General features: G+C 50.6%; 1 protein-coding gene across 2 annotated transcripts; it reads right to left on the reverse strand.

Moving 5' to 3' along the window:
• Window positions 1–4,876: 4,876 nt before the first annotated feature.
• CHST8 (carbohydrate sulfotransferase 8) lies at window positions 4,877–105,176 on the reverse strand. 2 transcript variants are annotated; one of them, XM_064380687.1, is made up of 4 exons: window positions 105,100–105,176; window positions 82,135–82,350; window positions 6,935–6,969; window positions 4,877–6,427 (listed from the first exon to the last, which is right to left on the reverse strand). In XM_064380687.1, exons 2-4 carry the CDS (start codon window positions 82,262–82,264, stop codon window positions 5,321–5,323), a joined length of 1,272 nt encoding a protein of 423 aa, XP_064236757.1. In that variant the 5' UTR covers window positions 82,265–82,350; window positions 105,100–105,176; the 3' UTR covers window positions 4,877–5,320. The 2 variants fall into 2 exon arrangements, with proteins under 2 accessions (XP_064236757.1, XP_012303894.2); XM_012448471.2 differs by lacking the exon at window positions 105,100–105,176 and adding an exon at window positions 86,311–86,983.
• Window positions 105,177–144,179: the final 39,003 nt, after the last annotated feature.

Below are 144,179 nucleotides of genomic sequence, written 5' to 3' on the forward strand. Positions count from 1 at the left end.
AAGATTGAAAGGCAGGCCAGGGTGGGGTCCAGAGTGAAAAGGAGGTGAAGCCATGGTGGGTTCTGCCGGGAAGGAGAGGAGAGAAACTGGCAGGCGCTGCAGGGGCCGTGGGGCTACGGCTTCCCCGTTTTTTAAATGGGGCGGTGACAACTTGTTTTCTGCTGATGGGAAAGCCTGTTGTATGTGCAGAGAGGGCACAGGTGCACGCAAGAGGTGCTTAAGGAGTAGGCTAAGGGACTGGGATCCGGTGTGTGTGTGTGTGTGTGTGTGCGCGCGCGCGGGCGCGTCGAGGGTACCTCTGGCCAGTGCAGGAGGGGAGGTGGAGCACAGCGCTCAGCGTGGGAAGGTGTGCACTTGGCTGAGACAGTGAGGGACTTTTTGGTTCTTCCCATTTATGTCAACGCAGCAAGAGGCCCCGTCCTGAGCCATGCCTGTTTCTGTGTGCACGCGTGTGTCTGCGTATCTGGGTGCGTTTGTGAGGATGGGTGTCTGCGTGTGGTTGTGTTTGCGCGTGTGCGTTCGAGTTGTGGTTGAGGTTGGAGAAGGCCTGACCTCACCCTGATGGAGCGTGCGGGACAACCCCCCCCCCCCGGGGAGGCTGTGGATGTCACTGCTTTAGGGGCGCTGCAGGTATTTGGGGGGATTGGTGTTAACACAGGCCGGTCCCCTGGAGCTGGTGGGTTTGAGAATAACCTCTGGAGGTCGCCCGAAGATAATGGAGGGCGGGAGCCCCGTGACCCCACGGTTGGAACATAGGAGCGGACTGCCCGGTGGGGAGGCTGGGGACGCGGGGCGCACCCGACATGGAACCACGCGGCCGGAGCGCTGCTGCCACCTGGCGGCCCCGCCGGGGATCCCCAGGCCACTGCTCGGGAGCGGGGACTTAGCCCCACCTGGCGGCGGAAGACGGCTCTGCGTCTGTGGGCACAAAGGCAAGGGGACCCCGCCGGCCGCTAGGGCGCAATCCCAGCTCCAACTCTTGCGCCGCACAACTCTGGCCACGCTGCCCTGTGCCTCAGTCTTTCCACCTACACAGTAGAGCGAGGCAGGAGTGACCGGGGCCGCTGGGAGAGGGGCATTGGGCAATGCGCACGAGGCCACAGCATAGTACCCAGCACGAGTGACCTCTGACATACCCGGGCTCCCAGTCCCTTGGTCACCCCCCTTTTTTTTGAGGGAGTGGGACGGAGTTTGGCTCTTGTTGCCCAGGCTGGAGTGCCATGGCACGATCTTGACTCACCGCAACCTCCACTTCCCAGGTTCAAGCAATTCTCCTGCCTCAGCCTTCTGAGTAGCTGGGACTACAGGCGCGAGCCACCGCGCCCAGCTAATTTTTTGTATTTTTAGTGGAGATGGGGTTTCACCATGTTAACCAGATTGGTCTTGATCTCCTGACCTTGTGAGCATCCGCCCGCCTCGGCCTCCCAAAGGCTGAAATTACAGGCGTGAACCACTGCACCCAACCTTATCCCCACTTTAAACAGCTGGCACGTGCACCTGCCCTTCTCCATGCTCAGCACTCTGTGGCGCTGCAGGGTCGCCCAGGCCTGTGGTAGGAAGTGGCTCTCTCTGCCCTCTGCTCCTGCCCCCTGCCCCCTTTCCAAGCTTCCAGAGCGCCTGGCACCCCCTAGCTGCTCCCCTGCCTGTCCCTTCCTGAGGTCGGCCAAGGGTGAAGGAGGGGCAGGAAGATCATCCCCTAGCAGTCCCCGCCTGGCCCAGACCCCAGATGCCCCTCTGCTGCCATCTCCCAACACAGCCTCTCGTGCAAACCAAGCCCTGGGCAGTGAGAAGGGCCAAGGAGCAGCTAGGCCAGGGAGGTGGGAAGAACCCAGCTCAGGGCTCCCAAGGCCCCTCCCCGAGCCTGGGCAGGGCAGCCAGGGCTGACACACAGTTCTCTCCCCACACCCGGGGGTGGCTCCCCAGGGCACCTGCCTATCCCTCATCCAGGAGACGAGGTACCCATCAGCTGGGGATTCCCAGAGGTAGGGCCAGTGTTACTTGAACCCAGACTACCCCACTCCCAACTCCCACCCTTGCCCACTTCTGGATCCCATGGGTCAACACTGAGCCTCTTGTGCCCAGCTCTGGGTCCCCTGGGTTTGTGGAGGGAGTAGAGGAGTGAGGGACATTCCCTGGGTTGGCCACGGGTGCTCCTTGAAGAGGAAAGGGCCAAGAGGAGATGGGGCACTGAGGTGAGGCCGCTCCCAGGACTCAGAACCATGGGTTCCACGGGCTCCTGTCCCTCACCAAGGGACTCCGTCCTGAGGATAAAACTGGCAAACCCTGGCTCAGAGTGGGGGAGGTGACGGGGAACCCTCTCTCTGCCTGCCCGACTCTGTCCCGGGCCCTTTGTATAGACCCCGAATGGGCCACCAAGCTCCTTGGAGACAGTGGGGAGGAGGGGCGCCTGGTGGGGACTTCCCTGGGGCTGCCCTGAGGGGCCTACAGAGGGGCCAAGATGAGGAGGGCATGGGGCTTGGGCTCTTATTCTCCCAACTCAATGGGCCTCCTCCACCCCTGGCAGCTACTGGCTGCCCTTTCTGGGGTCTCATCAGATGGCCCCTCCAGGTGTCATCCACAAAATGGCCAGTGGATGGGCAGGGAGAGATGGGGAGGGGGTGTACAAGATGGTCCTGGAGACAGGCAGGACTCAGACTGCACACAGCCCACCTCCCGCACAAACTCGAGCTCACACACAACACACACTCCTCACTCCAGAAACACACACACACACCGCCCCAGCACAGGCCAGACACACACACGCACACATACACACGCACACACGCTCACACCCACCCCACAGCACAGGCTAGAAACCCCCCCCCAAACACACATGCTCATACCCATCCCCACAGCACAGGCCAGACACACACACAAACACACACACACACACACACACCCTACAGCACAGGCCATACACACACACACACAGATACCCATCCACCCCACAGCACAGGCCAGACACACACACACAGAGACAGATACCCATCCACCCCACAGCACAGGCCAAACACCCAGACTCTCACACTCACACCCACCCACTGCACAGCACAGGTGAGATACATACATACATACACACACACACACACACACTCTTCCCTACCATGGCGCTGAGTCTGCTCTTCCCGAGCCCTGTGAAGTTTGGGGCTGGGGTTGGGGGTTGGAGCTGGGGTGGTCTCCAGGCTGGGCCTCTGGCCTTTAGTTGGAGGTCACTCTCAGGGCCATCAAATGGTGATCATGGTCACTGTCTGCACCCACCTGTGTTCTGTCATTACCACCTGCAACAAAAGTCCCCACGGATGGATGTGTTGTGTGTACATGTCTGTCCAGCTCAGGCCAGGGTGTCTCTGAGAGATGACACAAGTGAACGCGCCTTCTCCCCCAATACACACATGCATACGCACACACGGGAGGGGCAGGGCCATCCTCACTGTCTCCAAGCAGCTTCCATCCCTGCCTCAGGGGAGCATCCAGGTGTTCCCTGCCGAGCAGATGCCATGGGGTGCTGCCTCTGGCTTCACCAAATGCACCCATGACCAGGGACACCTTCCTGCACATGGACATGGTCTCACGATGTGAGTGCCAGGGCCCAGGGCATCTCTTTCTAGGTCGTCCTCAGCTAGGCACTTCCCTGCCTCCTCTCACATGGACCCCGGTCCTGCCAAGGAGCAGGCAGCCACTCTGGCTTTCTGGGCCCCTCGGCATCTGCTGTCCCAGCTTCTGCGGGTTCCAAGTTTCCCAGGCCCTGGCCGGAGCCTTTTCCCTGCCCCTCTGGGTCATTTCTGTTGGATGGTCCAGGCCGCTTCCAGCTTGAACCCAAGGGAGGTCTCCCTGCTTCTCATGTCTCCTGGATGGATGTTATCCCAAAGAGGCAGGAGGAAGGCTCAGTGCCTTGTTCTCCTTGTTCCAGGGTCCAAGGTGGAGGCAGAAAAGGAGGTGGAGCAGCTCAGGCTGGTGTGAGCCTGGGGAGATTCCAGGAGTGCCTCCAATTGGGGATCAGCTCCTCCACCTGGGGATCAGCAGGGCCTCCACTTGGGGATCCAGTGGCATCTTCACCTGGAGAACCAGCAGCATCTCCCCTGGCAAGTTGGGACAGAGTGAGAGCAGCTTCCTGGGAGGGCCAGCAGAGCAACCCACAGAACGACCCAGGAGCACCTGCAGGTTTCTGCAGACAGACAGGCTGACAGAGGGCAGAGACTCCAGAGGCAGGCAGCCCTTCCCATCACAAACCAAACTCAAACACAGCCGCACTCACGCCCACACTCAACACTCCAACAAGCACCTCCCCTCACACCTTCCCAGAACCACTTTGGCTGCTGACACTTCTGGAGCCCTCTCTGGTGTGAATATACATGCTTCTGGAGAAGTTTCCTCTATAGCTTCTCCCTTTCAGAGCAGGTGCATCCTGGCAGCCCTGAGGCAGTTTTGTCAGGTGAGTGGGGCCAGGGATCAGGGTGAGTGTCTGCAGATGACAGCCTCAGGCCAGAGTCCTGCTTGGTCCAGAGGTGCAGAAAGCCAGGGACAGCCTCGCTCCCCGCTGGGAGCACCACACCCGCGGAGATGCATGCACCATGCCCCACTGGCCCTAGCCTCAGCCCTGATGGACAGCTGGCCACTGCTCTGGCAGTCCCCAGTGGCCCCAGCAAGGTGCACTGATAAGAAAACACCCCAGGAAGCCCCCATAGGAACGGGCCTATCTATCTTCTCCTTTCAAGATGAATGTGCCAGGACTGAGACGGGAGCACCCTGTTGACTGGGCTCTAGCCTCAGGGGCCTGCAGGCACCTGGCTCAGGCTGCCCCAGGAAGGCAGGAAGAGCTCCAGAAAGCCCAGCCCAGGATCCATGTGCTCACACGCCACCACAGAGTACACACCGCTGCTCTGGAAACCATGTGCTTTATTTGGAATCTAAATCCATGGAACCCTCCCCTCTGGCTCATAGAAAAGCTGCAAACCACGTGGTTTGGTCCAAGGCAATGGCTAAGGGAGTGCAGGACATCCCATATGGCTGGGGCCCCATCCTCTGGGCCTCAGACTTCCCTGCTCATCACAACTGCTGGCTGAGCTTTGGGGGTGTCTGTCCCAGTCCTCAGCGTCTCCCTCAGCCAAGGAGTGAGGAAACAAGCCCAGGCCAGGGGCCCCCATCCAAGGCTGGGCACATATCCCCCACCTGTGGCCTGCACCCCTCAGCCATGGCTCCTCAGAGCCCTGTTGCTCAGGGATCCTCTCAGCTCCCAGGATGAGGAACCAGGGACCGGAGGGTGCCTGAGCGCACAGGTGAGTGACTGGGGCAGGGTGGCCCTGGCCAGCTGGGCTGCCCCTTAGTACAGATCTGCAAAGGGCTTGGAGTAGTTGAACATCAGGTAATCCATGTAGTAGAAGTCATAGGTGCGCTGCCGTTGCAGGGCCGAGAGCTGGGCGAAGTACTGGTGGGCGATTCTGGCTGTGGTCCTCGCCTCCTGCGAGTGCCGGTCCTTGAACCGGGGGAAGGTCAGGTTCCGCGGCGCATGGATGAGGCTCAGGAAGAAGTTGGCATCATCCTCCATGCTCTCGAACTTGCCCACGAAGTCGTAGTCGATGAGGCAGGGGCTGCAGAGCCGGCTGACGTGGTCCCAGTGAATGTCCATACCAACGGGCCGGTGCACGTCCAGCAGGTACTGGACGAACTCGGGGAAGCGCACCCCAGAGCCCGTCCGCAGGGCTTCCCGAGAGGCATTGGCCCGGTACCGCGCCACGATGGCCTTGCCAAAGACCGGGTGGTAGTAGCTGTTGGGGTGCTCGAACTTGTCGCGGAAGGCGGACACCAGCCTCTCGAAGGGCTCACGGACGAAGAGCATCTTGGTGTAGGTGCTGAGACGATGCAAGATGCCCTGGCGGTCGAAGGTGTCCAGGCGCTTGAGGGCGCTGCCATAGTGGACGGTGTTGTGCTGGATGTCAGCGGTGGATGAGGCCAGGCCGGCCAGCACCATGAGCACCCGCTTCCAGTTGGAGCAGCCAGCCTTGGGCACCTCGCAGTAGAGCACGCGGTGGCGGTCCTCCACAAATATACGGGACACGTGGCGGGGCGTGACGGCCCGGCGGTTGCTGCTCGCTCGGTACTTGGCACAGGCCTCCTGCATCACCCGCTTGCGCTCCTGCTGGCTCCGGAGCAGGCTGATCCAGCGGCCGTCCAGGGTCCTGGGTCCCAGCTGGATGAAGGGTGTGTCCGAGCTGTTGGCCGGGCTGGTTGCCACAGCTGGCATTTTCTTGATGAGCAGACGGCGACGGCGCTGGCGGAGTCGCAGACGGGTCCCCCTCTGCAGCAGGAGTTGAGGCTGGTCAGGCACCGGCAGGGTGAAGCCCCTCGGGGCCCTGCTGGACAAGTCTCGAGAGACCCTCCCTGTGGGTACCTCCAAGTCACCATCCTTGGAGCCACCTGGTGGGATGTCCTGGGTCAAGAAGAGAAGTAGTTAGCGGGGTGGAGAGGACAGCCGGACACTGAGTCCCACACAAGCCAGACTCTCACGAGGGTTGGGGTTCCTGTCCCTCGCAGGTGAGGGAGGCAGGCTGACCCTGCTGGTGAGACCCCTCTGGGCTGAGCCCTGGCCCAGCACCCAAAGGCCTCCCTCCCCCTGAGGTGCAAGTGTTATTTCCGCCACAAGATGGCGCAATCCTCCCAGGAACCCAGCATGGGCGAGACTGGCGGGAGCCGGTGGCCTGCAGCCGGGCTCAGATTTACTGTCTCTATGCGCTCCGTATGTGCAAAGCAGCCCTCTAACAACGAAGGGAAATTCATGGGTGCAGAGCCCTGGGCTTTGTTCTCAACGCTCCTGGGAAATGCTGGACGCATTTTTCTTTCCAAGAATGGATTCAATGTGAGCCCCTAATTTTCTTCCCAGTCCTCCCCAGTTTCCCCAGGGCTGTGTGCATGGATATTTATCTGACTCTCAACTTACGTGGTGGGGCTGCCGTGGCCTGCTGAACTTTATTCCTGAAAAGCAAACAGGAGAGAGGACAGTATTAGCAGCGGATGTGCCCCGTGGCTCCCAGGGAACTGCTTTTGGGCTTCAGGCTGTGGACATCCAGGTGGAGGGATCTTGGGGAAAGGCAGCTTTAGGGCACGGGGAGAGGGCACGGCTCAGTGCTGGAGCCCCTCCATCCCCTACCCATGCAGAAAATGGGGACGCAGCAAACATGTGGTCCCCTGGCTGGTAGCTGAGGCTTTCGTCTCTGCATCATGCCTGCCTCCGGAAGTGACCTACCAGGCCTGGAAAGGCACCCTGCCCACGTGTACCCACCCCCATCCCCTGTGGAGCAGCTAGGACTCTTGCAGGCCATCACCTCCTGCACCCCACCATATCACTAAGTCACAGGGAAAGGACACTCCAGAAAGCTCAATCCACCCTTTCTCCACACCCCATCAGCTATGCCCACTATGGAGTTCTGTGCTTGGAATATGACATATTCATACCCACCTTTGCACACACCAGGCCTAGGAATAGAACACACTTCTCTTCCTCCAGGAAGTTCCCTAACCTGGGCATTTGCTTTGTGATCTGGGCCACCTTGGCTGGCTCTGGAGTTCTGGGGTGAGTTGACCATATCTTGCCCACCCTGGCCTCCTCCAAAGCCCTAAGCAGGGCCCACATAGATTGCCCAGAGTTTACTTACTGATGACCTCAGGAAGCAAGAGAACAGTGCGTCACTGGCCCTGCTCTAGAACATCCCCTCTGCCCACCAAGGAGGCCTGGGCTCACCCAAGAAACAAGCTCTGGTGAGACCAACCTTTGGCCAGAGCAGAACAATCTGTGTCCATACCCTGTTTGGTCTGTTTTGGGGAAAGGTCCTGGGAGGACAAGATTCCCTTTGGGGCGAATCTATTTAGAAGCTGGAGCCTCCTTCCACAGTCCCTGGCTGGCCACCGAGGCATCGAGGGCTCTATCTGTTCTGGTGCCATGTGGATGTTTTTGTCCTGAGGCTTTGCCAAAAGCCATGGTCACCAGCAGAACCAGCTATCCCTTAAAAAAAGCAGAGAGTTGGAACTTCTGACTGGCACACCGGGGCACTGTGCGTGACCACACCTGAGCAAGTCCTGGCTACTGCCTGCGGGTGGGGGCTTCCCCTGTCCAGCACTTTCCTGGCGTCTCCATGGCTGGGGCAGAGGTCCAGTGGCAGGAGCCCTGCTGGTGAAGGGACACCCAGGTCTTCCCTGAGCCAGAGATTCTGTGGATTTCTCCATGGGATCCAGTGGTACAGACTCAGGCAGTACCATGCCCCAGACCGTCTGAGGCTGTGCCTGCACATCGCCTTCATTCATTAGCAAGCCAGGAAGAAGCTGCAAGGTCAGCCCTGGACTGGACAGCCTGAATTCCCTGAGCTTGCCAGAACCTTCAAGTCCCGAGAGGCAGAAATTCAGGCAGAACTGGGGCACAGTTCATCTTTCTTCTGCTTGTCCCTTTGGGCTGGATACAAGGGTATGCTCTCCCCTGGAAAAAGGGCAGAGCATCCCTATCGTCCTGGGCATTCCCAAGCGTATGTGCCCATGCGTGCATGTGGGGGATCTTTGAAACAGGTGTTCTAGACTTTTCCTTGGAGGCTGCAGGGAAGCTCCAAGTAGACCTGGCTGCACCCTTCAGGGTACGGGCTGGAAGCAGCAGGTGTCTGGCCTGTGAGAGGAGTCTTGAGGATCAAGCTGCTCATTGCCACCCCCCAGCCAGCCACAGGGTCTATTTCCTTCCTCGCCAGCCACCCCCTCCTCCTCCCATCTTTACTGCATGAGCCTCCACAGCTCCTTTCTCTCCCGCAGCCCATGATGACAGATCCCTTCACCAGAAGGGACCCGCCACACCACTCGGTTTTTCTCCATGCTGCCAGATCTCCTTAATTATTTTCTTCTGCTGATGGCAGCTGGCTCTGCTAAACCACCTCTCCTCAGAGTCTCAGATGCAGAAAATCACTCTGCTTGTCACTCCTGTCATCTTGTCAAGGTGTGGCGGTGCTTATATATTCCTTTTCTGGAGCAAATGAGTCATACCAGATGTGGCCAAGAGGGGGGCTGAGAAGCCACTTCCAAAAGGGATCCTGCCAGTTGGGGTTGGGGGGAAGATGGAAGCCACGTTCTTGTTGAGGCTGCAGTCCCTAAGGCCATGACCTCCCACTGGCACTGTCCCCCCAGCCTCGGAGGGCGGTGGGCTGTGGTCCTATTCTATTTCACTTGTGGAGACTGGATGCAGGACACTGTCTCCTGGACCTCTGGACTCTGAGCCTAACTGTCCCACTCTAACGCTGGCTGAGCTAAAGCCCTGGGCGTGACCTAAAGGAGAAGTTCCTGCCAAAGACTGGGGCTGGGTGAGTCTCCTGAGTTCCTGTTTACATGTGCCTGTAAAGCACACCTGCCTGCAACTTCCTCTTTGAAAAATTGCCTTGTGGACAACAAGAATAGTAACCTCTTAAGTAGAGCCTGAATTTGCCATAAACTGTTCCCAACCCTTAAACTCATGGCAGCAATATTATTGGGCAAAGATTAGCCCTATTCCCATAAGCTCACTAACATTTTTTAAAGTTTACCACCAGGTACAGTAGCTCATGCCTGTAATCCCAGCACTCTGGGAGGCTGAGATGGGCCGATCACTTGAGTGAAGGAGTTTGAGATCAGCCTGGCCAACATAGCGAAACCCCATCTCTACTGAAAATACAAAAGAAATTTAGTGGCATGTGGTGGTGGGTGCTGTGATCCCAGCTACTTGGTAAGCTGAGACCTGAAAATTACTTGAACCCAGGAGGCAGAGGTTGCAGTGAGCTGAGATCACACCACTGCAGTCCAGTCTGGGCAACAGAGTGAGACTCAGTCTCAAAAAATGATAAATGCTTTAAATTTATTTTTGTTATTTTTGTTTTTTTATGAGACGGAGTTTCGCTCTTATTACCCAGGCTGGAGTGCAATGGCGCGATCTCGGCTCACCGCAACCTCTGCCTCCTGGGTTCAGGCAATTCTCCTGCCTCAGCCTCCTGAGTAGCTGGGATTACAGGCACGTGCCACCGTGCCCAGCTAATTTTTTGTATTTTTAGTAGAGACGGGGTTTCACCATGTTGACCAGGATGGTCTCAATCTCTTGACCTTGTGATCCACCCGCCTCCGCCTCCCAAAGTGCTCGGATTACAGGCGTGAGCCACCGCGCCCGGCCCTAAATTTATTTTATAAATAGAAGCGAGGTCTTGCTATGTTGCCTAGGCTGGTCTCCCAAAGTGCTGGAATTACAGGCATGAGCCACCATACCTGGCCACAAGTTCACTTTCTAATAAAGACAGAAACATAATGAAGGAAATATAAAGAGATCACCCTCTTGCCATGAGGCTAGCGTCCTCACTTTTTCCATGGAGAAAGCTGCTCTTCCATGCACCACTCAGATAAAGGCTGAAGCAAAGACCGTTGCCGGCTCTGGGTAAGTGAAAGCCAGGAGGAACCTTAGTATCCTGGGGCAGAGGTCTGCACATCCCCAAGTAGGCTGCACGTCAGGACCCTGGACAGCTCCATGTGTATCCAGGGAAGGGCAGCTGAGGGCTCATAAGGATGAGGGAGGTTTGCCACCAGGAGTCAGTGGTACCAGTGGCGTGGGGGGACTTATGGGTGGGAGGGAATTTTGGCCTCATTATAACTACCTCCAGACCCCTCTCAAGCCCCTAAATAAACGTACAATCTAGATAACATCAGTGGCCTTGCAGAACCACTCCAGCCACAACCCACCACCTCTTCCATCCAACACCACCAATGCTGCCACGCACCTCCCCTACCTCCCCATCTCCACTCCTGCGACAGGATCCAAGGCCAACCACGCAAACCCCACTTTCAGTGTCTTGAGTTACCTCTCCTCTCAATATAACATTCACAGTTTGTAAGGGAGCTCTATCCCCCTGCACGGTAAGAAATAAACAAGCACTTTCTCTTTCTGGACAGATGACATGCGTGGAGTGCCTGGAACACATGCGTTACGATAAGAGCATCGGTGAGAATAAACAAGGCGTGAGTTATGGGCACTGCCAAATGTGTTCCACAGTGTGAACTCTTCATTGGCTGAAGTTCAGCGTTTAGCTGAAAAGCCTCCTGATTGAGGAGAGGCAGAGGCTGGTGGTGTGTGTGGCCAGTTTCTTAGTCATCAGGCCTGGGGCTGGGGCAGAGCTGGGGAGGGGCTGCACCAGTGTGTCCAAGGAGAAGGGTCTCTTGCTTGCTCCTCTCCAGGCTCACAGGAGGAAGACCTGCAGGGTGCACCACAAAAGCCCCAGTCCCCACTGCCCAGGACCCATGGGGGGTGTGGTAACTGGGGAGCAACCTTTTGGTCAGGCCTTGTAGCCAGCAGCACTGACAGGCGAGGACAAGACCCAAGTGCCTTGAATGAGCCTGTGGCCTCCCCCAGCCCCAGGTGGCTCATGCTTGGGAGAGTGATGGCTGCAACAGCCGCTCATGTCTCAGCCCCAAACCCTGATGGGTGACGGTTGGAGGGTCCTGCCACTCCCAACAATCACTTTGACTGTCCTTAAGGAGTCAAATCTGCAGAGGGACAGGTGTGGAGAGAATGGTGGGGGGGTGGAGGAGGAGGGCAGGAGAGGCCATGCCAGTCCCAAGTCACTGCCTGTGGTGGAGTTTGACTCGTGCTTCTTGGTCTTTTGGAGTTTCCTGATGGAGCCATTTGTGTGGCCGAATTTCCATGTGCCCAGGGCTTCTGGCAGCTGTCTGCCTGGCAGGCCACCCCACACCCATTGGCGCGGTCCACTCCACATCCACTTCCATTACCCAACAGGCCAGGGAGGCTCCAGGGCTTTTGACTGCTCCTCTTGGCTCAGGCTGCCCCAACTGGGGGTGGGGAGGGGGATCCCCCGACTGCATCTTGGTCCCCAGCACGTGCAGGACCCTGAGTCTGAGCTTTGGCCCCACCTGGACTCCCGTTACAGTGGCATCTGGTGGGATGAGCACTGTTGTCCTGGAGAGTCCAGGCTGTCTGCCTCTCCCCTGCTGCTCCCATACCTCAGGTATGCATGAAAAAGGCTTCCGAGCCCTGGGGCAGCCCCACTGCCGGTCATACACCTGACTTCACGGTGCAGTGCTGAGCTACAGATGGCCTGCCCCAAGTGCAGGGTGCTAATAGGAGAGAAGGTGGGCAGGCCAGGGGAGAGAAGCCCCAGGGAAATGCCAGGCTCCACTCCATGGGAAGTATGGAGGGTTCTGAATGGCGGGGGCAGTGTGCTAGTTAGGGTTCTCAGAGAGACAGAGCCCACAGGCAATATATATGGAGCAGGAAGGGAGAGGGAGAGAGATAGAGAAGGGAGAGGCAAAGGGGAAGGAGGGGAGAAGGAGAGAGGGAGAGGAGAGGAGGAGGAAAGGAGAGGAGAAGGAATGAGAGAGGGAGAGAGGGATTAAGAAATTGGCTCATGCGATTCTGGGGGCTGTCAATCTAAAATCTGCCAGCAGGCTGGAGACCCAGGGAAGACCAGGTGCTGCAGTTTACATGGTAAGGCAGTCCAAAACTCCCTTTTCCTCTGGGAACTTCACTCTTTTCAGGCCTTCAAGTGACTGGATGAAGCCCACCCACATTGTGGAAGGTCACCTCCTCTACTCAAAGGCTACGCATTTTCCAGCAAATCAATCACATCTAAAAAATGCCTTCCCAGAAACATCTAGACTGGCATTTGTCTAAACCCTGGGGCACCATGGCCTAGGCAAAGTGACGTGTATAATTGACCATCATGGGAGGTGCCCTGACTTGTTTCTGCAGCTGCTGTAACAAAGTATCCCAAACTGGGAGGCTTAAAATAACAAAAATGTGTTTTCTCACAGTTTCGAAGACTAGATGTCCAAAATGAAGGTGCCGGCAGGACCAAGCTCCCTCCGCTGCCTCTCAACAGCCCCAGGCATTCCCTGGCTTGCAACAACAGAAGATCAATCTCTGCTCTGTCTTCACACAGCTGTTGTGCATGTGTGTCTTTTTTTTTTTTTTTTGAGATGGCGTTTTGTTGTTGCCGCCCAGGCTGGAGTTCAATGGCGCGATCTGGGCTCCCTGCCACCTCCACCTCTCGGGTTCAAGCGATCCTCCTGCCTCAGCCTCCTGAGTAGCTGGAATTATAGGCATGTGCTATCATACCTGACAAATTTTTTGTATTTTTAGTAGAGATGGAGTTTCTCCATGTTGGTCAGGCTGGTCTCAAACTCCCAGGTTCAGGTGATCCACCCACCGTGGCCTCCCAAAGTGCTGGGATTACAGGTGTAAGCCACCACGCCTGGCCTCTTCTCCTTTTCTTACAAGGACACCAGTCATATTAAAATAGGGCCCACTTAACCAGCCCAAATGCCCATCGATAGAGTAGATACAGAAACTGTGGTATATATGTATGATGGAATACCACTTAGCCATAGAAGGGATCAATTAATGGCATTCACAACCACCTGGATGAGACTGGCGGCTAGTACTCTAACTCATACGTGGGAGCTGAGCTATGAGGCTGCCAAGGCATAGGAATGGTACAATGGATTTTGGGGACTCCGGAGGAAAGGCTGGGAGGAGGATGAGGGATAAAAGACTACGAATTGTGTGCAGTGTACACTGCTCTGGTGACAGGTGCACTGAAATTCTCACCAATCACTGCTAATGAACTTATGTAACCAAACACCACCTGTTCCCCAATAACCTATGGAAATAAAAAATTAAGATAGGGCCCACTCTAGTGGCCTCAACTTGATTACATCTGCAAAGACCCTATAAGATCACAGTTTACAAGCAAAGGGAGTTGGGACTTAAGCATTTTTTGAGGGTGGGGCGGGCACCCAATTGGACCCAGTATAGACAGGGACTAATGTGATCTCATGGGGCTTTAAGAGTGTTTTGTTTTTTAAGAGACAAGGTCTTGCTCAGTCATATTATACTCCCAGGCTGGAGTGCAGTGGCGTAATCCTGGCTCACTGCAGTGTTGAACTCCTGCGCTCAAATGATCCTCCTGCTTCGGCCTGAGAAAGTGCTGGGGTTATAGCCAGGAGCCACCACGCCAAGCTGGATGTTCTGAAGACAGGGCAGGATAGCCTGAAGGAAGTGAAGAAATAGCTCGTCTGCTGGTTTGGGTCGCACGCTGATCAGTAGTGAAGGGTTGCGTTACCCTCGATGTTCTCGGGGCTGGGCCCGTGTCTTGTCCATCTGTGTCATTCTGGCACAATGCCCACAAACGCCTGTGCAAAGGCTGGTACTTCCTGGATTGAGAGCTGGCCTTGGACATGAGGAGGGATATGGAGCTTCCCAGAAGCTGGGCCCAGGGTTCTGGCTGGAGCCTCCCAGCTGGGAAGGGCTTGTGCATCCAGGTGGCAGGTGCCAGCCACCTGGCTAGCTGGACAAGGGCAATCCCACTGGAGGAGTCTGTCCACCTGTAGCCCTGGCTGGACGGCCTTGAAGCCTGGAGCTCCCCACCTTCTTTGGCCATCCACAGTATGCCAAGCCGGGGTCTGCTTTGGGACCGGGTAATATCTTCTCTGGCTCCTTTCTCACCGGCTCAGGCTCTGCCCTTGTGAGGGCTCCGCTGGCCCAGGGCTGAGGGGCACACTGTCCTCCTGTGGGCCTCTGACTGCCTCATTGTGAACTGCGTCCTCCATCTGCAGCAGGCTATTCATATGCAAATTTCAACACCCGCAGCAATGAGCGGGCAGCTTGGACTCCCAGGCACAGAATTCACTGGGAAAAAGCCTCACCCAAGGGCCTTCAATTCTCACCTGTGTTCATGAGAAAATCCAACTTTTTACATTCTCTGCTGGATCCCCAGGGCACAGCCTGGATACCAGCCTCTGTCACAGTCACCTGCTGCCCTAGGACTTGGGACAGGTACGTGGGGTTCCAGGTGGCAAGGCTGCCCTGGGCACACATGTCAGCTGCTCCCGGGCCCTTACAGCAGCTCTGTGGTCAAAGCGTGGACCTGGAGGAGAGGTGGCAGTCAGGCCAGACACGCCAGGAGGCTGCATCGGACTGGTCATGCACCGGCCTCTCTCCTCCAGCTTTCGCTTCCGGGTGGGTGGGGGCTTCTTCCTCTAGGCTCTGAGATAACCAAACTCAGTCAGTGACCTTTGGCTCAGACCAGAGCAACGGCTTGCTTCCTCCCTCTGTGGACCACGTGGAAGACCACCCTGGAGGGTCCATGTGGAGTCGCAGTTTTTAATGCAGGCTCAGCACATCAAAAGTGAGAAAACAGGGCAGGCATGGTGGCTCACGCCAGTAATTCCAGCACTTTGGGAGGCTGAGGCAGGCGGATCACCTGAGGTTAGGAGCCTGGCCGACATGGTGAAACCCTGTCTCTACTAAAAATACAAAAATCAGCTGGGCATGGTGGTGGGCGCCTGTAATCCCAGCTACTCGGGAGGCTGAGGCAGGAGAATCGCTTGAACCCAGGAGGTGGAGAGGTTGGAAGTTGCAGCGAGCTGAGATCATGCCACTGCACTCCAGCCTGGACACCACAGGGCAAGGCTCCCATCTAAAAAAAAAAAAAAAAAAAAAAAAAAAGAGAAAACAGAGCACACACCCACTGCTGTGTGACCTTGGACAAGTCCCTTGACCTTGCTGAACCTGTTTCATTGGTAAAATGTGCTACACGTATACCTCTTGCAAATCCACAAATGTGCACACGAGGCAGGCCACAGTGCCGGGCAGAGCCACAGCTCACTGGGTTGGAAGCCAGCTGCTCCTGGCATGCCGATCACTTGGTTCCCTTTGCAGCGGCTGAATTTCCTGCAGCCCAGCTCCTGCACCCAGCACAGTGACGCCGGGCGCATCTGCAGAGGAGGGGAGCCAGCATCTTCCTGTCTTGGGCCGATGAGCACCTGACAGCTCTGACCACACTTGTTTTGTTTAGTGATTCTGTTCCTTCGCCTTCGTCATTAGGATCCAGGATTCAACCGGGTGGTTCCTGTCAGCTCAGTCTTCGCCGTGAATTCCCTTGGAGCTGTCAGAGAGTCGAGCGTCAGAGCTGCCTGTCAGCCAGTCAGTCAGCCAGTTAGCCAGTCTGCAAACCCAACAGCTGTCCTGCCTGCGCCTCGTCTACCCACCTGCCCATCACCGGGTGGGTGGGGGAGGGGAGTCTTGAGCTGGTGCCCCACCTGTCTACAGGGAGGGGTCCTCAGCTCCTGCTTCACAGCGCTCCTCGGTCAGAGCCTGCAGTAACACCTACAGTGTTCAGGGTGCATGTGACCCCAGCACACCTGTGCCACCCACTGCATTACCCCTAACACGTGTGCATGTTGTGTCAGATCAGGTGTGCATGTCCTATGAGCTGTTCCACCAGGCATGGCGAGGAAACGCACCACAGCACGTTTGTGCTACACAGGAGCATGCTTCCCGTGTGTGCAATGTAGTGTGCCCTGGGTGGGGAGTGCGCGTGTGTGCACATCCCTGCGTCGTTTCTAGGAGTCCACGGCACATGGTTTACAACAGGTCAGGCTTTTCCTTCCTTTATGTATTCTCTCCCTGTCTCCCTCCCCTTCTTCCTTCCTTCCTTTTTTCAGACTGGATCTCACTCTGTTGCCCAGGCTGGAGTGCAGTGGCATGATCATGGCTCACTATAACCTTGAACTCCTGGGCTCAAGTGATCCTCCCACTTCAGCCTCCCAAGTAGCTGGGACTACAGGTGTGCATCACCAAGCCCAGCTAATTTAGACATTTTATATATGTATATATAAAATGTTATAAACATATATATATATATAAAATGTTATAAACATGTTATAAACGTATATAAATGTTATAAACGTATAATATATAATGTTACAAATGTGTGTGTATGTGTGTGTGTGTGTGTGTGTATATATATATATATATATTTTTTTTTTTTGGGCCAGGCACAGTGTCTTATGCCTGTAACCCCAGCACTTTGGGAGGTTGAGGCAGGTGGATCACCTGAGGTCAGGTGTTCAAGACCAGCCTGGCCAACATGACCCTGTCTGTACTAAGTAAATACAAAAATTAGCCAGTGTGGTGGCAGATGTCTGTAATCCCAGCTACTCGGGAGGCTGAGGCATGAGAATCGTTTGAGCCTGGGAGGTGGAGGTTGCAGTGAGCCAAGACTATGCCACTGTACTCCAGCCTGGGTGACAGAGTGAGACTCTGTCTCAAAAAAAAAAAAAAAAAAAAAAATCATAGAAGCAAGGTCTCACTATGCTGCCAGCAACTCCTGGCCTCAAGCGACCCTCCTGCGTTGGCCTCCCAAAGTGCTGGGATTACAGGCGTGAGCCACCGCGCTTCAACACATGTGGGCCTGGAAGAACAAGCCAGAGCTAGTGGATGTTCCTGCAAATGAGAAAGAATGAACTGTGTGACACTAGCCCGAAACCTCGTGTTGCCCCCTGGCTTGCCCTGTCTCTGCTTCCCATGTAGGATGTTGACAGCAAGACCAACTGGCCGGCCTCCACCCTGCAGCACACCACACACAACAGTCCCGCACCTGCCACCATGAGTCCGTTCACTCCACACTGATGGAGCACCTGTATGCATCAGCAGCATCTTACTTGATGACAGTGTCTTAACTGGGAATGGGACACTGTGGCCCCTGCCTTCGTGGAGCTTCCAGTCTAGCAAGGAGGTGAGGCACTGGCCAGCAACTCCATGTGCGATGGCAGCCTTGGAGGGCATTGCAGGCAATGTGGGACAGGCAACATGTTAGCCACTCAGTCAGGGTTGCAGATGACATCTCCTGAAGATCATGACAATAAATTGGCACCTGAGGGTAATGAGGACATTTCTGGCAGAGCTTGGTGACCTTGCACCATGACAGCAAGGCTCCTGGGATGAAGGGATGGGTCTAGAGACTGAAGGGTGTCAAGAAAAGGCAGGGCCAGGTGCAGTGGCTCACACCTGTAATCCCAGTGCTTGGAAGGCCAAGGCGGAAGGATTACTTGAGGCCAAGAGTTTGAGACCAGCCTGGGCAACATAGTAAGACCTTATCTCAAAATGAAAAAAATTAGCTGGGCATAGTGATGGGCACCTATAGTTCCAGCTACTCAGAAGGCTGAGGTGGGAGGATCAGTTGAGCTCAGGCGTTAAAGGCTTCAGTGAGCTCACGGCACCATGTCTGGTGGGTCAGATGGGATGGACGTCAATGCCTTCTCTTGCCTGGCTGGGTACATTGTGACCACTCCCCAGCCAGCTCTGCAGGAAGACGCCTTATTTGGTCTAAATAATGGTGAATTCCCACTGTGGGGTTACCAGCAAATAGAAGCGAGTGAGTCAGGCTGGAGCCTCAGTCTGGGGTGGCCCCACTGAGGGGCTGTCTTGATATAGTCTGGACATTTGCCCCTGCCCAAATCTCATGTTGAAATGTGATCCCAGTGTTGGAGGTGGGGCCTGGTGGGAGGTGTTTGGGTCATGGGGGGATCCTTCACGGGTTGGTGCCGACCTTGTATTAGTGAATGAACTCTCATGAGATCTGGTTGTTGTAAAGTGTGGCACCGCCTGCCCCCAACTCTCTTTGTTCCTGTTTTCACCAGGTGACATACACACTCCTGCTTGCCTACCGCCATGAGTAAAAGCTCTTTGAGATCCCCCCTCAGAAACCAAGTGGATGACAGGGCCACACTTCCCGTCCAGCCTGCAGAGCCTTGAGCCAACAAATCCTCTTTTCTTTATAAATTGCCCAGTCTCAGGTATCCATTTATAGCAGCGCAAGAATGCGCAAACACATACCTGTTTGCAGGAAAAGTGCCCCCTACCCACTGGCCCAGCCCTGAGACAGGCCCTGCAGGGCAGATGTGGGCAGCGCATCCTTCTTACCTGGAACGGAGTCAGGCAGCCAGTGGGGCAGCCTCATTACCACCCGACTGCAAGATAATGATCGGTCCAGCTCCAGCCGGCCTTGGGATGCATTGTTCTGGCTGCCACGTCAATTACTGAGCTGGCCTGGAGCTGTCAGGCCTGTCACAGCTGTTGCTGTGATACCCTAAAGAGCCACAAAAGCGAATCTGTCTTAAGTAATGCTTCTTTGAAGTGCCCGCCGCTGCAGGCTGCTCTGGCCTGAGGGGGGCACTCCAGATCCCCTGGGAAGAGTGGGGCTCCGGACTGAAAAGGGCTGCCCAGGGGCTCAGGGATGGGTGCTCTGATCCTTGGAAAAGCTCCCAGATGGCTGCGCACAGATGGTCACTGACTGTACTCACAGGGGTCCCGGAGTCTGGGTGGCGGCCCCAACTCAAGCACAGTGAATGGGCAGCGACAGTTCCAGGCCCCCCCCCATCCCCCCATCCCCGATATCTCCAGTGTCTTCTCTCTGGCATCTTAGGGAACACTGAGGGGCAGCTGCAGCTGAGGGGTCATCCTCTGTGCGCCCCCCAAAACAGAACAGAGACTCTCGCGATTCACAGATTACAAGGGCAAGGCCAGGGACTGCCTGGAACACTCAGAGGCTCCAGGCGTGAGTCTGGCTCTTCCCTGCTGAGGGTCTGGAGAGCTGCAGTCTACATTTGAGAGCCGGGATCAATCTCCCAGAGCAGGGCCTTGAACCTGGAGTCAGGTCAAAAGCAGCTCTGGAAGGCTCTAGCCTGAGGACTATGCCAGCTTCTTTGAGGGGTCTGAGTTGAGCACAATACTGGCGTGGTGGTGCACACATGGAATCCCCAGCTACTCAGGAGGCTGAGGCAGGAGGACTGCTTGAGCCCAGGAGTTTGAGCTCCTATGCTGAGCCTGAGCAACACAGTGAGATCCTATCTCTTAAAAAAAGACACCAAACTCAAGTATGGATGCCAATCTTGGGCTTGTCAGTGGCTGGCTGTGGGGATATCACCTTCCCTGGGTATCTCTCCAAGAGCCCCTTTCTGCTCCCTCCTGAATGGCCAGCTTTTTTTTTTTTTTTTTTTTTTTTTTGAGACTGAGTCTCATTCTGTCACCCAGGCTGGAATGCAGTGTCACAGTCTTGGCTCACTGCAACCTCTGCCTCCCAGGTTCAAGCGATTCTTATACCTCAGCCTCCTGAGTAGCTAGGATTACAGGCGTGCACCAGCTCACCTGACTACTTTCTGTGTTTTCAGCAGAGATGGGGCTTCACCATGACTGGTCTTGAACTCCTGGGCTCAAGCAATCCACCCACCTTGGCCTCCCAAAGTACATGAATTACAGGCGTGAGCCACTGTGCCCATCCTGAATGGCCAGCTCTTGCTTTGCCCAGTCCAGCACCCTGTAGCAGCAGCAGCCCCCACAGGGCCATGTGGGCTGGCCAGGGGGTCCCCAGGCCATCAAGGGAGCACAGACAGCCTGCCCTCCACTGCCCCCTCACAGCCATGCTGGGTAGGGCTGGCTCCACACCCCCATACCACACCCATACCTAAACCACAGGCCCTTTGCAACCTCAGTACCTGCATAGTCTCCAAGCCCTGGGTTGCTGACTGCAGGGTGGGGGAAAGCGGGGAGAGTGGAGAGACCCCCGAGGGCTGGATGTTGGGAAGTCATTCTGGAGGTGACTGGGGAACTGGGAGAAGAGTGAGGCCCAAAAGGAAGTGGGAAAACAAATTTGGATTCTTACCTTATGATGGAGGTAAGGAGTGGAGACATCTGAACTCAGGCAGGTTGGGCAGGAGTAGGAAAAGGGGAGGTTGGATTTTGCAGAACCACCAAGCCAGAGGGCTGGAGGGTTCGGTGAGTCAGGGGTATGAGGAGTGAGGGTGAGGGAAATGTCTGGGGCGGCTCCCCAGATAGCATGCTGCCAGGACCCCCAGACAGGGAGGTCAGGAATGGAGAAGCCCTTGGAGAGAAGACCCGACCCTGGCTTATGGTGAACCAGAGACAGACTCGGGCGGTGCCTGCAGGTAGCAGCTCTCAGCTGGAAACAGGCGAAACAGAGCTTGGGTGAAACTGTCTATTAGCCAGATCTGGGCCACACACCTCGGTTTTGGAGGCAGACACACACCAACCCAGCCCTGCAACTTCCAGCATCCTTGAAACAGCCCCACATCACTGCCTAATGCCAGCCTCATTAGCTCTGAGCACAAGAATATTAAGTGTAAACACTGGAAATAGCTGGAATGTTCACGATCTTCATGCGTACTTAGAATTTGCCATCATCACAGTATTCACGTTATTCAATAACATGAAGTCTTCTAAGGCAATCCCTCAGGCAAGACCCAGCCCTCTTCCTGTTCTTCTTTGCTCTCCAGCATTTTGGGGGTGTCCCCTTACTCCAAGAGAGGCTCCATTTATAGGGAACTCAAAGCTAGTGTTTGCCTGGGAGGGGGTGGAGCTTACTGGGTTCCTGGAAGACAGTGCCTCAGGTCCCTGAATTCCCCTCTCGAGGCCTGGTGGTCTCTGCTTAGCCTCTGCCTGCACATCTCCACCAAAGCCCCTGCAATTAGACCTGCTGGCTTTGCAAACGGAATGTGCTCCCACATAACAGCTGCTTGTAGGGCGGCTGGGGTCACCGTGAAAGGAGAGCTAAAGAAGACATCTGAGCTGTTTTCCTGCTTCCTTTGAAGTCCAACCAGTGCAGCTGCTCTCAGGACGAAGAGAGCCCACCTCGGGCACAGAGGCAGCCCCTCCAGGCTGTGTGCATTTCCGGAGGCATCAAGGCTTCAGTCTGGAGCACCGGGTTTGTGTGTTGGGCACCTCTTTACAGTTGTGAAATGTGCTATTCCAGGAAACAAAGCAGCCTGGCTTGTGCCTTCTGTCTTTCATGCCTGTGCGTGGTGGGGTTGAGGAGCGGGCCAGGTAGGTGTGTGGAGGGCCGTTCTTTCTAGAATGAATGATTCACTAGCAGGGTGAGCGGTGATTCACTGCTGCTCAGCGCACCACGGCATCTTCTGCAGGATTAAATGTCATTCCTTCTAATGACTTGATTTATGTCCGCAGGATTACAGCTCCAAACAAAATATTGTGATGATGGCAATAAATCACATGGGGGATGCTTATAACAGCTCTAGCATGTTTTTTGTCTGGGAGTTGATTACAGAACGGGGGGCTGCTGTGTAACAGGGAGCATGGGGCGGGGTGAGCACAGCACAGGTGTGTCAGGCAGTGGGAACTTTGACAGAGGCATCAGAAGGTTTCCTTGCCAGAGGCTTCTGTGAAAATCTGTGGTTGCAGACAGCAGGGATTTTGGAAATCTGGAAGTCCGCAGGAAGGCACCATCCTGAGCCCCTGGGGGGTGTGTGGGTGGTGGGCATCCTGAGAATGTCATGTCCATCCTTTAGCCCTGCCGTGTCCACAAGTGAGAGACCTGAGGATGTTCCAGGCTAGGATGGTTCTGCACGGCTGAGCGCCTCGGAAGGAGGAGGATCCAGCTGCAGACAGATGCCCCTGGGCCGGCATCTCTCACTCAGATGCTCAACAGAAAGGGATCCTTTTCCACCAAGACCCTGCCCTGCAGAGCAGGATCTCAGAGGTTCACATCCTTGGAGATCAACCTCAAGGTTCACATCCACAGCAGATTTGTGTAGATCCCAGCCTAGGCTCGGGAGGAAACTGGTAGCTTTGCTCTCCCAGCACTGTTCTTAGCTGGTCTGAGAGGCTGTCACCCCTGCCTCCAACATCTGGGACAGTTGTCCCTGTGAGACATGGCAGAAGCTGCAGCTGGCATGCGGGTGGGCAAACACAGCACCCTGGATTGTTCCCAGCAGTCCAGCTAAAGCTCTGTCCTGGTTGGAAGTCTGGGAGAGGATGAGCCTCCTCTTTGGTAAAGTCGATCCCGTCCTTGGATCAAACCAAAAACAGAGGGAAAAGGGATGAGAGCAGGCATGGGGTTAAGACTGCAAGGTCTACTGATCCCAGCAGAACAGTCCCTCATCCTGCCTGGTGCGCTTCCTCCAGAGAGAAATGTGTCCTCGGAAGAGCCCTGCAGCCTAGAGTGCTACAGCAAGGATGGTTTGCTCATAAGAGGTCACGGACCAGGGTGACTTGGGGATGCCAGGTACAAAGCAGTCCATTAGCAGGTATGTGGCCTCAGCCTTGCTCATGGCACACTTGACTGGCAGGTATGAGTGAGGAGGGGGCTTGTGCCACCCAAGGGCGTCTTCCATATCAGATGTGATGCACTGATGATGGGGAGAAGCATTTGAGGGGCACACTGATGGCAGGTAGGATGGTACACAGAGGGCAGTGGGGGGATGGTGTGGGGATGGTACGTGGATGGATGGTGGGGGGATGGTGTGGGGATGGTTCGTGGATGGTGGGGGATGATGTGGTGATGGTGGGGGATAATGGGGGGATGGTGGGTAGATGGTGGGTGGTTAATGGAAGAATGACAGGTGGTTGGTGGGGGGATGGTGGGTAGTTGGTAGGGGTAAGACAGGTGTTTGGTGGGAGATGGTAGGTGGTTGATGGGGGATGGTAGTTGATTGGTGAGGGGATGGTGAGAGGATGGTGTGGGGATGGTGTGGGGATGGTAGGAGAATGGTGGGTGGTTGGTGGGGGATGGTGAGAGGATGGTGCGGGGATGGTGTGGGGATGGTAGGAGAATGGTGGGTGGTTGGTGGAGGATGGTGAGAGGATGGTGCGGGGATGTGTGGGGATGGTAGGAGAATGGTGGGTGGTTGGTGGGAGGAAGGTGGGTGGGTGGTGGTTAAGATGGTGGAAGGATAACAGGTAGATGGTGGACAGGTGGTGGTGTTTGAGGTCCTGAGGAAAGGATTGGAGATGGGCCTAGCAAGGGCTGGGGCTGGAGAGGAATGCTGGAGGGGACAGGAGCGGAGATGGAAAAGCTCCTGGCCACCCCTGCTGGTGGCAAGAGTGACCTTCCTGACCTGTGTGGCCTCTGATGCCCAGGCAGTAGCACAGGTGACAGCGGCGGCTCCAATTCAAATGCAAGCAAGCCTCCTCACAGCCCCTGGCTGTGCACCCCCCTGGCTGCAGGGAAGGCTGTGGCTTCTTTCTCCACTGCGCGCTGAAAGCAATCTCCAATGTCAGAAGACAAAGCCTTTGCTCATCTTTGTTGAACACGAGGACAAAAAAAAAAAATGTTGTTTGTTTTATAAAGTCTGGCAAATTTTGATAATGAAACCTTTAGAACACCAATTCTGAAACCTTTCTAATTTTAGGCAGATAAGGAATAATGGTAACGTATTTCAACTTCAGAAGCAAAAATAACCTTTTATCACTTAATTTAACAATGTTACTGGGGAAATATGTTAGGAGAATGTAAAATGCTATTTCAATGATAAAATATGCTGTCTTGGACCGCAAGGATTTTAATTGCCACAATCCGAGTCCAAACACACTTGCATGCCAGCTCTGACAGACACTGCTAATGACAGGGTGTCCGTAACGAGGGGCAGCAGGAAGGGTCAGATTTGACTTCTGAGACTTCCCCGGGGAACGGCCTAAAACGGACAGGTGCCTGGGCTCTGCCATGCTCCTTAGTATCATTGCCTGTGAATTACGAATCGGTTCAGATATTAATATTAATCGGCCAACACATTAATATTAATCAGTTAATATATACTTCCCATGACAACAAGAGATAAAGGAATCTTATTATGTGGCGGATCAGGTAACACAAAATATCTAAGTGGATTTCCTCTGGACCCACAGCACAAAGAAGACTAAGCCTCTTAAACGTGTCATCTCAGCAGAGAGTGAAGCCCGGCTAATGCGTGGGCCGAGTAATGAGCAGGAGAATCCCCGTGGGAGCAAATTCCTTTCCCCGGGGAAGAGGCGGGGTGGTGCTTCCTCCCAGGCAGCGGGCAGGTTGGGGGGACTGTGGTCAACATGGGCAGCCCTCACTTCATCCCAGGGCTCCCGGGCTCTGGCAGCTGGGGCGCCCAATACCCCCCAGACGGAGCCTCCCTTTTGTCCTGGAGTTTAGGCAGCTGAGGCAGCAAATCTCACTCCAATCCCTTGGCAGAAAATCTCATCCAATTCTGGGTGCAGGGTTGGTGGGCACAGAATGACTGGCCAAGCAGGGCTTGCTGCTGCCCAGAAGGGGAAACGCCACGATGCCACCCCGATCCCTGACCCCTCCTGGCGCTGGTGGAGGGAGAACGCTCATTCTGTCTTCGATCATTTGGGAGCTGGTGCTGCAGGCCCCGGGCTGAGAGTCCGCAACAGGGTGGAGAGAGAAATGATTCTGCTCCTGTGGGGTCTTCAGCAGGATAGGTGGTAAAACTATCCCTGTTTGGCATGAGGGCACTCACTGAGTCTCAGAGAGGTTAAGTGGGTCACCCTCATCTACACTGCTGCCCAGGTGGGCTGGCAGAGCTGGAGGTCCAGGCCCGAGCTGTCTGATTCCATGTCCTTGCTGTAACCACTCACTGCTGCTGCCTGCCAGTGCCCGGGGATGGCGGGCGGGCCAGGCAGGGGGGTGGGGGGCTCACAGCACGTCTCACTACCATTAAGCCAGTGTCCACAATCAGAAAAGGTGTCCAGGGTCTTGGCCTTGGGCTGCCCACACTGGGGTCCTTGGGGAGACCAGCCTGAATGGTAGGGGCCACTCGAGGGCAGAAGGTGACCTACCTATGCCTGCTCACTGGCAAGCTGCCGCCAAAGCACAGGCGTATCTGAGCACAATTAACATTTTAAGCACTAATTATTTCCCTTGGATATCTACGTCTGAGGATCCTTCAATTTCAGTTTAATTGGAGAAAAATGGTCATCAGTTATTGAACAGCGGGAGGGTGGCTCTGAGCTTCCCAACACCGAGCCAAGCCGTGAATCCTGCGAACATATGGGTCCCTGCCGTGGCAGCTGGGCAGACGAGCCAGGCGAGGGTGCGGTGGGCAGGCTGTGGGCACCCTGCCCCGCCATCCCCGACATCTGCTGGGAAGGCTTTTTGGCCAAGTTAATCACTTGCCTTTTTAAATTTTGCATTTTGTTCCATTTCTGCAACAGCATCTGTTGCAAGAAAACCGACTGCAAGAGGAAATGGGATTCGTTATTAAAAGGAGAGCTTGTAACTTCCCCATCACTCCCCCTTGTCCTTGATGATAATCTGAGCTCATCATGAAATCCTCAGGCCCTCCCCGGCTTGGCTGGGAGGGTTGCCAGGCGGTGTGGGGTGGGGGCAGTGCATCTGTCTGCTGCTGAGGGGCACCTCTCCTCTGTCCTAGAGGAGAGGCTCGGTCTGAGGGGGTATCGGATGCCCCAGCTGCGAGGCTTGGCCCAGGGCCGACCGCTGCCTCCTCCCTCCCTTGGGGGTGGGCGGCTGGTGCCTGGGGTCTCATAGGAGAACCATGAGGCTCTGCTGCTCACACTTCTGGAAAACAAAAAAGAATGCTTTATTTTGCTTTGCCTGGTTTTATTCTTTGGTTCCCTATGGGCAACCAATTAAGAGGATCAATACTTCTGGATCCTGATAGGAAAGTGGGCCGCAGGTTCTTGGCTGCTGGTGGATGCCAGGGAGTGGCTCTTGCCTCTGGCAGCCTTCAGGGATGGTGTAGCCTGAGGCTTAGGGGTAGGGGGTGCAGGGGTAGGTATGGGATGCAGAGGCAGGATGGCCCAGGGCACAGGGAGGTGCTGACTCTGGTGGCTTCTCTTCCTGGATGGATGGCTCTCAGATCCAGGTCCTGGGGTCACCCCAGAGGGGACTGAGCAGGAAACCCTGAGGTCTGTCCCAGCATGTGCCTACACTGGTGACCACAGCCCCTACAGGGGACAGCTAGTTATGAGCGGCTGGAGCAGCTGAACTCAGCCAGGACCCTACTCAAGCAATAGGACCCTGCCCAAAAGTACATCCTCTCAACCCCACTACCCTGATTAAGTAGCCCTTGGTGACCACTGTGACCTCATGCTGTCACCGCCCCTCTCAGGCCACCCTCCTCTCTTGGGTTCCAGACCCCCTTGCTGCACCCCTTGGCGAAGGGTCCTTCCAGGCCTGAGCCTCCGGCCCGTCTCTGGGTGTTTTGGTCTCCCAGGCATGCCAGCTTCATGGGCCACACATAGCCAGGGCGCCAGGCCTCACAGAGGACTCAGACAGCGCAGCCTGTGGACAGGAGGAAGGCAGGAAGCAAGGCACAAAGCGCCTGCCAACAGCTGCTGAATGATGCAGGCCACGACCCAAATCCTTTTGTGAGGTGGGCACTCGGTGCACCAGCTAGACAGCGCCAAGCACGCGGCATACGACCCGCCCACAGCTGGGGCACATGTCCTTCCCCACTTTGGAGCCTGACCTTGGGTCTCCTGTCCTAGAGGAGGGGCTCGGTCTGAGGGGGTATCGGATGCCCCAGCTGCGAGGCTCAGCAGCCTGGGGCCTCGGGGAGGCGCACCCACCCGCCTGTAGCACCTACAGTGCCTGGGAGGGAGGTGGGTGAGTAGCAGGAAGACAAAGGACTGCAGGACCCACCCAAGTTACTGGCCCCAGTGACCACCCAGGGACTGAGAGGCAGAGCCCGATCCTGCCCTCCATCACCGCTGTCGTCATCCATGATGGGGTTCGTTGAACACCCGCTGATTCCAGCCACCCACAGGTTGTGAAGAGCTCACAGCATTGGCCCCATGAGGTCGGCATTATTTTGCCCCAGCTTGACACTGATGAAGCTGTGATATATACATGGTTAGCCACTAAGGTCACACAGCTGGCAAGTGGCTGAGCCAGGGATCGAACTCAGTTGTCCTTGACTCCGGGTCTGCTCTCCTCACCACCTGCTGTCTTCCCTCAGAGCTTTGTTCATGGCTGAGAGGCAGGACCCACAGTGAGCTGGGGGAGCCCCGGACACAGCTGCTTTTGCTGCCGTCCCTGGGGCATGCACACCCCTCCTGCCTGCCAGGGCCTCTCCTGGCACCCCCACCCCCCCCGCTGCTGCTCTCCCTTTGGCACTGCCCAGGCCTCATCTCACACGGAGGCTGAACTCCTCTGACGCCCTCAGGGGTGTGCGCCTGTGTGATGGGAGATTCCCATCCTCACTTTGGTCCTGATGCCTGCACCTTCCTCCTCCTCCAAGGCCTGTCACACATTCACCCGTGGTGTGACCTCTCCTTCCTTACTGCACTGGTTTCTGCATGAAGCAAGGTGGCCTGGACACTGAGGATCTGAGCTGCGAGAGCCTCTGGAGGGCCCAGGACCGGCAGCAATTCACCTGTCTGCAGCCTCAGTTTCACTCTCTGTATAACGGGAAATCAGGGCTTACTGTCCAAGGCTGTGTGCGTCTCCTGCAATAGAGGACGAGGTGAGGAGCCCAGCTGTGGGCTTGCTGAAGGAGCCTGCCGGAGCCCACCACCCCCACCATATTGAGAAAGTAAGAGACCCTGGGTCCCAGGTCTGGGCCAGACCCTTCATCTCCCTGTCTCCAGCTGGGACCCCGGTAGAAGCTGTGAGCAGAGGTAGAACCTCAAGCCAGGAAGGCTCAGGGAAAAGAACCTGAGGTGACATGGCCATCAGCCTGCCCAGTGGTGCTGGCACCAAGGAGCGGGTAGCACTGTGTGATGGCCAGAGCATGGGCTGCAGGTCCCAGCTGTCCTGGCAGAAGCTGTGTCTCCACTTCTCACCGGGTGCGAGGCCTTGGTCAGGTCCAGATCTGTCAGGTCCTGTACTTCGTCCCTTGGAATGTGGAGCTCCCTGAGCTCACCCCCCTCCAGTGCAAGCAGAGTGCTGGGGCCTGGCGAGTACCTGGGGCATAGCAACATGACTATTGATTAAGACCCTTGATGCCATGGGTCAGACAGTGGGAAAGGCCTGACTTTGGACGAGTGGTGGGCAGCATTCTCCTGGGTGCTTGGCAGGAGGGAGCGCTGGATGGGACAGCTCTGTGGATAGCCCCTCATCCACCTCCTCCCTCTTCCTACCTGTCCTGAGGGACAGGAAAATCTCCTTGCCCAGGCTGTGTTCCTCCAGCACCAGAACTCATTAGAAGTGTGGACTTTGCAGTCGTACCCAGCGGGCAAGTGCGGGGGAGTTAAGAGACCCACCGAGCTGCCTCCTCAGCCTCCTCAAAGAGCTATGCACCACCCTGTGTGTGTCAGTGAAAAAAAAAATCTCACAGCTTAAAAGCCTTCCTTAGACTTGTTTTTGTCATGAAACATTTCATTCATGCAAAAGAAAATATACAACACTGTAAAGACGAAGAAAACAAACAGCCAGGTATTCACCACCCAGTTTCAGAAACAGAATTCTGTCAACATCATTGAAGCTCCCTCTGCGCCCCTCTCGGACAGCCCTCTTCTGTGTACTCCTGCCAGGGTAACCACTTTACAGAATTCTGTGTTTATCATTCCTTTCTCTTCTTAGTAGAGTGAGTGTGTGTGTGTGTGTGTGTGTGTGTGTGTGTGTCACATGTCTATATCCCCTAAGCAATGTATTGTTTATTTTCACATGGTAGCTTAGAGCTGGATGCAGTGGGAGTATTTACACCATAGAAATTTTTAAGTGCTACAAATTGGGGCTCTGTTTTCTTCCTCCCTGGAGAAGGGGTTTACCACCATATGAATGGATTGCAGGTCAACTCCAGGGGGAAGTTGTCACCTTCTCGGAGAGGAGACTCCTATCAGCTGAGGTCAGATCTCTGAGGACGGGTGCAGCTGCGAGCCATTAGCTGTCCCCACTCAGCACAGCAGGGGAAGGGCGCATCAGCCTGCTGAAGTGCGTCTGAGTGGGGCACCTATGACTTCCACTACGAGTTATAGCAAGGTCCCGACTAGAAGTGACCCCACAAATCTGCCCCCTCATTTTTAATTCTCTGGCTCATTGTATTTACAGGCCATTCCTTGGAGTCAAACATATGCTTACCAGAGCTCTCCCCAACCTGAAATTATTTATGACTTGGCATTCAGGGAAGAAAAGCAATTTTCTCAAAATGTCTGATGTCATGATATATAGTCCGTTTGACATGCATGTGCCCAAACCGACTGCTCTGCGGGTTGCCCCTCAATTACCATCGCCCTGAATTAAAAAGAATTCCTACTGCTTGGCAGGATGCTAGCTCAAGTAGCGTCCAAAGAAAATGACCAGAGCATCTTATGGAAAAATTAATGCCTTGAAAAAAAAAGAACAAAATGTTCCAGTTATTTGACCAGATCCTTGTTTTCTGGGGGTCTTTTGTTTGGAGTGAAATCAGTCCCCGTAGTGCGCAGAACTAACCTCCTGCTAACTCCTGGCTGCGTGGCTGTGATGAGGTCACACCTCCTGCCCAAGTGTCACTAAAGACAACACGGCCTGTGTCCAGGTACGCTGTGTCCAGGAGACTCAAAGAACATGCCCATCAACAGGTGAACTGATAAATAAATGCGGCACATCCATTCTATGGCATACAGGCTTGCCCGTAAGAAAAAAACAACTAGTAATACACATGACGATCATGGATGAATTTCACAAACATTACGCTGCGCAAAGTAAGCCAGACATAAAAGAACACACACCATAGGATCTCACTTATATAAAATTCTAGAACAGGCGAAATGAGTCTCTAGAGATGGAATAAGATCAGTGGTTGCTGGGGGCGGTGCGGGGAGTGAGTGAGCAGGAACATGAGGGGATGTTCCGGGGTAGGGGAAATGTTTTACATCTCTGATTGGGGTGATGGGATATATTTGCCAAAACAATGCATGTGTTTTCTTGTTTATAAATTACACCTCAATTAAACTGATAAAAAACTATGTGAACATATTTTATAACTCTAAAGTGTCATTTTTTTTTAAAATTCTATTTTAGTTTTATAGAGATCTTGCTTGTATCTCAGTAATACCAAATGGCAATATTTGGAAGGAAAAGGCTTTTATAAAACTGAAAACTGCTGTGAGTTCAATAACACCAGCTACAATTAATTTTTAATGATCCTCGAATAAGCAAAGGAATTTGGAAAAAACTGTCTTGCCTGCATCAAGTAAGCAAGCCTCAGTCACTCTTTGTCCCATGGGGGATGGAGGTGCCAGGACAGCGGGGGCTGGGAGTCACAGGTGAAGGGTGCAGGGAGGCTGGGGTCAGGTGAGATTGTGAAATCGCAGCCCTGCAGCTTGGCTGGGTCTCTCTCCAGAGAGTGGTCTCAGCTGGGGGTCTGAGCTGGACAACATCCCCTCACCCAAGGTTTCACCTTCTCCCCTGGGGCTGCCTGCATCCAGCCACTGGTTGATGTGTCGTATAAAGGCACAGCCCCCTTGCATCAAATAAGGACAATTCTGTGGGAATATCCCAGCTCCAGAGCTCCCTGTGGGACTGGCAGACTAAATCCCCACCCAGTGCACTCACTCCTGCTTCCCTACTTACCCCACAGGTGTTGATCAGAGGGCATCTTCCCCCACCCCTGGCTCCCTATGAGACACTTCCCGCACTTCTTCAGAGTCTCTTTCCCAGAAATCCGATACTTAGTGCCAGTGGGGCAGAGAGAGCAGATGCCAAGATGAAATGTTAGGGTTGAATCACCTGCCAACCAGCCAGCAAGGAGGTCCCCAGCATTGGTGGTAGGGGCAGCACAGGCAGCCCTGGCTCAAGGCCAGAGGCAGTAATGCCACCGTTAAAATATTTACTGATGGTAAACTAGGATGGCTCACCAGTGAAAGAAAATGCCCTGGTATGTAAATAAATGTATCTGAAGGCTATGAAATATGGGGCAAATAGCAATTTGGAAACAATGGCATTGGTGTCAGTTGTCTCTGTGGCAGCCTATACAGAGACTCTTGCCTCCAGCAAGAGGACAGGTCTCTCAGGACTTAAGGGTAGCAGAGGCGGGGCACAGTGGCTCATGCCTGGAATCCCAACACTTTGAGAGGCCAAGACAGGAAGGTCTTTAAGGCTGGAGCTCAAGGTCAGATTGGGCAACATAGACCTCATAGCTACACAAAATAAAAATAAATTAGGTGGGTGTCGTGGTGCACACCCGTGGTCTCAGCTACCCAGGAGGCTGAGGTGGAAGGACTGTTTGAGCCCAAGAGTTCACTTAAGGCTGCAGTGAGCTATGATTGCATCACTGCACTACAGCCTGGATGACAGAATGAAACTGTCTCTTAAAAAAAGAAAAAAAAAAAATGAAGGGGAAAAAGAAAGTATCTAGCTTCTGAAGGCTGACTCTTAGCAATGGCAGGTGCTTGACTGAGAAGGAACACGACCCTGAGAAATGGGATGGGGACTGTAGCTTGAAGCATGTGAAAGTCTTGAATTCGCAGATTTCCCCAATCCTCTGGGCTGCAGAAGCCTGCCACCCTCTGCAATACAGGCTGGTGGTCTTCTATTAATTGAAGACACCACAGGGGTCTCTGTCCTGCAACACAACACATGCCTTCCTCAGAATATGCCCCCACCTTTTCTCCACTAGACCAGTAACTATGGTTAAATCACAGCCTATCCCCACTGGGGAAGTGCTAGATTTGCTAAGGGAAGAAAGGGACTATACCCCAAGAGAAAAGGAGGATCCAGAAATCAGGTATTGGCAGGAACCAGGAGAGTAAACATAGACCTTGATGCTGGGGCAGGGTGTGCAGGGTAGACAAGAGAGCAGAGAGGTGGGGTGTGGGGGCTCACGCCTGTAATCCCAGCACTTTGGGAGGCCGAGAAGGGTGGATTATTAGAGGTCAGGAGTTCGAGACCAGCCTGGTCAATGTGGTGAAATCCCATCTCTACTAAAATACAAAAATCAGCCAGGCTGGATGGCAGGCACCTGTAATCCCAGCTACTTGGGAGGCTGAAGCAGGAAAATTGCTTGAGCCCGGGAGGCAGAGGTTGCAATGAGCCAAGACCTCACCACTGCACTCCAGCCTGGGTGGCAGAGTGAGACTCAGTCTCAAGAAGAACACAAAGCTGAATAGAAGAGTAATTGATATGGGAGGATTCTCTTGGGAATGAGGATCTGACAGTACAGCAAGGACCCCAGGAGACACTGCAATACACTTCCTGCCGTGCTGCTAGATGGCTCTCAGAAATGTGCAGAAAGCAATGCCCACACTCAATGAAGCAGGGATGATAGAACTGCTGTGGTAGATAGTGCAGGAAGAGATCAAAAGACTCCCAAAGGTGGTTATGCTACAGTGGACATGTGAGGGAAAGCTGGAAAACCCACCACTGCCTGGAAGATACCCCTGCCCCCTTTCTAAAGCAATACAGAACATACTGGTGAGAGGGGCAGGAGGATCAGAGGGTATGTGTTGTGTTGTAGGACAGAGATCTCTGCAGGGTCTTCAATGAACAGAGGACCACCCGCCTATTATTGCAGAGGACAGAATGCCTCTGCAGCCCAGAGAGTTCAGGAAGCACCAGCATGAGTGAGAAGCCCAACAGCGCCTCTCCTCTGTAGGACAGGGCCGAATGTGGGCGGTGCCACTACATACCTGGACACCCTGAGACTGATGGGGGACAACAGGATTGTAAAATAACAGAAACCACAATGGCGGTACTTAGCCATCATAACCAAAGTGTGTATACTTGTCTCAGTGAGTAGCAATGTCAGTGTAGAAGCCAAGAGGGGCTGCTCTGCAGAGAGCTATGGAGGTGGTCACCAGAGCATGGCATCCCAAAAAACAAGAAAGTCAGTCAGTCAACAAGCTGATTAATGCAACAAAAAGCAATCAAGGAGGGGTGATCATCTGTCCCAAGAAAATGGCACAGTTCTTTGCCCACTGATATGGTTTGGATGTCTCGTCCCCTCCAAATCTCATGTTGAAATGAAATCTCCAATGTAAAGTTGGGGTCTGGTGGGGCGTTTGGGTCATGGGGGCAGAGCCATCACGAATGGCGTGTTGCCCTCTCCATGGTAATGAGTAAGTTCTTGTTCTGTTAGCTCACATGAGAGCTAGTGGTTTAAAAGAGTCTGGCCTGTCTCTTGCTCCCTGTCTCGCTACGTGACACGCTTGCTCCCACTTTGCCTTCTGCCAAGAGTAAAACCTTCCTGAGGCCAAGCAGATGTTGGTGTCATGCTTGTACGGCCACCAACCAGAACCATGAGCAGAACCATGAGTCGAATAAGCCTCTTTTCTTTTAAATTACCCAGTCTCAGGTATTCCTTTATAGCCAACACAAAACAGACTACTACACCCAGTTTTCAGATCCAGAACTCAGTGACCAAAGGAGAGACCACGTCCCCAAGAAGAAACGCATGACATCACGGCAAGTGCACACAGGAGTGTTTTCAGTCCTTCCCCAACACGACCTACAGCCATTTATTTGAACAGGTGTACACTCAGGGAAGGAGAACATTCAGACGTTTCTAGATTTTTTTTTGACATTTACATCTGGGGACTTAGCCCCTGGGAACTGGAAGTGTTGCCACAGCACCCCTGATACAGTGAGGGCACATGGAATACAAGGTGATAAATGGACCAAGTCTGGCTCATGCTGGGTTCACAGACTCCCAATTGGAGTCTGGAGCATTTCTTCCCCAGTTCCCAGATGTATAATCTGAATGGATATATGTGACAGCTGGCAAAACCCACATATCCTTGATCTGCAGGATAAGAACGATCATCACAGGGAATGCCAGCCTTTGACGGTGACCCTCTCCCATGAATCTAGATATTAAGTCAAAGGCAATATTACCTCCTGGGGGCATCACAGAGATCAGCACATTTTTTTTTTTTAAATCCATAGGACTGTGCTTGCTAAAAGACCTCAAGGATGCAGGAGTAGTCATCACCATCAAATTGCCATGGAATTTCACCAGTCTAGTCCCACAAAAGACATGGAAGTCCAACCAGAGTCCCATAAACTCTATCAAGTCGTAGCCCCTATTGCAGTCACCATGTTGGTGGGATGATGGTGTTTGCTAGAGAAGATTTACGTGGCCTCAGGTACATGGCGTGTGACTACTGGTTTGAAAAATAGGTTGTTTTCCATCTCTGCCAAAAAGAACTATCAGAAACAGTTCATGTTGACTTGCAGTGGACAGTAGACACTTATACTTTTCTCCAAAGTTATTTTAACTCTTCTCTGGCATAATATAGACCCAACAAGCTTCCTGAGCGCAAATTGCTGCCTAGTCTGTTTTCCAGGGAACTTGAAATACACCAGACTGGAATAAAATACAGCCTTGCAGTCACAGGCCAGCCCTCTATCAGGGCCTGGCAGGATGGAGGTTACAGGCAGAGTCAATACAAGCAGAACCATGCAGGTACCTCAGAGTATGATTGACAGCAGCAGGCCAGATTCTGGCTGGGGTCTAAGCTGGACCAAGAAGCAGAAAATTGGCAATTAGTTGATCAAAATGAGGCTGACATGACAGACAGCTCTGACCCTGCCGCAGTAGCACAGGCAACTGAAAGGAGAGGGCGTGCTGTTTTCAGAACCACGGACAGCTCCCAACGTTCTCCCCTCTAAGGGTTTAGCCCCAGGTCCTGTTCTCTGGAATACGAGGCCCCTGGAAATGTAAAGTCTATCAACACCATGGATAACCTGTGAGGTTCTGGCCATTTATATAATTAACTGAAATGACTACAATGGGGTCTCAACAGCATGGACAGCCCCCCAAGATCCTGATAGGTTCAGAAACCAAGACTTGGGTATTCATTGTCCCATATGATGCCAGTTCTGGGGACTGAGGCAAAAATAAATATCTCTAGAGAGGCTCACTCTCCAGTGGGAAAGATGGATAGGTGGCCAGGTGGCCATGTAATGACCTTTAGGGCTACCTGAACCTCCTGAAATGGAGAGCTGAAACAGAGAAAGAGGCAGAGAAACTCCGTGCTGCAATTTCAACACCGTGGTCTGCATGTCTGACTTACACTGCCAGTCTGGGTCTGTTTCAGGGTGATTCTCCTTCCCCTGGGAAAGCTGTTTCCATGAATTCCCTGAAGTTACCCAGTCCAGCAAGCTTTGTCCCAGACCCAACCTCCCATGGCAGACGCCACACAGGCTGCATGGCCACAGGGAAACCTGAAGATCTTCTCAGCCCAGCAGTTGCTCAGACTTCAAATTTAGTATGGCATGTGGTTTCCATGACTCAGTTCTGCAAACCGATGCCAACAGCCTTGAGAAAGGTCCCTGGGTGTCACTGAAGAGCTCTCTCATCCTAAGAGACTGGGGATTTCCACAAAGGAACTCCACAACCCACAAGTGAGGTACCCTTGGAGGGAGCTTCATGAAGTCTGGTCCTGGGAACCAGTTTCTCCACTTGGGGCTCCTACAAGCTGGCTCTGGCACACCCTTGTATTTGCATCAAATTCCAGGACAAGTTGTTAGCATCCCTGACAAATTGACTTAGGGAAAATGAAAAAAAAAAAAAATATATATATATATATATATATATAAATACATATAAAATAGGTATATAATTATATATATATATATATATATATATATATGGGGTGAGGGGGAGGGAGAGTGGCAGTTTTGCTCTTGTTGCTCAGGCTAGAGCGCAATGGTAATGGCATGATTTTGGCTCACTGCAACATCCACCCCCCCAGGTTCAAGTGATTCTCCTGCCTCAGCCTCCGATAATCCTGGGCTACTGCTGGGATTATAGGCATGTGCCACCTTGCCCAGCTAATTTTGTATTTTTAGTAGAGATGGGGTTTCTCCATGTTGGCCAGGCTGGTCTCAAACTCCCAACCCCAGGTGATCCTCCCACCTTGGCCTCCCAAAGTGCTGGGATTACAGGTGTGGGCCACTGTGCCCAGTCGAAAATATTTTAAAGTGCCGACTTTCTTTTAAAAAGTAACATGGAAAGACTCATAAGGAAAACAAAAGTCTCCATCCTCACCTCTGTCTCTGAGTGCTGCTCTCCTCTGACCACATCAGCCTGAACCATTAGCTTTTTGTGTGAGGAGGCACCACTCACCAGGATGGGGGCTGGTCTGGTTCTCTGTGGCACACTTGCTTTTCAGCCAAGACCTCATCAGATTCTTTAACCATTTCTTTTGAGAGATGCCCAGAGCCTGGATGTTGGAGAAGAGAGCTATCCTTCTCAACTCTTACCTAACCATATGGGGACTATTAGAGGAGACAAAAGGTGTTTTTGTAAAAAATAGACAAGTACATGTGAGCTCTTGGGAAAGATGTTTTGGGGCTGATGGAAGGAGCCTTGAATTCCATTCCACACACAAGCAGAGCCACAGTCACTCATCCATGCATTCACAAATACCAGTGAAATATCAGCCACTCCAGTCTCACGCTGTGATTTGAAGCAAAAAGTAAATGAATGACTTAATTTGTTTATTAATCAGCTCTGAGCACACAACAGGCTAAAACAACAGGGTAATTTGGGATGAACAACTGCAAACACTCTCTGGGGTATCTGAGGATGACGAGATCCTCAGGGGAGGGACACAACTGGTCACTTAGCCCGGATGAAAGGGGAGGAAGGCAGGGAGGGATGGCTTCTGGCTTCCATGACTTCTGTGGGAAGGGTGGAGTTGTGCTGGGGAGAGTGGAGCTAGCCTTCCTCTGCTGGTTAACACTTCATCTTGTGGATGGGTGGGGGAGGGGCCAACAGAAGATGGTAATATGCTGAGATTCACTCAGGGTGGCTGACAAAATATTACAGAAAATATTAAAGATATATTAGGGAAAGTTATAGATTAGTCTTAAACCTTTTGGAAGACAGTGGCCAGTCCATTAAGATAAGAAAGAGATAGAGACTGATCAAAAGGCCTTATCCCACGCCCATGTCTCCACTCTGTTTACTCGTGTTAATTTTGTGTTGGGTGGTCTCTCTGGGGAAGATCAAAGGGGAATTACCTGTTAATAGCATTTACTCTGGCGCCCCCCGCCCAACTCAACCTAAAGCTTTTGTCAGGGATAAACCATTCTCTTAACCTTGTTGATTATCCACAAGTGTGTTAACTTAGAACCCCTGTTGTAACATCTCAAAGGAATAAATGTGTGATGGACAGAGAGTCTGGGTGGATTGGTTGCATTTCGCCCTCTGAAAGTAGCCAACGGCCATCCCTTGTCCACTTGAAATACTGTAACGGTGTGAGAGTGTATTCATTCATCTGTCGTTGAGTCAGCGTCTGCAGGTCAGACTCCGCAGCGGTAACCCACGTCTCAGTAATAGTCATGACTGGGGAGGATAGGAAAGGGATGCCATCCTGGTTGGAATTAACAGTTAAAATGAGATTCTAGGCCAGGTGCAGTGGACTGGGCTGAAGTAGAAAGTCAAGAGAATACAATATATTTATCTAGCAGAATGTTCTAGTCAAGGTAAAGAATACATTTTAGTTTTGGAATACCTAAGCTGGAAATGTCCTCGCCTAAAGTCTTTGTATAGCCCTGTTTTTGGTTGAAAATGGTATGTCTGGCCAGGCGCAGTGGCTCATGCCTGTAATCCCAGCATTTTGGGAGGCCGAGGTAGGCAGATCACAAGGTCAGGAGTTCAAGACCAGCCTGGCCAATATGGTGAAACCTCATCTCTACTAAAAATACAAAAATTAGCTGGGTGTGGTGGCGGGCGCCTTAGTCCCAGCTACTTGGGAGGCTGAGGCAGGAGAATCACTTGAACCCAGGAGGTGGAGGTTGCAGTGAGCCACTGCATTCTAGCCTGGGTGACACAGAGAGACTCTGTCTCAAAAAAAAAAAAAAAAAAAAGATTCTAAATCTCCATGAACTTTCACTTTCCTTTTTCTCTGCAGGTGGAAATGGATCAAGGAGAGTCAAGTCAAACCATGTAACTTTACATGGTAAATGGGTGTCAGAAGGAGGGCGGGGGAATTCTGCCCGATCCCTGTGGACGCAGCCCACACCAGGGGACCCTACTGGAAGGCAAAGGATGCAGGGTCCTTCCAGCTTTAATCCTGGCAATATCCTCCCCGCCCACCATCTCCTTCTCTAGCCAGAGAACAGTCTGCGCATATGCTAAAAAAACCTTGCATTCCATCTCTCCAGATGTCAAAAGAGTTCTAATATTTACAGAACTAATATTAATAGCGGTAAGGGTTCCTTTCTGGCTTTCTACTTCATTTAGAGTCGATGACTCTGCTTCTGAGAGGATGGACATTTTGAAGTCATATAGAGATGTGCTTAATTAGTCCCTCTCTGCCCAGGGCCCACTGGTTTGTGGCGTTTTGCCGAAAGCCTAGGGATGGGGGCTCTGAATGTGTACAGATTTGACACAAAGGACAGAGTTCCCCCCTGTTTCTGCAATTGTTCCATTCTCCCAATTAATGACTCAGTGAAAGGCAGAGGTCAAATGCTGCAAAAATTTTCCAGGCAAACATTTTCAGGGCCTTTTAGCTTGGCTGGTCCACGACCCTGTCCTCTTACAGAGGCTGATAGTGAATGGGGGTCACAGGATCCCCAAATCTGCCCCTGGGAGGTTTTGAGCAGACAGAGAATATGATATATTTATCTAGCAGAATGTTCTAGCTGCATGTCATATTCTCATCAAGAATGGGAAAAGGGTAATTGGATTTAAATGTCAAGATGTTCTCAGCGTAGGGTGGAAAGCACATATCTATTTTCTCAGCTACAGTTTTTTTTTTTTTTGGTCTTATGATAATGAAAACTGCAATGAAAACTGCAACCACTTGTTGCTGAAGATGACAGGAGAAAATTCTCTAGGACTTGGATATCACTGAGTCACAGCTGGGGACCAGGTAAGTGGCTATCAAATGCAGAGGCAGTGGGGCTGGAGGAGAGTGAGAAGTTCAGCGTTAGGTGAGGGGCATTAGCTGGAGAGAAAACACATTGGAGAAGGCTGAGCGTGAGGAAGGAGACCCTTAATCACCTTCGGCCTTCTACACTGCATCTCAAAAGGAGAAGTCAGAAGTTAGCCAGAGGAGGGACCATGGCACTGCCAGCCCAGTCAAGGATAAGACCCCTACTGCTAACCATAAGCCCATCTATAGATCACAGATATGGTATGGAGGAATCTTTCCGAAGGCATTGCCTTTACTTAAACAGGATCAAACCCCCACCTAAGTCACGTATCCCATGCCTACTTTAAGGATCAAAACCCTTTCACCATACTGTCCAGAGTTGTAAGCTCAAGACCCTTTCACATGTAATTTCTGGAGCTGTAAGCCTTTAAAAGGGCAGGGACTTTCTTTGTTAGAGGAACTCGGTTCTCAGGCAACTAAGCTGCCGCTGCTCCCAACCAAATACATCACCCCTTCCTTCTCAGTTCGGTGTTCGAGAGGTTTGTCTTGTGGCCGTTCCTGCTTTAGGGGGAGCTCAAAGGAAGTGGTGGCCAGGACACCCATCCTAGGAGGTCAGCCATGCTTTAGAGGAGAGCCTGGCTCAGACATCAAACTGGCATGTGGTTTCCATGACACTGTTCTGTAAACAGATGCCGACAGCCTTGAGAAAGGTCCTCAGTAGTCCTTGCGGACAATTCCCTTCTGGGAATTCTGTCCCATGGCTTTTTTCCAGATTTGGAAAAGCTGACAATTAGGACCTAATAGCCATTTGTCCCAGCTGTAATTATGGTCACAGTGAACCCGTATTCACAGGCAGCCCATATTCACTGCTAGGGACAGTTCTGCGTGTCTTAGTGGCCCTGCACCTGGGTATGGAATTGTCCCTGGGCAAACCCCAAAACTGGGGCTCAGCTCAGAAGGCCAAGTGCGTTCTTGGCTTTGTGCAGGAAAGAATTCAAGAGTGAGCTGACAGTAAAGTGAAAGCAAGTTCATTAAGAAAGTAAAAGAATAAAAAGTGGCTATTCCATAGGCAGAGTGGCCCTCAGGACTACTGGTCGCCTTTTTTTTTTTTTTTTTTGAGACGGAGTTTCGCTCTTGTTACCCAGGCTGGAGTGCAATGGCACGATCTCGGCTCACCACAACCTCCGCCTCCTGAGTTCAGGCAATTCTCCTGCCTCAGCCTCCTGAGTAGCTGGGATTACAGGCATGCACCGTGCCCAGCTAATTTTTGTATTTTTAGTAGAGTTGGGGTTTCACCATGTTGACCAGGATGGTCTCGATCTCTTGACCTCATGATCCACCCGCCTCAGCCTCCCAAAGTGCTGGGATTACAGGCGTGAGCCACCGCACCCAGCCCCCGGTTGACTATTTTAATGGTTACTTTTTGATCATATGCTAAATAAGGGGTGATTAATGAGTTTTCCCGGAAAAGAGTGGCGAGTTCCTGGAACTGAGGGTCCCTCCCCTTTTTAGACCATATATGGTAACTTCTGGGAGTTGCCATGGCATCTGTAAACGGTCATGGCGCTGCTGGGCACGTCTTTTAGCATGCTAATGTATTATAATTAGCATCTTAAGGGTAACTGGAGGTTGCTCCCACCACCACCTTTGGTTTTGGTGGGTCTGGGCCAGCTTCTCTACCGCAGCCTGTTTCATCATCGGCGTCTTGGGAAACGGGTCCTGATGAACTCCTATCTCAGAATGACAATGATATACCACACAATCCTTCGCGTGCTGGGGACAGAGCTGTGGGCTGCATCCTACACGGCCGCAGACTCCCAACGTCTACAGTATGGGGTAGGGAGGGAGTGGTGGTGGCCAGGGTGTGTGCTGGTGCTAGAAAATCTCATGAACAGGAAGGGCATCTGGACAGGACATTTCCTGGCTGCCCCCAACATGAGACCCCTCTCAGTGCCCTGTGTCCCCAGAGCTGCTCACACACACTCATCTGCTGGGTAAGCAGTCATCCCAGTCATCTGCTGGGTAAGCTGGTCTGAGCTCAAGCAGGCATCGTAGAATGCCTCGGAGGCATCCCTTCTCTGCAAAAGTGAGTTCACTGTTCCCGAGGATGCCAGAGCTAAGCTAACAAAACAGCCCAGATGATCATCCGCAGGGAGGCAGGCCTGGGAGGGGTTAGCGGGGGAGCTTTCTAAATGCCCACGGCAAGCACCTCCACCCTCCATCCTGATTAGGAGCATCCGGGAGAGCCCAGGTGGGCTCCAGGCTGGTACAGAGTCTGGCGTGATCAGTTCCTGGCTAGTCCCCCACTGTTGACCTCCAGAACAACGCCTCGACTCGGAAGCACCCTCCAGTCTATCTCCTGGCCTCCTTTCTTGACCCATCTCAGTTCAACAGCCTCCTGAGACTGTCCCCAGGCTGAGGGTCTATGACATCACAGTGAGGCAAGAGGTCCTTCCAAGGGCAGGTTGGGGCTGGGATCCCTGTACCGTGTCTGTCTCTGTCACCACAGATTCTTAGCATCTTTGGGCTGAAGCCGCCCCTGGGCCTGCAGCAGGGAGCAGTCTCTTCCATAAGGACTTTGCCAGGTGGAGGGATGGTGCCTTAGAAAACACACATCCTTAATTAGAAACAGGTGGAGAGGATGCACACACCATTTACAGGTGTGAGTGAGCCTTCTGGTAGAAGGTGGAGAATGTGATTTGTCTTTTTGTTTTTGTTTTTGTTTTTTTAAGATGGAGTCACACTCTGTTCCCCAGGCTGGAGTGCAGTGGCATTATCTCAGCTCACTCACTGCAACCTCTGCCCTCTGGGTTCAAACGATTCTCCTGCCTCAGCCTCTCAAGTAGCTGGGATTACAGGTGTGTGTCATCACTCCCTGCTAAATTTTGTATTTTTAGTAGACATGGGGTTTCACCATGTTGGTCAGGCTGGTCTCCATCTCCTGACCTCAAGTGATCCTTCCTCGGGCTCCCAAAGTGCTGGGATTATAAATGTGAGCCACCATGCCCAGCCAAGAATGTGATTTTGTATGGCTGCAGTAAAGAATGAGACAGAGAGAGAGAGAGAGAGAGAGAGAGAGAGAGAGAGAGAGAGAGAGAGTGTGTGTGTGTGTGTGTGTGTGTGTGTGTACGCCTGAGAACATAAGACCCTCTGGCTGTCCTTGCAGTGGGCAGTCAGGAGAAGGGGCAGCCTGACTGGAGGCACATACCGTTCACTCTCCTGCTGCCAAAGGGTGCATTTGACGCCTTTTCCCATCAATCTGTGAGTTTCCTCCTGAAACCTGATTGCTAACTCTGCCTGTGAGGCATTTTAAGCCTTGTCTCCAAGTGCCCCCTCCCTCCCCGTGGAGGAGCAAGGTCGGCCCTGAGGGGGTGGGAGGCTGTGAGCCAGCTAGGGAGGGGCCGGAGCTGACCCCCTCACCACCCCAGTCTCTCTTCCATCTCTCCCCAGCCAGGCTGTTTCCAGGGATTGCCTTTGTCTCTGCCAACAGCTAGGATGTTTTGATCAAAAGCCAGGCCTGGCACTGCTGCTTGCCAACAAACACAAACCTTTTTTAGAGCCTCCTTCTTCCCTGGGCTGGGACTTCCCTATCTGACATTGGATGCAGCCTCTGGCCTTGCCCAGGCCATGGCACAGAGAAGCCTCACACAGAGACCCCGTGTACCCTCTGTTCGGCTTGATCCTGGGGTCAGGTGATGTTTCAGGGACCAAGCTGGGCAGGAGACTTGGTTGTCAGCAGAACCTTACCCCCAGCTCACCTGCAGTGTCTTCCCTGTTCCCATGTCAGGAAGGTCCCTGGGGGAAGTCAGCGCTCCCAGGGTGGTATGCTGGGCTGGGTGGGAGCGGGCAGCTCTGGGATCAGGAAGGTGGGTCCCCACTCCCAAAAGACCTCACTCGTGGTGCCCCTCCTGGCCTGGGCACTGAGGAAGTGCTCTCCCCCTCCTTCCTTTCCTCTCCCTGAGCTCCTGAAGTTGGGACAATGATGGCAGGGCGTTCTCTTGGGGGCTGCCCCAGTGAGCTGCCACCCCATCCCTTCATATTCACCCCACCTGAGGGACAGCACTCCTGTGTCACATGGTGTGGGTCCCCACTCCTGTTATAGGAAGGGGTCCCAATCCAGACCCCCAGAGAAGGTTCTTGGATCTTGTGCAAGAAATAATTCAGGGGGAGTTCATAAAGTGAAAGCAAGTTTATTAAGAAAGTAAAGGAATAAAGAATGGCGACTCCATAGACAGCGCAGCCCCGAGGGCTGCTGGTTGCCCATTGTTACAGTTATTTCTTGATGATATGCTAAACAAGGGTGGATTATTCATGCTTCCCCATTTTAGACCATATTGGGTAACTTCCTGGCATTGCCGTGGCATTCGTAAACTGTCATGGCGCTGGTGGGAGTGTAGCAGCGAGGACGACCAGGGGTCGCTCTCATCGCCATCTTGGTTTTGGTGGGTTTTAACCGGCTTCCTTACTGCAACCTGTTTTACCAGCAAGGCCTCAATGACCCGTATCTTGTGCCAACCTCCTATCTCATGCTGTGACTTAGAATACCTTAACCGTCTAGGAATGCAGCCCAGTAGGTCTCAGCCTCATTTTACTCAGCTCCTACTCAACATGGAGTTGCTCTGGTTCATATGCCTCTGACACTGCTGTCTGCTCACAGAGAGAGAGGCCTGCCTCATAGATCACAGATCAACGACAGAACTTTGTGGAGGTCTCTGCAGCAGGCTGCAGTTATGGTATGCGGGCCCTTGAGGATGTATTCCTAAAGGCTGGCTGTGGCTCCTGTGTAGGAAGTTCTGACTCTTATGTTGCATGTTCTTTCGGAGCTGAAGCAAGAGCCTGTTATACCCCATCTTATGCAGAGAGGGGGTTTAGGATGGCACACAAGAAATGAGGGTGTAAATTAGAATGGAACTGACAGATGCAAGGAAAACTAGTAAGGAGATAATTAAATGGATCCCGAAGTAAGTTTGAAAGTTGCACTTCACAAGGCTCTATTCACTTGGTAATGGGCCATGGTATAATCAAGAATATATCTGGGGTGGGCGTGGTGGCTCACACCTGTAATCCCAGCACTTTGGGAGGTCACGGCGGGTAGATGACCTGAGATCAGGAGTTCAAGACCAGTCTGGCCAACATGATGAAACCCCATCTCTACTAAAAGTACAAAAAATTAGCTGGGCATGGTGGCGGGCACCTGTAGTCCTGGCTATTTGGGAGGCTGAGGCAGGAGAATTGCTTGAACCTGGGAGATGGAGGTTGCAGTGAACCAAGATTGTGCCACTGCACTCCAGCCTGGGTAACAGAATGAGATTCCATCTCAAAAAAAGAAAGAAAAAAAATTTATCTGATCTCTGTCCCTTGGTCCCAGATACAGTGCTTCAAAAACCCATGGAATTTCCAGAGTGATAGGCATATCTTATGCCAATGAGATGGGTCCTGGTGGGCCCCTAGAGAGCTTCTGGATAGGGGCTGGTCACCAGAAAGACCAACCACTTGAAGAAAGCGGGAGAGGGTGGTTGGGGATTGAGTTCTGTCATGCAGCCAATCGATCATCAATTATTGATTACTCATAATCATACTCCAATTCGTAATGCAATCCCAATAAAAACTCTAGATACTGAGGCTCAGAGGAGCTCCCAGCTGAACACACTGATCTGCTGGGAGGGTGATATGCCCTGACTCCATGAGGGAAGTACCACGGAACCTACCTTAGGTGACCTTGTGAGAATTAAATGAGGTAATACGAGAACCAAGCTAAGCTCATGCTTTTGTCTGTTTCTCTAAGATGCACATACCCCACTGCCTTTCCGAGGGTCTGGTGTGCCCAGCTGCCCACTTTGGTTCATTGGATGTGTCTTCATGTGAGCAAACAACGTTTCAGGCGAGGTTTGGGTTCTTCACGAGGAGCCCAGAGCCTGCGAAAGCTCTGTGTTTGGGACCCTCCCAGACCCTGTTCCATCTGTGAGTATCCTTTCTAATAAAAATGCAATGTAAGGATAGTACTTGCCTGCATTCTGCATCTTTGTAACAAATTTCCAAACTGGAGGGGGGACCAGCACCTGCACCACTGGCCAACTGGCTACAGATCCATAGGAACACCTGACTCTGTAGCCAGTTGGCCAGCGGTGCAGGTGGCCTGGGGACCCTACTTGTGCCTGGTGTCTGAAGTAAGGTCGGTCTTGTGGAGGGCTCTGTCATTTACTTGTGGAGTCTGATGCTAACTCCAGGTGGTCAGTGTCAGGATAGTATGTAGTACAGCCGAGCTGGGGGCAGAACAGAACATGGGCTTATTTATTAGGCATGAGCCTTGCAACAGCCAGTGTACAACAATGATTCCTGGTACAAGGACTAGACAAGAGGATCTCCTGAGTGACGGCCAAATGTGCTTGACCTCTTCTTTAAAGTAAGGGCAATCATGAGCCTCAGGGGGCGGCTTTTCAGAGCCCAAGAGAAAGAGGCAGCATTGCAACAGAGCACAGTCGGCGCGAAGCTGAACTCACATGGCCAAGCTCACGCAGGGCAGAGCTGGCTGATTTGAAGTGGAGGCTCAGCTGTCCCAGTGTGTGCAGTGTGTGGATTAAGGGACTCCCTCCCCTTGCACCTCAATCTCTGCCTGTGTGGACTGAGCCATTGAGACAGGCTCTCGTTTCCCTGAGTTCACGAGTTGCTTCGGGTGGAAAAGAGGTCACAGGCAGCCAGAAAGGAGAGCAGTGCATCCTCACACCTTTTCTCTGCCCGGGATCTTCTCTGGGCAAACCAGAGGATCTGGCCACAGCCTTGGGCACAGGCTCTGGGCCCCTTGTGAAGAACCCAAACCTCGTCACAATCATTGTTTGCACACACGAAGACACATCTGTCAAAGGCGTTTGAACCAGAGCGACTCCATCTTTTATAGACACTGGGGAGAATAAGGCTGAGACCTACTGGGCTGCATTCCCAGGAGGTTAGGCATTTCTACATCACAGAATGAGACAGGAGGTGGGCACGAGACACAGGTCACAAGGACCTTGCTGATAAAGCAGGCTGCGGTAAAGAAGCCAAAACCCACCAAATCCAAGATGGTGACGAAAGTGACCCCTGGTCATCCTCACTGTTCATTATACGCTAATTATAATGCATTAGCATGCTAAGATACACTCCCATCAGCGCCATGACAGTTTACAGATGCCATGGCAGCACCTGGAAGTTACCCTATATGGTCTAAAAAGGGGAGAAACCCTAAGTTCCAGGAATTGCCCACACCTTTTTCAGAAAACTCATGATTAATCCACCCCTTGTTTAGCACATAATCAAAAAGTATCCTTAGTCCGGCCAGGCACGGTGACTCACGCCTATAATCTCAGCACTTTGGGAGGCCGAGGCAGGTGGAACATGAGGTCAGGAGTTTGAGACCAGCCTGGCCAATATGGTGAAACCTAAAATAAATACTATAAATACTGAAAGACAAAAATACAAAAAGTTAGCTGGGTGTGGTGGCATGTAGTCTCCGCTGCTTGGGAGGCTGAGGCAGGAGAATTGCTTGAACCCAGGAGGCAGAGGTTGCAGTGAGCCGAGATTGCGCCACTGCACCCCAGCCTGGGCGACAGAGCAAGACTCTGTCTCAAAGAAAAAAAAAAAAGGATCCTTAGTCCAGAAGCCCAAGCTGCTGCTCTGCCTATGGAGTAGCCTTCTCTTATTCCTTTACTTTCTTAATAAACTTGTTGTAATGATTAATATGAGTGTCAACTTGATTGGATTGAAGGACGCAAAGTATTATTCCTGGGTGTGTCTGTGAGGGTGCTGCCAGAGCAGATTAACATTTGAGTCAGTGGACTGGGAGGGGCAGACCCACCCTCAGCCTGGGTGGGCACCATCTAATCAGTTGCCAGCACAGCTAGAATAAAGCAGGCAAAAGAAGGTGAAAGGACTTGACTGGCTGAGTCTTCTGGCCTCCATCTTTCTCCCGTGCTGGAAGCTTCCTGCCCTCGAACATCAGACTCCAAGTTCTCCAGCTTTTGGACTATTGGACCTACACCAGTGGCTTGCCTGGGGCTCTCGGGCCCTCAGCCACAGACTGAAGGCTGCACTGTCAGCTTCCCTACCTGTGAGGTTTTGGGACTCAGCCTGGCTTCCTTGCTCCTCACTGGCAGACAGCCTATTGTGGGACTTCACCTTGTGACTGTGAGTCCACACTTCTTAATAAACTCCCCTTCATATATACATCTATCTTGTTAGTTCTTATCAGATCCACTTGGCACTTTCTGTCCCTTTAGAAAATCCTAATACACTTGCTTTGACTTTATGGATTCGCCTTGAATTCTTTTTTGCGTGAGATCTGAGAACCCTCTCTTGGGGTCTGGATTGGGACTCCTTTCCAGTAACACATCCAATGAACTCAAGTGGGCAGCAGCACACACCAGACTCTCGAAAAGGCAGTGGGCTATGTGCATCTTAGGTGAAAAGACCAAAGCATGAACTTAGCACGGCCCTTGTATTATCTCATTTAATTCTCACAGTGCCGCTTCAGATACCTTTGGTTAACCTTACGCCCACCGTACAGAGAGTTTTCATGAAGTGTTGTTTCTCCCAAGAGATCTCTCTGCTTCATCCTTGCCTCCCCTGTTTCTTCACAGCATCCAGAGTGACCCTTCTACAGTGTGAGGCAGAGCATGTCATTTTGAAACCATCCCCACGGAGTTTGCAAGAATTGCACGCCGGGTTTGACAGAAATATAGATATAATTAAGCATCAGTCAGGCTGCACTTTGGACTACTTCCTTGTAGAGGAAAGTCACGTGGTGCTAGGTCTTGACGACGCGCACCCCCATCGCCCTGATGTGTAGGATTTCTGACATGAGGGTCCTAAGAGTGTTTGATAATTGATTGGCATCCCATTGCTCCTATAGACAGGATCTCCGACCTTAGAATCACAGGCTTTTGTTTAAGGATCACATAAGATGTTTTTCTTTCAGGTTGTGAATTCCAGGAAAACTAGTTTGAAGACCCCATAGAGGATGGGATCAGCCTGAGAAGATGGGTTCTTCCTCTCCCTGCCCCCGGCACTTTGCCCTGCACTTCTTCACAAATCAACAATCTCTACACTTTAGTCCACTCAAAAACCCTTAAAAACCCCAGCCCCAAACTCCTTGGGGAGCTTGACTTGAGGTTTATTCTCATTTCCTTCTTCAGTGATCCTACAATTAAATCCTTCTCTGTTGCAACCAGGTTTGGGTGTACTGACTTGCTGTGTGCATTGGCCAGTAGACCTATGATGGTTATGATTTCCCTATGAAAGCACCTCAGCTGTACCTCACCTGTGGCAGGCAGCCTCTAAGATGGTGCCAGCAATCCCCACCACCTGGCAACGTGCTCTTGCAATCCCTCCCCACGTGGGCTGGGCTTGGAGACTGGCCTCTAGCACGTAGACTACAGCTACAATAATGGGCTGGCTCTTCTGAGGTTAAGTTACACACACGCTGCAACTTCTGTCTCATTTCCCTCTCTGGCTTACTCACCCTGCAAAAACCCAGCTTCTATGCCGTGAACTGTGCTATGGAGAGGCCCACATGGCAAGGAACTGAGGGAGTTCTCTAGCCAACAGCCCAAGAAGGACTCACTGCTCCCAGCAGCCACTTGCGTGAGCTTGGAAACAGATCCTCCCTCAGTTGTTGAGCCTTCGGATGAGACTGCAGCCGCAGCTGCACTTTAATGACAGCCTGTTTCCCTGTGGGCTTTGCCTGGATTTCCCTCTAAGCTCTACTGGAAACTGAGGCCTGGGGACCTTGGGATTACTAAATTGCAGGGTATCCTGTTACACAGTGGGGGAGTGCCCATCTCCTCTCTGCCCACGCCTGCTAGAAGTCAGCAGAGCGGCTCCCTGTGCCGGGGTCTTTCTCAACATGCCCTAGATGCTCTTCTTGCTTATTCGAAGTTCATCCCACAGGACTCAGATGTGGTCCACAGAGGGTGGGGCCAGAAGTTAGAGTAACACAGCAGCATCCTATGGAATGGGAGCTCACCTCTGTCCTCATGACTGAGTCTCCCTCACTGGGCAAGCTTGCCTTGTGTTGCATCCTCTCCCCGGCTGATCCCAGCCCCTCCTGCCCTGGGCTCACAGGCCTCCCAGGGAGCTCAAAGAAGCGGGGTCTGCCTCCCTCCTGTGGTCTGGGCTCCCCCGCACATCTCCCTCCTAAGTACCTGTACCCTGAGCACGTGTGGCTCTCTTCCCAGTAGGCTGGGAGTCTGTTGAGGGTGGGTGCATGTCTGGGTGCCTGTGGCTGTCTCAGGAATGCTCATCAAACCATACCCAAATATCAGGGGCCATGCCAGGAGTTCTCTCCTGGGACTGCAGGGCACAGTTATGTGAGGCTCAGCTGAATGTGCCCCTTTTCCTTTGCCTGGCATTGCTGGTACTGTGTTCCCCCACATCTTCCTTTGATCTGGAAGCAAGCCTGAAAGACATCACTATTGAGGGGTGTGACGTGTAGGCCCAGGTCAAGCCTAGCAGAGACGCAGCTGCTACCCAGGAAGCAGAAGTCACCACCCCGGCCATGGGAGCCACCCCAAAAGCAACATCTGCATACAACCACATCAAGGATACGGACGCCACCCCTCGTCCAGGCCAGAGCCTGGGGAGAATGTGAACTCAACGGGGACGTGTGAATGATGCTGAATTTGTGCAAGAAAACATGACTGGATGAAATTTACATGGAAGAGTAGCCGACTAGTCTGACATGGGGCAGGCTAGGGTGGGGCACTTAAGAACTAACACGTGCTCTGGAAATAGAGTTCCGTCTGCTCTGACGGCATGTATCTGGACAGTCACAGGTAAGGCTCTGAGCCTACCGCGGGAGCAAGGGCACTTGCTGGAGCCCCCAGGCTCTGCTTACCACAGTCTCATGCTGGTGCCCCAGCTGCCCACTGCCTGCTCTTCGGGGGTGTGGGCCGGGGCTGGGCCAGAGGAGAACACCCACCCACAGAGAGCACAGCCCAGCCGAGTGCAGGGCCCAGCAACCAGTGGGGTCTGCAAAAGGGACATGCTGGAAGGCAAGGCACACAGGTTTGTGCGAACGGCACAGAGGCTGGCCTGGAATGCAGCCACCAGCCCGCTACGGCAGGAGCCTTCTCCAGGGAGCAGATCCACGTGGCACCTGGTCACGGTAATTACTGCTGAACTTTAAAACCTAACGCAGCAAAACCGCAAATATTTAACATGTGTTCCTCCTCCCGGGGGGCCTGGAGGAAACAGGAGCAAATGGCCAGATTCCCAACATGAACTCCCAAGTCTATTCACAAACGGATTAATAAAGAAGCCAGGCACGACAGGATGCCGGGCCCCAGCCAGCAGTGAGGCCCCAGCCCCAAGCATGGCCTGACCACGGCAGACTCTCGGCTCCGCTACGGCCCACTCTGGGACGTCGGGGCACACACAAATGCATGGACACTCATGCGCATGGATGCACGTGGCCACAGGCTCTCAGGGGCCGGGAGCACACACTCTACACATGCAGACAGAGGTTCACACACACAGGGACTCCTTGCCCAGTGCTGCAGCCACCACGGGAGGCTGGTCCAGCCTCCTGGGTGAGCACCAGTGTGGTCCTGCCCTGCCTGTCCATCCTAAGCCCGACAGATGGAAGATTTCCAGAAGGGGATGCCCCAGGTAGCAAGTTTTTCCCCTGGCAGGAACACAGGATCAGCCAGGTACCCTCATTTGAAGAAAGGGAGGTGGTGGGAGAGGATCCCTACCATAAGACACACCTGGGGAGCGGGACACGTGGCCAGAAGTGGCTCCCAGGTGACTCTGGATGAAGTGCATCTTTGGCACAGAAAGGGCTTGGGAAGGGGAGGAGAGGGATCAGGGAAAGTGGTACTGAGGGGCTGGGCTTGGAAAAGTGGGTGGGACTGAGATACAAGCAGAGGAGGGGAAGGTGCAGGAGCTGGGAGGGGAGCACTGCTGGCAAGGGTGAAGGTCAGGGGTGCAGGTGCAGGAGCAGCCGCATGGAGGCTGAGCACTCGGGATGGTCCTGAGGGCCGGGTTGCCAGCATGCATTGTCCCCTCAGCCCCTTGCCAGGGGTCCCCCTTCTTCATGGTGGTCAGGATGAAGAATCAAATCCAAACCTGTCCTTGCCAAGTCTGGAGCACTGTCGTCAAGAGGCGGGATATTTGGGTGGCTTTCCCTGCTCCCAGGACACTGATTCAGCTCGGATCCTGAGAGCCACCCAGAGGGAGCTCTAGTGTCCACGGCCTTCACTCCCCACCTCCCAGCTGACACTACGCCTTTTGTTATTATTACTATTTTCGAGACAGGGTCTTGACCTGTCACCCAGGCTAGAGGGCAGTGGTGCCACCAGGACTCACAGCAGCCTCCACCTCCTGAGCTCAGGCCATCTTCCCACCTCAGCCCCTGAGTAGCTAGGACTACAGGCATGTGCCACCATGCTAATTTTTGTATTTTTGGTAGAAACAGCGTCTAGCTATATTGCCCAGGCTGGTCACGAACTCCTGAGCTCAAGTGATCCTCCCACCTCACCCTCACAGTGTTGGGATTACAGGCATGAGCCAACGTGCCCAGCTGATACTCATCTTTAAAGACATCAATACCAGGTCCCAGCATGGCCAGGCCTTTAGGACTTCGTATGTGACTGGCTGGCCCTGTCCCTTGCCCCACCCACCACCACCACACCTTCCACTCTTGGCCACAAAGCACAATCATCTCAAGAAGTCAGTGGCCTGAGGGCCCCCTGCCCTGTTACTGAAGGCCTCAGGATAGAACTGGGTCAACTCAAACCCCGGCTCTCTCGCGAGAAAGCGGGAGAGTGCAAGAAGTCCCTCGTGCAGCGTGCAATGACCTTCATGCCCCATCCTGAAAGCTTCTCCCTGGGCCAAGGGGAACAGGACCACTTCCAGGCGAGAACCCTGAATGGCCCCATCCCCAGTGTCCCCAGTGGGCAAGTCCAGCTCAGCCCAAGATACCAGCCACCCAGACCCTGTGGCCAGGCCCCAGCCCTGGCCGCTCTGCCCTGAGCCTCCCCAAAGCACCCACCACAACCAGACGAGGAACACAGAAGATGGGGCCAGAGATAAGGGGTTGACCAAAGCTGAAGCCTCCAGCTCTGTTCTCTGGGCTCACCCTGGCAGCCCCCAACCCTTCTCTTCTCACACCTCTGTGTCAAGACCCCCAGAGTCCCGGTGGTGAGGACTGGGGAGGCCAGAGTGGGTAGGAGAGCCGAGGGAGAAACAGTCTCTTCCACTCGCATCGCATTTAGAACAGAGGAAGGCGAAGGCAGGAGAAGCACCCTTCTTGCTAATGAGGGAGCGAAGGCTCACTGGGCTCACGGCAGGTACCGCTGCCTTGAGGCCCCACGCGGGGCCCAGCAGGGACCCCAGGCCACTGCAGGGACCAGGTGATTGTGGCCATGCGTTTTTAATTTTCGCCTTTCACAGATTTCATTACCAGGAATTTCAGGATTGAAGGATTAGGACTTAAGGCTCAGCTCTCAGAATGAATCGAGGAGGAGTTCATAACAGCAGGTACAGGATACCCCTTGGGGGTGAGTATGTGAGGAGGGGCATCAGTCTGGAGCCAAAAGGAAACGCCCTTCCCCGCCAGGACCTCTTCCCTGATCAAGGGTTTGTACCGCGCAGAGCCATGTACATAGAGACTTGGTTGTGTCCCCACGATCACATGCAGCCACACAGCTCTGGAGTCACTCCCACGCTCTGTGCACACACTCATGTCCCTTATAACAGCACCTCCCCCAATACACATGCTTTCACGTGCACACACAGTGGGGCTGGTCTCCTGATGGCAGCTGTGCGCTGTCAATGGCTCCCGGGAGCTCTGTGCCCTCGCTCCCTCCCTGCCCCTGGCTCCTCCAGGGATCTGCTGGTGAGCAGCTGCAGCCTGGCCCCTGGCTGGGGTGTGCCCAGGTGTGGCCCCTCCTCGTAGGCCAAGCCTACCCTTGGAGCAGGCTCTGTCAGTGCCCAAGGAGAGGTACAGTGACTGGGGACCTCCCCAGGCCCAACACTGACCCACCCAGAGCGGGCCTCTCTGTGCCACCTGGCGGGGAGCTCCAGGGCCAGGTCTCATGCCTGCTATTTGCTGGGATGGGGAGAAGAGGAAAGGCAGGGAAGGAGAGAGGGCAGGGCAGGGCCCAGGAGTGGCAAGTCTGGACCTGGCCTCCATGCCCCTCCAGGGCCTTCCCAGGCAGAAACGGCCCCGGGCAGTACTGTCTAGGCTTCCACCTGCACATAGGAAGGAAGGGGGGGTCCTCCAGGCTGCAGACGCACATTTTAAGGGATCTTCAATTATTCATGGAGCCTGGGAAGAGCAGCCTGCCTGCCACCGGCAGCCCCGCAGTCACACTTTACAGGAGAACTGTTTGGGTGTCCTTATCTAGGAGTAGACAGCGCACTGGGGAAGGTGAGGCCCTCAGTGCTGCACCTGAACCCCAGGTGGGGGCTCACCCAGCACCTTCCCCTTCTGCACAGTGAGAGGACAGTGGAGGTCCCAGGCCCCACACCTGGGGCATGGATTCCGCCTGAGGGACAGGGTGTGTCGGGAGGGGACTGGGCCTGGGTGTGGGGTAACCCGTGGAGCCTGGTCAGGACGTGGGGCTCATCTAAAGCTTGAGGTCAGAGTAGCTGCCTTTGGCTGCATGCAAGTGACTGCACAGCACCCATGTGGGGGCATGGGCACTGAGGAGCCAGGCCCAGTGCCTGCAGGCTGAACCCCTTAGTGCCTGGGACACAAGACCTCGCCCCAGGAGGAAAGCACCAATACTCAGCTTCTGCCCACCTGACCTCCCCCTTCCCAACCATAACTGGCTTCACCACAGGAAGCCACTCCTCCCCATTCTCAGCTTCTGTGGTCTGAAAGAGGTGGCACCACCCACACCAGGAGGGGCATGGGATCCCCCTGCCACAGAAATTGGCTCAAGGATGCCCAATGTCAGGTGACACAATGGGGTGACAATGGAGGCCCAGAGATGCCACCCCTTGGCAAAAGGCTGTCTGGGACTGAAGTCCACAAGGGGAGAAGCAGAGGCAAGGAATGGAGAAGCTGAGTTCTGACTACATTGAGGCAGCACCTAGATACAGTCCTACCTGATGCTGTCTCTTGCAATTGAAATGCTCCTGTCCAACCCAGGATCCTTCTCCCTCAGACTGCCTTTCTCCTACAGGTGCCCGCTTTCTTTAGCAGGAAGGGGGATGGCAGGTGAGAATAGGGTTCCAGCCACTACTCCTCTCTTCTAGGCACCAGCTAAGCAGGGAGTGACAGTGAGATGGCCCAGGGAAGGACAGTCTTCCCTGGAATTACGTCTCCTGGAGAGAGGACTCAATCATATGCAGATGCTGGCATATACAGCAGCACCCTGATGATGAACACAGGCCCCGCACACACATTTGTGTACACACACACATGCATACAAATGGTCAGACACATGCTCCTAGGTTCCTGCACATGCACACATTCACATGGATACTGAGATTTGCATGGATGTGCACACAGACATCACATATACAGTCATGCACATTCTCAAATAGATATGCACACACTCACAGGCATTCAGCCTCCAGACATGCACACACACACAGATCCAGTTCCACCCACAGACACATGTGCTCATGAACCCAGGGCGTGCACACACTCCCACTGAGTCCCACACTCAACACGGGATCACGTGTAGGGAGTGGAAATGTGAGCCAGGCTGGTGCCCTGGGCTCTGCAGGAAGTGGGGCAGGGGAGCCTCTGACGTTGCCTTCTGGTTCCCAGCAGAGCCGCACTTATCTTCGGAAGGGTGAATGCCAGGTGAAAAATGATTAGCTGTCACTCAGCACTTGATAGATGCAGACCCCTCTTCCCCTTGCTCCTGGCAAAGGACTGACATGTTATTGATCCACTTAGTGTATTCATATCAGCAGCCACAGAGGCTGAGCCAGGACTAACTTGAGAACATCAAAGCAGGGAGGAAAGAGAGGCAGTGTGGGGAGGGGGGTGGGGGATCGGGGGCAGCTGCCAGGCTACTCCGGCTTGCCAAAGCCCATGATGGGCCAGGAGTTATGCTCAGGGTGGAAACAGCTGTTTCTCCCCAGAAACCTCATCTCCATTCACATCCCCTCCAGGGTCATGTTACCAATTGAGAATGCCCAGCCCCGGGGAAGAGAAGGGGTGCAACCAAGGAACAAAGAGATAAGAAAGGCAGGGCCAGAGGCAGCCTGATGACAAGACTGATGACAAGGAACGCTGAGTGTGAGAACTGCTAGAAAATCGCTTCTGGAGATGATGTTAAGCTTTCAATCTATTTCCCGAGAGAATGTAGTCCACAGCAGGGGCTATGGCTTCAGTCTACCAAGAAATCTTTGCCTCCCCTCGTGTATTCCCTTCTTTTACTACATACACCTACCCGTTGTCCATCTGTCTGTCCATCCATTTGTCCATACATCCATGCATCCATCCATCCCTCTTATCCATCAGTCTGTCCACCCATCCATCCCTCCCTCCCTCCCATCCTCCATCCCCCCATTCATTCATCTCATCCAGTCTTTCCACCCACACATCTATCCATAGGCCCACTCACCCACCCATCTATCTTTCTATCCATCTGTCTGTTCATCCATTTATCCATCCATTAATCTCATCCATCATTCTGTCCATCCATCTGCCCACTCACCCACCTATCTGTCCATCTTCCCATCTATACGTCCATCCATCCATTCATCTATCCATCCACCCACCCATCCCTCCATCCATATTTCTCATCTATCAGTCTGTCCATCCATCCATCCATCTGTCCACTCACCCACCCATCCATTCATCTATCCATCCATCCATCCCTCTATCCCTCCAACCACCTACCTGCCAACACATACATTCATCTATTTGCCCAATCACCTACCTATCTGTCCAACTTTCCATCTGTCCATCTTTCCATTCATCTACCCACCCACCCTTCCCTCCATCCATTCATTCATCCACCCATCCATCCATACATCCGTCCATCCATTTACCCAACCACCCCCATGTCCATCTATCTGCCTACTCACCTACTCATCTCTCCATCCATCCATCCATCATTCATCCATATGACCACTAACCTACCCACCCATCCATCTTTCCATCAATCTGTTCATCCACCTATATCCATCCGTACGTCCACCCACCCACCCACCCATCCGTCTATCCATTCTTCCAACCACACAACAGACGTGTATTAAGAACCTAGCATAGCAGAGCTAGGCCCTGCACACACTGTGGCGATGCAGTCTGGGAAGGTGATTGTGGGCGTTCAGAGACAGGAAGATCCCTGGGCTCTGTCCTGGAGGATGCCCAGTCACAGAGGACAGAAGATGAAGGACATATGGGGACTGGAGGGTTGTGAGCTGGCTCAGGGCTCCATCTGCTGGCGTCAAGGCAAACGCATGCTGCTGGAGCCAATGCTGACTCCAAAGACCCTGAAATAGGGCTTCCAGGCATGGCCACAGGCCCCCAGAGCGGGTCCCCAGAGAGCACTAGCTTCCCGGTGGGGAACGATTGCCTTCCACAAACAATTCCCTTGTGATTACATGGACTTTGGGTTTCCTGTTTCCACAGACCAGACAGAGCAGAGTGGCCCTGCACCTGGGATGGCCAGAGGTGCAAGCTGAGGACAGACAGGGCATCTCTGGTCAGACCAAGCTGTAGCCACCCTGGCTTGGGCCAAGTCTGAGCACCACTCTTCCCTGCATCCAGACCGAGCCAGCGCTGGTGGCTGCTCTGCTTTCAGCAATGATGGGCATGGCTCTCACTGATGTGGAGCCCCCTGAACTGGCCCCAGCTCCAAGGCTAGGCTGACCACTGCAGGGGGGAAGGAACTGCATGGTGGCAGAAGGATAGGGGAGTGGGGGCCTGCCCTGTAGGCTCCCGACACTGCAAACCATAGCCTACCCAGCTCCCTGCCTTCTGTGTCCCCATGACCCTGAGGGGAGAAGTTCCAGCTCTCAGCAGGGTGCTCTGCTCAGCTTACTGTGGGAGCCCCAGGAAGAAAAGGGCTGCCTCTCCACCACTGTAAGCAGATGCCAGGGCTGGCAAAGGAGCTTTGGCTGGTGGACAGAGGCCAACGGGGACAGGGTGTGTATGGTGTGCATTCTGTGTGTGTGTGGGGTAAGCGTGTGTGGTGTGCGTGGTGCATGTGTGTGCAGTGTGAACATGTGTGGTGCATATGTGTGATGTGTGCATGTGTGTGGTGTGGGTATATGTGTGTGGTGCATGTGTGTGCTGTATGTGTGGTGCATGTGTGTGCTGTGTGTGGTGCATGTGTGTGCTGTGTGTGTGGTGCATTTGTATGCTGTGTGTATTTTTGTGTGGTGCATGTTTGTGTGTGTGGCACATGTGTGCATGTGTGATGTATGTGGGTATGCATGTGTGATGTGTTTGTATGTGTGGGGTGTATGTGGGAGTGTGTGTGGCACATGTGTGGTGTATGCGGGTATGCGTGTGATGTGTTTGTGTGGTATGTGGGAGTGTGTGTGGCACATGTGTGCATGTGTGGTGTATGCGGGTATGCGTGTATGATGTTTGTATGTGTGGTATGTGGGAGTGTGTGGCACATGTGTGCATGTGTGTATGTGGGTATGCATGTGTGATGTTTGTGTATGTGGGAGTGTGTGTGGCACATGTGTGCATGTGTGGTGTATGCGGGTGTGTGTGTGATGTGTTTGTATGTGTGGTGTGTATGTGGGAGTGTGTATGTGTGTGGCACATGTGTGGTGTATGTGTGGTATGTGTATAGGGTTGGGGTGTGTGTACATGTATGGGTGTATGTCAAGTGTGCATGTGACCACCAGGCCCGCACAGTCCCTCCTGTCCCTCGCCATGGTATGAGGAGCCACCCATGTCCTTTCTCCTGGGGGAGTTTCTGGGCATAGAGTGTGACTCCAGGCTGGTGGAGGAACCACGTGCACAGGCCGCAGGGCTGCCGCCACCACAGCACTGCCTGGGAGGGAACACACGGCGTTTCCCCAGAGAGGAAGCCGGAGCCCCAGGGCCTCAAGTGTGGCCAGAAGCCATTCCAACTAGTGCCTGACACACTGAGTGTGTGGCTGCAGCAGTGGGTCTGTCAGGGAGGCTGGGGCGGGCTGGCTCCCTGGCCTTTGAGAGAGTGGCTGGAGGAGACAGTGGGTGTCACAGGTCATGCTGGAGTGGAAAGCCAGGCAGCTGTGCATGGTTTGGGTCTGACCACATGTGATTTCTTTTTTTTTGTAACTTACAGTAAATTGCTCCAGGTCCCCATCCTCCTCTCTAGGGGCCTGTGAAGCTCCCCAGGCCCAGACAGCCTGGGGTGTCTGGGGACTGTCTGCCTTCCATCCCCTTTGGTCAGGTGGCTGGGAAGGCAGCTCTGGGGCTGCAGTCCAGTCTCCCCAGGTGTCCCCTCACCCCAGTCCTGTCTCTCAGCACCTGCCACCTCCTGGGACGGTTGTCACTCCCCAGGAAACACTCATCTTGGGGAACTCCACATCCCCTCGGCTTTGGACTTTGTGTCTGCCTCACCTCCTTCAAAGACACTTCCCCTAGAACAATTCCTCAGTGAGCTCAGGCTTCCTAAAACAGAAGCGTCCAAAGACCCAGTTCCCACCTCCCTGACAAGGACAGAGAGACCTTGGGAAGAGAAATTCCACCGGGAGGGAACACACATGGCTGTCCCCAGTGACACCGAAGCCGCTGGATCCTGCCTCCCTGCCCAGGGCTCCCCCACCCGGCCCACCCCCGCTGACAGAAGGTATTTGCCTTATATCAAGGGAAGTGTAAATGTTTTAAAAAACATTTTAGCAGCTTCAGCAACAGTTTGGAAAACATGTTTTATTTTGGAGGCGGTAGACGCCCGCCTGGGCTCGCCTGGTCTTTGGCTGCAGAGTATCACACCTATGACATCACTGGTGGTGGGGGTGGAGGGAGGAGGCTGAGCAGGTCCAGTCCTGGGAGCCCAGGCCTGGGATGGAAGCCCTGAAGTGAAAGGACACCTCTCCACCAAGTCCACAGCCCCCCTAGTGAAGAGCAAGGCCTGGAGGTCTCCTTCCCTCTCTCTCAGTAGCAACAGAGATTCAGGACTCCAGGACTCCAGGACTCCAAGGACAGATGCACAGGCCCCGCCCACAGCTCTGTCTCCCTCCCTCCTCAGCCCTAGGTGACCGTGGCCTCTTCCCACTGGATCCAGCAGCGCCAGCCTCATGCTGATGGAGCTGCCTCAACATCCTCCTCTGCAGGCTGTGGCTCTGACCTCTTCTTGGGGAGAAGCCAGGAGGCTTCTGGGTAAACACAGGGACTGAATGTGTACATTGAGCTCATCTTCCTCCCAAGATCCCAGCATAATCACAGCGAAGGAATGAAACAGAGGGGCCCATGGTAACAAAGAGAACTGGAGAGGAACCGCAGCAGATGCCAGATTGCAACACAATTTTGGAAGATGGAAAGGGGACGGAGGGTGGGAGCAGATTCCACAGGGTGAAGGAGGCCCGCTAGCTGAGCCTGCAGAGGAGTGCGGGGAAGACTGACCCACAGAATGCAGCACAATGCAAGACTTGGAAAGTACCTGGATAGGCAGATGGCAGGGGTGAAATGTGGGCTTAAAAGTCTAGTGGCAGCCGGGCACAGTGGCTCACATTTGTAATCCCGGCACTTCGGGAGGCCAAGATGGGAGGGGATCATTTGAGGCCAAGAGTTCAAAGCAGCAGTGAGCTATGATTGGACCACTGTACTCCAGCCTGGGCAACAGAGCAAGAGTCTGTGTTAAAAAAGAAAACAAAGAAAAAGGGCGGGGGAGGGGAGAGGGAGGGGAGGGGAGGGGAGGGGAGGGGAGAGGAACAAACAAGTACTTAGAGAGTTCACCACCACCAGGCCTGCTTTACAAGAGCTTCTGAAAGAAGCACTATACATATAAGGGAACAACCAATATCAGCCTTTCCAAAAATATATCAAAAAGAAAAGAACATTAACGCAACGAAAAATTTACACTAACTAATGGGCAAAACAGCCAGCTAGCATCAAATGCCAGTATTAAAGTTACATATATTCTAATCGGATAAAAAGCCAAAACCCATTGGTATGCTGCATCCAGACCCATCTCACATGCAACGATACACAAAGACTCAAAACAAAGAGAAGGAGGAAGATTTATCAACCAGAAAGTAAAAATAAACAAATAAATAAAAAGCAGGAGATGCAATTCTCACCTCTGATAAAGTAGACTTTAAAGCAACAAAGAGCAAAAGAGGAAAAGAAGGACATTACATAATGGTAAAAGGATCAATGTAACAAGAAGAGCTAACGATTTTATAGATCAACGAGACAGAAAATTAACAAGGACATCCAGGACTTGAACTCAGACCCGGAACAAGTAAACTTAATAAACATTTATAGAACTCTCCACTTCAAATACATAAAACATACATTACCACCTCACACCTATTCCATAAGTGACTACATAATTGGAAGTAAATCACTCCTCAGTAATCGCACAGCATTTCATAGGTTTAAATGAAATATTGGTTGGCTGCTCATTTGTTATTTTCTTCCCTTATTCCTTCCTGTTTACATCAAGTATAATTATTGGTATAAAAGAGGTTTTCAATACCCATTATTAAACTGCATTCTAGCCTGGGCAAGAAAGCAATATTCTTCCCATTCTCTCTCTCTCTTTCTCTTCCTTTTTCTTCCTCTTCTTTATTCTTTTTCTTTCTTTCAAAAAAAAAAAAGAAATTCTCTCAAAAAAAAAAAGAAAACAAAGAAAAAGAGGGGGGGAGGGGAGAGGGAGGGGGAGGGGGAGGGGAGGGGAGAGGGGAGAGGGGAGAGGGGAGAGGGGAGAGGGGAGAGGGGAGACGGGAGAGGGGAGACGGGAGAGGGGAGGGGAGAGGGGAGGGGAGAGGGGAGGGGAGAGGGGAGGGGAGAGGGGAGGGGAGAGGGGAGGGGAGAGGGGAGGGGAGGAGATGGGAGGGGAGGGGAGGAGATGGGAGGGGAGGGGAGGGGAGGAGATGGGAGGGGAGGGGAGGTGATGGGAGGGGAGGGGAGGAGATGGGAGGGGGGGAGAGGGGAAGGGGAGGGGAGGGGAGGAGATGGGAGGGGGGAGGGGGGAGGGGAGGGGGAGAGGGGAGAGGGGAGAGGGGAGAGGGGAGATGGGAGATGGGAGATGGGTGAGGGGACAGGAGAGGGGAGGGGAGAGGGGAGGGGAGAGGGGAGAGGGGAGGGGAGAGGGGAGAGGGGAGAGGGGAGGGGAGGGGAGAGGGGAGAGGGGAGAGGGGAGGGGAGGAGATGGGAGGGGAGGGGAGGAGAGGGGAAGGGGAGGGGAGGAGAGGGGAAGGGGAGGGGAGGAGAGGGGAAGGGGAGGGGAGGAGAGGGGAAGGGGAGGGGAGGAGAGGGGAGGGGAAGGGGAGGGGAGGAGAGGGGAAGGGGAGGGGAGGAGAGGGGAAGGGGAGGGGAGGGGGAGGAGAGGGGAGGGAAGAGGGGAAGGGGAGAGGGGGAGGGGGAGAGGAGGGGAAGGAGATGGGAGGGGGAGGGGGAGGAGCAAAGGGCGGGGAGGAGAAGGGTGAGGGTGAGGGTGAGGGAAGGGGGAGCAAGAGGGGAGAAAATCCAGTGACCAGGCAACTATTGCACCCCTAGCGACCTGCTAAGGAAACTGCAAAGAACCCACAGACTCCAAGCTGGGAGGAGGAACAGGCAACACTGAAATAGGAGGGCCAACTGGGATGCTTCAGACTGAATGATCAGAGCCCCCACTCCCTTCCCATCCTGCACACACTAGGGGTCTCCTGCCAGGATGGAGACTGCAAGTCCATCTGTAATAGAATGAGTTACATTCCCCTCCAAATCTACCTTCAAGTCCTAACCCCCAGTACCTCTGAATGTGACTGCAGATAGAGTCTTTGCAGAGGTAATTAAGTTAAAATGAGACAGGAATAATACAGGGTGGCCACAGGAGAATAAAAATTCCAGGCAGTAGTTTCACATGACTGGAGGCTATGGGCTGACAAGACCCTGAAAAACAGGGTGTGGACCAAGCTGGCTAAGACCAACTGGGCCAACATGGCACTAGATTTGAACTCGGTTTCTCCCAGGACCTTGCTGTGTGCTCATTAGCATCCTAACTCACACACCAACCAGCGCCGTGACAGTTCCGAGACCACCAGTGTTTGCTGTAAAAATCCATGGCACTTCCATTCTAAGAAATTTCTATTTTTCCCCTGGGAATTGTCATGACTATTCCAACCCTGGGTTAAAGAATCCCATAAAGGTAGCAGCCCCACACCCTACTGTGAGACTCTTCAGTCTGTGGGCTCTCCTCTCTTGAGCGTGTACTTATTTTTTTTATTTTTATTTTTTGAGATGGAGTCTTGTTCTGTTGCCCAGGCTGGAGTCCAGTGGTGTGATCTCAGCTCACTGCAACCCCCACCTCCTGGGTTCAAACACTTCTCCTGTCTCACTCGGCCTCCCCAGTAATTAGGACCACAGGTGCACACCACCATGCCCAGCTAATTTTTGTATTTTTAGTAGAGACAGGGTTTCACCATATTGGGCAGGCTGGTCTTGAATTCCTGACCTCAGGTGATCTCCCTGCCTCAGCCTCCCAAAGTGCTGGGATTACAGGCAAGAGCCACCTCGCCCAGCCAAAGTGTGTATGTTTCACTTTGCAATAAATCTCCATGCTTGCACTATTTTCTGAATTCCTTCTTGCAAGGGTGTCAAGAGCCTAGACACTGGTTGCAGTGGAGGTCCCACTGGCGTTCAGGGACCTCCCTCAGCCCACCGGTATCAAAAATACAGTTATTAGGGTGGACCCTAATGATCACTCTAACTGGTGTCCTTATAAAAAGGAAATTCTGATGCAGACAGCGGCAGAGGGAAAACCATGGGAGGACAAAGGAAGAAGACAGCCATCTACAAACCCAGGAGAAGGGTCCCAGAAGAAACCAACCCTGCCCAATGCCTTGAACTCACACTTCTGGCCTCCAGCACTGTGGGAAAACAACCACCACCATTTTAAAAAACTCTGGGCCAGGCATGGTGGCTCACACTTGGAATCCCAGGACTTTGAAAGGCCAAGGCAGGAGGATTGCTTGAGATCAGGAACTCAAGATCAGCCTGGATAATACTGTGAGACCCATCTCAACAACAACAACAAAAAAATAAAGAAATTAGCTGATATGGTAGTATATGCTTGTAGTCCCAGCTACTTGGGGGGCTGAGGGAGGATCACTGAACTCAGGAGCTTGAGGTTGCAGTGACAGTGAGCTATGATCACACCTCTGCACTCAAGCCTGGATGACAGGCTGAGACCCTACCCCTTAAAAAAGAAAAGAAAACAAAACTCCGGAAATTGTCTAAAATCATACAATATATCAAGAAGCATTTATTCAAGAAAATCTACTGACCAGTGTGAGGTTATGGCATTGTAGCCTGGGGCAGCTTTCATCAGCTTGCCCAGTTCCCTGGGGGCTTATATCCTACCAAGGGGAATCAGGCATGAACATTGATTGGACTATTCTATGACCAAGAGTGTTGTTGAAAATAATTCAAAAGTCTCAGCTAGCCCGAGGTTGTGATAAAGTTGGGAGAACCAACAGATCAGCAGATCAGACAAATTTAATAAGGAGATCTGGAAATGAAAAAACTAAAGCTGACTAAAGCTAACACAGTGCTTAGAGGAAAATTTATAGCAGTGATGTCTATATTAGAAAAGAAGGATCTCAAATCAATAGCCTAGTCTTCCACCTTAAGAAATGAAAAAAGAAGTACAAACTACACCTGAACCAAACAAAAGAGAGGAAATAATAAGGCAAACGAAAGAGAGGAAAAAAGAACAAACTAAACCTGAAGCAAACAAATGAGAAGAAATAATGAAATACAACGCAGAAAAACAACAGACAAAAGCAAGAAAACTCAAAGTTGGTTCTTCGGAAAGATCAACAAAATTGACAAGCCTTTAGACTTTGAAAGAAAGCAGAGAGATGACACAAATTACTAAAATCAGAAATGAAAATGAGGACATCACTAGTAATTATTAGAGAATACTATGAATGCTGTTAGGCTAAACAAATGAGACAACTTGAATCAAATGAACAAAGCCCTAGAAAGACATAAATTACTGAAGCTGACTCAAGAAGAAATAGAAAACCTGAGTAGATCTATGGTGAAGACACTGAACTAGAAATTAAAATTTTAATGTCTGGAGCCAGGTGTAGTGGCATGTACCTGTAGTCCCAGCTACTTAGGAGGCTGAGGCAGGAGGTAGGTTTGCTTAAGCCCAGGTGTTAGAGTCCAGCCTGGGCAACATAGCAAAACTCCATCTTTAAAAACATTAATATCTCACAAAGAAAAGTCTAGTCTCAGATATCTTCACTGATAAATTCTAACAAACATTTAAAAAGAAATAAATCCAATCCTCCCTAAACTATTCCAGAGAAATAGGAGGAGGAAAAAAAACACTTCCCAACTTATTTTAAAACCTATATTAATCTGATAGCAAAGCCAGACAAAGACATCACAGGAAAACTACAACTAGCCCTCACAAACAAACAAGCAAACAAAAAACCCACATAATTTGAGCAAACTTAATTCAGCAACATATAAAAAGAATCATACATCATGACCAAGTGATATTTATCCCAAGAATGTGAGGTTAATGTATCAATATAATATACTACTTTAACAGAATAAAGGATGAAGCTATATAACCATCTCAGTAGATGTAGAACAAGTATTTGACAAAATCCAACACCAATTCATGGTTTAAAAATTTTTTTTTCCAATAAACTAGTAATAGAAGGGAATTTCCTCAAAGTCATAAAAGTCATCTACAAAAGTCCTACAGTGACCATTATACTTATCGGTGAAAGACAGAATGTTTTTACCTAAGACCAGAACAAAACATGGATGTCTACTCTCACCACTTCAATTCCTACCATACTAGAGGTTCTAGTCAGTTCAATCAGGCAGGAAAAAGAAATAAAAGGCATTCAGGTTGGAAGTGAAGACGTAAACATCTCTTTATTTCCAGACAGTATAATCCTGAATGTAGAAAATCCTAGGGAATTTACATAAAGAACTATTAGAATTAACTAACAAGTTGCAGGGTCCAAGATAAATATACAAAAATCAATTGTATTTCTATATATTAGCAATGAATGATCCCAAAATGAAATTAGAAAAACAATTCCATTCACTACAGCATCAAAAAAAGTAAAATACTTAGGAATACATTGAACTAAAGGAAGATGAGCCTTGCATACTGAAAGCTACAATATACTGCTAAGAGGAATTAAAGGTGATTTAAATAAGTGGAGAGATATTCCATGTTCATGGATTGGAAGACTCAACACTGTCAAGAAGACAATTCTCTCAAGTTTATTATTAGAGTCAGTGCCATTCCTATCAAGTCCCAGTAGGCGTTGTTCTTTTTGGCAGAAATTGACAAACTGATCCTAAAATTTACATGGAAATGCAAAAGACTCAGAATACCCAAAAACGATTTTGGAAAAGAACAAAGCTGAAGGATTTCCACTTCCTGATTTCACAACTTATTATAAATCTATACTAATCAAGACACTGAACTGTTGGCAAAAAGGATAGACAGACATACAGATCATTGAAGTAAATTGAGATTCCTGAAATAAACTCTTACATTTATGGTCAATTTATTTTTGACCAAGGTGCGAAGGCAATTGGATAGGGAAAAGATAGTCTTTAACACGTGCTGGGAACTGGGGTAACTGGATATTCACATGCAAGGAGAAGAAGTTAGACCTCAGGTAATACACAAAATATGGCTCAAAATGAACCAGTAACAGCCAACACTAAAAAACCTTTAGAAGAAAACATTAAGAGAAAATCCTCATGATCTAAGATTAGGCAAGGTTTCTTAAATACAACACAAAAAGCATGACCCATCAAAGAAAAAAAATGAATTGCACTTTTTTAAATTTAAAAACTTTTCCACTCCAAAAGACACCACTAAGAAAATGAAAAGACAAGCCACGGATGGGGTAAGTTATTTGCAAATCGAGTAATACTTACATCTAAGAAATACAACAAAAAGACAAATAACCCAATTTTTAAAATGGGCCAAGCCTTGAATAGATATTTCACTGAAGAGTATATCCAAAGGGCTAATAAGCACATGAAAAGATGCTCAATACTGTTCATCATTAGAGAGATACAAATTAAAACTACAGTGAGACACCACTTCACACCCACTAGATAGCTATAATTAAAAAGACGGATAATAGTAAGTCTTGATGAGAATGCGGAGCAATTGGAACCCTCATACCCGGCTGATGAGAATGTAAAATGGTGCAGCAATTTTAGCCAACAGTTTGTCAGTATCCTTTAAATGTAATGTAAATTTACTATTACGACCTAGCCATTCGACTTCTAAATATCTACCCAAGAAAAATGAAAACACAGGTTTCCGCAAAAACTTTCACATCAGTGTTCATAGCTGCATTAGTCGTAACAGCCAGAAAGTATAAACAATCCATCAGCTGGTGAACAGATCAACCACAATTCCATGTAATAGAATAATATTATTTGGCAATAAAAAGAAACAAACTGATATGAGTAAATATAAAAAAATGACTCTCAAAAACATTATGCTGACTGAAAGAAACCAGATATAGCAGACCACACAGTATATGATTACACTGATATGAAATGTTCAGAAAGGGCAGTGCTATAGTGATAAAAAGGAGATTCACAGTTCCCTGGGGCTGAGGGTGGAAATGGGGAGTGACTGAAATGGACGCAAAAGATTTGGTGGCGGGGGGCAATGGAAATATCCTAAAATTGGGCCAGACATGGTGGCTCATGCTTATAACCCCAGCACTTAGGCAGGCCAAGGCAGGAGAATCACTTGTTCAGGAGAACAGGAGTTCGAGACCAGCCTGGGCAACACAGCAGGATCCTATCTCTACAAAACAATTAAAAAGTTAGCTGGGCATAGTGGCACATGCCTGTGGTCCCAGCTACAGGGGAGGCTGAGGTGGGAGGATTGCTTGAGCCCAGGAGTTCAAAGCTGCAGTGAACTCTGACCTGCACTCTAGTCTGGGCAACAGAGCACCCCACCCCTGCAACGCTGCTGAAATGCCTGCTTGGGAGGAGTCGGGGTGGACCCCAGAAAGTCCCCATCACCTTACTCACTGTGAGGCCCCATTGAAACAGGGATCTTTCAGTAAATGTGTCTAAAATAAATTAGTGGAAGTGGAAAATTTCTCCAGCAGGAAGAATCCACCTCCTCCCGGCCTGCAGTCCTCCCACAATCACGGACTGTCCTCCTTACTCCCCAGTGAAGGGACGAGGCCCACACACGTTTTGCAAGCCCTGTGTGTTGTACACGCTTGACGTGCGCAGTTGATTTAAGCCCAGAAAATCCTTTAATTACTGCCGCTACTTCTGGCTGGGTTCTGGGAAGGAACTAATTCAAGCAGCGATCACTCGACCTGAAATATTATGAATGTAATTTCATTATTTGGTCTGTGCGGGTCGTGGGCAAGGGGTTACGATAATTGGCTTTGCCGAGTGCCTTCTGGAATGGCAATTTGTCACCCAATTCTGTGGCTGACAACCGACAGACAACTCCTCCCGTGGGGCCCAAGTCATTTGCCCCTGCCTGGCCCGTGACCTGGCAGGTGACATTGTCAGGGTATGCTCACAGCAGCCACTCCGGACTTCAGGGTGAAGAGCTTTCCGCATGAGCCCTAAGGCACCTGTCTACCCATGGGTGGACAGTAATACTGAGGTGAGCACACACAATCGTACACACCCAGGATTAAGGGCGAGGGCCAGATGCACACACGGGGGGACCTGACCCTTCACCAGGACACACACACGTGTGCACAAGAACCAGAACACATCTGCTATAAGCAGGAATGAAGCACACCCCAACAGTCTGAAGGGCAGTGCTGTGCAGGCCCTGACCCCCACCCCAGGCCGGCCCTTCAATGCTGTGCATCTCGTAGCATAGTGCTTGCTCCCAGCCCTGAGTGGTTGTCAGATCACCAAGACGACTTCAGACCTTTGGGATCTGAAGACCCGGCTTTTAGTTCAAGCACTGACACTTCCTGGCTGTGTGACCTTGGGCAAGTGAATTTGCCTCTCTGTGCTTCAGTTTTCCCATCTGTAAAATGGAGATGGGTCCAGTGAGGCTCCGGCATAAGGAAGGTAAAGCATGGAAAACACAGAGCCTGGTACACAGTAGGCGCTGAGTGCTCACACCACACTCCCAGATGCCACCTCCCTAAATGCCCTCAGGACTCTCAGGTCCCTCTCCCAGCCCCAGGGACATCTCCACGACACAGAGGCAGCAGGGAAGGTGAATCTGTAAAGCGCCCCCTGCTGGGCCATGCCAAGCTCATCTCCAAAGGGACCCTTGGGCATGGCTGCCACGGTGCCCTAGGCTGGAAGAAAGGGAGCCAGGACGGCCATGCCTGCCACACCCCATCACTGCAGGAAGTAGGCCAACAAGTCAGAAATTCTCCTCCATTCACACCTACAGGCACCCACGCCTCCATCTCCAGGTGGATACTGGAGGGAGTGCCCACCTCCAGCAAGGTTTTTCTGGAAATGATTCTTATTTGCTACAGCAACAGAAGCTTGCCAGTGGGTACAAATATTTGTACGTGAATATAACTGCGTAAATGAAGGAAGGTTTTAATTAGGTGTGCTCCCCAGAGCCACACTCCCTGGCCCTTGCCTCCCCTGTATCTCTGCTGACCAGTCACCTCCCAGACCCCCCAGGTCCTCTGCCAGACCTGAACGGTAGACAGGGTATCTGGCAGGGCTCCCAGCCGCTAAACCAGACAGCACCACTGAGGGGCTCTGCACGGCTCCTGTTGGTCAGCGGGGCTGGGGAGACGCTCTGCTCATGGCCCTGATGGGGTCTGGCTTCATGGGGGCCCTATGGGGCTGAAAGTAATTCATAGAGTCCCCTTCCCACCCAGAGACCCACCGCCTCTGTGTCCTCCCATGGGGCACAGGGAGAGCAGGCAAGGAGCCAAACAGGGCCTGGGGGTAGGTCTGAGCCCCGCAGGGGTTTAGGGTACGGGAAAGATCCAGTCCTCCCAGCTATTCCAACCAACAGGAGGTGCCAACCACCACCTATTACCTAACTTTGAAGAACACATTCCAAATTAGAGCTGCCTCTAACATCAGGATAATCCACATAAATGCATGTTACAGATTCTTAGCTTTTCTTAAGACAGGTTCTCGCTCTGTTGTCCAGGCTGAAGTGTAGTGTGTGATTTTGGCTCACTGCAACCTCCACCTCCCTGGTTCAAGCAATTCTCCTGCCTCAGCCTCCCCAGTAGCTGGGATTACAGGTGCCTGCTACCACACCCGGCTAATTTTGTAGTTTTAGTAGAGACGGGGTTTCACCATGTTGGCCAGGCTGGTCTTGAACTCCTGACCCCAAGTGATCAGATCGCCTCGGCCTCCCAAAGTGCTGGGATTACAGACATGAGCCACTGCACCCAGCCAGATTCTTAGCTTTTTTAAAAAACAAAACAAACACAAAAAGGATCTGGCCACTCTGGACCTACACTCCTGCACAGAGCTCTGGGCTACAGCGGAGCAGCAGTGGCACCTGGCCCTGGGGCCTGTCTGTCCACTTTCCCTTCATCCTATCCCCACCCCTCCCATCCTGTGGTCTCTCCCTCCACGTGGCTCTGTCAGATCCATTGTCTGATGGGTCCCAGTGACCCCACACAGTTTCCACGGACATCCCCTCATCTCCCTCCCTCCAGGGCAGATCCAGACCCTGAGGACAAAGGTCAGATCCATTTACAAATGGCTACAGCCTTTGCAGGAGGTGTGATGGGGTCTTGGGACTCCATCCAGGACCCGAGGAATGCTTCGAGCACTTCCCATGGTGAAGCACCTTTGGACACAACCAGAATGTAGCAAGGGACTCACGGATCACCATCCCTGCAGTCCCGCCCTGGTGGAGAACCGTGACCAGGCTCAGAGCTTGGTGGGGAGCTTGGATGAGGCCAGACCACCCTCTCAGGGGTCTTCAGGCCCTCTGGGGGGGCGGCTGAAAAATGCCTGAACCAGGCCTCAGGGCAAGATGACAGGCAGCCCCCGACTTCCCTCTGAGACCCCAGACACGAACACGAGAAGCCCTCAGGAGCTCCTCTTTCCCCCACCAGGAGCCAGCGCTGTGCAGGGACTCCCCAGTGGCAGTTGTCAGAGGGGACAACTGAACCGATTTAAGCACAGCTATTTTCCCCACATAAAATAAAATTTCAAAATGAGCAAATCTTTCACTGACTTCCACTATGATTCAAGTCAAAACTGCAGAGCCACAAATCCTGGCAAATAAGCTTCATAATGAAAACATCAGCAGGCATAAAATGGTGAAGCTTTTTTGGCTTAAATGAGATCTGCCCAGCTGCTCCCAACTTTTGCAAATATTGTGAGAAGGAGAGGGGGACCTGCAGTGACCCAAAAGGCACCACAAATGGTGTCAACCTCAATGTGAGAGCGGGATGACCCCACGGGCAGGCAGTTGGAGCCCAGCAGAAGGCGAATGAGCCCTCGCCCATCCCCACGGACCTACCCCTTTGGCCTCCAGAACCGGACCTCCAAGCTCCTGTTGTCATAACTACCACCATCACCTTTTCAGGGTTTTAAAAAACCAAGACCCACGCAGTGGCCATGGAGAAGGACAGCAATCGTAGCAACAGCCCTGTCCTTGGAGTATGGGTGGACTCCTCACCACTTCCCTGCTGTCTGTGTTAGGAACAGAGGCCCCAGGATGTCAGGAGGGTTGGCACACGGTGGGACACCCCCGGGCCCTTCTTCATGCTGGCAGTGGGTGTGTCCTGTTTCAACTCACTGGACGTCCCCAGGCCCTCCCGCTTGACCCTGAGACTCCAGGCCAAGTGAGGCTGAAGGAAGGGGACAGATCCGGGCAGAGGGCCTCCCTCCTCGGGCCCCTGTGTAGCCTGGTACCCCTCTTGGGGAGTGGGGTCTCCCCTGCCCTCAGCCTCTCCACAGCAGCTGCCCTGGGCTGAGCGAGAGGCCTGGCTCTGATACTGGATGACTCTCACTGAAGACGCTCAGGCAGTGAATGGGGACAGAGGTGAGGGAGGCGTAGCACAGGTGGAGGGAAAAGAAGTCCAGCCGTGTGGCATTGCTCCCCAGCACCCAGCGTTCAGTCCCTCCTTGGGCTCAATGCCCGGCCCTAGGCGCAGTCCCAGCACCCCAGATCTGATGTAATCCTGTGGCATCTCGTACACAGATCTTGACCTCCGCTTCTTCCTTCTTCCGTCCCTCCAATGCATTCTGGGCCAGGCACAGTGGGAACACGGTCACCCCACACCTGAGACCTGCTCTGGGCCTCTGGGCTATGACTCACACCACAGGTGAACAGAGCTGGACTCACCCCCGACGGGGGTCCTCCGGGGAACAATTGACCACTATGGAGACACGACCCAACACCGGGGCTACCAGGGGACACGGGATAAGCATCAGAACCACCTGTCCCTCCCGGACCCTGCCCAGGCCCCCACATAATGGGAGATCCAGTTTTCCAGCTGGACTGAAATTTCAGAAGGTGTCTTTGTTGTGGGTTTTATTAACCCAACTAGTGGAAGAGCCTTGGGGCTTCGGTTCAGGGAGTTGATAATCTGCTGGGTGTTGGCAAGAAATGTCCTTCAAGAAAAATGGTAGAATAACATCAGACAGTAAAAAAAATATTCAGGAGTTTGAGGCTGCAGAGAGCTATGATTGTGCCACTGCACTGCAGCCTGGGTGACAGAGCAAGACCCCTTCTCTTAAAACAAAACATACAGGCCGAGCATGGTGGCTCACGCCTGTAATCCCAGCACTTCGGGAGGCCGAGACGGGTGGATCACTAAAGTCAACAGTTCGAGACCAGCCCGGCCAACCTGGTGAACCCCCATCTCTACTAAAAATACAAAATTAATCGGGCGTGGTGGCAGGTGCCTGTAATCTCAGCTACTGGGGAGGCTGAGGCAGGAGAATCACTTCAACCCAGGAGGTGGAGGTTGCAGTAAGCTGAGATCAGGCCACTGCACTCCAGCCTGGGTGACAGAATGAGACTCCATTTCAAAAAACAAAAACAAAAAACAAACAAACATATACAGTGTGACATTAACCAGTAGCAACAGCAAAGAAGGACGGAGTGGGGAAGCACAGGCTTTGGAATCAGACAGATCTGGGCTCAAATTCTGGCTTAGCCACGCAGACTTCAGGACTTTGGGTAAATGATGGATCCCCGCTAAGTTTCAGTTAAGGATAAAGATGCCAGTCGAGGAGGTCGAGGGAAGAATGAGCACCACGTGCCAGGCACCCAGTAAACAATAACCCTGACTACGTTTCATGCACACGGAAGCTTGATTACATTGTCTCATTTTTATAAATCACCATGATACACGTGCGTGGAGCTCTGCAGTTTTCAAAGCCCCTTTTGTCCATTACTTCATTAGATCTCCTATTTTTAGCACGTTACTGTAGTTCTTTTAAAACGTAAGTCTCACTCTTATTGGACATGATCGTCCCAATTTTCTATTCTGCTCTCCTTTTTAATTTCCCCACCCCTAGGAACCTTTAGCATAACAATTCTGGGACCGTTTCTATTCATATCAATTTTCAGATTACAGCAATGTGATGTCTGTTTCCTAATTTAATTAGGTGATTCCTGTTATTAGTTCCTACATGCTCATTATTTTTCATTTAGCATATTTTAATGTACCAAAGGAAAGTGAGGCTCTAGCTAGAGACCCCCAGGGTGTCTTCTGCAGGAAGAATCTAATATTCACTCCAATTACAGGGGCTGAAGGAACCCAGGAAATCGTGGCCACGTAGAAGACTGGGAAGCCACAGGATGGGACCACTACGGGGAACAACCCAGGCTCAGGTGAGAGAGGCTTGAGACTGATAAACTTTCACTGCAGAGATGGGGACCACAGTGGGAGCCCCTCCAAATCAGGGCCTCCCAGGGAGTGTAGCAGTGAGGGTCCTTCATAACTCCCACCCCTAAAGAGCAGAATCCAATGATGGTCCCAAAGCCAGCACTACCCAGACTCATGAAACCCACTGAGCTCAGGGTATCCAGACCCGAAGGCTCCATGTTCTGACGCTGCCTTTTTCTGGCACTTGGGCAATCGCCATGTAGGGGGAGCTCCTTGTCTACCCCTTCATCAGTACTGGTCTTTGCACAACTCCAGGGGCACTCTTCACCCTGCAATCGATGTGAACCATACCCCAGAATTAGCATAAAGCACAGCGTGGGCGGCACCCCTACCAGGTGTGAAGCAGTAATTGGGGCTTGGCTTTCTGGGCCCCTGGGCTCTGGCCACCCTGTCCACCCCTCCCTATCTACAATTGTGCACAGTGATGGCTAGCCTGGCCTAGAAGGAACCCCCACGAAGCCATTCTGCCGTTTTCGAGAAAAAAGGAGGGCAGGACTTCCAGGGCCACCCTTGGAAGGAACACTGTTACAAGCACTCCACTCACAACCCTGATGCAGAGAGCCTGGTGCAGTAGGTGACAAGGAGGGGGCACTCCAGAAGAACCGAAAACCCAGTGTGTGGCTTTCCCTGGGGTGAAACCGTCTTCACTGTGGCCCAGGAAAAGCAAGGCACAGGAGGGCAAGGTGGCCCTTGGCAGCCTTGGGTGGCATTCGGGAAGAGGGTTTGAAGCTGCAGGTGCATTGTTTAGAAACACGGCTCTGAGAGTCCCAGCCCTGCTGATTTTGAGATAATGTATTGCCAGCTACTTAACAGGATGGATCACTGCAATTACATGTCACTTCTGATATTCACAGTCACAACAAGGATGTGTCAGCCTCGCAAGGTTTGTAGGAGATATATATGATGTTCCGCAATGCTGTTAGAAAATGATTTCAGGAAACAGACTCGAGAGGGTTCCAATAAAACCCACCTGCCCGGGGAGAGCAGCCGGCTCCATGGAAACTGGAGGGGCGGGTACCAGCCCAGGAGGGAGTGTGGGCTCAGACACCCAGCTGCAGGAGGACCGGACTCACTCTGAGAGGGCCAGCAGGCTTCTTTCCCCTGCAGACAACCTGGCCCAGCTGCTCAGAGAGGGCAGGCAGGAGCGGCCGCTGTGCTCCTGTTGCCTCTGTCACCCTCCTTTGGGTGAGCTGTTGAGAGCCTCTTAGCAGATGCCCCTGTGATCCTGGCCCACACAGGGCATTTGCCCTGGTGGTGCGGTCTCAGAGCTCCAGGGGGACAGACCCAGAACATGACAGTCGCTCTTGGAGCTGCACAGACTTTCTGACATTGCAGTTTCGCCCTCCGCACAGGCATGGGTAGGGCAGTGTGTCCCTGGTAACCCTGGGACCCAGAGCGAGGGCCACACTTTCTCCAGTCAACAAAGCACTGCCTCCATGAGATCAAAACAAGAGCCCTGGCATCAGTCAGATCCACGAGCATTGGACTGCTGGCTCTGTCCATTTCTAGCTGTGAGACATTGGGCACGATGCACAGCAGCACGTGCTCCAGGGGGAGACTCCCAGCTCCACTGGAATCTCACCCAAGCTCACTTCACTGCTCCCAATGGAGGTCAGCACCTCCTGTGCACTAGAGAGGACAAGCAAGCAGCCTACAGTTCCCCTCCTCCAGGAAGTCCTCCTGACTTCTCCAGCTCTCATCTCTCGAGAAGGGTTTATAACCTGCCTTAAGTGTCCCCAGGCCCCACTAAGCCAGGACTTGGTCTCCCCTCCACTGCCCCTAGATTGGAGCCCTCTAGGGAAGGGCCTGGATAACCTCCTTCCTTGATCCCATAGATTGTGAGCTCCCGAGAGCAGAGCCTGAGCTTCCTCCTCCCCCCGTCTCCATCTCACTGTGCACCTCTCCCTGCCTCGATACAGCTGAGCGGATGGGCTTGCAGGGGCCTCACACAGATGGGCACATACGGATCTCTCCTCCTGGCTGGCAAGCCCAGGGGCCCAGGCACGGAAGCCCCATCCCAGGACAATGTGAGTTTTGGCCAGAAAAGTCTGAAAAAAGCAAAACTCCATCTCAAAGAAAAAAAAAAGAAAAGAAAATGTGGTGTATGTATACACTATGGAATACTAGTCAGCCATAAAAAGGAACAAAATAATGTCTGTTGCAGCAATGTGGATGGAGCTGGAGACCATTATTCTAAGTGAAGTAACTCAGGAATGGAAAACCAAATACCACATGTTCTCACTTATAAGTGAGAGCTAAGCTGTGGGGACGTAAAGGCATAGAGCGACACAGTAGACTATGGGACTCGGGGAGAAGGCTGGGAGGGGGTGAGGGGTAAAAGGCTACACATGTGGCACAGAGTACACTGCTCGGGTGACGGGTGCACCAGAATCTCCTAATTTACCACCAAAGAACTTATCCATGTAACCTAAAACCACCTGCACCCCCAAAAGTATTGAAAGTTAAAAAAGTATTAAATGAGTATTAAATACACGTGAAGTGCTTGTGATAGTGTCTGGCTCATCTCAAGGGCCCGAGAGCATTAGCTAGTATTTAGTATTGTTGCTGCTTCTGTATCTGCCACAGTGAGTGTTGGCACATTGTCTCAAACTAAAAATCATCTATTTGTAAGAATTATACCTAGCCAGTTGCGGTGGCTCGCACCTGCAATCTCAGCACTTTGGGAGGCTGAGGCGGGAGATCGCTTGAGTCCAGGAGTTTGAGACCAGTCTTGGCAATATAGTGAGATCCCATCTGTACATAAAATAAAATAAATAGCTGAGTGTAGTGGCGTCTGCCTGTGGTCTCAGCTACTCAGGAGGCTCAGGTGGGAGGATCACTCGAGCCCAGCAGTGAGCTATCATGGCACTAGTACACACAAGCCCAGGTAATAGAGCAAGACTCTGCCTCTGGAAAGGAAGGAAAGGGAAGGAAAGGTGAGGAAAGCGGGGAGAAGGAAGGAGAGGGAGGGGGAGGAAAATGGGGGAGGGGGAGGAGGAATGGAAGGGGAGGGGGAAAGGGGGAGGAGAAGGGAGGAAGGGTGGAGGGAGGGGAGGGGGAGGGAGGGGAATAAGAGGGAGAGGAAGACAGGAAGGGAAGGGAGAAGGGGAGAAGGGAAGGGAGAAGGGAAGGGAGAAGGGAAGGGGAGGGAGAAGGGGAGGGGAGGGAGAAGGGAAGGGGAGGGAGAAGGGGAGGGAGAAAGGAAGGGGAGGGGAGGGAGAAGGGGAGGGAGAAGGGGAGGGAGAAGGGAAGGGGAGGGAGAAGGGAAGGGGAGGGAGAAGGGAAGGGGAGGGAGAAGGGAAGGGAGAAGGGAAGGGAGAAGGGAAGGGGAGGGAGAAGGGGAGGGAGAAGGGGAGGGAGAAGGGGAGGGAGAAGGGGAGGGAGAAAAGGGGGAAGGGAAGGGGGAAGGGAAGGGGGAAGGGAAGGGGGAAGGGAAGGGGGAAGGGAAGGGGGAAGGGAAGGGGGAAGGGAAGGGGGAAGGGAAGGGGGAAGGGAAGAGGGAAGGGAAGGGGGAAGGGAAGGGGGAAGGGAGAAGGGAAGGGATGAAGGAAAGAAAGAAAGAAAATTATATGCATTAAAACATGTAAAGCCAGGCGTGGTGGCTCAGGCCTGTAATTCCAACACTCTGAAAGGCCAAGGCAGGCAGATCACCTGAGCTCAGGAGTTGGAGAACAACCTGCCCAACATGGTGAAACCCCGTCTCTACTAAAAATACAAAAATTAGCTGGGCGTGGTGGCAGACAGCTGTAATCCCAGCTACTCAGGAGGCTGAGACATGAGAATCACTTGAACCTGGGAGGCAGAGGTTGTAGGAGCCAAGATCATGCCACTGCACTCCAGCCTGGGCGTCAGAGCGAGACTGCGTCTCAAAAAAAAAAAAAAAAAAAAAAAAAGTAAAGTGCTCAGAATAAAACCTGGCCCAAAGTAAATGTTCAATCAATGTTCATTATTATCTTCATCCTTAAATTTCCCTTGCCCTGCAGGAGTGCCCCGAGACAGGCCATAGACCTAGGTGTCATGGGGGCTGTTCAGTCCCACGGTCTGTGCCAGAGGTCCCTGAGGGGGATTTTTGCAGTCCACCACAGCTGCCTCCCTGCTGGGCACCCCAGAACCACCACGACAACTCCTTGACTCCAGAAAAAGGCAAAGGGCTCTGAGACATGCGGTGGCCCCACTTAAAAGAAAACTCACTCTGCAAAAGCCAAACATTAAAAGAAAGAACTATTTATAGTTTGGGAGCAACAGAATCTGTATGGTAACATTGTAGTTTTATATACATATCTATGAATAAACCACAACAGAATCTGTATGGTAACATTGTAGTTTTATGTACAGATCTATGAATAAACCGCAACAGAATCTGTATGGTAACATTGTAGTTTTATGTACAGATCTATGAATAAACCACAACAGAATCTGTATGGTAACACTGTAGTTTTATATACATATCTATGAATAAACCACAACAGAATCTGTATGGTAACATTGTAGTTTTATGTACATATCTATGAATAAACCGCAACAGAATCTGTATGGTAACATTGTAGTTTTAGATGCATATCTATGAATAAACCAATCAATCCACACCATTCACTTTGGCTTCATGGGTCACTGACAATGACTTACCTTGCCCCATTAAAACAAAATCCATTCCACTTAAAAGAATGAAGAAGGAATGATAAAATCAGAACATTGCTGCTGCCTAACCTCTAATGAATGTCTGGATCTAGGCTCGACCACTGGTGGCTGATAACACAAGACAGCCAGGCAAACAGGGACCTCCTGATGGAAGAATACAGAACCACCCACGAATTCCTGCCCCTATAACTCCCCCAGAACAAAACAGAAACCAATCCAAACCTGTATGTGATCAAGCTTCAAGATTCACCTAATTTATTGGGACGACAAAGAACAGAGGACAACGTTCATCCATATCAGGCAGGCCCAATCAGTCAAATCCCAACTTACAGAAAGCTCCATAGGAACCATGACCTGGTTTCCTCAAATAAATATCGGGAGAAAAACACAGGTGGAGAAGAAAACTTACAGATGAAAGGAGACTTAAAAGACTTGTGCACCCACTGCAATATATGGGCCTTTTCTGGATATTGGATGGAACAATTGGAAATAAAGGTATTTATATTTGTGAGACAGTTAGACATTTGCACATTGACTGGCTATTAGATGCTACTGAGGAATTGTTAAATTTGATGTTACTAAGGAATGAGTTTAGTGGTAATGTCAACAAAATAGTTCTTTTCTTTTAAACTGAGAAATATATTGAAATATTTATGGCTGAATTGATAGGATATCTGGTATAGGCTTCAAAGATCACATGGAAGGAGGGAAGTGGATGGTGCTGTGGACGAGGCCAGCTTGGTGTGGGTGGGGGGTGCCGGGAACACGGTGTTCATGGCACTATCCTACTCCACTACTACGTGTGTTCCAAACTCTCTATAATAAAACATTCATTAAAAAAGCAGCTCATAGAATTCCGTTTGCTCAACCAAATGTGGAGTCAGCCTTCTGCAGCCCCCGGAGCCAGTACATTGGGAGTTTTTTGTTGTTTGAGACAAAGTCTGGTCCTGACACCCAGGCTGGAATGCAGTGGCACAATCTCAGCTCATTGCAGCCTTGACCACCTAGACTCGAAGGGTCCTCCCGCCTCAGCCTCCTGAGTAGCTGGGACTACAGGTGTGTACTGCTGAATCCAACTAATTTTGTTTATTTTTTTTGGTAATGACAGGGTCTCAGTATGTTGCCCAGGCTGGTCTAGAACTCCGAGGCTCAAGTGGTTCTCCCACCCAGGCCTCCCAAAGTGCTGAGATTACAGGCATACACCACCACATCTGACTGTTGGTATTTGTTATTCCTGGTTCTGGCCTGGTCTCCAAGTCTTTTTCTTGGAGGAGAGGTGAATCTTGTCTACTGGATCAAAAAGTAAATTTCTCAAAAGCAGAAGCTCTGGCCTCAGGCCCTGGCAATGCTGGAGACTGGAAAATAACTGACTGGAGAGGCGAATTCTCTGATACACAAAACCTCATCTTTGAGGGCGGGTAGCTTACTGGGTAGCTATTTCTGTTTCCAAAGATTTGATTTGGATGATAGCAAAAAATATTTAAAATGTGGTTTGATTTACAAAAGTTTGGCAACCCCCTACAATTCCATCTCCTGCCTGAGCCAGCTGAGCCAGGCTGGCTGATCCATGGGAAGTTCAGGTGCCGTTAACACCTGGTGGCTGCATGGGAGAGACGTGAATGAGGTCAGACCCTAAGGGACCTCAAGCCACTCAGAACTCCTGCCAACTCCCTGTCGCCCTTCCACACTTACAGTGCCACAAACTGCAACTTCCAGAGATCTCTGTCCCCAAACAGTTCATGCCACGGTACAGAATTTCCTCCGTAGATCCACCCATCTGCACTCCATACCTGCCGCCCCAACACCTGCCTGTTTGCCTGATTGGGACAGCGGGCAGTTCCCAGAGTCTGTACCTCCCACCAACAGAAATCCACAGGCAGAAGGCTTGTCAGGGGCCCCTGGGGCCACCCAACCATGCAACCGGACACATACACTTTGTAAGCACTGGTTTCCAACAGATAAATGTAATCAAGGTTTATATGCTCAGAGAAGCCAACAGGATGGGATTGTTTCACTTGAAAGATCAGAAGAAAATTGTAACTAATGTTGTGGAAAATTACTTTGATATTGCTTTCTTGGTACTGAATCACAATTAGGCTGCCGTGAGAAGTACAGGGAAGGAATAAATGAATAGTAACAAATCAACACAAACAGTCTGTATCAGAGACACTTTGCTCAGGGAAAGTAACGTAAGCATTACTTAAAGTTTTATGACTGTGTTTGGTGTGATTTACCCAGACCGTCAATTTTGCCCATCACCTGGCACGTGGTGAGGGTGGTCCAGCTGCATGGATCATCAGAAGACCCATGTGTGCTCCTTGCCCAGGTCTGCTGGCTGCAGACGGATGATGTGCTTGGCTCCATGCCATCTGACACCCCCCACCAGCCTGAGGCTTCAAGCTTTCCAGAAATCCCAGCCATCCCGTGGGTCCCCAGCCCACCTGTAATCCATATGTCTATGCACTCGGGCAGCTGGGCAGGGCAATAAGACCTGCACAGCGAGAACTCTGGCTGCAGCAGGGTAGGGCACTAGCTGTAGCCACTAAACTACAGTCCCATCCAGGAGTGTCCCACACATGGGTCTAGGCCCTGGTTCCAGGTGGGCGCCACAGGCACACTCACTGCTCCTCTCCCAGGCTCCTGCAGAACGCGGGCACTGGCCGCCTGGACCCTCTGCTCACATGCAACCCCAACCACACACACACACACACCAGGGACACACCCAAGCAACGTTTGCTCGCCTTTCTTCCTGAGTTTGCTTCTGTGCAGAAAACAGGTACCAGCTCACAGTCTACCCTGACGGCGCTCTCCCAAGGGGCCACGTTCTGCCAACACAGTATCATGAAGCTGTTCTGGGGCTTGTGCGAGGCTGCAAAGCTCCCACAGGAGCTTCTGCGCACCTGCTGCTCCAGAAGCCTGGAAACGGCCAGACCCACTTCTGACAGCCACCACCTGTTGGGGTCCGGCCCAGGCGTGAGTCAGCACCGATGACTCACCCACTGTCTCCTGGAGGCCACCACCTTGGCTGCCTCCCTCTGACTCTCAACTCATCCATCTGCCCATTGGGGGCCTCTGGCAGCTCAGACCCAGGGCCCCAGCTCTGGCCTCCTTGTGTTCTTTTGATCTTTTTTCCTGATGCCCATGGGCCCTCAATCTGCACTAAGGGCCACATATCATAGCTGCTCGTCCACAATGGGGGCGGAAGGGTTGCAGAGTTGAGACCCCTTCCTGTGCTCTGGGCTTCTGGCAGGGGGTGTGCAGGAAGTCCTCTGCCTACACCTCTGGCCCCCTTGTCTTTCATCCTGTTTCAGGTTCACAGCACTGAACAAGCAAGAGACAGTGAGTGGGTGTCGCTGGGGAGGAGTGGTGTCTCTGGGGCTGCACCAGCCTGTCCATACCCTAGAGCATGGTGGCTTCATGGAACCGCCCCTAATGGGGACCACTGCTGAGACCCTGCCCTCCTGTGGCTCCAAAGCTAAGAGCTTCCAGGCCTTGGCCCCCTGCCAGCTGACGTCCTGCCCTGCTGTATCTCTGGGGATGGGGACTGTGTCCCAGCAGCAGAGACCTTGCCTGAACTGCCCTCTCTGTATCCCGTCTGCCTTGAGATGTCAGAATCACCCTTCCTGCTCTGGCCTCCCTGCCATCCCACCTGTCCCCAGCAGCCCTCTGTGACTCCACTGGGCCACCAGGCAGGGGTGGAATGGAAGTAGCAGTTGGGGACCCTCGGAGGGGGTCTTGGCCTCACAAAGCCAGAGGTACCCTGACCCCCTTTATCTAGACCAGAGGGGCTAGATTCCCCAAGGCTGGGCAGGAAAACTGAGTCTCACTTGTGGAGCATGGGCTCAGGGAGAAGTTGTCCACTTTCTGATGTCCCCCATAATATGGAAGAGGCCCAAGAGATGGCGGAATCCTGTTTAAATCTGAGTTTCATCAAACGCAACAACTGGCTGAATAGACAGTAGCTTTGCTATGACCTCCAAGAGAGGCCACCCTGCTGCTGGGCACTGGCTGGAGATTTTGTATCAGACACAGCACTCCCACATTGAGACTGATGCCTCCCCCGGGAAGCCAGGAACCCTACTCTGCCTGTCGGGGGTCTTGGCACAGACTTGCCCCTTTCCCCCGGGGCCAGCACACCAGGGCAGCTGTGGAGGCCTGAGCTTCCGGCTGGAAAGCTGGGGGCAATGATGGCAGGACCCGGCTCAAGGACTCACCTGGTGCCTGCTGTGAGGTGAGCTCCGTGGGGTCCTGCAGGCTGATGAAGAGGAGGAGGCCTGCAGCTCCAAACAATAGGACAGATGAGAACATGCAGGCCAGCCGCATCGTTCTGGGTCGCTGGGTCATCCGGGGCTTGCTCTGGGGTCACCTCTCGGGTGTGGGAGGCATGTTCTTCCCTCATCGTCCACACCAGGCATCCATCAGGCCGAGGTCTACGGGGCAGAGGGGATACAGTCATCACCGAGGCTCGAGGAACCCGGGCAGGTGGAGGCCCCGCTCACTGCAGCAACTCAAGTGCAACTCCTGGATGCCTCTGCCCTCTGCAAGTTACCCAGGGGTGTCCCTTCCACCCTTTCAGCCCGGGAGTCTCAGGGAAGCCTGTTGCCGTCTCTGGCTGGAATGCTAGCTTCCCACCAGGGTCTCCCATATATGCACCTCCAGAAAAATCATGGAATGAGACACCTTCTGGCCCTGCCTGGGGGAACCCAGGTGGGAACCCCCAGACCCTCAGTCAGTAACCAGCAGCCACCCCCTACACTGTTCAGGCCTCCAAATAAGCATGCATGTTCCCAGGGTTGGGGCCTAGAGACAGGCAGGAACCTGGGTCTTTATCTCCAGCCCCCAGCCCAGTGGGCAGAGAAGCTCTTGATGTGCCTCCGCCCTGCTCCTCTCTACAGGGCGCTGGGGACAAGGTCTCCACAGAGCAGACGGCTCTGAGAAGGAGCCTGCTAGTCTCAAAGGACATTCAGGCACAGATGGACACCCCCCATGCCAGCCAGGGCTGTCCTTACTGATGGACTGGCAGATGGGGCTGGTGGATGGCGGTCCCTCTGGACACCAGCGGGAGCTGAGGCTCTGGCCAGACCACACGGGTCCCTGCATTCGAGGCCTTTGGCCTGGAGTCGAGGTGGGGCAGCTAGACCTGTGTCCAACAGACTCCGAGCTCAGAGGCGCAGAGGCTGGGTGCTAACACGCCCTCGTGTTCCTGGGGGTGGGCACTAGCTGCTCTGGCCACTGCAGACCCACAGTATTATCCATGTGACTTGCCTCTTACCCTACTTCCTACTAGAAGACAGGGAGAGAAATTCCCCATCCCCTATATACCAGCAAGTCATGCCAACAGGGCCAGGCTGTGCCTTGAGTGCGGGTACCCCAAGGCCATTTGGCCAAAGGAAGAATGTCAGTTCCCATAGTGGGGGTAGGGAGGGCATGGGCAGAGTGCAGGGGGAGGGAGGCACACGCAGCAGGCACTCCAGGGACCTCCCGTTTTGAAGGTCACTCCATCCCCTTACTTTCCAGCGGACCCTGCTGGCCAGGCCTGGGGTATCACCCTCTTTCCACCCAAGGAGCCCTGGGGGGAACTTTCCCACCCTGGCACAGGGTGGGGTTGCGTGGGCAGCTCCCAACAGCCTCTGAGGTCACAGATGGATGGCTGGTCAAGCCCCAGGCTAGATGTGCTGCTTGGGGCAAGGACGTTCCCCTGCCCAGGGACAATACTTCGGCCAGGTGACTCCTCTCCAACCCGGATCCAAGTGCTGTGGGACACCTAGCCCATGGAGCACGAGGAATGAGAAGAGGCTCTCTCCCTGCTCTCCTGCTCAGAAAACAACTCCCCACCACCAGATTGTTTTTCTGAAAGGCTCAAGGGCTGGGGAGGGTAAACTGCAGATTTGGGTTTCACCCCTCAGTCTCTGTAATTATTTTTTCACTCAGTTAACTTTAATTAACCCGCCCCAGGCCTCTCCACACCAGGAAGGCACCTGACGCTGGGCTCTCTGGACTGTGCCGAGCAGGTGGTTCCCGCAGCCTTCCAGCTTTTTACGGAAGCACTGAGTTGGGCCCATTTTGTCTCTGGAGCTGGCTCCAGGGTGTCAACCCGGCCCCGACCTCACTGTCATGGCCTCTGCCCCAAAGACAAACTGCTGCTTCCTGTCACCCACTGAGGCCACCCCTGCCCTGCTTGCAGAGGGTAGAAATGGATAGTCACATGTCCCCAAGGGCTCAGACTCAAAGCCCCTTGTGTGGGGCTGGGGCCTTTCTCTCCACGGCTGTCCCAGATAAGTCCGTCATGGGGTCCTGGGGTTCACTGCCTTGCAAAGACACAGATGCAGCAGTGCAAGCCCCAAAGCAGGCTATGATGCCCTACTGTCCCCCAAGCCCTTCCCTCCAAGAGGACAGTGCTGCACTGCAGAGTCCCAGGCCCACCGGGGCCAGCCCCAAAGCCTCAGGAGAGAGTGAGCGGCTGATGAGGGAGGCAGAGCTGTTCACTCCAGCCTGACTCAGGGGTGCCCTAGGCAGTTATAGAAAGGAGTTAGAAGAATGGAAAAGATGTCACACACCGATACAGGGGAGCCAAGGCTCTCAGAGGGAGACCAGGAAGAATGTTCAAGGTCTCTTGGGAGCAGCTGCTACTTCGTGGTCATGGGGATTGCATTCACACATGCACCGAACCCACGGACCTAAGCAGGCGCAGGTTCACTAACATGCGTATGCACACATGCCCAGGTGCATGCTGGTGAGTGCCTGCATGCACGTGTGCGTGCGCGCACGTACACACACACACACGCACACACACACACACCATTGAAGGTCCCCAGCAAGGCCCCAGCTGGAAGGCAACCATCACGAACCCCTGAGTAAGCTGGCCACGGTGTGGGCGCACTTCCTGGAGCCTCCTGAGTCAGACACCAGAAAGCCAGTTTGACCTAGGGTGGCCTCCAACATCAAGACATATTGCAAGAAAGAACAAGTTCATGGCTTGCACCCAGAGCTGCCGGGTAAAAGAGCTATTAAAGGGTCCCTCGATATCAGGCTCTACCTGATGAACAAAGGGGACTTGAGAGCATGTGTGATCATCATCGAGTTTGTTCAGTAGCTGGCGCTGCAGAATGGTTACAGGAGAGCTGGGCGGTCCCTACTTCTTCCCAGTCTGTCTCCATTCGAGCCAGTACAGACATCCATCGTCAAAGACTAAATGGATCCCTGCAGCCACGACCTGTCCTCACTTTTTTCTGAACCTGCCCAAAGCAAACCCACCCCATGGAGCGTGGTTCCAGCCACCCATGTGCCTGGGAGCCGGGGCAAGGACCACATCCAGGAAGGGGAAGGGGACACAGACCCAGGACCACACCTCCATGGTGGAGCTTCATCTGTTCGCATCTCCCCTTTCAAAGACTCTCCCCTTTGCTGGACCCCAAGAGAACACAAACACCCTCCCTACACCCAGGGAAGCTGTCGTCGGAGCTGTCTGTGGCTTCAAGGTCCAGCCCCTAAGCCCCAGACCCCAGATTTTCCCTCTGGGACCCTCCGCTCTGTGTTTGTTCTCACTGGGGACCATCTGACCAGCTAACTCCCTACTCCATGCAAACAGAAATCAAAAGGTCAGAGTGCCTCCCCTCCTAGGTAACTGGCCGGCAGCATGGCTAGGTCTTCGATGCCCCACAAGGATGACAACTAGACTCTATAGAACCCTCCTTTCCCCAAAGGTATGGGAAGGAAGGGTGGTCACCAACAGACCCCTGGGCATTACAGGGGTTATGGAATCCTCTATTGTTCCTCAGAGAGCCCCAGGCTTCAAAGTCACATGTTATTTTCAAGGCAACAGGAACTGCTGTCTAAGAGCTGTTGTCTCCCTCTCCTGGGAGTCCAGCTGCTGCCTGGGGAGTGGACAACACCATCTGTCACAGTCTGGGGCCTGGAGGGCTGGGGCATAAATAGTCACAGGCCTCAGCTCCCACTTGGGACTGTCCCATCCTCATCACAAACTACATCACTCTCAGCTCCAATGACAAGGGCAAAACCTGCCTTCTCCTCCCTATACCTATCCCAAGACCAACAGACAATAAGAAAATCCAGCCTGCCAGGGTTAGAGAAGAGGGAGGGTTCAGGCAAGAAAAATAAACAGCCCCTGTGAGTTTCTAGCAGCTCCTACCCGGCCTCACAATTCCCAGTCCTGGTGGCTTCACTCCCTGAAGCCTAAATGGCATCACCAATTTTTACTTTAAGGAGAAAAAAAAAAATCCAATTAATCTTATAAACACCTCCTGGGACACAGGGCAGGGCCAAGGATTCCTCCCATTTCCTTATTTATTTGATTTAAGAATGTATCTCTTTGGAGAAATTCACTTCAGGGCACAAGCAAGGACTTGGGAATTCAGCCAAAACACACGCACCTCCAGTGGCGACCGGCAGCAGGCGGACAGACGCACGGACGGCTCCAAGGACACGCTTGGCTGCGGCTGCTTCCAGGCCTGGACGCTCCTCTCAGCCGCCCAGAGGACCCCCTGTGGCCGTGGGGACCGGTCCCTGTGCCTGGCTCCAGGCAGCATGGGTGCACCCACGTGGTCAGCGGACCCCGGGCTCCGGAAAGTTCTCTGTCCGGTGGGTCTCCTTGCACCACACGGGCAGGAGAGAACAATGACGTCCCTCCCGGCTGAGGGCTCCCGGAGAAGCTGCTTGTTGGGAGAGAGGCTGCTATGGCAACTTGAGGAGAATGGAGCCAGGCACTGCCGTCACCTTGAATCCGGCACCGTGCCTTCTGCCGCGGTGGCAGCAGCAGGGACTCTGCACTGGGCGCTGGCCCCTGAGCCCCGGCTTCCCTCCTCAGCCTCTTGGCCTCAGGAACTCATCCACTCCTCGCCTATCCATCGGTCGGTGGGAGCCCACAGCCCGGTCCCCCGAGAGCACCACCTCCTTCTGTTTTGTCAGACTAGTTCCCTGCGCGCGGCTTTCGCTTACTTCTGAGATGGGGCTCTTCTTGATTTCAGCTCATTAAAAATCCTGCAGCTAATTAAAACCGCTCTAATGGCAGCGGCGGCGGCGGCAGCAAACTCTGGGACGAGTCCCTCCAGTTTTTATGCGTAGGCATAAAGTTGCAATGCTCTGCAAGGATGACGGATGGGCGCGAATGCTCAGACTCCAAGGCGGGGCTGCAGACTCAGACTGGCTCCTGCCCTGCTGCCGGGGAGCGCTGGCCTAGGTCCTGAAATCCCCAGGCCCTGGCACACCCAGGCCCCCACATGGCGCCACGCTACTCCGGGGGGAGGCAATTCAATTCACCTACTGTCCGCTCCCCTGTTGCAAGGGAGGGTTCTCTCCACTCCCTCCAACCCCATGCTCTGCAGTGGGGAGAAAGGGCATTCTGGGGTGGAGGTTACCATGTGAATCAGGCTCACATGGTCCTAAAGCTTGCCCCAATAGGCCTATTAGGAGCACCACAGCCCAGCCTCCCACCATCGCAGACACATTGCCAGGTGGAGGCTGAAGGGTGACTGCAAACACACAGCAGAAGCGAGGGGGGCCTGAGAGCATGGCCAAAGAGTGCGTGACAGGCCATGTTAAGTGACCACACCATGGATGTCAGGTGACCGCACCATGGACACTATCTCTGCCCAGGGCTTCTTACATGTTAAGGACATTTTACGCCAGTGGGGCAGAGCCGGGGACAGTCATTCTGCATGAAGAAAAACTGAGTTCCCTCCTCCTCCTCCTCCTGGCAGAGTCCGGAATGCTGACTCAGTGCCCTGAATTCCCTGAATGTGTGAACCTTGGTCCCCCGAGAGCACCATCAAGGTGACAGCCCTTCCCCGACTGTGGGAAGAACGTTTGCCGCCTGCCTCTGACTCGGCACCTTGGGAATCAGGAATCGCATCGAGGCCTCTCCCCATCTTTGTATTCGAAGCACCTAGCACCGTCCCGGCACAGGGAAAGTGATCAATAGCCTCTGCTGCATGTTGAATGAGCACGAGTTAATAGATGGAAGTGTTTGGGGCCATCTGGAGAGAGGCACTCCATGAACCTGGAATTTTAAAAAGGTCATTTATGTTTCAGGGAGCTGAGGGTTTGTTTTCATCAGGGCTGGGCTGGAATCAGGTCCAAAGAGTGACCCAATCCTATGACAAGAGACAAGGAAGAAAAGGTCCCCAGGGAGCCCGATGAAGCAGTAAAGCTTGAAATACCTGAGGCACAATCGCCACCAGGACCTCGATTTTGCCTCTTGGTGTCAGGACAACAGATTTCAGATCACAGAGCTTGAAGACAAATACATTTTTCAAGATAAATGTTGATTCTATCTCTACATATACATGTATATTAACAGGTGCAGTTTTTACACAAAAGACACAAGCCATTGAAATGCCATGAAGTTGACTGATTGTCCCCTGACATGGTTTGGATATGTGTCCCCTCCAAATCTCATGGTGAAATGTGATTCCCAGTCACATTTCACCATGAGATTTGGAGGGGACACATATCCAAATGTGCTGGAGGTGGGGCTGGTGGCAGGGGACTGAATTGTGGGAGTGGATCCCTCATGAACGGCACGATGCCATCCCTTTGAGAGATGAGTTCGTTCTCATTCAGTTAGTTCACATGAAATCTAACCATTTACAAGAGTCCAGGACTCTCTCCCTCATCTCTCTCTTGCTGTTTCTCTTGCCATGTGACCTGCCTCCTCTCACTTTGCCTTCTACCATGATTGTGAGCTTCCTGAATCCCTCCCGAGAAGCCAAGCAGACACCAACACCATGCTTGTACAGTCTGCAGAACCATGAGTGAATTAAATCTCTTTTCCTCATAAATTACTCAACCTTGGATATTTCTTTATAGCAACACAAAATGGACTAATGCATCCCCAAACCTTTAAAATATAGTGATGTGAGGAAACCCCCTAAAAATTACAGCTTGCGCATGTTGATCAAAAGGTCAATGATAGAAACACATGCTACAACATTGGTGACACGTGAAGACATCGTGTTAAGTGAAACAAGCCAGACACAAAAGGACAAATACTGTGTAATTCCACTTTTGTGGAGTACCAAGAGTAGTTCAATTCATAGAGATGGAAAGTAGAATGGAAGTTACCAGGGACTGGAAGGAGGAACAGGGAGTTGTTTAATGGGTACAGTGTCTGGGATGATGAAACGTTCTGGAGCTGGATAGTGGTGATAGCTGTCCAACAACGTCAATATATTTACTGCCACTGGACTGTACACTTAAAAAAGATCATAAGGCTGTGCGTGGTGGTTCACGCCTGTAATCCCAGCACTTTGAGAGGCTGAGGCAGGGGATCACGAGGTCAGGAGTTCGAGACCAGCCTGGCCAACACAGTGAAACCCCGTCTCTACTAAAAATATAAAAAATTAACTGGGCATGGTGCCAGATGCCTGGAATCCCAGCTACTCAGGAGGCTGAGGCAGGAGAATCACCTGAACCCTGGAAGCAGAGGTTGCAGTAAGCTGGGATTATGCCCTTGCACTTCAGCCCAGGCGACAATGTGAGACTTCATCTCAAAAAAAAAAAAAAGATTACGAAGTGGGTGGATCACTAGAGGCCAGGAGTTTCAGAACAGTCGGGCCAACGTGATAAAATCCCATCTCTACTAAAATTACAAAAATTAGCCAAGTGTGGTAGTGTGCACCTGTGATCCCAGCTACTTGGGAGGCTGAAGCAGGAGAATTGCTTGAACCTAGGAGGCAGTGAGCAGAGATTGTGCCACTGCACTCCATTCAGGGTAACAGAGTGAGACTGTGTCTCACACATACACAAAGGTCAGGTACAGTGGCTCACACCTGTAATCCTAGCACTTTAGGAGGCTGAGGTGGGTGGATCACCTGAGGTCAGGAGTTCGAGACCAGCCTGGCTAACATGGTGAAACCCTGTCTCTACTAAAAATACAAAAATTAACTGCAGCCACCTGTAATCCCAGCTACTCGGGAGGCTGAGGCCGGAGAATCACTTGAACCAGGAGGTGGAGTTTGCAGTGAGCCAGGATTGCACCATTATACTCTAGCCTGGGTGCCAAGAGCCAAACTCCATCTTAAAAAAACCAAACTCTCAGTGGAAGCACCTTGAACAAGGCATCTGGATGTCATGGGATGGCCATCAGGCTTAGAGCAGGGCACCCAGGTTCTCTGGCCTGACTTCCCCTCTACTCAAGTCTGATTTTCAGGACTTGAGTTTCCGTATCTCAGAATCAGTCCTCATCCAAAATATCTGCTGTAGATGAGTTCCCAAGTTTCTTGCATCTCTGTTGTGAGAAAACGCCTTGGAACAGGGAGGCACCTTGTGAATTTAATTGGCACTAGGTCACTTTCAAGCATGCCAGGTGGGCTTCAGTCAGGGATGCCCCTCACCCACACCTGCCACCTGTCCCTCTCACTAGGGATCCAGGTCACTCTGATGGCATGACCTCAGGAAGGCTGCCAGGGCTGTGCCCCAGAGTTCTACACTCTGGGAAGGGCTATTCCAGGGATAACTGGGCCCCTGTGGCCCACATGAGCCCAGTCAAGCTGTTTCCCTTCTTGACAACCCTGTCCTTGTTTGAGGGATCAGAGGCCACACAGCAAGTGTCAAACTGAAAACTGTGTTTTCAGGTTCTTTCTGATATGCAAAGCTGTGCTCCCATGAGGCCTGCCAGGCTGAGGCGAGTTCCACCTGGGCTACTCCTTACCTAGGGGACCATTCCTCTGTGTGAACTCCACTGAGCCCAGCTGGGACGGTGCCTCATTTAGTGACAGCTATCGTTTCAAGGCAGAAATCTAACAGGGTTCTTTTTCATGCAAAAATCTTTAATTTTTAAAGATCTGAAGAAAGCAACATGGGGATCCTTGTGGGGAAAGAAATGTTCTCTATCTTGACTGTATCAACATCAATATCCCGGTTATAACACTGTTCTACAGTTTTGCAAGACATTACAATCGGGGGAGGGGTGTAAAGGATATATGGGATTTCTCGGCATTAGTTCTTACAACTGTATATGAATATATAATTATCTCTAAATTAAAAATTTAATTAAAGAAATCAAAAACCTAAAAATAAAAGTGACTGGCCTTCCACTCATGCAGAATGGAAGCACATTCTAATGTTGTGCACGTAAATAATAGATAGCCATTTCCATGGATCAGCTCCAGCCCCCGTTGTATAAGAAATGTTTTAAAGTTAAGGGACTATGCCTTTAATAGGAAAATTTGATGTGTTAGCAACTACTGGTTGATCTTTGTGCACTTTTCAATTGCAAATTGCACTTTAAAAATGCAAACAATTATTAATATTGATTTGGACTAAAACAATATTGAATTTCAATATATTTCCTGCTCTTTTATGAATTACCCTGTGGATACGTGGTGATTATGATAAAAGAGTATTTGCATGCTCAATTTCTTTTCAGTGAGGAACCTTGAAGAGGGCTGACGTGATCCATGGATAATGAACTTCACAGGGACAAGAATGGCTCTGAAGCTGTGAGCCAGGATCTCAGATTTAGCTGTAGCACAGATTTTCAGGGCCACTTGCCTCGCTGGGCTTTTTCCAAACCAATATTACAGAACACAGGTTAGGAACACCTGCTCAAGGCCCAGAATGGGATTTTGAGTTATAGTTTTTAGGGGAAGAAAATAAAAAGGAACAGGCATTTATCATGATTTGTTAATGTTCCGGGCACAATGCTGGATATTACATGAACATCCCATTTAGCTTTCACACAATACCCTTTGGAAGTAAAAATCATTATCCTTATTTGCCACAGGTTTGGTTCTCTGTAAGGAGATGCTGAGATGGTGTTTGGGGTCTAAGATGTTTATTAAGGATCAATACCCATGAAGGGAAAAGGGAGGAAGCTGGAGTGGGAAGGAGAAGTGGAACAGGGATGAGGGCCTCGATGGTGGACTCTGGAATGGATTCAGCCTATCAGAGTGTCCTGTAGCAGGAAGATACTGCTGGACCTTTACACCACCCCCTTACTCAGTAGCTGGATGTGGGCTGCCCAGAGAAGGGCATAATCTCAGATGAGGCAGTTTGCTGCAGATGAGGCAGCCCATCATGGAGCTGAGGACTGGAGGCTGGCTGCTGACCACACATCCCCCAGTGGTCAGCAAATCCTTCTTGGAAGGAAGATCTGGGCAGTAGATCTCCAAGTTCATCACTCTGTTTTGCAGATGATGAAATGAAGACCCACAGAGACTAAACATGATCAAGGTTACATGCAGGAAATAAGCGCCACCCCAGATCTGACTCAAATCCTCCCTCTCTCCACCCCAGCCACACTTTTCCAAAACAAAAGCTTAGATCAGACCGTTCTGACCTTCAGTTACTGAGACATGAAGGTCTGAGCTTCTCCAGAGGAACACACAGAAAGTTTGGCTGTGTAAGCAAATACACTCACCTTGCCTCCTCTGTTAATGTTCCAGCAAGAGACACGCATGCGTGTGCAAGCTCACACAGATACACACTTACTTCTTGGCAATTATTGCTAATGGAAGAAGGTGGGAACATGAATTATTTGGGTTAAAAATTCCCTTGACAGTACAGCCTGGAGAGCATCTCTCCCCAGCCAAGCTGCCGGATCCTGCCAAGAGCACCAGGGGATGTAGGATGCAGCGTGGCCAGCCTCCTTTTACTTTTAGAAAGCACTGAGCTGTTCACATTCTCCAGCGGCTCTGAGATCCGCAGCCACAGCAGGGAAAATTACAGGGAGGAAAAAATTGCATATTTACTTCTCAAAATTGAAAGTTGGAGTATAATATGGACAGAGAGGAGTGTGTGAGTAAACCCGGAATGCCCCGGCCCCTGGCAGGATGCAGAGACACACAGCAGTCCATAGAATCCCGAGGAGGAGAGAATGGCAAGAAGGCTTGGCTGCCTTCCAGGGAATCCCTCTCCTTATGGCTGGCACAAGGAGGCCCCAGAGGACTTGTCTTTGTGTTTCCAGCTGCCAACAGTGCCTGGCACAGAGCAGGTGCTTGGGCAATGTATGGTGAGCAAAGAAGCTAGTAAGATTATGAAGGCAAAAGAAAGCTCCTGAACTGGGGCCAGCTAGGCCCTTCGGGCTGGGGTCACATGGAGTCCAGTGATAGTGCTCTGTGGGTCCACTCAGCACACATGCATGGCTGTACCCTTTGGAAGCAGGCTGGCTTCCAAAGGATAACCTCCAAGATCATTTTTTATTTTTAGTTTTTTAGAGACAGAGTCTCACTCTATCACCCAGGCTGGAGTGCAGTGGTGCAATCACAGTTCACTACAGTCTCGAACTTCTGGGCTCAAGCAGTCCTCCCACCTCTGCCTCTTGAGTAGCTGGGACTACTCAATTTAACAATGCCTGATTAAATTTTTAATTTTTGGCATAAGTGGGGTCTCACTATGTTGCCCAGGCTGGTTTTAAACTCCTGGCCTCCAGTAATCCTCCCACCTTGGCCTCCCAAAGCACTGGAATTACAGGTGGACCCCCATAGACTTGACCTCCACCAGACCAGCATGATTTTCCTTGGATCTCACCTCAAAATAGGCTGGTCTCTTCCAATGTGAAGAGAAGGCTCAAGACTAAGAATATGGCAGAACAATCAAGTCTCTTGGCCCTATTCTGGTTGCCCTGTGGAAAAAAAGGTCTTGTTCAGGCCACCAGGAAGGGACCAAGGCTTTGAATGACCTAGAAGCGCTAATGAGTGACTGACTGTGCATGAGATGGGAACGTGCCTTCTCCATTAGTCTCTGCCCCAGGTCTCCTTCCAGCTAGCATCCTGTGTTCCAAGTCCCTTCCACCCCAGTGATCCCTTGGTGCCCTTCTTTTTCCCCATGGTATGTTAAAAAGCCAGAAATGTGGGTCCAGACTAACACTTCCTCCCTCTCTCCTGACACCCGAGTGCAGATCTGGCCTTTTGAACGCGTGTCCTGTCTCTCCCAGTTCCTCCATGCGGCTCTGATTCAGCACCTGCGGCCTGGACAGCTCCCCTTCTCGACATCTCTCCTGCAATACATCTGTGGTCACTCTCGAGTCCCACAGGTGCCCAGAGGCCCAAGTTAAAATATCTCAGCATGATCCACCAGGTCTGTGAATATCCTGTCTGCTGACCTCCCATGCCCAGTCTCATCTTTCACCATTCCTTGATGGCCCTCAGGCCAAATGAGGCACCCTCCTGTGTGTTCCTGGAAACTAATAGCTTTTCTCCGGCAGAGGGAACGGTGGGAGGGTAGCACAGAAGAGACAGCACTCAGCATTCAGTGCTGTCACCGGGAGATTTGGGGCATCTTCATGCTATATCTCTGAGCTTCTGTTTTCCCAGCCAGTAAGTAGGTCCCTGGTGGACTGGTACCATGGAGCTATTTGGGAAGATTCCTGAGGTATGGTGGGATGCTGCCTTGGGGTGGAGGAAGAAGCTTGGGTCAGGTGGAATGGGCTGCTGGGTCCCAGTCTTCTCTGCAGGGTGCCTGTTTCCCTACAGCCGGTCTCACCTTCTTTCCAAATAGCTCTGCTTAATTATTTGCTTATCTTGAACAATATCCGAGGGAGTCTGGTTTCTCTGGTTTCTCTCCCTAAGCCTGCAGCCTCTTTTCTACCATCCTGGGTTTCAGACACCCTCATCGTTCAGCCTCAAGGACACAGGCAGAAGAGTTGTAAACCATTGTGATCGCTGTACATGGTGCTCCATGGCATCGGTCTGCCAGGCGGGGGCAGGTAGGGCAGGGATGTGGGCAGCACTTGGCTAACTTGGAACATCTCAAAGCAAAAGAGCATCCACGCAGATCCCACACTCATGCCCCAGTGACCCCCTGCCTGATGATCACATGAGGAGTTGCTCAAGCCCTGACTTCTTACGTGTTTGCTCTAAAGAGGAATGAAGACAAGCATTTTTATAGTGGGACCCAAAATGTCAGTCACTGGTCTTTAGTGAGCAGCTGTCTGAAGCAGCTCATTTCCTATAATAACCACATGACACTCATAATAAAAATTATGTTTCAAGTGACACATCCAATGACCCTTGGTAGTAGATTGAGACCTTCAGATCTCCCCATTTGGAAACCTGGATTTTTTTTTTCCTTCTTTTTTTTAAGAGATTGGGTCTTGCTCTGTCACCCAGGCTGGAGTGCAGTGGTGCGATCATAGCTCACTGCAGCCTTGAACTCCTGGGCTCCAGTGATTCTCCTGCCTGTCTCCTAAGTAGACGGGACCACAGGTACATGCTATAACACCCAGCTAATTTAAAAAATGTTTTTTAGAGATGTGGTCACACTACATTGCCCAGGCTGGTCTCCTGCAATCCTTCTATCTCAGCCTCCCAAAGCATTGGAATTATAGGCATAAGCCATCACACTGGGGCAACAATTATTATTATTATTATTATTATATTGAGATAGAATCTCTCTATGTTGCCCAGGCTGGAGTGCAGTGGCACGACCTTGGCTCAGCACAAACCCTGCCTCCTGGGTTCAAGCGATTCTCCTGCCTCAGCCTCCTGAATACCTGGGACTATAGGCGTGTACCACCACGCCCAGCTAATTTTTGTATTTTTAGTTGAGATGAAGTTTTGCTGTGTTGGCCAGGTTGGTCTTGAACTCCTTGCCTCAAGTGATCCGCCTGCCTCAGCTCCACAAAGTGCTGGGATTACAGGTGTGAGCTACCTCACTGGGCCAAAAGTTATTTTTTAAATGACACATCTGATGACCCTTGTAGCAGATGCAGACCTTTAGACCTTCCAACTTGGAAATCTGAATTTTTAACTTGAAATTTCCTGATTCTGAAATTGGCAAGCAATGCACATTTTAAAAAACCTACTTCAGCCTCATGTCCATGCTGGATTTGGCCTGAGGTCCACCACCTGTCATCCCTTCTATGATGAAAGAATACTCAAGTGATCCTCCTGCCTCAGCCTCCTGTGATGAAAGAGGAGGCAATGGATGGGCATCAGGCCAAATCCAGCATGGACATAAGACTCAAGAAAGAGCCTGGATTTGGGAAAGGCAGATGGTCCTGCTGGGCTGCCACTCTGGAACCCCCACAACCCAGGAACCTAGATTGGGGTAAAGCATGTGACCCCTGGATAAGAACAATGCTTCTTGGTTCAAGGAATTTTGTGCAAAATCACCAGAGGGGAGAAAAAGCCCGTGGGAAGAGAGGCTGCTGCAGCCATCCAGTCTGTGGTCTTTGTTATGGCAGCCTTGGCTGATGACTTCAGCCCCTGTGCCAGGAAAGCTCAGCTCTGACCTACAGGGCAGCCTCCTCAGTGGGACAGGAAGGAGGCTGGGGTGTTGCCAGGAAACCAGCTCTTGCGTGGTTCAGTGGTTGCCGTCAACCACATGCAGTGTCAGACCACGCACTGGACACAAACCCTGCCTAGACCAGGATGATTTTGGAGGTGAGAAACAGAAAACCAGCTCATCAGGAAAATCGAGGCTCCACAGTGTCACTGGTGACCCAGGCTCTGCTGCTCTGTCCTTGGGGCAGGTTTTATCCTTAGAGAGCTCCCTTCATGGTTCAGTGGCAACAGCCATAGTCCAAGCTACAGGCATCCTCATTATGTCCAGTAGAAGTGAGGGAACAAAGTCCTGGATCCTGAGCCAATAGAACCTCCTGACCCTGTGTGCTAGGGGCTAAGGGGATGCTCTGTGCTATGAGGGCACAGGCCTGGGTACTGGAAACAGTGGGATGAAACTGCCCTGAGGTCAGCCTCTCCCAGCTCAGTGAGTAGAAGACAAGAGGGATGGAGACCCAGGGATGGCCACAGGGTCTACTACACATTCACTCCTTTGCTCCTGAGGGGACATATGTGCACATGCATGTGTGAGCATGCAGATGTGTCTATGGCTGTATCCTGTGTATCTGTGTGCCTGGGTGAGCACATGCTGTAGACATATGTGCACATATGTATACTTATTTCAGAACCTCCCACTCCTCTGCCTGTGGTCACCAGCTGGAAGCAGTCCAGCTGCAGCCAGGACACACCCAGCTCCTGGCCACCAGAATGACTGTGGCAACCTTCACCCCAGCTCATCAGGGTTTCCTCCGAGCTGCCGCCTAAAGTCAGGTCTGCTTCCTGGCAGAGGAAAGTGAGGCTCCCTTGTCCACGCAGCCTGGAGGAAAGGCGGTGGGAGGGTGGCCTAGCGGGGAGGCTCCGGAGTGGCAGCCCAGCAGGACCATCTGCCATCTGTGCTTGCCGCTCCTCTCCCTGCTCCATCCCCTCTCCACCCGCTCTCCGCCTCAGGGTGCATCACTCTGGAGACCCCTTGGGAACTGGAAGCTAATTTTCCACGATCATTAGTGATGGAAAGACCTCAGGTTCTGCCTTTAATTAAAGTCAAACGTGAAGCTGAGGAGAAGTGCTACGCTGCATGCAATCGTCCTCTTCCCACTTGTAAAAGCCATATGCAAATAATTAAGCCAAGCATGGGAGCCGTAATTAAAAATTTCACAGACCCCCTCATTAGCTGAGCAGTCTGCACAGAGAAGCAGGACCCAGCCCCTCCTCCATGCTGACGGCAGCTCCTGCAGATGGCTAATTGGGGCTGGGAGAAGTGGCGGGCCACACCTAGGTGACAGTGCACCTGGCAATAAGCTGACAGGGCTCCTGGCTCCCAGGCCAGCAGTGATGACTTCTCACCTGTGTCCAGGAGGCCTCTAGCCAGGGCCAGAGCTCCCGGGGTGAAGTGGCTGAATCCCTCCATCCCTCCATCCTAGTGCAAGGAGACCCTGATCAAAACCTCCCAGCCTCCACTGGCCCCAGCCCTGACTTGGGCACAGCTGGGACCTACTGACAGAAGTGGGGAGAAGGGGCCAGGCGCAGTGGCTCACTCCTGTAATACTAACACTTTGGGAGGCTGAGATGGATAGATCATGTGAGGTCAGGAGTCTAAGACCAGCCTGGCCAACATGGCGAAACCCCACATCTACTACAAATACAAAAATTAGCCTGGCATGGTGGCGTATGCCTATAATCCCAGCTACTCGGGAGGCTGAGGCAGGAGAATCACTTGAACCTGGGAGGTGGAGGTTGCAGTGAGCCAAGATCCTGTCACCGCACTCCAGTCTGGGCAGCAGAGGGAGACTCTGTCTCGAAAAAAATAAAAGGGTGGGAGAAGGGTCTCAGCTAGAGCTTAGAGACCCCTCCAGCTAGACACTCTTGCAGCTCCTCCTCCTGGCATGCCCAGGAGGAAGGCAGGTTCAGCAGACCCATTCATTCTCTCAGCAAGTACATGTCTTGAGGCCCTTCAATCCCTTCCATGCACACAGATGTCCCCAGGCCTGGTGGCCAAGGTGCAGGGAATGACCCACTGGAAGATAAAAGCCTTAGTCAGGAGCACCTTAAAACGGGGGGTGGGGGTGGGGAGACAGGGAACTGTGTCTGACCTCACCGTCCTATACATTATCTGGCCCCCAACTCTCCTCCTGCCCCACCCAGGGTCCCTGGCTCCCGCCTTCAGTCCCCGCCAACGTCTGGTTCACCTCATGTCTGGAATCGATCCTGCCAGACAAGCCACTGCAAGCATCATCTCCAGTTACTCATTGACATTTCCAAATGAATATTCACTCATCCCAATCACAGCTACTAGTTTTCCATCTGGTCTGATCAATGGAACTCCTCAGAAGGAGTCATGCTCACCAGAGGAATTGATCGATGTCCGGAAAGCTGCTTGGGGTGTGTGGGGACCAGCTGTGTCCTCCCAGCCACAACACCCAGACATTAGCCAGCTCGCCTTGCCCGCGGACCACACGGCCCTGGGCTGGGCCAGAGCTTCCGCACGGCCTGGACTCCTACTCCTTCTGGTTATATACATAAACTGGAGGTAACTGCAAACCCAGGAAGTGGCTCCCCTTCTGAGGATTTGGGGGATCTCATGGGGTCACAGGGAGTGTTGGAGCTGGGCGCGTCCTGCCTGGGTTCATCCTGAGCCACAGCGTCACCTCATGTAATGTCTTCATCCTGGTCTCTGAACTCAGCCCTTCCCCACTCAGGCCTCTTCCTTCTTGGTGGCTTAGAAAATGTCATTTGTCTTTCTCCCTCGCCTCTGTCAAACAGAGGGATGCAGGTTCCCTTGCCAAGGTGGCCAGATATCCACAACAAGTGTCCCGCTCTCAGAAGCTGGCCCCGGGCCATCTCATCCTGGCTAACTCTCCACCTCATTTCTCATCATTCCCCAACACTCTTGCTTTGACAGACAGCTCCTCCAGTCAATGTGGGCCCCCGATTGCCTGGCTGGTCAGAGCCCCTGCCCAGCTTCTCTTCCTGTTTCACTGCATCTTCCTCATTGCAAACACATCTGCTTAAGAACCTGCGCTTTCCATCACTGACATGAGATGGTGTACAAAGATGAAGAAATACTTTTGATGGGGTCCAGGTGCAGTGGCACACGTCTGTAATCTCAGCACTTTCGGAGGCAGAGGCAGGTGGATCACTTTGAGGTCAGGAGTTTGAGACCAGCCTGGCCAACATGGTGAAACCCCATCTCTATAAAAAATATAAAAATTAGCCACATAGACTTTAAAGCAACAAAGATCAAAAGAGGCAAAGAAGGACATTACATAATGGTAAAAGATCAAAGCAACAAGAAGAGCTAACGATCCTAAATATACATGTAGCCAATACAGGAGCACCCAGATACATAAGACAAGTTCTTAATGACTTATAAAGAGACTTAGCCTCCCACACAATAATAGTGGGAGACTGTAACATCACATTGTCAATATTAGACTGATCAACGAGACAGAAAATTAACAAGGATATCCAGGACTTGAACTCAGACCCGGAAGAAGTAAACTTAATAAACGTTTATAGAACTCTCCACTTCAAATACACAAAACACACATTCTTTTTTTTTTATTTTGAGACGGAGTTTCGCTCGTTACCCAGGCTGGAGTGCAATGGCGTGATCTCGGCTCACCGCAACCTCCGCTTCCTAGGTTCAGGCAATTCTCCTGCCTCAGCCTCCTGAGTAGCTGGGATTACAGGCATGCGCCACCATGCCCAGCTAATTTTTTGTATTTTTTTTAGTAGAGATGGGGTTTCACCATGTTGACCAGGATGGTCTCGATCTCTTGACCTCGTGATCCACCCGCCTCGGCCTCCCAAAGTGCTGGGATTACAGGCGTGAGACACCGCACCCGGCCTAAAACACACATTCTTATCAATACCATATCACACCTATTCTAAAAAGTGACTACATAATTGGAAGTAAATCACTCCTCAATAATTGCATAGCATTTCATAGGTTTAAATGAAATATTGGTTGGCTGCTTGTTTGTTATTTTCTTCCCTGATTCCTTCCTGTCTCCATTGTTAAGCACAATTATTGGCATAAAAGAGGTTTTCAATTCCCATTTTTAGACTGCATTCTAGCCTGGGCAATAAAGCAATACTGCTGTTCTCTTTCTCTGTTTCTCTTCCTTTTTCTTCCTCTTCTTCAGTCTTTTTTTTTCTTTCTTTCTTTTTCTTTAAAAAAAAAAATTAGCTGCATGTGGTGGTGAGTGCCTGTAATCCCAGTTCCTGGGAAGACTGAGGCAGGAGGACTACTTGAATCCAGGAGGCAGAGGTTGCTGTGAGCTGAGATCATGCCACTGTACTCCAGCCTGGACAACAGAGTGAGACTCTACCCACCCAGCCCCTCAAAAGAAATACTTTGAGTGGTGAAGAGGATCCTGTCACTTACATAAACCATACATTGCTTTTAGTTTTTGACGCTGTTTGATTTTTTAAAATTCAATATAAAACATTTCAGATATACAGAATACACACACACACACACACACACACAGGTAAATAATATAAAGAAGAACCAGCACATTCATCACCCAAGCTTAAAGAATAAAACAATCACCAATACTAGAGTTCCCTTTGCACCCCTTCTCCCCTCTGGAGGTAAATCACACACATGGTGAATATTTAATGAGCACCTACTACATGCCTGGCACTATTCTAGGCAACTGGGATCCATCCATGAACAAAACAAAGATCTTGCTCTCAGAATTCTACTCCAACCAGGAGAGAGAGAGATTATATATAAATCTTAGAGGGTGAGAAATGCTAAGGACAGAAGAAAAACAGTAGGGGAAGGAGGACTGGGAGGGCTTGAGGCCAAAGGCGAGTATGTGGGAGGAATACTGACTGAGCAGGTAACGTGAACCAATGGTTATAGAAGGAGTGGGCTGTGCAAAGGCCCTGGGGTGACAGCACTCTTGATATCCAGTGTGTCTGGAGAGAGACATAAAGAAGCACAAAAGAATATACGGTCAGAGAAGCAATGGGGGGCGGTGATGTGGGCCACTCCATTGATTTTGGCTTTGACTCTGAATGAGACAGGAGCAGAGGCAGGACCCTTCTTGGCCTTGGAGGAAAAGGCAAGGCAGAAACAGGGCGCGTGGGAAGAGACAACAGCAACAGAGTCAGTGAGAAATCTCAGGCCATGATGTGGAAGTCTGTCCAACATTCTCATGTGAAAACTGGTCCTTTTCAAAGAGAGCTTTATTTGACTGTTGAAACTACATAGTTTTTACTTTGATGCTGTGATACCAATGTGTGTTGATATCATGCTTGCTGGCCATAAGCTTTTCTGATGTGGATATTTTGGCTCTTGAAAAAAACGTAATTCACTCTTCAGCAAGCTGGGCACCCCCTGCTTGTTGTCGTACCCAGAAGCTCAGGAAACCTAGCTGCTCTGTATACGTGAGCGAAACGGAAACGGAACGACGGAACATATACGATGACTGGGAGGAGGAGGCTGGAGCTGCCAGGATGCCTGGGTCCAGACTCTGGCTCCGCCACTTACCAGCCACATAAGCTACTTAACCTCTTCATGCCTCAGTTCCTCATCTGCAAAATCAGAGTAATAATCTCTCATTTTATGAGGACAAAACGGGCAATGAGGAAGCAGTGCCTGGCATACAGGGAATGTCGCTCATGTCAGTGACTACTCCGGGGGAGATGAACAGAGCCCCCCGACGTACTCTCCCTCAGACAATCCCATGAACCTGCAGTTGGCAAAGGCTGAACGCCTGCACGTAATGGGAGCAGTGGAAGCTTCTAACGGAGGTCTCTAGGAAATGTCTTGGGAGCTCAGGCTGTAGGCAGACTCACAGAAAAATGTGACACTCCTGGAAAGGGCTTCCAGAAACTGGCCCGTAAGCACTTCATCAAGAAAGGAAAGTAAGCAGCCAACCTTGGCACTGTGCCTCTGCAGTGAGCGCTGGCCCTGGGCTACCACTGCTGGCGTGTGTCAGGACAAGTGACGGGGTTGGTATTTTATGTTTACGCTCTGTGTCTGCAAACCTGCTTCAATCATGTCTGCTGAGTATGCCAAGCACCATTCAGAACTATCAATTTAAAAAGTTTGGTGCAGTTGGTCTTTTCTCAGATGGTTAAAAGTATGGTAACCTTCAGTCCATAGACTTGCCCAACATCTTTGACAATTTCAATTCAGTTCAGAAGAACCCAGTGTGCAACGTGAATTCACCGATATTCGACTTCACAGTCAGGAAAACAGCAAGGCATTCAATGCAATGGGGTTTTGTTTTCGTTTTCGTGGGTTTTGTTTTTTCTTTTCTTTCTTTCTGCTTAATTACTTTGCTAACAAGGTTGAAGTTTTCTAAAAATCTTGGTGAAATACTAGAAGCTTACACTTGGCAGGAAATGATGGAGTATATTCTGCAAATATCTGTAAGGTTTCCCCTCATAGTCACACACATAGAAATGCACACAATCCTTGTCTTGGATTCAGCATTTCTGGAATCCCCTAATGGAAGTTTAATATTATTTTCCAATTCAGCTCACTTAGAGGAAATTTTTGACTCCAGTTCAAATACACAATCAATTCTCTAGTTAGTTACCAAGACTTAAGAAACCAGCACTTCCTCAATGATGGCATCTTTGGCCATGCCTCATGCATTCTATCTTGGTTCCCTTCATTATCCATTCACCACAACTAATAGCCAAACAATAGATTTGGGCTTTTGCAAAATTCAAAGCCTGTCACCCTCTCTAAGTTAATAGTTTGGCACTCCAGGCTGCCTTCACGGTTTCTTTGCCAAGTCAAGGTCTGGCTGCCCTCGCTGCAGGTTTCATGGAAGTCATCCAGGAAGGTGAGGATTTGTCTCCTTGAGGACTGCCAGGGTTTTGCACAGATGGGTGGCAGGCGTTTTGGATCCTGACGAGGTGTTTCATTGCTAATTTCTCTCATGTGAAGCAGAGAATGGAGCTTTGCAGGAAGAAATAAAAACCACAGGTTTTAGAATAAATTTCACATGATCTCGGTCCAACATTATTTAAGGCACGAGAGTGGTTTGGCATCACCGCCTGGAATTTGCCAGCACCTCCATGAAGGTGCATGCCGCCATCTTTGCAACAGACATAAATCCATCTTTGAGATGAGCTGCCAGTATCATCTTCAGCCACCCCCAAACAGGAAGGACAAAGAAAACAAAAATGAGAGTTCTAATGCTCATGTTTGGTTTGTGGACGGCAATGTGGACTCTGTGACAATGTGAACTCTGTGGTCAGCACCCAAAACTCTCTGGGGCAGGTCAGGTATCCATCCACACCTGGGCTCTAAGAAGCAGGAATGCGTCTGTGTGTCTGTGGGTTTGTTTAGCACAAAAGGTCACGAGCATGGTGCACTGGTGCCTGTGGCTGATGGGAATGATTCTACTTAGTGGGGCCCTTTGATTTCTCCCTCATGATATTAGAACCAACTTCAACTCTTGGAAAGGATAAAACTAAAGATGCAATACAAATAGGTTTCCCGAGGCTCAGGGTCCCATTTTTGTGCTACTCTGTTATAAATACAAAAATCAAACTTTCTTCCTCTAAGCACATCCTCACATTCAAACAAAAAATGCCTGTTTTTGATCCGTGATGGGAACCACAGTATAAACGGCAACATACACGCATGACAGTCCGTAACGTCCTAATACGAGTGTCACGGAGCAAAATCTCAGCATCTCCAAATCTCTCTCATTCAAAATTCTGCAGAGCTCTACCCACCTGGAAAAAGATGAAAGGCCTTAATTTCTATAGTTTGATTACAAAAATATAACTTTATATTTTGGTCAGGCGTGGTGGCTCACACCTGTAATCCCAACCCTTTGGGAGGCCGAGGCAGGCGGATCACGAGGTCAGGAGACCGAGACCATCCTGGCTAACACAGTAAAACCTCATCTCTACTAAAAATACAAAAAATTAGTGAGGCATGGTGGCATGCGCCTGTAGTCTCAGCTACTTGGGAGGCTGAGGCAGGAGAATTGCTTGAACCTGGGAGGTGGAGGTTACAGTGAGCCGAGATCCAGCAAGCCCTCCAGCCTGGGCAACGAGAGCGAAACGTCACCTCAACAACAACAAATATATATATATTACATATATATCTTTATATTTTGAAGCCCCCACAAAAAAGCCTCTCCAATTATTCAATATTCAAGTCTTACAAATCTTCTCCCTCCCCAGATTCTCACACATTTGCTAGACGGTCACCTGATCTGTTCTTCCTCCCCTCCCCTCTCCTCCCTGGAGAATTGCTGCTCCCCATGACCACTTCTGGGGTAGGTGGTAAGATGATTCCCCTATTTTTCCAAACCCTAATTGCTCAGAGGCTATCTTTTCCCCCTCACAAAGCCCAGACACCTCTTCCCATTTGAGACATCCTTGGACAAGCCTAACATCCTCCAATATGCTGGAGGTTGTACATTCCCCCAGATCCATGATGAAGGCAAGTGAAGGCTCTCCTAAGGAGGGCAGGGTGTTATGCAGTGTGCAGGCATGGAAAACCCAGCGTCTCAGGTTTTCCGTGCCATGGCCTCCACCCCCTGGCAACAATCACATAGATGCAATTTAGTTAATTCCCTTCCACACCATCTCAACATTCCTGGCAGCCCCTCAAATACAATAGCAGAGGGGGCAGAGTCATGGGGATGAAAGGACCTTGGGATCATCCTTTCTCCAGCAGAGAGGATCAAACACCGAGTGTCAGATGTGCTGCCTGACGCATTCATTCGGGGTTAGGCCCACTCTCATTCTTTTCCTCAGGCCCTGTTGTTTTAGGATATGAAGTGACTCTAAAAGCAGCCAATATTTTTCCCCCGACACAAGGGCATAAATCACTACATCTTCGGCGCTTTCTCTGTGGTATCGATTGTTCTGAGAATGAAGGCAGATGGTTCCGATACGGCATCATCTAATATTCCCTCAGCTTGATTTATAGATTTCTTTGTGCATTACCTGAACATAAACGAGTCTTGCATTATTTCTTGCGCACTTGTCAAATTAAGGTAAGATATTCTTGTTGACCTTTACACCTAAAAATAAATAAATAAATGTGTCTGAGATGTTTTCTAGCAAGCATTAAAATGAACTGGGCTCTCAGATGCCCATTAAGAGGATGTAATTATGAGGGGGAGCGTCGTCTGTGCTACGGGTAATGATTTAATTTTAGTTTTAATGCATTCGCTCAATGGAGGAAAAGAAAACAAGCTGGTTACGAATCATCTGGCAAAAGAGACAAGAACAATTTGGCACCGTTTGTTCCTTAATTTACCAAAATGGGAGGGAGCTGGGGGAGCTTTGCCGCCCCAGCCTTCCAGAAGGAAGGAACACTTCTTGAAAGGTGCAGAGAGAAGCGGCAAAGCAGGAACCAAAATAGAGACAAGGTGGCCGTTTGCTGCGATGTTACCAAACAGAGCCAGCGCCAGCCGTCGGGCTATGCGCGGGTGTGAATTGGATCTGACTTCAAGCAGGGGAGGAAATTCCGTTTGGGGCTGTGTGAAGGTTTTCTCCTACGTTATTTCTCCCACTTCTTTTCCCACAGCCAGACTTAGACCCAAGCAAAGGGTCTCTGGGCAACATCCACTTGTGCTGACCACTGTTGGCCAGGACACATGCAAAGGGGATGAATGTGCCCTTCACCTTCCATCTGTAAACCCAGTTCTTCAAGGTAGGGCAATGCTGGCTGCAGCCTCACTATGTGCAAACCTAGGTGCCTTCTCGTGGGCACTCTTATGCGCACACACACACACACACACACCCCTGTGATCACACAGGTGCTGGCCCCCAGGGTGGCTTTAGCATCCCTGGGGTCCCTTTCAGAAAAATACCACCTAACTGTAATCCCAGCACTTTGGGAGGCTGAGATGGGCAGGTAAATTGAGGCCAGGAGTTCAAGACCAGCCTGGGCAATGTAATGAAACCCATCTCTACTAAAAATACAAAAATTAGCCAGGCATGGTGATGTACAGCTGTAGTCCCAGCTACGCGGGAGGCTGAGACGGGCTAATTGTTTGAACCTGGGAGATGGAGGTTACAGTGAGCTGAGATTGTGCCAGTGCACTCCAGCCTGGGTGACAAAGCAAGACTGTCTCAAAACAACCACTCTCTAAGTATCTATCTTCAAATCTCACTTAGATAACAAGAGGGATTCCACTGGTCATGCCAGGTGTCTCCACCTCTGCCTTGAAATTTCCAACGCCCCTGTCCTCCCACTCTCTAAGCTCCCCCGGCATCCTCTCCCCTGATGCCCAGCCTCTGGGCTCCGTGGGCCACTTCCCCAGACCCTCCCACCTTCCGGTCCTTCTCTTCTCTGCCGTCTAACTCTGCCCATCTGCACGTCACCCCGTCCCCTCTTCCTGGACCCGTGTGTGCTTCCTTCTTTTTTTCATCAACCTGACTCTGGAAGTACCAGGCAGACAGAATTGTTGCCATGAGGCTGCGAGGAGGAGACAAGAGTTCTGGTCTGCTAGTGACTGTTTCTCTGCCACACCTATTTGCAGGGTCCACACATGTGTACACACCCACACACACACGTGCTCATACTCAGCCTGGAGGGCTTCCACGGGCATGGAGGGGAGGAGAAAATGCATCCTCCCTATGGGTACCCCGACTTTCCCAGTCCCGTGGGGCATGAAGGGCTCAGTTCCAGATACAAGTGCTTCGTCTCCAGCCACGTGACTAATGAGCATGGGCTACACTGATGGGTGCTAATGGGCCCTTCCTGTTGTGCAGCCAACATTGCTTCTCTCTCAGCCCCCACGGCGCCTGCGCAGATGGGATCCATGAGAAAGCTGTGTTGGGCATAGTCGTTTGCAACACCCTGTCCCGGAGCCAGAGGCCTGCCTTTCTGCCTCCAGTTGCAGGGACACCACTTGTCCCCTCCCAAACTAAGGATGTCATTTTGTCATTTGTCCATCCCATCTGACCCTGTCTGCTGCCTGCCCAGGGCTGGGTGGGCCACTGGGGCCCTGATCACTTTCCCAGATGCCTACTGAGTATAAGGCCTGCCCGTACCCTCCACCCCCAAGCCATCAGGACTCACAGAGGAAGTGTTCTCGGGGGATGCAGCTCCTGGGCTCTACAGCCCCAGCCTCACCCTGGTCCAGCGGGAAGAGACTACATGTTTGTACTTGAGAAAAGCTTTTTTTTTTTTCCCTCAGTTTTGCAGATACTCAAACAATCCTTTCAACATGCTAGTCCTGATTAAACACCCAACACATTTCATTTGCCATCTTCCTCCATCTCCATACCCGTTTGTGACTTACAATCCATCAAACCAGTGTTCGGCAAACTGTAGCCCACGGACCAAACCTGCTGGCCACCTGTTCCTGGAAATAAAGTTTTATTGGAACACAGCCATGCCCGTTCTGAATCATCTGTGGGCGCTTTCACTTTATGATGGCAATTGAGTGATTTCCACAGAAATCTTTTGGTCCACGAAGCCTAGAATATTTACTCTGTGGTCATTTACGAAAAAGTCTGCTGACCTCTGGTCTAAACTACAAATATAATTCGCTTATAAATAGTCTGTCTGGCGTAACAGACGCCAGTAAGGATACGGAGAAAGGGGAATTCTTGTACGCTGTTGGTGGGGATGTAAATTAGTATAGCCACTACGAAGAACAGTATGGAGATTCCACAAAAAAACTAAAAATAGAGCTGCCATATGATCCACTCTCGGGTATACATCCAAAAGAAAGGAAACCAGCGTATCACAAGCTATCTGCGCTCCCACGTTTATTTCGGCACTAGTCACAATAGCCAAGATGGGAAATCAACCTAAGTGCCCATCAGTGGATAAATGGATAAAGGAAATGCGGTACATATACACAATGGAATAGTATTCAGCCATTAAAAATAATGACATCTTGTTATTTGCAGCAACATGGATGGAACTGGAGACCATTACGTCCAGTGAAATAAGCCAAGCACAGAAAGATAAATATCGTATGTTCTCACTCATATGTGAGAACCAAAAAATTGGATTTCTGTCATGAAGACAGAGACAAGATTGGTGGTTACTGGAGGCTGGGAAGGGGAGGCAGCAAGATAAAGGCGGAAAAAAGCAAATACATTCCCAACCAATTTTAGAAAACAATTTGAGATATTTAAGTACATGCATAAAAATGGCAGTATAATTTTTTTAAATTATCTGTCAAATAACCTTTTGAGATGTCCAGTGAACTTTTTGGGTAAGCCACTTAACACAATCCCGTAAAGAAATAAATAATGAAAATCCCAGAAGCTCAGGGTAAACCATGTAAGTTCCCAATTCTAAATTCATATATCTCTTTAAATTACACAAGTACACAGGTATGCATTCTCACAGGAAAAACCTCCAAAGAATACAGTGGAAGGGAAGATTCCTTTGAAAGTCATCCCAATCCCGTCCACTCTGAACTGCGATAATTGACATAATTCCTTTCAGACATCTAGATATGTATTTTCAAATATGTAAACAGAGGACCTACAGTGTGGCTTTGTGTTGTGTTTTAGCCATAAATGGTTTATATATGTCCATATTGTGCTATGGTTGGCTTTTTTTTTCCCACTTAACACCGTTTAGACGTCTTTCCCAGAAGTGTACATGAACCTACCACATGCTTTTTATTTTATTTAATTAATTTTTTGAGATGGCATCTCACTCTTCCCCAGGCTGGAATGCAGTGGCAGGATCTCGGCTCACTGCAACCTTCACCTCCTGAGTTCAAGTGATTCTCCTGCCTCAGCCTCCCAAGCAGCTGGGATTACAGGTGCCTGCCATGATGCCCTGCTAATTTTTGTATTTTTAGTAGTGACAGGGTTTCACTATGTTGGCCAGGTTGGTCTTGAACTCCTGGCCTCAAGTGATCTGCCTGTCTCTGCCTCCCAAAGTGCTGGGAATACAGGCGTGAGCCACCCCACCTGGTCCCTCATGCTTTTTAAACATTTTTGGGGGACAAGGTCTCACTCTGTCTCCCAAGCTGGAGGCAGTGGTGCCATCACAGCTCACTGAAGCCTTGACTTCCTGGGCTCAGGTGATTCTCCCACCTCAGCCCCCTGAGTAGCTGGGACTACAGGCACGAGTCACCAGGCCCAGATAATTTTTAAGTTTTTTTTGTAGAGACAGGGTCTTGCTATGTTGCCCAGGCTCATCTTGAATTCTTGGGCTCAAGTGATCCTCCTGCCTCAGCCTACCAAAGTGCTGGGATTACAGGTGTGAGTCACCTGATGCTTTTTTTTTTTTTTTTTTTTTTTTGGGAGATGGAGTTTTGCTCTTGTCCAGGCTGGAGTGCAGTGGCACAATCCCAGCTCACCGCAACCTCCGCCTCCTGGGTTCAACCAATTCTCCTGCCTCAGCCTCTGGAGTAGCTGGGATTACAGGTGCGCACCACCTCACCCGGCTAATTTTATATTTTTAGTAGAGACAGCGTTTCCATGTTGGTCAGGCTGGTCTCAAACTCCCAACCTCGGGTGATCCACCCCCATCAGCCTCCCAAAGTGCTGGGATTACAAGTATGAGTCACCACACCCGGCCACCTGATGCTTTTTAACTGTCCAGAATATTCCAAAGTGTGAGTTTTGCAAAGTCCAATCTCCATGCACGCAAACATCTGAAGCATCTGTAACCAGCTGTCCTTCCCAGGAAGGAGGATCCTTTGTCCACAGGTCACTTCAGAAAGTGACTTTTCAGTGGATGGACTGCAGGCTCCAGCCATGCATCCCAGCCACTTGAAATACCTCTGCTCTGGAATATCCGGGAGTCCCTTGGTCTCTTCCTCCACAACACAGATACCACCATGGGGTCTTTGTGTGACCCTGAGCCTTTCCTGGCAGAGTCCCTAAGATCCATGACTCCCCATACTCCATGCAAAGAACTTTTTGAAAGGAGAATCACTGTGAATATAAACGACTGTCTCAGAAGCTTGACTTTTTAAAAAGGAATGTGGATCTGGCCCTTGCAAATATAAAACAGATTGAGAAGCTGAGCTTTGTGGAGTGACTTAAACAGGCATTCCGAGTTGGCACCCGCTGGGAGCAGTGCAGCAAAGGTTGGCGTTCGGGAACAGGCGGAACCCAGAGCCGGGCTCAGGAACAATCCTTCCCCAAACCTTTTTCTCTCCTCCTTTTCCCCTCCTGCCTTTACCACCTCCTCCCTCCTGCCCCTCCACCTTTGCCTCATCTGTTTGTTCCAGAAACCCTCACTGAGCATCCACTGTGCACTGGTCCATGTGCAGGTGGTGCTGGGACTCCAGGCTCCCCCTCATGGCATTCTCAGTGGGTCAAAGATGGTCCCTGAGCCAGGGACCATGGCATTGCCCCGGTCTGTGCCATGGAAGGCCCTCGTGCTAGGACAAGCAAGGTGAGACCTAAAGCAGAAAGGCAATGGGTAGGGGAGGGCACTTCCAGGCAAGGATGTAGCTGGGAGGGTGATGTATAATACTGCCCTTTCAGGCTGGGTGCAGTGGCTCACACCTGTAATCCCAGCACTTGGGGAGGCTAAGGTGGGTGGGTCACCTGAGGTTAGGAGTCTGAGATCAGCCTGGCCAACATGGTGAAACTCGTCTCTACTAGAAACACAAAATTAGCCCAGCGTGGTAGTGCATGCCTCTAATCCCAGCTACTTGGGAGGCTGAGGAAGGAGAATCACTTGAACCCGGGAGGTGGAGGCTGCAGTGAGCCAAGATCACACCACTACACTCCAGCCTGCGAAACGGGAGTGAGACTCGATCTCAAAATAAATAAATTCATAATCTTGGTAAAACTCCAGAATGTCAGAACAAAGAGAAAAACTTCAAAGTTTAAAGGAAGAAAACAGAGATTTACCAACAGTAAACATTTTGGCATCAAGAGATGCCCAGGAGACAATGTAGTCATATAATATTTTTATAAAGTGCCACAGAAAAGTATAGGTCATCCTACTCAATTATTCAGAAATGAGGGCAAAATAAAGCCATTTTCAGACATCCGGAACTAAGAGGGCTTGCCCCGAAATTGAATTTCTAAAGGATACATTTTGGGAAGAAGAAAAATGAACGCACAGAAAATGAGTGACATTTAAAATACATGAACATTAGTTAATTAAATTTATACTCTCTACCGTACATTTTTGGGGGTAGGTGTGGGGGATGGAGTCTCACTCTCTCACCCGGGCTGGAGTGCAGTGGCACGATCTTGGCTCACTACAACCTCCACCTCCCGAGTTCAAGTGATTCTCCTGCCTCAGCCTCCCAAGTAGCTGGGATCAGAGGTGCACACCACCACACTTGGCTAATTTTTATATCTGTGGTAGAGACAGGTTTTATCACGTTGGCCAGGCTGGTCTCGAACTCCTGACCTCAGGTGATCCACCCACCTCCGCCTGCCTCAGCCTCCCAAAGTGCTGGGATTACAGACATAAGCCACCACACCCGGCCCTATTGTAAATATTAATGATACTTTCTTGTACTAAGGTGGGAAAAATTCTCAATTATAACAATAAGGAAGACAAGAGAGAATGCTCAGTGTACAGTTCTGGTGTGCAAAGCTCCTTGCTTGTTTTGGAGGATGTCAGAGATCATAACTTTAGACTTGCTAAAAAATTTAGAGTTAAATGTGTATGTTGGCTGGGCACAGTGGCTCACATCTGTAATCCCAGTGCTTTGGGAGGCAAAGGTGGGAAGATCACCTGAGCCCAGGAGTTTGAGACCAGCCTGGGCAATATAGTGAGACTATGTTTCTGCAAAAAAATTTTAAAATATTAGTCAAGTACGGTAGTACGTGCCTGTAGTCCCAGCTATTTGGGAGACTGCTGTGGGAGGATCCCTTGAGCTAGGAGGATGAGGATGCAGTGAGCTATGATTGCGCCACTGCATTCTACCCTGGACAACAGAGCAAAAGTTTGTCCCTTAAAAATGTGTGTGTGGCCAGGTAGGGTGATTGATGCCTATAATCCCAGCACTTTGGGAGGCCGAGGCGGGGGGATTGCTTAAGGTCAGGAGTTCAAGACCAGCCTGGTCAACATGGTGAAACCCCATCTTTACTAAAACTATAAAAATTAGCCAGATATGCTAGCACACACCTGTAATCCCAGCTACTCGGGAGGTTGAGGCAGGAGAATCGCTTGAACCCAGAAGGTAGAGGTTGCAGTGAGCCAAGATAGCACCATTGCACTCCAGCCTGGGTGACAGAGCAAGACTCCAACTCAAAAAAAAAAAAAAAAAAAAAAGCATGTATGTGTGTGTGTGTATGTGTACGCATACATATGCATGTGTGTATGTGTATACATATGTTCGTGTATTTCTGTACGTGCGTGTGTGTAATAAAGCAAAAAGTGGCAATCACGAGGAAAATTAACAAATCCACCAGCAAAATGGAAGGTTTTAACAGATCTCAATGCAGTAATGGAAAACCAAGCAATAAACAAAAAATAGCAAGGCTTAGAAGACTTAAAAAGCACAATTTCAACACTGATTTTATACAGGCCTGTGTGTGATATATGCATATATAATGTGTAGAATGCAAAGAAATATATATATTCTTATAACTAGAAAATATAGTAGATTATAAATTATAAATAATGATACATTATAACTGTTTTTTCAAGCACCTGTAAAACATTTATAAAAACTGACCAACATGTCTGTAATCCCAGCAGTTTGGGAGGCCAAGGCAGGAGGGTCATGTGAGCCCAGGAGTTCGAGACCAGCCTGAGCAACATAGAGAGATGCCGTCACTACAGAAAAATTTATAAAATTAGCTGGGTGTGGTGGTGTGCACCTGTGGTCCCAGCTATTTGGGAGGCTGAGGCGGGAGGATCGCTTGAGCCCTGGATTTCAAGGCTACAATGAGCCATGACTGGGCCACTGCACTCCAGCCTAGGTGACAGAGGGAAGCCCTGTCTCAAAAAACAAAACAAAACCCCAAGAAACAAAACTGACCACATGTCAAATACCAGGTTACAATGTATTTCAGGGAACGAATACAACACAGATCACATTCTTGGACCACAATGCTCTCACACTGATCGAAAATAAACTCCCCACTTCACACATTCTAAGACGTACTTTATTTTTTGACATCATCTCTGAAACCAGAATGCTTCTTATAACTGATGGGATGTTACAGTTTAATGAGCAATGTGTTTTTTTTCCTTCCTTAGTGGTATAAAAAATAATGGCGTGTATTACAATCAATAGCATTTTAGATTTTATGAAAATATGGTAGTTTTTAAAACATGTATGGGATACATTACTATCTAACTAGAAATCAGTAACAAAAGAAAAAAGAAAAAGCTTTAAAGTACCCTCCTGAATACCTCTCTTGTATCAAGGAAGAAATAAAATTAGCAATTTTAGGCTATGAAAAATTATGCTAATGACAATTTATGCATACCAAAACTTATGAAATGTGGCCAGAACTATACTCAGAGGAAGCGTCATCAGTTTAAATGTTTCATTCGTAAAGAAGACAGATAATACATGACCTGGACAGACATTCAACTTAAAAAATTGGAAAAACAACAAGAAAATAAGCCTTAATAAGGCATTAAAGATAACAGCAGCAAGTCTTGATTTTTAAAGTTGTTTAACAGGCTGGGCATGGTAGCTCATGCCTGTAAGCCCAGCACTTTGGGAGGCTGAGGTGGGTGGATCACGCAGTCAGGGGTTCGAGACCAGCCTGAACGACATGGTGAAACCCTGTCTCTACTAAAAGTACAAAAAAATTAGCTGGGTGTGGTGGCTCGTGCCTGTAATCTCAACTACTCAGGAGGCTGAGGTAGGAGAATCGCTTGAAAATGGGAGGCAGAGGTTGCAGTGAGCTGAGGTTGCCCCACTGCACTCCAGCTTGGGCGACAAAGCGAGACTCTGTCCCCCCTCCCCCACAAAAAAAAGTTTAATTGCAGGATGAATAAATAAATTCAACAGCTGTTTCTTAGAAAAGGCCAATGAAATAAACAAATCTCTGGTAAAGACTAACCAAGAAAAGAGGAAAACAACATTAATGAGAGATAAGTAGAGATGCAAAAAAATATATTAAAATATAAGAATACCACATAGAATTCTCTACTAATAAATTTTAAAATCTTGATTAAATGTATGATAGTCTAGGGAAGCAAATTGATCCAAACTGATTTAAGTAGAGAAGCTGAATGGAAAATATGTGTGGAAACAGTCCTCCCGGCCCCCAAAGGCACTGTCCTCAGACAGTTTCAAACCTTCAAGGAACAGACGTTTTCTATGCTATTTAAAATGTTCCAGAGGATAAAGAAAAGAGAAAAATTTCCTAATTAATTTTATGAATAACGCATAACCCTGGTGCCAAAACCTGTCAAAGATGAAACAAAAATAAAAATCACAGACTAAATCTTGCTCGTCACTATAGATGCAAAAATCCTAAGTAAAAGGACATGGAAGGCCAGGCATGTGACTCATGCCTGTAATCCCAGCACTTTGGGAGGCCGAGGCAGGCGGATCTCTCGAGATCAGGAGTTTGAGACCAGCCTGGCCAACATGGTGAAACCCCATCTCTACAAAAAATAGCCAGGAGTGGCGACAGCACCTGTAATCCCAGCTACTCAGGAGGCTGAGGCATGAAAATTGCTTGTACCCAGGAGGCAGAGGCTGCAGTGAGCTGAGATCACACCACTGCACTCTAGCCTGGGCAACAGAGCCAGACTTTGTCTCAAAAATAAATAAATTAATTAATTAATAAAACACATGGAAGACTTATACAGTCCCTACCATCACCATCCTCAACTCCAAATGCATAGCAATGCTGAATAAGATATAAGATAAAATCTTTTTTTTTTCTTTTTTAGAGATAGGGTCTTGCTCTGTTGCCCAGGCTGGAGTGCAGTGGTGCACTCATAGCTCACTGCAGCCTAGAACTCTTGGACTGAAGGAATCCTCCTGCCTCAGCCTCCCCAGTAGCTTGGACTATAGGTGCACACTACCATGCCTTGCTAGTTTGTACATTTTTTCAGTGACAAGGGTTTTGCTGTGTTGTCCAGGCTGATCTCAAACTCCTGGGCTCAAGCAATCCTCCTGCCTTAGCCTCACAAAGCACTGGGATTACAGGCGTGAGTCACCACGTCTGGTCCAATAAAAATCATTAGATACATGGCTAAGCTTAAAGAAAGAAAAGAAAATCCTCAGACGCATGAACTGAAACAATGAACTGTGAGCAGGTGTTCTGAACACAGATGGCAGAACCTAGAGGTCAGGGCCCGGGGCCTTCGTGCCCACAGGAGATTCAGTCAGGGCCCTCATAAGATGAGGAACTGGAAGTCAGTTATTGCACACAGCTAGGGCTCTAGAAGGACTCACACCTCAGTGAAATGGAAGCCTAGAAAACTCAACCCCTGTCTAAAAGAAAATATAAAAAGTCCTGGGGCAGGAAGAAGTCTCCCAGAATGAAAAGAATCCCAAGCCTGAACTGTGGCTGTGGAGTTCAAATTTACATGACCAATATGGAGCTAGAAATAGTAGGAAAAACGGGTCCCAAACTGACGCACCCATGGGAGCTCCCAGCATAAACAAGTTTTGAAATGTTCTGAAGCAATACTTCCACAACCCAAGAAGCATAGGGCTACCATTTTTTAAAATATCAACAATCTTAAATTAGTTTGGATAATTTTTGCTTCCCTAGAATATTGCACAGAAATTATAATCTACCCAAGGAAATGATTCACCATGAGGAAAAACGAGCTGAAAAACAGGCAGAAAGACTAGACTCTGAGATAAGGGAGAAACCTGATTTATGTTAATTTATCTATTGTTCATGTTAACATTTATATTTTAAATTATGAAATGCATAAAACAATAAAACAGGCATGAAAGAACCAGAAACTACAGGAAACAAGCATGTAGACTTCAATGATCTTCATAGAATTCCAAGAGATGAAAAATACAGTGATTGAAATTAAAAACTCATTGCTAGGATTTCAGAACAGATCAGTGAACTGAGAGACACAGTGATCCAGGGGGTGAATCTAACAATCACCCAGAATGCAAACATGGAAAAACATGAAACTGATTTCCAAAGAAGAGAACAGAATGAGAAGGTCCAAAATAAAACTGATAATCATAGACTCTGGTCAAAATGCATTTCCAGGGACTAAAACAAAGGCAGGGTCCTTCCGGATAACTCACACTAATGACCTTTAGGCAACTGTGCCAGTGTCAGCAGAGAGTCTTTTAGGGCGCTCAAGAGAACATTAATCACCAAGGCTTATATAGAGCTAACCATGTGCCATGCATGATCCATTTTAAGCACCTTATATATATTAACTCATTTAATTCTCACAACAATCTAAGAGTTTGGTAACATATTATTATCCCCAATATATAGATGAGTAAACTGAGGAACAGAGTTTAAGTAATTTCCCCCAGCTATTAAGTGTTGGAGTAGAAGTCAAATCCAAGTAACCATCTCAGAATCCGTGTTCTTAACCACCATGCTATATTGTCCTTCATACATGCGACTTGCATTTCAAAGGCTAAAACTGAGAACAGGGTAAAGGAATTATTTGAAGAGATGAAGACTAAAAAATTTGCAGAACTTAAGAAAGCCATGAGTCCTAAGAATGAATAAGTGCCTTAACTTTCAAGTAGGAAAAATAAAACTATACATCTATATATAACTCAGTGAAGCTGAAGAATACAAAACAGAGAAAAGTCACAAAAATAACCAGAGAGAAAGACATTATCCACAAAGAACTGACACACTAACTCTCATCTTCTTTGAGAAACAAGGGGGGATCAGAAAATAATGAATAAGCCTTCAGAGAGCTAAAGGAAAATAATTATCATCCCAGAATTCTATACCCAGCTCAACTATAAAGGGAAAAATATTATTTAAACGAACAAAGTTCAAGAGCATTTACATAGGCCTTCCTTGAAAGAACTACTAATGGGTTTCATGAGGCAGCTGAAAACGGAACTCACACAGAGTAGAATGCAATAAGCAAGAGTGAGAAAAGAAATTGGCAAACAGTTGTAAGTTGAAATAATCAACAGTAATAATGTAAAAGTGGGGACTTTATAAATAATATGGCACTATAATTGGACAACAAAAGATATAAGGTCAGAATTAAAGTGTTCCAAGATCATTATGTTGTTTTGGAGGAAGGTAGACATTTTTACTTAAATCACACTGTGTTAAACCAAGTGTGTATATCACCAACATAAAGGTAAATCACTGGGAGAATAAAAAATAGAATGTGTAACTTCCAAACCAGTAGAGGGACTAAAAAAAGAATAAAGTATATACAATCAATCCTTTAGAAAGCTGGATAGATTTTAAAAAGAAACAATGAAAAAGCAAGTTAAATGGGAAACACAAAATAAAACAGAAAAAAGAAAAAATATAGGCCAGCACTTCGGCAAGCCGAGGTGGGTGAATTAACTGAGGTTGGGAGTTCGAGACCAGCCTGGCCAACATGATGAAACCCCATCTATACTAAAAATACAAAAATTAGCCTGGCATGGTGGTGGGTGCCTGTAGTCCCAGCTACTTGGGAAGCGGAAGCAGGAGAATCGCTTGAACTTGGAGGCAAAGGTTGCAGTGAGGCAAGATAGTGCCACTGCACTCCAGCCTGGGTGACAGAGCAAGAATCCATCTCAAAAGGAAAGAAAAAGTATAAATACACTAGTAACCATGAAAAAAAAAAAAGGAAACCAATTAAACTTGCTAGAGAGACACTTTCAAAACATGACACAGAAATGTTGAAAGTGAAGTGAGATACCAAAGATAAACCAGACAAAATAACGGAGCTTTTTGTAATATAAATATATGGTAAAATAGAACGTAGGACAAAAAAAGCATTGATGGGATTTAAAAGAGTTATTACACAAAGAAAAAGGAAATAATTCACTAGGAAGGCATAATCATCTTGAACCTATATGTACCTAGTAACATTGCTTTACAAAACAAATAGTCAAAGTTAATAAAATTACAAAGAAAATGAACAAATTCATAACCATATTCAGAGATCTTAACACATCTCACTCTGATGTTGATAAATTAAGCAGCCAAAAAAAATTAAGAATACAGAAGATACAAGCAGTATACAAAACTGAGCTAAAGAATGTATACACAGGTACAAATACATATAGAATTCTAAACCCAGCCATTAGAAGAGCCATATCATTTCAAACATAATGGGACAAAAAAAAAATGATCACATACTAACCAGGACACAAAGGAATTCTCTACTAAAATTAAATAATCAATAGCATGCACACCACAGTCTCTGCAATTTTATTGCATTGCACCACAATGCAATAAAATTAGAAACTCATTTTTCAAAAACAGAAAAGAAAAAAATGCTCTTGAAGTGTTTGCATCCAAATAATTCATGAGTCAAAGAATCACAAGGAAATGATAAAACCTATTGGCTATTGAACAAGCAATATGATAAAATAATTACATACACCAACAAATTAAGATTTAATTCAGAACTGCATTACAGAATGGCTCACTATTAGCCATATTATAAATATTAATATAGTTTGCTGCATAAATAGATCAAAAGAGAAAAAACATGTTTATGTCTATAGATTTAATACATTTGGGGGTAAAGAGTCCTCAATTATTTATAAACACTAGTGATATAGGATGCTTTTTTAAAAAATTTTAAAAGATCTCATCCCATAGATGCAATCATGATTAATGGTGAAATATTAAACTCAGGAATAGAACAAAGGAAGCCCACTGTTATTTAACATTGCCTGGAAAACACTTGCCAATTCACCTAGAAATGAACATTAAATAGAAAGCACGAATAAGTGAAAAACAGAAAGGAGTAAAGCTTCATGACCTTAGGTGGGTCTAGACTTTCTTAGACACAATCCCCAAAGCGTAAGCAATAGAAACAAAAATAAGATAAACTGGATTTTATCAAAACCGAAAACTTTTGACCCACAAATACCATCAAGAAAATAAGGCAACTGACAGAAAAGGCTAAAATATTTGGAAATCATGTATCTAATCTGAAACTTGTGGCCAGGTGTGATGGCTCACGTCTGTAATCCCAGCACTTTGGGAGGCTGAGGTGGGCAGTTCACCTGAGGTCAGGAGTTCAAAATCAGCCTGGTGAAACCCCCATCTCTACTAAAACTACAAAAGGGCATGGTAGCACATGTCTATAGTCCCAGTTATTTGGGAGGCTGAGGCAGGAGAATTTTTTGAACCTGGGAGGAGAAGGTTGCAGTGAACTGAAATCACACCACTGCACTCTAGACTGGGTAACAGAGTAAGACTGTCTCAAACAAAACAAAACAAAACAAAATTAGCTGGGCATGATGGCGGGCTCCTGTAAGTAATCCCAGCTACTTGGGAGGCTGAGGCACTAGAATCCTTTGAACCTGGGAGGAGGAGGTAGCAGTGAGCCAAGGTCATGCTACTGTACTCCAGCCTGGGCGACAGAGTGAGACTCTGTCAAAGAAAAAAAAAAAAAAAGAAACTTATATCTGGAATACATTTAAAAAACCCTTTCAACATAATTTTAAAAATTTAACAACCCAATTAATTTATGGGCAAAGGATCTGAATAGATCATCTCTGAGAACAAAAAAGAACTAAACTCCTAGGCCAAGGGGACCCCAAAGAAACCTAAAACCTGAGCTCCTGGCCAGGATGGACGGGAGGTCGGACACACACCTCTCCCTTGCTAACCCCGATTAGACTTCTCTCCTAAGAGTTACTACAGCGGGACTCCCATCCCTTTTGTGGTTTAGACACAACTGACCAGCATGAATGTTAACATAGAGATCGTAAGAATCACAGAACAGACTCTTTGTGGCAGTAAGACACCCAATTATGAACACTACCTAAGGCCATGCCAGGCAAGGATAAAGTCATACACCTCTACACTTAAAAAACAGACTACGCAGCTGGGCATGGTGGCTCATGCCTGTAATCTCAGCACTTTGGGAGGCTGAGGTGGGCAGATCATGAGGTCAGGAGTTCAAGACCAGCCTGGCCAAGATAGTGAAACCCCATCTCTACTAAAAATACAAAAGAAATTAGCTGGGCATGGTGGCACGTGCCTGTAATTCCAACTGCTCGGGAAGCTGAGGCAGGAGAATTGCTTGAACCAGGACTGGGAGGCGAAGATTGCAGTGAGCCAAGATCATGCCACTGCATTCCAGCCTGGGCTACAGAGTGAGACTCCATCTCCAAAAAAAAAAAAAAAAAAAAGACTATTCTCTAACTGCCACAGGGGTTTCTTTTTGTCTAGCAGCTAAATAAGCCCTGGTTTGGAAATAAACAATACCTAAAACAATTGCAGCTCACCCACGGCGGGGCACTAACTGACCCTCCACCCCTCTGATTTACCAGCCATAACTGCAACTTTGATTGGACAAGAGACTGATTTCAGTAACTTTCTCCTGATAAGAGACTACCCACTATGGCCTGGTTCTGGCCAGTTTACAGAGGCTGTGCACCGAGTACCTTCATGTCCCCACTTCACCTTTTGACACGTAAGTCTAATTGTAATGCATTTAAACGCAAAGTCTGCAACCCAAGGTAAACACAGGACGCATGTAACATGCATATTTGTTCAGTATGAATGCGTCCAGACCCCCCTCATGAATATTCATACTCTTCCTGTAACTTGCTGAATATGTATACTTGGCCAGCCCATTCAGCATAAAGTCCTGTTCCATCTGCCCTCCCTCTAGGCGCTTGCTTTCGGTTTTCAGGTGGAGGTTGCGCTTCTCGCCTGCAAGTTGTGAACCCCCTCTTAAGAAATAAAGTTCTTCTTTCTAAATCTATAAATTATGTGTTTTTTGTCAGCTGACATCTCCAAAGACATCTAAGAAGCAAAAAAGCACATGAAAAGATGCTCAACATCATTATTCATTAGGGAAATACAAACCCAAACCACGGTGAGATATTAGCACACAAACACCAGTATGGCTGTGATCAGGACACACAGGACAGACGCAGGGGCTCACGCCTGTAATCCCAGCACTTTGGGAGGCTGAGGCAGGTGGATCACTGGAGCTCAGGAGTTTAAGATCAGCCTGGCCAACAGGGTGAAACCCCATCTCTACCAAAAATACAAAAATTAGCCAGGCATGGTGGCAGGAGAATCGCTTGAACCCAGGAGGCAGAGGTTGCAGTGAGCCGAGATCAGGCCACTGCCCTCAGCCTGGGTGACAGAGTGACGCTTCATCTTAAAAAAAAAAAAAAAAAAAAAAAGAATAGATAGTAAAAACGATCACCAAGGAGGTGAAGAAATTAGAATGTTTGCACATTGCTGGTGGGAATATAAAATGGTGCAGTCACTTTGGAAAACAGTCTGGCAATTCCTCAAGAGGTTAAGCATAGATTTACCAAATGTCCCAGCAATTCCACTCCTGGGTGTATACCCAAGAGAAATGAAAATACATGTCCTCAAAGACCTTGTACACGAATATGTACACAGCAGCTTTATTAATAATCACCAAAACATAGAAACAACCCAAATATCCATCCATAGATGAATGGAATATAACAATAAATGTGTATATCTGTACAATGCAAATTATTTGGGCATAAAAAGAAATGAAGTACTATTAATATAACCTGGCTTAACCCTGAAACCATTATTATGCTAAGTGGAAAAGAAAGACCACACATTGTAGGATTCAATTGACATGAAATGTCCAGAATAGGCAAATGTATAGAGACAGAAAACAGATTACTGTTTGCCTAGGACTGGGCAGGAAGGAATGGGGAGTGACTGTGAACAGCACAGTTTCTTTCTGGAGTAATGAAAATGTTGTGGAATTGACTGTGGTGAAGGGTGTGTAACACTGGGAACATACTGAAAACCAGGGAGTTGCACTTCAGGTGGGAGAATGGTGAGGTATGTGATTACATCTCAATAAAGCTGTTAACAGAGAGAGAAAGGAGAGAAAGAAAGAGAGAGAGCGAGCGAGCAAGCGAGAGCGCGCGCGCGCACACAAGGACTTCCAGATCGTAGTGACCATATTTGCCCCCACTATTCTGCCCTCCCAGCTTTCAGCCTAGGAGAACTGTCTGTGCTTCTACCTATGGCCAATCCCCCACATCCACCAGCTCCAGTACTCTCTAAGCTTCTCAAGAACTGGGCCCAAGCAATTCTCCCCTCTGAGCTACATCAGTTTTTCACATTCTATTCTATCAGTCTCATCAGCATACAGATATATTGTGATTTCTCCAATCCTAAAAAAAAACTAAAAACCCAAAAAAACAAAAACGTGTCAACCCTGCTTCCCTCAGCACCTATCTCCCCATTTATTTTTTGTTTTTATTTTTGAGATGGAGTTTCGCTCTGTTGCCCAGGCTGGAGTGCAGTGGCGCGATCTCAGTGCACTGCAACTTCCACCTCCGGGGTTTCAAGCAATTTTGCCTCAGCCTCCCAAGTAGCTGGGATTACAGACGCCACCACAGCTGGCTAATTTTTATATTTTTAGTAGAGATGGGGTTTCATCATGTTGGCCAGGCTGGTCTCGAACTCCTGTCCTTAGGTGATCCACTGGCCTCTGCCTCCCAAAGTGCTGGGATTATAGACATGAGCCACCATGCCCAGCCTATCTCCCCATTTCTTTGCCCTATTTGCAGCAAAACACCTTGAGTTACCCCTATTCACAATCTTCAGTGTCTCTCTTCCCATTCTACCATAGACTCCCTGAAATCATGCTTTTGTTCCCCTGATTCCACCAAAGCCACTCTTGCCTGGGGCACACTGCAGAACCCACTGGTCAGCCCTTGGTCCTCGGCCCACCTGGCCTGCCACCAGCACTGGGCACAAAAGACCATGCATTCCTCTGCGGTGCACTTTTCTCACTTGGCTCCCAGGACATGATAGTCTTCTGGTTTCTTCCTGTCTCACTGGTCACTTCTTGCCTTGTTTTGGGTCCTCCTCATCTCCCTGGTGTCTTCGTGTTGGAATATTCTAGTTCTCAGTTACTGGTCCTCTTTGCTTTTCTATTTGCACTAAGTCCCTCACTGACCTCGATCAGTCTTTCAGCTTTAGAAACTATCTATATGTTGGCCAGGCACAGTGGCTCACGCCTGTAATCCCAACACTTTCAGAGGCCACCATGGGTGGATTACGAGGTCAGGAGTTCAAGACCAGCCTGGCCAACATGGTGAAACCCCATATCTACTAAAGACACAAAAAAATCAGCCGGGCATGGTGGCAGATGCCTGCAGTCCCAGCTACTCGGGAAGCTGAGGCAGGAGAATAGCTTGAACCTGGGAGACGAAGGTTGCAGTGAGCCAAGATTGCACCATTCCATTCCAGCCTGGGCAACAGGGTGAGACTCCATCTCAAAAAACATAAAGAAAGAAAGAAACTATATCTATATATTGATGACTCCCACATGTGTATCTCTGAAACCACCTTTGCAAAAATTACTACTGTGAGAGAAATCTGATAGCTGACTCCATTTCATTTCTAACCTCACAAGCTGTCTTTGTTTATTCCTGGGCATAGGTCAAGCTAACTATGAGAGGAATTTAGTTCATAGTTTAACTTTATTTCTTATTTATTTTGACACTCTGTCACATAGGCTGGAGTACAGTGGCGTTATCTCAGTTCACTGCAACCTCTGCCTCCCAGGTTCAAGCAATTCTCCTGCCTCAGTCTCCCAAGTTGCTGGGACTACAGGTGTGTGCTTGTCTGGCTAAATTTTGTATTTTTAGGAGATAGGGTTTCACCATGTTGGCCAGGCTGGTCTCAAACTCCTGACCTCAAGAGATCTGCCGGCCTCAGCCTCCCATACTGCTGGGATTACAGGTGTGAGCCACTGCTCCTGGCCATAGTTTAACTTTAAAACAAAGATGACAATAGTCCCTTTCTGAAACTAACCCTCTCCTTGCTCAGAGACCAAAGCTACCTTTGTGAAACTAACAAATCAGCCACAAGGTCAAAAGATTTTACACCATCCCCAATTGCTCCTATAGATAACATCACTATTGTAAAACCTAAGACCAGTGTTTGAGGTATCTTTCAGACATTGCTTTCTGATGAACCAGCTAGTGCTACCTGGACCAGTAATCCATACCAAGAAACCGGTTCAAATGGTCTTGTGACCCCCACCCAGAAACTGACATAGCACAGGATGACAACTTCGAAGCCCTGTGATTTCATCCCCAACCCAGACGGTCAGCATTTCCCCATTCCCTAGTCCCCCATCCACCAAACTATCCTTGAAACACTCTAGCCTCCAAATTTTTGGGAAGACAGATTTAAGAATTTATCTCCCAATTACTCCCAGGCTGGCCTTGCAATTATTAAACTGCTCTATCGCCCAGCCTGGAGTGCCATGATGTCATCTCAGTTCACTGCATTCTCAAATTCCTGGGCTCAAGCAAATCCTCTGACCTCAGCCTCCCGAGTAGCTGAGACCACAGGCACATACCAGCACACCCAGCTAATTTTTTTGTATTTTCTGTAGAGATGGGGTTTTTGCCATGTTACCCAGGCTGCTCTTGAACTCCTGGTCTCTCGCAATTCACCCACCACGGCCTCCCAAAGTGCTGGGATTAAAGGCACAAGTCACCATACCTGGCCCTCATTAAACTCTTTCTCTGCTGTAATACTCCTGCTGTTCTCTGTGCATTGGCTTTTCAGGGTAGCCAAGAAGAATGCACTGGGCTATAACCTCTCCAGCTCTGACCTCTCTCCATAACTCCAGACTTGTATATCCAACCAAATATTCAACATCTGCCACTGCATGTGCACTGGACATCCCAAATCCTGTCTGTCCTTCACTGAATGTTTAGCCTAAGACCCTCTAACAGCTGTCCGCCCACTCTTTCCCACCTCAGCTGTGGGTCAATCCATCCTTCCAGTCACTCAAACCAAAAGCTATTTCTTCCTCACACCCCATCTAACCCATCAGGAAATCTTGTTGGCTCTGCCTTCAAACATGTCTGGAATTCAACCCATCTGCTCACGTCCACTGCCAGCATCTTGCTGGATGGATCATCCTCTCCCACTGCCAGGCCTCTTTGCCCCTTATCATGGCAGCAACAGGGAACCGGTTCTAAAATATAATTTCAATCATGGCACTTCTCTGTTCAAAACCCTGCTGTTGCTCCCTACGCACTCAGAGTAAAGTCAAATTCCTCACTCTGTACTCTGCCCTGCAAGGCCCACATACCCTGTCCCCCACCCCCATATGGCCTCATTCCTAGCCTCCCTGTCCCCCAAATCCCAATGTTCCCCTGTTCCTTTTGCTGGGCTCCCCCTCTGCCCACATCCATCTTCACACAGGTCAGGATTTCTCAACCTCTGCACTATGGTCATGTGGGGCCAGATGCTCTTCTGTCCTTGGGGCTGTCAGGTACACTACAGAGTATTTAGGGGTGTCCCTGCGCTGTAGCCACCAGATGCCAGGAGCACCCCCCGAGTCATGACCGTCAACAATGTCTCCAGCTGTTGCCAAATTCCCCTGGGAATACAATCGCCCAGGCTGAGAACCACTGGCCTAGACTGTCTGCAAGGCCCACATCTTCCCATTCTCAAATCTCATCTCACCTTCTTGGGGAGAACCACCCCAACCCTTCCCCTCCTCCCTCACCCGACACTTCCAATCCCTCTTAGCCTACTTGGCTTTTCAAAGCAAGTGCCACATTTTAACACTATGTAATTCATTTATATATATGTGTGTGTGTGTGTATATATATATGTGTGTGTGTGTGTGTGTATATATATATATTTTTTTTTTTAAGAGACAGGGTCTCACTCTGTTGCTCAGGCTAGAGTGCAGTGGCACAATCATGGCTCACTGCAGCCTCCACCTCCTGGACTCAACTGATCTTCCCGCCTCAGCCTCTCAAGTAGCTGGGACTACAGGTGCACACCACCATGCCTGCCTGGCTAATTAAAAAAAATTTTTATTTTTTTTTTTGTAGAGACGGGGGTCTTGCTGTGTTGACCAGGCTGCTCTAGAACTCCTGGCCTCAAGAGATCCTCCTGCCTCGGCTTCCCAAAGTGCTGGAACTACAGGCATGAGCCACTGCACCCGGCCAGGATTTACTTAAGTATTTAGTGTTCGTTGCCTGCTGCCCTTGCTAGAAGGTTGGCTCCATGGGGGCTGGGATTCACCTCTGCTTCACTTCCTACTGTATCCCCAGTGCCTAGAACAGTACCTGACACATACACACTTGGTTCTCCATAAATAGTTGTTGAGTACATGGATCAGAAGACTCAGTATGGTAATACATAATCAATACAGTAAAGCCGGGTGTGGTGGCTCATGCCTACAATCCCAGCACTTTGGGAGGTTAAGGTGGGTGGATCACCTGAGGTCAGGAGTTTGAGACTAGCTGGCCAACATGGGGAAATCTTGTTTCTACTAAAAATGCAAAAATTAGCTGGGTGTGGTGGCAGGTGCTTGTAGTCCCAGTTACTTGGGAGGCTGAAGCAGGAGAATCACTTGAACCCGGCAGGCGGAGGCTGCAGTGAACCAAGATTGCACCACTGCACTCCAGGGTGACACACAGAGACTCTGTCTCAAAAAATAAGTAAGTAAATAGAGTCAATTTATCTGTAAACTTATCCTAAATTTATGTGTAAGTGAAACACTATCCCAATTAAAAATCTTCACTAGCTATTATTTGAAATGTGGCACCTTAGTATAACCAAAAGAATAAAAATGCGATATCATACAAGAATCATAGTAAGAGGGTACCTGCCCCGGTAAGATACTAGAAATGCATTCCTAAGCGACGATAATTAAAATCGTGGCTGTCGGGACTAGAATAGTCAAATTAGAACAGAAGAGTCCAGAAGGGGCCCTAGTTAATACAGGAATTAAGCAAATGGTCAAGCTGGCATTTAAAAATCAGCAAGCAAAGAGTGAATGTGCGATAAATGATGCCTGTACAACTGGCTGGCCATTTTGCACCTGCGGTGTATGTGTGTTATTTAGAAATATGGAGGCAGAACTGCAGCGCCTGCTGGGGAAATGGCTCCAAGAGTCATAGGTGGCTGCCTCCAGAACACAGCTCAGGAGAGCTGGGGAGGGAGGGAGCGGAGAGCTGGTAGAAGTGTTAAAAGCCTTTCCATTATTTCTGCCTTCGGAAGCTATATACATACATAACTTTGGTAAAAATAAAATGTACATTAAAAAAGCAATAATTATGCCCCTCTTTAACCTATCTAATTGACACAGATTTAAAAAAGACAAAAGAAAAAAAAGAAGATTCCCAGTGCGGTTGTGATTACGAGAAAAAATAGGCCCGCTCACGCACTGCTGGGACTTTCTGGAAGGTGATTTGTTGAGACGTACTAAAAGTCTGGAATTCATGCTGGGATGGCACAAAGGTATACTACAAGAAGGTTCATGTCAACATTCTTTAAAATTGAAAAACAAAAACAAAAACCCCCAAAATGTCCAACAGGGAATCGGTTCTACAAATTACAATAAATTCACTGGAAGGAATGCCATGCAGGTGTCAAAAGCAAAATAGAAACTGATTCATCACCATAGGACAGAATTCATGATATACAAAGTGATTAAACAGGTTAGGTGCGGTAGACGTAAAGATTATTGCATTTTGAGAAAATGAATATGATTTACGAGTTTACATATATAAAATGATACAGACGTAAGATAGCCCCTTCTCTCCAGAAGGATTAAAGGAACGGTAAGACTTTAATCTTCTTTTTGCTCTTGCAAAGGCATTTCCACGGGGAATCTCTAAGACTTTTAGTGGAACCCAGTGGCTCACGCCTGTAATCCCAGCACTTTGGGAGGCTGAGGCGGGCAGATCACTTGAGGTCAGGAGTTCGAGACCGGCCTGGCCAACATGATGAAAAATACAAAAATCAGCCCATTGTGGTGGTGTGTGTCAGTAGTCCCAGCTACTCAGGAGGCTAAGGCACAAGAGTCGCTCGAACCCGGGAGGCAGAGACTGCAGTGAGCCGAAATTGCACCACTGCACTCCAGCCCGGGTGACAGAGGCCCTGTCTAAAAAAACAAAACAAAACAAAATAAAAAGGGGCCGGATGCGGTGGCTCAAGCCTGTAATCCCAGCACATTGGATCACAAGGTAGATCACAAGGTCAGGAGTTCGAGACCAGCCTGACCAACATGCTGAAACCCCATTTCTACTAAAAATACAAAAAATTAGCCGGGCATGGTGGCGGGCCTGCAATCCCAGCTACTCAGGAGGCTGAGGCAGGAGAATCGCCTGAACCCAGAAGGCAGAGGTTGTAGTGAGCCAAGATCGCACCATTGCACTCCAGCTTGGGCAACAAGAGCAAAACTCCGTCTCAGGAGAAAGAAAAAAAAAAGAGAGACTTGTGAAGGTGGAAGCTGGAATGCTCACACTAGATTCCTTGGAAATAGGGGACATGGAGGAGGGTTCCTCCATAGGCCCCTCTGCTACCCACTCATCCACGGGGTCCTGGGGGAGTGGGTCGGGCTGCCAGGATCCAGAGGCACACAGAGCCCAGCCAGTCGCCCACCCTCCTGCAGTCCCACAGGCGAGGGCTTTGACCCCTTCCCAGCAGACAGGATGTCCCAGGACAGAGGCCACAGTCAGCAGGTGCTGAGCCCCATAGCCCTGCACCCATGGCCTGTGGTCTTCGTGGTTCCCATCCCTTTCCAGGGCTCTGGTGAGACGCTAAGCTCCAGGCCCTCATCCTCCAGGCAGAAATCATCTACTTTGCCAGTGAAGTTCTGGACTCTAAGTTCTTCAGGCCCAGAGGCCAAAGTAATATACAGACATATGGTTTGGTCATCGCAGTGCTTTGGTTTTAAATTCTGAATTAGTCTCCAGACTTCAGAGGGGAAGCGATTTTACATAAAAATTGACCTCTGTTCTTGAATATCTGAATACCTGAATACCTGGCCACCCTGGAAACCCCCATCCCTTCCTGTGATGACAGCCGGAGTCCCACTGCCCCCTCCAAAGCAGCAGGTCTCCTCCGGCATCCCAGACCACATCCCTCTTGCCCTGAGGCCTGGTCCTATGGGTGGCTGAATTTTCCACCTGGGCTGTCTAGAACCCCCTAATTTCTGGGCTGTCTGAGGCTCCTTCTCCCTACGTTACCAGCCCCATTCTTCCCCTCCACATTCAGCTGTGGGAACCAGTTCCAATACCCCACCAATCCCCAGCCCATATTCTGCCTTGCCCCTTGGGGACACAGAAGTTTCCTTGCAGACGCTGGGTGCGGTGGCTCATGCCTGTAATCCCAGCACTTTGGGAGACTGAGGCAGGAGGATCATGAGGTCAGGAGTTCAAGACCATCCTGGCCAACATAGTGAAACCCCGTCTCTACTAAAAACACAAAAGTTAGGTGTAATGGTATGCTCCTTGTAGTCTCAGCTACTCAGGAGGCTGAGGCGGGAGAATCGCTCGAACCCAGGAGGTGGAGGTTGCAATGAGCTGAGACCGCACCATTGCACTCCAGCCTCAGTGACAGAATGAGACTCTGTCTCATAAAAAAAAAAAAAAAAAAAAAAAAGTTTCCTAGCAGAAAGTTCCTCATCCAGGGCCAAAAGCCTGGCCCACTGCATGCTGTGGTCTGGCAGCTCAGATCTGGAGGAGCCCTTAACCCTGCTGCTGCTTTAACCCAGCCCAGGGGGTAGGGGGCAGGGATCTAGACTGAAGCTGAGAACCTGGTCAGTGCCTTATCCCCAGTCCTGAGCTCAAGAAGGGGTCCCAGGGCTGAAACAGCAATTCTGTCCCCTGAGGACTCTGATCCCGGCAGAAGAGGACTCACCTGGCTGACCACAGGTTTAGGAACAGGTAAGTCCCTAAGAGCCAGGATCCTGGACTGAGTTCCCTGGATGCTCTGGGGTGGATGGTGCGACAGGTTTGCAGGGGAGGACTTTTGGGATAGCCCCCTGCGAGGAGCTGAGAAGGGCAGGAGCCGGCAGACGGAGAAGCCAAGCCGACAGCAATGCCTCTTAGCTGAGGCCTCAGCCCACTCTATAGGTGCTCTGGGGCTGGGAGGGACCTTCAGAGCGGTCCCAAATGGAGACAAGGGGCTGGGCCTTAGTGAACCCACAGCAGCAGCAGTCCCTAGGGGCGGGATGGGGTGTGACTTCGGGCAAGGAACTCCCCGGGGCCCAGGGCAGTTCCCATCACTGGGCACTCCTGGGAGCATCAGCAGCAGATATTCCTGACAGCCCCCGCAGGACCTCGATCGAGCACGCCTGGGCAGAGCAGCACCACAACCATCATCCAAGGGCCAGCAGGGAGGCATCCTGAGCACCCACCTCGCTGGAAGGAAGAGGGAGGTGCCTTCTTGGGCAAGACCAGAGGGCCAGAGACGCCAAGAGGAGAGAGTGCGCTGAAGATTCAGTCACATTCAGTGGCATTTATTGGCAACAGAACATTAATTCCGAATGTCATTGGAGTCCATTTCAATTTTGTAATAACATAAAACAGTTAAGAGTCTAATTTATTCATACAAATCTTGTTAGCATCCAACTTCCACATAATGTAACATATTCCTAAAAAGCTGACAAAGCAGGAGAAATTAAAACCACAAAAGGCATCCATGGACTCTGAAGGCCACAGAGCCAAAGGTGAGTGGGAGGTCGGGGAGACCAGGGCGGTCCCAGAAAGGGCTGGAGGCTTGGAACAGGGACGGGCAGACCCGGAGAGGTGGGCTGAGCCCCAAAGGAGCCACGGCTTCCACTACATCCCAGATTGAAACCGTCCCCATGGGGTTGGCAAGAATTGCATGCTGGGTTCTGGACAGAAATATAGTTATAATCAAGCATTCATCAGGCTGCATTCTGGCCCACTTCCTTGTAGTAGAAGGGCCAGTCACAGTGGCTTACGCCTGTAATCCCTGCACTTTGAAAGGCTGAGGCAGGCGGATCACCTGAGGTCAGGAGTTCGAGACCAGCCTGGTCCACATGGTGAAACTCTGTCTCTACTAAAAATACTAAATTACCTGGGCATGGTGGCATGTGGCTGTAATCCCAGCTACTTGGGAGGCTGATGCAAGAGAATTGCTTGAACCTGCTGGGGGCGGAGGTTTTGGTGATCGGAGATTGTGCCATTGCACTCTAGCCTGGGCAACAAGAGTGAAACTCCCGTCTCCCCTCAAAAAATATATATATATTTTTTAGACCCCAAATTACAGCCAACAGTCTGAGGACTCCCCACAGAGGATGGGAATCAGCCTGAGAACACAGCTGCTCTCCCGGTCCCAAGACTTCACCCTGCAGTCTTCCACCTGTCAACAACCTCCACACTTCACCCACTCCACAACTTAAAAATCCTAACCCCACATTCCCCACGGAGAGGGATTTGAGGCTCCCTCCTGTCTCCTCGTTCCATGACCTTACCACTAATCCTCTTTCTCTGCCGCAACCTGGCATCTCAGCACATTGACTTGCTGTGTGCATCAGGCAATGGATTTGTTATGGTTACAAGGCTGCCCCGATGTTGAGGGGCTCCTCCTCGTCACTCTGCAGCCCCCACACCATCTCAGCAGCGTGCTCCTGCCCCTGAGCTCCAGCAGCACCCTGGCACTTCCCTCAGCAAATTCAAACTCCAGCGCTGTAACTCCTCTTAATTACACATCTGCGGTGTTTGCATTAGATAGCTGTCACCCTGTAATTTACCCGTACATGGGTTTTAATTGTACATTAATCTTTTCTACGTGCCACTCCCCTGCTACAATCTTCAACGGCAGCAGTTTGGGCCATTTTGTGTATTCCTCAGCCAAAAATAGCTGGTGAACGTAATCGAATATTGTACCTCCTTTTTTTTCCGTCAGGATCACCTGCTGTGTGTTGGGGCTGGAGAGAGGCTCCTGTCACCTGCAAGCCACCTTTAAGCACAATATTTGACTGTTTCCTGGCTGACAGTAATTTTAGAAGAAAGGTCAGCAGCAACAAGAAACGTTCTGACCCTCGCATCCCCTCCCAATCCACATCCTCTCCCTCAGGCTCTTGTCTGAAGGACCAGGGAGCGCTCACTTGGGGAGCAATCTCACCAGCGGATGGAAGACAGCGTGTGAAGCTAAAAAATCCACCAGTGTGCAGTTTCCAAGGTCACTTGGAGAACCACAAAGGTGAACTATAAATTACAAAGCGCTGGCTGGCTGCCAGAGCCCCAGGAAGCTCCATTTAGCATATCATTCTCCCAGCAGCAGGATGAAGCCTTAACTCCCTTTCCAACGGAATTTGAATGGGATTGGTTACAAGAATACTGTGATTGAAATATCACCAATTGGCTTTTCATGACAACTCAGCGATAGATTGCAATTGTAATGGGAGAGCCGGTGTGTGTGTGAAGGCGTGGCAGTGGTGCATTCTGGTCGGCCAAGGTAGCAATGAGGGAGTCCCATACAATATTTATGAAATCCAGATGAAGTCCTACACCAGCAATAAGCTGATATCATAACACAGATTTCAAAAACGCCTTGACATTTGCCCAAGATCAAATTTCCCCTTTTGAAAACCCACGAGGCTTTGTGCTGACAGCAGTCTGCCAGCTTTGCCCCCACCTGCAACCTTCCTCCTTTAAGCCCGGGTAATTAACGCTGCCCTGGGAGGAGGCCGGACGGACTGGAGCAGCAGAGACCATAAAGTAACACCGCTCAAGTCCACTTGTCCTTTGAGGAAAACATCAGCAGTGGTGTGCAGTGGTGAAAGACAGGAGTTTTGATAATTTTTATTGTTAAACACTTTCCGACCAGCAAAACAAAGCTCGAGTGATCTCCTGAAATTGATGAGGCTCTGACAGCAGATATGGATAGAGAGAGCTATGCAGGGAAGATTCATCACACAGTAGCACAGGAAACAAACATGAGAACAAGAAATCTATCTCCTGTCTGGGCGCGGTGACTCACGCCTGTAATCCCAGCATTTTGGGAGGTCGAGGCAGGCAGATCACGAGGTCAAGAGATGGAGACCATCCTGGCCAACGTGGTGAAACCCTGTCTCTACCAAAAATACAAAAAATTAGCTGGGTGTGGTGGTGCCTGCCCATAGTCCCAGCTACTTGGGAAGCAGAGGGAGGAGAATCGCTTGAACCGGAAGGCAGAGGTTGCAGTGAGCCGAGATGGTGCCATTGCACTCGAGCCTGGCAACAGAGTGAGACTCTGTCTTAAAAAAGAAAAAACAAAAAGAAATCTATCTCCTTAGGGCCAAAGATCTCATTAAGGTGCAGCCTTTGTTTCCTTTTAGGGGAGCCTTGGAGAGTCTGTTAGGAAGGGGATGTTTGAGCCCTCCTGGACCCTCCATGCTTTGGATCCTACATTTTGGGACCTTTTTTTTTTTTTTTTTTTTTTTTTAAGAGACAAGGTCTTGTTCAGTCTGGAGTGCAGTGGTGCCGTCACAGCTCACTGCAGCCTTGAACTTCTGGGCTCGAGCGATCCTCCCACCTGGGCCACCCAAAGGGCTGGAACTACAGGAGTGAGCCACCATGCCCAGATAAAAGTTAACCTTTCTTTAGGCATCTCATACCCCACAGGGATCCTTCAGTCAGCAGCTTGTGAACCAGAGCAACCTCACCTTGAACAGGGGCTGGGTAAAATGAGGCTGAAACCTACTGGCCTGCATTCCCAGATGGTTAAGGCATTCTAAGTCACAGGGTGAGACAGGAGGTAGGCACAAGATACTGGTCATAAAGATCTTGCCGATAAAACAGGTTGCAGTAAAGAAGCCACCCCAAATCCACCAAAACCAAGATAGTGACAGAGTGACCTCTAGTTGTCCTCACACTGCTGCACTCCCAGCAGCGCCATGAGTTTACAAATGCAGTGACAATGCCAGGAAGTTACCCTATGTGGTCTAAAAAGGGGAGGCATGAATAATCCACCCCTTATTTAGCAATTCTTTTATTCCTTTTTTTTTTTTTTGAGACTGAGTTTTGTTCTTGTTGCCCAGGCTGGAGTGCATTGGCACGATCTCAGCTCACTGCAACCTCCACCTCTCGGGTTCAAGTGATTCTCCTGCCTCAACCTCTTAAGTGACTGGGACTGCAGGCATGCACAACCATGAATTTTTGTATTTTTAGTAGAGATGGGGTTTCACCATATTGGCCAGGATGGTCTTGATCTCTTGACCTCTTGATCCACCCGCCGTGGCCTCCCAAAGTGCTGGGATTATGAGTGTGAGCCACCACGCCCGGACTTTCTCAATAAACTTGCTTTCACTTTACATACTTGCCCAAATTCTTTCTTGTGTGAGATCCAAGATCCCTCTTCTTGGGGTCTGGATTGGGACCGTTTCCTGTAACACTTCTACCTCTAACTGTGGCTTCTGTAGACAAAGATGCACTCACGCACGTACCAGAACCTGGAGCGGTGAGATGTGAAATACTGCAAGGGACCCAAGTCTGAAGCTGCCAGATTGTTTACGAGTCAAGGCAAGGGCGATTTAGGTGGTTTTTGATAAACACTTCATATTCCACACATCCTAAGAGGAGCAGAATACTTGTCAAGCATGCATCTTTATGAGCTGTCTGCCTATAAACCTTGCACGAGAGGTCCGTGCTTAATGTCGGTTTGGCAGTAAATTGGCGCGATGCACAGGTCTGCTGCATCAAATTAGCATCGACCCGTAAAACGTTACTGAATGATTCCTCAAATCTGCCAAGTCTTCAAATCAATTTTGGAGAAAGCGTCTTTTTTTTTTTTTTTAACTTTGATAAACCTTTCATATTAGTTATCACAGAAGAGCATAAACCTCTCTAATCTGTCTTCCCACAAAAAAAAGGTGTTGTTTTTCCCAAACTGCTTTTAGCTCTTCCATCTTTGCATGCCCGCCTCCACATCGCATAAACAATGTGTGTGTCATGGTTTCATTTTCGCCCTATTTTAAAGCAAACGGTAGTTGGCTCACACTGTCCATGCCCCCGGTCCCAAAGCTTGGAGAGAATTTCCACTGCACCAGGAAAAAGTTCTCACCCCTGGCCTTTGAGATAAGCAATCCCCAGCTCACCTCCTCCAGGAAGCCTTCCATAGCTCTTCAGTGAACCCTGACCATCGCCTTATGCACATGCCTTATGTGTTGGGTCAACTGGACCTTGATATCTCCTGGTGACTAAGCCCACATTTTTTCCACTGCTGGCCCTCAGGGACGGAGCTCACACTGAGTGGTCCATGAGGTGTTGTCATCCCCCCCACACACCCATCTTTGAGGCCCAGCCTGGGGCTCCCTCCTCTGTGGAGCAGGTACCATCATAACTGACTATAGCCTCCAACTTCTGGGCTCAAGAGATCCTCTTGCCTGGGCCTCCCAAAGAGCTGGCATTATAGGAGTAATCCCAGCCAGAATCCCTTGCCCTCCCTTCCCCGCTGGCTAAGTCAGGGTTGTGTATGAAACTGCCTCCCTCTCCCGGAGGCAATGGCTGGGTCTCAAAACCACCCAAAGGGTCTGAACCCAGAGCTCTCCTCCCCTGGGCCATCCTGCTTTCCCAGTAGCTCTGTTGGACTTGAGGAAGGAGGAGCAAGCCACATCCAAAGAAAGGAGGCTTCATCACGATCCTCATGAAAATATCAAGGGGGCAGGAGTGGAGCAGCTGATGACAGATATGGCCCTTCTGCCTTTGTTTGACCAAGGGCACATCATCTATGAAAAAATAGTGTTGGAAAGCTCAGGAGGCCACACGGTGGAGGGATGGAGTGCTGTTCTTTTGCGGGGAACGGGAGTTCTTAGGCTTCTCCAGAGGGACCCAGTGACAGATGCATCATAAGGGAGGAGGTCGCCCAAGGATGCTCTCAAATGGCCGGTGCCTAGAGGACTGGGGGTGAGCAAGGCTGTGGGGTGCACTGCGGCAGCTCTGGTGGAAATTGGCTTTGGAGAAGGAGGAGGTCATTCAGACGTGTGACACCCCCCAGAACGAGAACCCAACTTCCAGAGCCCTCACCATGGCAGCCCAGTTGACGAGTCGTCGTCAAGTCAGCTGGGGTGAGAGAGGATGGAGACACCAATGGGAGACCCTTCACCCTGGCAGGCCTGCCCTGTGCAGGACTGTTCTGGGCACTGTGACACAAACGTGGGCACGTAAGACAGGGCAGCCTCCATGCCTTTTTTTTTTTTTGGTCTCGTGACAAGAAGAAAAAAAAAAAAGAGCCCTAGAGAGACGAATGGATCAAAGCCTGTCTCATGAGTCCACCGTTGGTCTAGGGCCCAGAATCTGCATCTCTGACCAGCAACCCATGTGATTCTGGGGCAGGTGGCCAGTTCTCCAGATTCATCCAGAGAAACTCCTGTCTACTCCATCCCTTGGCTTCCAGCCTGGGAGATTCAAACCCGCTCAGCAGGAGAAATCAGGAGCACCGCCAGACATTTCCACAATGTGGGGATGGAAGTGAATTCTACAATTTGGGGACGAAAGGAAATTTTCAAATTTGTTGAATAATGTTTCCAGGTCCAAAATATCCTTGGTAAAAAAATAAACTGCATTCGTCATCTGAGAAATAAAATTAAAACCACGGTGTGATACCTCTGCACACTCACAGAATGGCTAAAATGGGAAAGACCCACAACGCCAAGTGTTGGTTAGACAGGACGCGGAGCGGGAGAGTTATGTACGGAACGCTCATGCATAACTGGTGAGGAGGTGGGAATATCAGTACGACCACTTTGGAAAGCTATCCAGCATGGAGCCGGGAGTGGTGGCTCACGCCTGTTGTCGCAGCACTTTGGGAGGCTGAGGTGGGTGGACCACCTGAGGACAGGAGTTCAAGACCACCCTGGCCAACATGATGAAACCCTGTCTCTACTAAAAACACAAAATTAGCCAGGTGTGGTGACACATGTCTGTAACCCCAGCTACTCGGGAGGCTGAGGCAGGAGGATCACCTGAACCTGGGAGGTGGAGGGTGTAGTAAGCCGAGATTATGCCACTATACTTCAGCCTAGGTGACAGAGCGAGACTCTAGTCTCAAAAAAAAGAAAGAAAAAAAAAAACCACACACACAAGGAAAACCAATCCATGTCATTAGGAGTAAGGGGAGCAGTTTTCTGTGGCGAAGGTGAACGACTGGAAGAGGTCACAGGGGGTTCTGGGGTCCCGGTCATGTTCCGATTCCTTCTCCAGTGCTGGGGACACAGGCATGCTCAGTTTGCAGACATTCACTGCATTGTAGACATAGGGTCTGTTCGCTTTTCTGTATGTGTACCACATTTAGAATAAAAGAAGGCATCATTAGCAAAACTGCTTAGAAACAACAGGATTTGGCTGTATAATCCCAGCATTTTGGGAGGCCAAAGTAGGTGGATGACTTGAGCTCAGGAGTTCGAGACCAGCCTAGGCAACATGACAGAACCCTTTCTCTACTTAAAAAAAAAAAAAAAAAAATTGCTGGGCATGGTGGTGGGAGCTTGTGGTTCCAGCTACTTGGGAGGTTGAGATGGGAGGATTATTTGAGCCCAGGGGATGGAGGTTGCTGTGAGCTGAGATCCCACCGCTGCACTCCAGCCTGGGTGACAGAGGGAGACCCTGTTTTAAAAAAAAAAAAAAAAGATAAGAAAAAGCAGGACTTGAGGGGACACTGGCCAGTGGGGCTACATGCCCCCTCAAGCCTCTGTCACATCACCAGGCAAGGCCCTTGATCAATTTGCTTCCTGACATCCAAGATAAAACGGGACTGAGTGACCATTCACTGGGATAATAGTAATAATAGCAGTAGCAGCTGGCACTGATTGTGGGCTGTTAGACACAACAGCTCTAGAAGGTGGGTTCTCTTGTTATCCCCGTTTTATAGATGAGGAAAGTGAGTCCCTAGTCCACACAGTGACCACATGGTAAGGCTAGGATTGAACCCAGGCAGTCTGACTCCAGGTGCCGGCTTCAGTCGCAACCTAGAGGTGGCTGCCCGGGGTGGAGGGAGGGCGGGGAGTGGTTGCCATGGCTGTGCACTGACATATTAACCCGTGGAAGAAGGAATCAAGAAGAGTGAGATAATAGGCATAGATTGCTCTTTCACAGGGATGAATGGTCATGAAATTAAATTTGCAGACGAGGCCAAACCTCACAAGGCCCCAAATCTAAGCGAAAAACAGCAAGATGGCCCCAACCAGGAGAAATGCAATTTCCCATGCGCACCAAGGCGGTACTCCTCGCGAAATGACTTTTGAGAAAGAGGCATGTGAGAGGTTGCCGAGAGGGATGGCGAGGTAGCGATGACCACCGACAGCAGGCAGCATCTGCACCAGCAGCAGGCCCGGCCCCAGGCACAGCAACAGGGAGGGGACGTCCAGGTGCGACCCCGGTGCCACTCCCAGCCCATGCCAGCCTCTGCCAAGGGGATTCAAACAGACACAAGAAAGCTGAGTCCTTTGAAGTCAAAATCAAATTGGCCCCAGATGTCTATAGGAGGAATAGGGAAGAGTATTCCTGGAAGAAAGAATCACACACGAAAAGGAGGTGTCAGAAGGAACCAAGAGCACTGGCCTCAGCAGGTCAAAGAGAGGCTGGCTGCATCTCCCCCCGGCTCAACCTGTGTAGGCAGACTGCTGAATTACATGCTGAGCCCAACCAGGGTAGACAGCGCCGGCTTTGTGCACTGGCTCAATCAGTGTAGACAGCCTGCCGACATTACATACTGATTCCAACCAGTGTAGACAGACTGCATTGCACATTGAGTTCAACCACCCCAGCTCTGGGGGACAGAGCCTGATGGTCCTGGCCAACATCTGAGGGGAAGCCGGGGCCTGGGCTGAGCTCAGCCACAGGAAAAGCCACTGAATCTAGAGAGTTTGAGAGCTCTGAACCTTGTGCAAAGACCCCACAGAGAGTGGAGCAACCACAGACTACATGGAAGGTTCCAGTGCTCATGCCCTAGACTCAACCAAGTGTAGACAGACTGCCTGCCCCACGCACTGGCTTAGCCAGTGTAGACAGACTGCCTGTCTCACGCACTGGCCCCATCAGTGTAGACAGACTGCCTGCCCCACGCACTGGCCCCATCAGTGCAAACAGACTGCCTGCCCCACGCACTGGCCCCATCAGTGTAGACAGACTGCCTGCCCCACGCACTGGCTTAGCCAGTGTAGACAGACTGCCTGTCTCACGCACTGGCCCCATCAGTGTAGACAGACTGCCTGCCCCAGGCACTGGCCCCATCAGTGCAAACAGACTGCCTGCCCCACACAATGGCCCCACCAGTGTAAACAGACTGCCTGCCCCACGCACTGGCCCCACCAGTGTAGACAGACTGCCTGCCCCACGCACTGGCTCCACTCACGTAGACAGACTGCACAGCTTAACGGACTCTGCCTGCCCACAGGCAATCGCTGAGTGCCTTCTCCATGCCAAGCTCCTCCTAGCTAACACAGCCAGAAAGAGCAGCATCTGCACCAACACTGTGACCTGCTTGTGTTTGCCCAACTTCCTCAGGGCCAGGTGTATGAGGCTCTGCACAGGGCAGGTCCAGGTCAGTGTCCACTGGGTGCTTGGATGTGGCACAGCAAGCAGAGCTCCTGCAGCTCAAGGCTGGAGGAGGGTCTCAGTGCTGCAAGGCTGGGCTGAATAAGTCTTGTCCTAAGAGATGAGTCAGCCCCCAAAAGAGGCAGCCTTGAAGGTGGGGATGAGTTGCCTGCCAAGCGCGAGTCAGTCTGTGTCCAGGCTAGGGGCTGCTGGCAGAGGGGCTCTCCCGTGTCAGCTTCTTACTGATGAGCATCTGGGCATATCCAGGGTCCACAGTGGTGAAGGCAGCAGACAGAATGGAGTGGCCAGTCTAGCCCAGGAAGACTCGCCTGAAGAGGGTGTCCTCTGGGCAAGGAATCAGCTCTGGGAGGGGGCCTAGGGACCAAGGAGTAATGTGTAGCTCCTAGCATCTTCTACTTGGCTCTCTTTCCTCTTATCCCTGAGTCTGGCCCAGCCAGGGAGGAGCTGGCTCAGACCCAGGCAGTGAGAACAAGGTGACAGCGACCTGGGCTGTTGCCTGCAGCTCGGCGGCCACTCAGCTCAGGGCCTGCAGCCAGCAGCATGGGCAAAACGGGAAACCGGGTGACTCAGAGACCTGCTTCCCTGGTCCCCGGCTCTGGAGGACAGAGCCTGGTAGATGGGGCCATTATCTGCAGGGAACCCCAGGCCCGAGCTGCGCTGCAGACAGCCACGGGAAATTCACCAACATCAGAAGGCACCGTAGAGCCCTGAGAGCCTTGGGCAGAGCCCCTTGCAGAGGGTGCGGCAGGTAGAGACTGGCTCCCTTGGGGAGGAGGAAAAAGAGACAAGGCTGAGAGTGAGAAAAGGGTGTAAGAGAGGATTCTTTCTGGGACAAGCAGGTGGCAGGTGAAGGACCTCTGGGGGTCCAGGAAGCTAAGTGGACAAAACATAGACAGAGATCACCATTGGCCAGCACTCAGCTCCGGAGGGAAGTGGGCATCCGAGCCACAGCAGGTGGTCAGCTCCACTCCCCCAGTGGAGGCCCATCCTGAATGAGTCTGGAGGCAAAAGCTGGACGAGGACCACAGATCTGAGCTTCGAGCAGCTTGTCCCCAATATGGAGCCATGGGCACTGGGCTGTCACTTGCCAAGTGCCCCAGACCTGCTAGGGCTGAATGGTGAGCAGACAGGAGAGGATGGCAGTGGAAGAACCAAGGGCTCAGAGCACATAACTAGTGGCCTGGCCACCCAGTCCTGGGAGGATGTGACCCAGCCAGAGTGGACAGGTGCTTGGTACTCTAGGGGGCAGCCTTGTCTCTGGGAGTAGACAACTCTCAATAGCATCCCATGAGTAAGCATCCTGACCACTCCTCACCACGTCCCCTCCCACATCTAATCCAGCCGGGTACCAGTTTAGACAGAATGACTTGCAGAACGCACTGGTTTGACCAGTGTAGACAGATGGCATGAATGATGTGCTGAGATCCGCTAGTATAAACAGACGGCCTGCATCACGAACTAGGGGCTCAACCAGTGTTAGAGTGCCTGCTTCGCGCACTAGCTCAACCAGTATAAACGCACTGCCTATACCACACACTGGTTTCAACCTGTGTAGACACACCGCCTACATTGCACACTGATTTCAGCCAGTGTAGACACACCACCTACATCGCACACTGGTTTCAACCAGCATAGACGCACCACCTACATCACACAGTGTTTTCAACCAGTGTAGACAGACTGCACTGCACACTAGGCTCAATCATCCTGGCTCCAGGAGCCAGAGCCTGATGGACCAGGCCAACACCTTGAGGGGAAGCCCATCCACTCCTCTTTAAGGCCACAGTGGTCTTTCTCCAGGATTACTGCAGCTTCCTCCTCGCTGGTCTTCCTACTCTGCAGGAGTTCGTAGGATAAAGTCCCAAGTCCCTCCCTGATTGTGAAGCCGCTACATAGCCGGGTCTCCAGCCACACCTCACCTGCCCCTTCACTCTGCTGGCCACATGGGCCTTCCCACAGCTCCTGGACAGCGCTCTTCCTGCCCTCTCATACATTCCCCTCCACAGAGAGCCCTGGCACGCTCTTGCCTGCGCCTGCCTGGCATGCTGGAGTCTCTCTCTCTGTCCTCTCCTCCCACACAGCCCCCCAACCCTGCTTAGTTCCCACTCCTCCTTCAGACCTCAGCTGAAGGGCCACCTCTTCTGAGAAGTCCTCCTGACCTCTCAGTCCAGCTTACTCTTTGGTAGGTCTCATAGCACCTGGGTGTTTATTTCCTTATATTCTTCAAATCCTTATCACAGCCTAGAATCACACATTAGTCATTCTTTTTATTAATGTCTTTGGCAGAAAACGAATTAGTGAATGAGGACTAAATGAGGAGGGTCTCCATCCCACCCTCCATAAACTCACAGGGGCAGGGACCACCCTTAGCTTTGCTCATCTCATGTCCCCAGGGCCTGGTACTGTGCCTAACACCTGCTCCATAAACATTCAGGGAGGGTAGGGTGAGGGACAGTGACAATGGGCCTGGCACCAGGAGTGTAGGAGAGAGAATCATTTGGCATCAGGTTTCAATGTTGATGATTCCAATTTAGTTCAAATAAATGTCACTCACCAGGGCCAACACTGGCCATGGCTTGGCAGGGAAAGGGCATCTTGCCCTCGGTCACCAGCACCAAGAAATACTGATTTCCCAGAAATGTATGGTGTTTATGTGGGGAGAGGGAATGTGAGACCCAGGTCACCAACCCGGGAGGACAGCTGTGTCTGCTGCCCACAACCCCAGGCCTGCATACAGACTGTCTTAGTTCATTCCTTTTGCTGTAAAGGAATCCTGAAGGCTAGGTAATATATAAAGAATAAAGGTCGGGCACGCTGGCTCACGTCTATAATCCCAGCACTTTGGGAGGCTGAGGTGGGCAGATCGCTTGAGGTCAGGAGTTCAAGACCAGCCAGGCCAACATGGTGAAACCCCGTTTCTACTAAAAATACGAAAAAAAAAAAAAAAAATTAACCAGGCGTGGTGGTGCATGCCTATAATCCTAGCTACTTGGGAGGCTGAGGCGGGAGTATTTTTTTGAACCTAAGAGGCAGAGGTTGCAATAAGCTGAGATCGTACCACTGCACGCTCCAGACTAGGTGACAGAGTGGGACTCCTTCTCAAAAAAAAAAAAAAAAAAAAGCCAGCACTTTAGGAGACTGAGGCAGAAGGATCACTTGAAGCAAGAAGTTCAAGATGAGCTTGGATAACACAGGGAGACCCTAACTCTACAAAAAAAAAAATTAAAAAATTAGCAAATATAGTGGTGTGCATCTGTAGTCCCAGCTACGCGAGGCTGAGGCAGGAGGATTGCTTGAGCCTGGGAGTTTAAGGCTGCAGAGAGTTGTGATAGCACCACTGTACTCCAGCCTGGGCAACAGAGTGAGACACTTGCCTCTAAAAAGAAAAAAAGAAAAAAAAAAAAAGAGGATTTGGCTCACAGTTCTGCAGACTGTACATGCATGAAGCATGGTGTGGGCATTTGCATCTAGTGAGGGCCTCATGCTCTTCCACTTACAATGGAAGGATAAGAGGCACCGATGTGTGCAGAGATCACAGATGTGGGGGGTAGGTGCCAGGCTCTTTTCAACAACCAGCTCTCATGGGAACTAATAGAGCAAAAGCTCCCTCACTGCCCCAAAATAGCATTACTCCATTAAGGATCCGCCCCCATGACCCACCTCCCATTAGACCCCACCACTAACATCAGGGATCACATTTCAACATGAGGTTCAGAGGGGACAAACATCCAAACTATTGCACAGATACTCTCTGACTTCCTGAAAGGTGGCTTTGGCCATAGGGCCAGGGCTGCTTCTTGGGTGTCAACTCACCTGCGTGCAGCCTTCCCCAATCTCTCATTGGCCCAGGCTGCACTGCCAAATTTCTAAGAGCCCAGGAAGGAACCCAGCCAGTGCAGGCTAGAATGCCACATCACAATGACAGGTAGTTTTGTACAGGGTAAAAGTCCCTTTTTTCCATGACCAATTTGTAAGCCTCATCATCTGCCACGCTAATTTACTGGCCACAGGGTCACACATCCTCCAGCTGATGAGAAATGAGATGGCATCTCCTGCATCCTCTGCTACCTGAGCTAATGCAGCTCTCTGTCCTTGGATTGTCTGGGTCAATGGGCTTCCTCCAGAGGGAGCACAGCCACTCTGGAGTCAGATGAGCCCTGAATGTGGCACCAAAGACAGAACCAAACAGCCTACTGTCACCACACTGTCACCATGCAGGCTGCTCACGCCCAGCCTGCTTTCCCAAGTTGCAAGACACTGGTGCCATATCTACACCCGGGCACCATCCTCAATTTAAACTTTTTTTTTTTTTTGAGACAGAATCTCCCTGTCGCCCAGGCTGGAGTGCAGTGGCGCGATCTCAGCTCACTGCAACCTCTGCCTCCAGGGTCCAAGTGATTCTCCTGCCTCAGCCTCCCAAGTAGCTGGGATTACAAACATGTAATCCCGCCACCACACACAGCTAATTTTTGTCATTTTAGTACAGACAGGGTTTCACCATGTGGGCCAGGCTGGTCTTGGACTCCTGACCTCAAGTGATCCGCCTGCCTCAGCCTCCTAAAATGCTGGGATTACAGGTGTGAGCCACTGCACCCAGCCAATGTTTCAAAAATTTATTTACTTATTTATTTCATTTTTTGCTGTCTCAGTGCTGGGTCACATTGATCTCCTTGGGTCAGCACTATATAAATCTCCTGTTTATAACTCATCACC

The sequence above is a fragment of the Aotus nancymaae genome, unplaced genomic scaffold (assembly GCF_030222135.1).
Source record: "Aotus nancymaae isolate 86718 unplaced genomic scaffold, 86718_ANA_hifiasm-v0.15.2.pri h1tg000028l, whole genome shotgun sequence".
Lineage (NCBI taxonomy): Eukaryota > Metazoa > Chordata > Mammalia > Primates > Aotidae > Aotus > Aotus nancymaae.

Bases quoted from the DNA above. Each gene is read 5' to 3' on its own strand.
- CHST8 (XM_064380687.1), bottom strand. From the start codon at position 82,264: ATGACCCAGCGACCCAGAACGATGCGGCTGGCCTGCATGTTCTCATCT. The intron at 6,970-82,134 runs GTGAGTCCTTGA...TTTGCTTTTCAG, and splicing joins CACCTCACAGCAGGCACCAG to GAATAAAGTTCAGCAGGCCA. The intron at 6,428-6,934 runs GTAAGTTGAGAG...TTCTTGACCCAG, and splicing joins GGCCACGGCAGCCCCACCAC to GACATCCCACCAGGTGGCTC.